At 35.4% G+C, this 115,099-nt stretch overlaps 1 protein-coding gene across 7 annotated transcripts; it reads right to left on the bottom strand.

The window, feature by feature from the left end:
* Positions 1-11,389: 11,389 nt before the first annotated feature.
* Positions 11,390-114,803, bottom strand: Usp15 (ubiquitin specific peptidase 15). Of its 7 annotated transcripts, none has more exons than XM_069987784.1 (22): positions 114,641-114,803; positions 93,125-93,252; positions 87,313-87,443; positions 83,339-83,465; positions 80,618-80,763; positions 75,095-75,156; positions 63,329-63,415; positions 56,177-56,321; positions 34,070-34,243; positions 30,581-30,739; positions 30,276-30,500; positions 26,429-26,512; positions 26,245-26,339; positions 25,975-26,166; positions 24,090-24,205; positions 23,702-23,974; positions 22,581-22,651; positions 22,101-22,216; positions 21,342-21,491; positions 18,548-18,651; positions 17,589-17,677; positions 11,390-13,362 (listed from the first exon to the last, which is right to left on the bottom strand). In XM_069987784.1, exons 1-22 carry the CDS (start codon positions 114,727-114,729, stop codon positions 13,180-13,182), a joined length of 2,946 nt encoding a protein of 981 aa, XP_069843885.1. In that variant the 5' UTR covers positions 114,730-114,803; the 3' UTR covers positions 11,390-13,179. The 7 variants fall into 7 exon arrangements, with proteins under 7 accessions (XP_069843885.1, XP_069843897.1, XP_069843886.1 ...); XM_069987796.1 differs by lacking the exon at positions 114,641-114,803 and adding an exon at positions 113,568-113,586; XM_069987785.1 differs by lacking the exon at positions 26,429-26,512.
* Between the last annotated feature and the right edge of the window lie 296 nt (positions 114,804-115,099).

Below are 115,099 nucleotides of genomic sequence, written 5' to 3'. Positions count from 1 at the left end.
CACATAAGCAAAATGAAAAAAGCCGGAAGTGGCGCAGTGGCTCAAGTGGGAGAGTGCTCGCCTTGAGCTGAAGAGCTGAGGGACAGCGCCCAGGCCCAGAGTTCAGGCCCCACGACTGGACCCCCCAAAAAAATTAAAATTAAAAAAAAAAAAAAGCCTCAGCCGGGCGCTGGTGGCTCACGCCTGTAATCCTAGCTACTCAGGAGGCTGAGATCTGAGGATCACGGTTCAAAGCCAGCCCGGGCAGGAAAGACTGTGAGACTCCTATCTCCGATAAACCACCAGAAAACCGGAAGTGGCGCTGTAGCTCAAGTGGTAGAGCGCTCGCCTTGAGCTGAAGAGCTGAGGGACAGCGCCCAGGCCCAGAGTTCAAGCCCCACGACCGACAAAAAAAAAAAAAAAAAAAAAAAAAAAGCCTCACTTGATTATATTCCCAAATTTAGTTCTATGGGAACAAACCAAAACAAACTTTACCTATCTGTTTCTAAAAGTCATCAATATGAAGCCCTAGACACAAACAGAACTCCCAAATGCTCATCTTAGATGTACACACGTCAAACTGCCTATGGACATCTTCACTTGAAAAATTTCACTAACATTTCATATTCCTTCTACAAAGGAATCAATCCTGTTTCTGCATTGCCTTTCTCAAAGAAATATATCACCATCCAGTTGCATAAATCAGGAAACTAATAAACTTGAGTCTCTCCATTCCTTTATCTTCTCCATCTGAGATGAATCAAGTCCTATTGTTTCACCATCTTTCATAATTTCTAGCTTATCCACTTTCCTTCATTCTCATCAGGATACTCACATCTGTTGCTCCTTCATGGCCTCTGCTGCTCTTTCTGTTTTCAGCTTCTGCCTCTACCCTACCAATGTGCTTTCTCTTTATGTATCACATTCAAATCTCTAAAAAGACTCACAGAAGTTCACAGTATCACATGGACTATTTCAATTTTGCTTTTTTTTTCATACCACTCCAAAAAGCACTAAAAGAATGCCAGTCATCTATGTCCTAGGACCAGAGCATATTTATGCTCAATCACCTTCCATCCAGGTACCGACTTTAATGTGGTCAAGTTGATACATTTTCATAGTGTAGAACATGGGCTCCTATGATGAAGAAAATGCTTTAGAGATGTTGTAAAAATTCATAAGAAATCTCACTTGAGAAATGTGAAAATTGTTTCTCACTTCATGGCAATAATCACATTTCAAGTATTATTCATAATTCAAGGTTTTGCTTGTGATTCAGATTGTTAAGCACATAATTGCTGTTATTCACTTACAGTATGTGGAGTTACATCTACTGTGTTTGCTTTTGTCATCATTAATTCCCCATTTCCTGGGTTACTCTTACTAAAATTAATTCATCCCTACAGTTCTTTTAGAGAACTTCACTTAGTCTAAGAATAGTCTTCAATTGAAGACTATCAGTTTATGCTTTCTATGTATTCTGTAAAGGCTTTACTGTTTCAGAATTTAATCTTGTTACTTGTAATTGGGCTAAATCACATGCTAATGTGAGAATGCAGATTTCTTTAGAGAATAAAGAAATGAATGCAAATGATACATTTTGAATAGAGGACATATAATTTATTCTTTGAAACACTACTTTCCTACATAGACTAATTTGCCTTTATGTTTCTTTCTTATGATTACTTGTCAAACACTTTCAAACATTTGTTTTTTTTATCATAACAACTTTAAAAACACAAAAAATAATTTGTCTATGTGGTACATCAAAGTTTGATCCTTGTGAAGAGGAATAGTATCACGGTGAAAAATGGAGGACTAGGTTTTTCACAGCCATCTTTAATACAAAATTTCTCACATCTGGTCCTTCCTGAAATCATGGTATTGCTCTGGAGTACATATGATGCATATATAGATCTATCATAGAAAATCAAGCCACAAATATTCCTGATACCTTTCACTCTAAGGTCTCAGAGTCAGTACATACATTTGCAAGGATCTTTTTTGTTATAGAAATCAAGCTGAAAATACAGTTCTCTGTAACATCTGCAGAGCCCAGAGGACTTTTGACTCCTGTAGTTGTGATGGCTTATGCAGTGATATTTGGTATTAACAAATTATATTTGTTCAATCAGTTCCTTTATTTTTATACCATCTAAAGACCTTGTATTTTATTTTCTTGGCTTGCTTTCAGCCTTGTTCCAGGGGTGGAAACCACACTTGTCTCAATATCCTCAGCTACTTTGAGCCTCTTTCATTGCAAGCTCTCATGGCAAAGACATTAATGGGATCTCAAGCCAGACTCAATTCATACTTAGCCTTCTGAACTGTTCTCTGAACTTACTTCTCACACTTGGACTTTGTCCTTCCTGCCTCAGTTAAGGGGATTCCTAGAAGCAAACATTATGGAAACATTGTGTCCATGTGATTTGGTAAGGATAAATTCTTGGAATACTCTAGTAAAAGAGTGAAGGAAGAGGAAGGAACCAGCCCAGCAAAGGAGCAGCAGGGGAAGTTTAAGGAACTCTCTAGGTAGTGTTATCTCATATAATCATGGGCTAATGGCTCTTCCAGGCATCCTGGTATTCTGGATACATGGGGCAAAGAAATTAGGAGAATCCTTAGGGAATATTGTTGTAGGAAAAGTACACACACACCCCCAAGAAGGCTAAAGTAGCATTCACAGAAATGACACAGGGAAAGGGATCTACAAAAAATGCTCACTACACTGGTCTTACTGGACCAAACTTCAGTCACTGATGATGTCGTCATTGGCCTCTTCTATACTAATTCATCACTGGGACTTGCTTACCCTGGTTTCAACCATTGGAGCAGTGATAAACACACTGAGGGTAGTCAACTGAGGGTAGTTTGTCCACTCCCCTGCATTAGGACATTTGACAATGTCTGGAGACACCTGTGATTGCCACAACTTGAAGAGTCCATATCAATGTATCTAGTGGATAGGGCCAAGGCTAAACATATTACAATGTACTGTACAGCCTTCCCTGCAAAGAATCATTCAATCCAAAGTATTAATTGTGCCAATATTGAGAAACCCTTTGCTCTGACTTGTTTTATGTTTGAAACTCTTGTTTGTCATCTGCCTGGCATTCTGATTCTCTGGGATAATAAATCCTCAGACCTTTCACCAACCTGAGAGCTACTGATCCTCAGCCCCATGCCATACCTGACTCAGAATATTGCCTGCATCTAGGTCCAATGCATCTAGCAACTTTGTCTGCCACATCGCTGAATAAGGAGCTCCCTGGCTAGAACTGTATGAAGTTCATTTATCTACTGTGAATTTGACACTTGTTGTTAATCTGTTCTTGGATATTGTCTCCTTCCTGTCTAGACTTCTAATGGCTTCACTTTACTCTGCATCCCTTTGTCCTTGTCTTCCCACTTCTCAGCCTACTATTCTTTCACCAAATGGCACACAGAATTTCATATTCCCTTCATTCCTAGTTAGAGCTGTCATGTTCAGTTGCTTGAGTAGACACATACGGTTTAGAATTATGACAGTTGCCACAGAACCAGTCCTTGAGATCAGAAATCACATTGGCTAAACTCAATATCTCCTCACTGGAAAACTAGGAGCGGGACAATACAAGCAAAGCAGCATTGAGACTAGAATTTGCCCCAAATCCCTTCTCTAAATTGAAGTGATAACAGTTTTGCTTTTAGACTAGGTCGCTCATTATCTTTTAATTTAGTCTTTACTAAAGCCCTATGATGAAGAACCCTGTGAAATTAATAATTAAGAGAATTAAAAGCTCTGTGAATTAAGAATATGTGAAAACTGGGGCTAAAAGAGATAATTCACTTGCTAAGTGCTAAGGATGCTCTAGCTAATAGCAAGAAAACTGGAGTTTGTGTGCATGTAGTGTGTTCATGTACATGTCCATGTAGTAAATATAGCATTGTGCCCATGATGCGCACGCATGCGTGAGTACACACACACAGTTTTTATAAACCTTATTCTTATAAACCTTATTGCCAAAGACTCAATCTTGTAATCTTGTAATGCTGGTGGGGACCTAGGCAAGAAGGAACCCTATTGCACTGTTGGTATAAATGTAAAGTAGTACAATCACTCTGGAGTAGTCTGGAGGCTTCTCAAAAAACTTAAACATAGATCTTCCCTATGATCCAGCCTATCACTCTTGGGCATACTACCACATATAGGGCAGGATACAGTAAAGACACACACACATCCATACTCATTGATGCAATGCTCATATAGCAAGTTATGGAAATAGACCAGATGTCCTACAACAGATAAATAGATGAACAAAATGTGGCACCTACACACAATGGAATCTTACCCATCCATTAAAAAGAATAAAATGATGTCATTTGCAAAGAAGTGGATTTAGAACAAATCATGCTAAGTGGGGTAAGCCAAGCTCAGAAAGGCAAACAGTGCATTTTTCTCTCATATGTGGAAATTAGATCTACAATAACCTATACAGGACTCTAGGCCTGCATACACAACTAGACTAAAGGAGGAGGGATTTAGGGAGGACCCCCAAAGGTGTAACTTCTCTGAACATTTAAAAAATTATCAAAACAATTTCCAGGAAATGTTAACATATTTGGCAGTGTTTGTTTTTGCTTTTCTTTTTTTTAGGGGAGCAAAGGTTGAGTGTAGAAAGGGAGGAAAGGTGAACAAATGCACTCATGCTATTCAGTACATATTATATGGAAAATGGCTTGTGAACAAGGCCAGGGGGGAGAAACTGGAGGAAAGAAAAGGGTGATATTGTAAAAAAAAATTGAATTGTACTCATAACCTGACTATGACATGTTCACCCCATTGTACAACACCTTCATTACAAAAAATAGCTTAACCGATAGAAAATCAAAAAAAAAAATTAAGCTAAACAGGCTGAAGGTGTGGCTCAAGCTATAGAGCCCTTGCCTAGCAAGCATGAGGCCTTGAGTTCAAACCTCAGTACTGCCAAAAACTTAAATAAGGAAGCAGACACAGGCGGGGCCACACGTTTGTGCTGACAGAAAGGCCAATCCAGAGACGGGACATAGGGAGCATTGTCAGAGGGAAAACTAGGTAAGAGGGATGTGGGAACTGGCAGTGGCTCCTTGTGGGTGCTGGATTTCTTTTGTGGGTAATGGAATTCACCGTGGAATCATAGCCTGATGAACTAAAAGCCCACTGAACTGTTTATGCCAGGAGAGTGAACTTTACAGGGTATGCATTTTATCTCAATAAAGATGTGAGAGAAAAAAAAAAACATCTTGTAACAGATATTCCTAAACAGCCAATGTGCTCCTGAACCCATACAAGTAAAAGTGAGATGTGTATGTATATGTGTACACACACACACACACACACACACACACACACACACACACACACACACACACACACACACACACACACACACACACACACCAGGCTTCAATACCATTTGTCCTTGATATGGATTCTTGTCCTCAGTCATAGAGGAATAATAATATTGAGAAAGTTCCAAGGTAAGAGTTTACTTATTTATTGCCAGTCCTGGGGCTTGAACTCAGGTCCTGGACCACTGCCCCTGAGTTTTTTCTCAAGGCTAGCACACTACCACTTGAACCACAGCGCCACTTATAGCTTTTTCTGTTGATGTAGTCCTGAGGAATCAAACTCAGGGCTTCATGCATGCTAGGCAAGAACTCTACCACTAAACCACATTGCCAGCTCAGCCACATTAAGAGTTTAAAGACTAAATATAAGATAAGGGACTGGGGTACACAGAAAACCCTTGCTATTCATTATTACATGGTTCCAAGAAGATTGCAAACAAGGAAAAACTGCAAATATTCAGGATACAGAATTTAAACATAACTGACCATAACAAGGGACTGACAAAGCTTCTCTCCATCAACTGAGCTGTGTATAGAGTACATGGGTGTTTTTTTGACTATACAGTAGCATATTCTCCCATCAAACACCCCCACAGATATTTACAAAATAGGCTCACTGTAATGTTGATATAGCATGATGGCACATTATTATACAGACAAGAGACAGAACATTTGATAAAACAGATGCAGATTTTACTCAGATTATTAGAACAAAGTCTGGCTATCAGTTAAAATCTGAACACAGTTTTCCCTTTCTTTTTCCTGCCCCATTAATATAAAAGTCCAACCTAGGACGGTCATTCTAGGGTAATTAAGGACACAAAGTCCTTCTGTGATACAGTTCCTCCTTGATACTGCTTTGTCATCACATTGCAACATAAGTGGAAAGGAGGGGGAGGAAGGGAAGGGAATGCCCCTGGTTAAGGAAAATAGCTAGATGCTGCACATTATTACACATGTACTTACACCTCATTGTCTAGAATTTAAGTCATGTGGCTACACCAGGCTACAACTTTAGATCATGTGCTGAACTAAAAATCTGTAATCGTATTACTTAGGAAGAAAACAACAAACACTGGAAGTGTTGTTCTCTCAGTCTCTGAAACAGCCTGTATGCTTCCATTAAAAAAAAAAAAAGTATTGCTGACTGGTAGACATTGGATAACCAGGTGAATTAAAAATGTTTAAAGTGTTTCAACATTAATGTTTAAATCTATAAACATTAAAATTAGGACTAAGGAGAAAAAAAAAGGAAATTGAAGATTATTCTTCTGTGTACCATGTCTAAGCTTAACACAGAAATGAAAACCATAGAGAGCACTGATAAGTACTAGGTAATAATTCATACATGTAGAAAAATCAATGCATCTCATATAAAAAAATACCAAATGAGAAAAGGTGAGTTATCTAGAAACATGGAAGACACATACTTTCTTACAAGTTTTTTTTTTGGGTCTGGTGCTGGGGCCTGAACTCTGGGCCTGGGTGCTGTCCCTCAGCTCTTCAGCTCAAGGATAGAGCTCTAACACTTGAGTCACAGCACCACTTTCGGCTTTTTTCTTTTTGCTTACATGATGCTGAGGAATCAAACCCAGGGCCTCATGCATGCAAGGCAAGCGCTCTACCACTGAGCCACCTTCCCAGCCCCACGAAAGTTTTAAGTTGGGTCTTAATTCTGGGAACTCATGACCTGTTTTAACAGTCTCATTGTCCCCCTGAACATATCCTTATAATGTCCACTCTCAAAAGGTGTGGCTCCCTGGGCAGTCCACACTGCCACTCCAGCCTGTTTTCATTTTTTTTCAAACTTCGTATGTAAAAACACAAGGTGGTTAATAACAGGTCAGAATTCCCTATCCTCAGTTGAGAATTTCTGCAGAACATAAAGGCAAACTTCCATTCACAATCAGTAGACTTATTCCATTTTATTTCAATAATCATTTTTTCTTATGTACCAACTGTACAATGAAGATTCTAGCCAGGTGCTTATGGCTCATGTCTTTGATCCTTGCTTTTTGAGAGTCTGAGATATGGAGGAGAATCACAGTTTGAGTCCAGCAGGGGCAGAAAAAGATTTGAAGACTTCTCAATCCATCCCTGAGGTTAGGTCAGTGCTCTGTGCCTGTCATTCTAACTACAATGGGAAGCATAAAATAGGCATATTTCAATCCAGGTACATAGCTGGCAAAAAGGAAGATTATCTCAGCACCAAAAGTAAAAAGGGGGGAGTGGGACAGAGGGGTCAAGACTGGAAGTTGTGGCTCAAGTTGAAAAGAACCTGTCTAGCAGGTGAGAGGCTGAGTTCAAAACTCCAATACTGCCAAAACAAAAATAGAAAACCAAGAATTTGAAACTCTTACATATCACTTTTTAGTCCTAGGTAGCACAAGGTAACCACAATGGTTTAAGCTAGACAGTCCTGACCCCTGCTGGCTGTAGTTAACCATAAACAGGCTGGTTCAAGTTAACCATAGTAACACAAAATCTGTCTTTTAATTTTTACTAATAAACAGCCAGTTCTTTTTCTGTGCTTAAAACTAGTAAAAAATTTCAGCTTTAGTTTATAGTATTCAAAATAAACTATGAAGAGACACATAGAGACAGAGAAATACCTCTCTTATTTTACAATAGATCACTCATATATTTGTTTTCTTATATGTCAAAACTCAGCATTTTCCTAGTTTATAACCATCAGCTAAAGATACTGAGTGGTACATAGATCTCTAGTAAATGTTTAGTAAGATGAAAACAAAGGGAAAGCAGAGTGTGTGTGTGTGTGTGTGTGTGTGTGTGTGTGTGTGTGTGTGTGTGTGTGTGTGTGTGTGTGTGTGTGTGTGTGTGTGTGTGTGCGCGACAGACAGAATGCAGATAAATGGTGATGATTATGGGCTACCTCTTCCTATATAGCTTATAAAAACTTGTAAAGTTTTACATGAAGATATTATCTACTTGTCGTTTTTCATTAATACAATTGATATGAATTAAACACGTAAAGTACATGTATATTGAATTTGGAATGTCTCCAAACTGGAATGCATACAAGAAAAATTATACAAATTTCTCAGTATCACCTACTGATGATACAATTACAGTATCCATCTTTAACTATAAGGTAATAAATACATAAATGCACTCACCTTTTCCTTTACTTTCTCTATTGTCTGGTCAAGTGGGACTTGAACTAAATTTAGCTTTTATTAGTATATCAAAAATTCAAGTTAAATCATTCAAAGACTAAAACAGCCACTGTAAATCAAAAAATATGAAGGAAGATTTCCACGTTATTTTTATTTTTTTATGCTGGAGCTTGAATTCAGAGCCTGAGCAATGACCCTTAGCTTTTTGCTCAAGGTTGTTATTCTACCACTTGAGCCACAGCTTCACTTCCAGCTTTTTGGTAGTTAATTAAAGATTTGCTTTGAACCATGATCCTCAGATCTCAGCCTTTTGAGTAGCTAGGATTATAGGCATGAGCTACCAGTGCCCAACTCAGATTTCTACTCTTATTCTTTCACTCCAGAAATGAGATTTATTTTCCTTTTCTTACAACTTCTCAGATTTTAGATGACTCCTGGTTCCTTTCCATGAGACATTGCAAAAGAGTGGTTGAGAATGTACCATTACACAGCATAGAGCAAAGATATGAAATAGTAACGGTTTCAGGTAGGCACCTGAAACACCCTGTAGATAATTTAAAAATAGAAACAATGACCAGTTTAATCTTCCCCTGTGTAGCAGTGTTCAACAATGTTGGTGATAGAATGTTCTTTCTCTCAGGAGACTTCCTCCTGTTCCTTTGTTAAGTTGGCATGTCACTGAAGAAGTCTTCCTCATTTTCTTATCATCTCCTGGCCTATTTCTTTAAAATATTTTCACTTACCAAAATTAGCCCCCCAAAAAGTTTTGCCCTTACACTATTTTAGTACTTGCTGTTTTTCTAATTGATATAAAGTCAACACTTTGTGTGGTTTATATCCAGTTGTTGGAAAGAAAAGATAAATACTATTTAATGAACACAAAAACAAAATAAAAGCAAGATTTTTTTTTTTTTTTTTGGTCAGTCATGGGGCTTGAACTCTGGGCCTGGGCTTTGGTCCCATGGGCCTTCCTACCTGGGCTGGCTTTGAACACTGATCTTCAGATATCAGCCTCCTGAATAGCTAGGATTACAGGCCTGTGCCACCACGCCCAGTCAAAAGCAAGATGTTTAAATAAAGTAACAGACTATGTGTATGGACATTAAAAATAAATAAAAAGACCTCACATTCAGGGTTGCATTTGGGGAGATAGAAAGGACATGTGCAGGTTGGATGAACAAGTTATTTAAGAAATACAAATAAGTTGATAAAGTCGTGTGTGTGTGAATGTGCACACACACTGGTCCTGTGGCTTGAATTCAGGGCCTGGGCACTGTGTATGAACATATTTGTTGCAGGCTGGTGCACTACCATTTGAGCCACAGCTTCATTTCTGACTTTTTGGTGTTTAATTGGGGAGGTAAGAATCTCATGGACTTTCCTGCCTGAATAGGCTTCGAACTATAATCCTCCTAAGTAGTTAGGATTATAGGCATGAACCACAGGTAACTGGCAATGCAGTTTTTTGTTTTAAAACAGGAAAGATCAATCAATTTTGCAGCTGGTATTATTCTTATTAAGTACTCAAAGATGGAGATGAAGACACCGCACAGGCCACAAATCTGATTCCCACAAAGGACATATTATGTGCTCTCGTAATCCTATGAGCAGACACTACTTAATATTGTAAGAGGGGGTATATACTGAGGATGGAATACTGGCTTCACCATATAGCAGTTGTATAAACTTAGGTATTATTTCAAATAAGTTGTAAAGAAAAATATAAAAAAAGAAATTGTGTCTTGATCTTTTATAAAAAGTGAATTTGATGACTATCCCTACCATAGTTGTGGGGTTAAATGAGATAATACATATAAACAATATAGTAAGTGTTCAATAAACATCAAGTACCATGTTGTTATAGGTGAAGAAACAGCTGGAAAGTTCAATGTCATATGATTACTAAGGGACAAATCTACAAGTTAAATTCTAGACATATTCCCATTAATCGGGTATTTACTGATAAATATCTGCTTTTACTTGAGTATGTATTATCCTTTTGAGCTATTAAGGTTTTTTTTTTTAGGTTGAAAATGACATTTCAGTTTGACAAATTCAGTGGCATTAACATAATTTCCTACTTTAGGCTCTTTTAGTGGGACTAGAAATGAATGTCAAGCATTGAAAAGAAAATAGAAAGTAATCAGGTGTAGTGGTACATGCCTGTAACTGAGAGGCTTGAGGCAGGTGAGCAGTGATGTCAAAGCTATCTCAAGTTACATAGTAAGAGTTCATCTCAAACAAAAAAAGAAGGGCTGGGAAGGTGGCTCAGTGATAGAGTGCTTACCTTGCATGCATGAGGCACTGGGTTTGATTCCTTAGCACCACATAAGGAGAAAAAGCCGGAAGTGGCACTGTGGCTCAAGTGGTAGAGTATTAGCCTTGAGCTGAAGAGCTGAGGGACAGCGCCCAGGCCCAACAATCAACAACAACAACAACAACAAAAAAAAAAAAAAAAAAAGAAAAAAGAAAAGAAAAGAAAGAAAGAAAGAAAGAAAGAAAGAAAGAAAGAAAGAAAGAAAGAAAGAAAGAAAGAAAGAAAGAAAGAACAGAAAGTGCTCTCCATGAAGAATTAGGATGCAGACTGAAATTTAGGGAAAATTAACTTGAACAGACATTAATCTGAATATAGCCTGTTAACTTGTTAAGGAGCAAAAGAATTTAAGTTCTGTAAGGGTAGAAATATTTGTTTCCTGCTATACTATCTCCAGAATATAAAACAGTGGCTGGTAGTCACACAAACATGTTTAATGTTTAAATTAAAATAATTAAAATTCCTAGTAGCATTTGCTTTCTTTTTCAGTACTAACTAAATTTAAACTGAAAATTCTAGTATATAGACATCTGTCCATAAAATAGAGAATTTTTATCAGCAGATTCAGAGTAAGAAATAAAAGACTAAATAAGGCCTTGAATAGCTTTATTGAAATCTGTATAAATAAACATGCACAATTCAAATGTAAACTCAAGTGAACCCAAGTGCAGACAAAATTTTAACCTCTGTCATGCAGGAGGTTAGTTTACATTAAAAAAAATGAAAAAAGAGAAAAAAAGAAAAAAGAAAACAAAAAAACAAAGCAGCTTTTAAAATACCAGGATGAAAAAAACCAGCTTTAATATCAAGGAATAAAGCATAGCCATGATCAAACATACCTCATTTATCCTGGTCAAATGCATTTTTTAAACTTTTAAATGCTAACATAAATAAATAATTTACCAAAATGTGCACTCACAGAGTGAACTTTTATTTACAATACACAATTTTATAATCTATTGTATTTGATTAGTTCAAGTGAAGAACATTATACTTTTTGCTTTAATAACAGTGGGACACAAAGCAATTTCTCAGGTAGTCGATATGTGAAATGTGCCCCAGCATTTAGTTTTCTATTAAAGGCAGTATTGTATGCCAATCAACAATACATTCTTTCAACTAGATCAAAGGGAAAGAAAGCAGCAAATAAAAATGTTTCAAATGTTCACACATATATTTGGCATCCTGGATCCTTGAATGTGGTGAATTAAAATCAAATTCAAGGTTTGTATGCTTTATATACTGTACAGGTTCTGATTCTGGAACATGCAAATGCCATTTCTCTTATAACAAGTTACCTTCTGAGAAAAGCTGTAAGGCTATGGTGAATTCCATCAGGAACATACAAAGAAAGTTAACAGACCTACCTTTATAGCCAATTGTTCATTAATGATTTAAAGCTAGTACATAAAAAAAAAACACAGCAAAAAAAAACAAAAAACAAAAAACTCTCACCTAAGCCTGATGCAATTATTACTATGGATACAGAATACTATTAAGTCTGTTCTTATATTACAATAATTAGGAGAGCTAAAAGTTGCCAAAAATAACAACAAAAAAATGGGGTAGAGAACAATAGACAGCAAGAAATTTAATTCTGGACACCAGATTAAAGATAGGCAGTTTAAAATAAAAAAAAAAATCCAAGGTCTAAAGAAGAGATCCTAACAGCACTAAAATATACTTACATGTAACTGAAAATTGAGTTTAGATGGGAGTGTTGAAATCTAGAACCTGTTTCCAAAGTGGCAGTATGATGAACATAATATTCTGGATTTTTAATGATACAACAAAAGAAGTTACTTTTTCAAGATTGATTCCCATGTTTGTTATTTTTCCAGTAGTCTTATGATTACCAGGGATACATTTGAAAATTTGGTTTTCTAAGGATATTACTGCAGTATTAATGCCATATTAATACTGCAGTTAAATATAATAGTATATACGGCAGCCTAATGCACATCAACTAGTTTACCCAAAAACTAAGTTCAGCCATAGTTATCTTGCAGTATTATTAGAGCAAAATAAATGACCAACATCCACAAATTTAACATCTGTCATCAATTAACTCACATCCAAAGAATTAAAGAAATCATAATTCATCAAAACAGCAGCAAACTTAAAAGGGATTTATTTGTGATTTCCTATATATATTTAGCTTGTAAATACAAGACTGTAAATGTATTAAGAGACAATTTCTGTTAAAGTTTTCATTGTGTTTCACTTCAAGTACTGCACAAGTTAAAATCTGATAAAGGATTTACATTCAGTTATCTGAAACTCCCCATCTCAGACTTTTGTTTTAATGTGGTGGGTAACTTGTTTTCCATAGACACCACCAGCAGGAAAGTCTCTCTTTTATGGCTTCTAGGGCTCTCATTAATTAGTGTGCATACAGTTTTCATTTTCTATATCATTGTCATTATCATTGCTATCTTCATCACTTTCTAAGGGGATGCCTGTGGCAGCTGAAGCACCTTTAGGTTCTCGGTCAAGAGGAAAAAAGCCAGTTCCACTGAAAGTGTCTTGTCTCTGGTAGAAGAGAACGTATGCTGCTTTGGACTGTCGAAACAAAGAAAGGAGGTTAATGATCATGCCTCTCAAAGGTCAAACTGAATACATAAATTCTGAGCTGGTGACCACTTTTGGTTACAAGGAAAAATTAGATAGAAAAATCACACTGAAATTGTCTAAATATAAGGTGATATCTATATGTAAGGGAAAAATGGTCTCTGATAACAAAAATTTTGGCTTTCTATATTATTTGGACTAAGAAATAAATACAAAATAAAACAAAGATTAACCTACTTATTTTGAAATAAAATTTGACATTTTTTTCCTTTTGATTCTCTAGAAAAGGTGAACTTCAATCCAGGTTTGTTTTAGGTCCAACTTTCTTATTGTAGTCAGAGTAATTTTCTGCTCACTCATGTGTATAATCTTAGATGATTGTTGCCCAAGGTCAGCCCAGACAGAAAAGTTCCTGAGACTCCATCCCCAAAATAACCAGCAAAAAGCTGGACTGGAGGCATAGCTCAAGTGGTACGGTGCCAGCTAAGCAAACAAGCCAAGCAAGCTTGAGACCTGGAGTCCAAAACTTGGTATTGAAAAAGAACAAAAGACAAAGAAAAACCAACACTATGCTCTGCCCTCAGTCCACTGATCTCTCAATTTATACCTCTCAGGTGACTTATTCAAACCTATGGCTTCATTTATTATCTAAAACTGACAACTCAAATTTATAGTCAGTTCTCACCTCTAAACTATAGTTTTATTAATGAAACAATGTAATCACACAGAAACCTTAAATTTCAACAGCAATTATTCCCAATCTTGATGAACAGTGAAGAGCCATCTTCAATTTCTCTCTCTGCATCTCTTTTTTTTTTTTTTTTTTTGGGTCCAGTCATGGGCCTGAACTCTGGGCCTGGGCGCTGTCCCTCAGCTCTTCAGTTCAAGGCTAGCGCTCTACCCCTTGAGCCACAGCGCCACTTCCGGCTTTTTTTTCTTTTTGCTTATGTGGTGCTGAGGAATCGAACCCAGGGCCTCATGCATGCAAGGCAAGCGCTCTACCACTGAGCCACCTTCCCAGACCTGCATCTCTATCTTTATATTTGTAACTTTAAGTTTTTACTAATTCTATCCACTAATTCTATCTATATATAATTCTATTCCATAAGTTCATTCTCCCTTGTTTCTACTATTACTAATTTAATTGCTTAAATTGCTTTGGCAGCTTCTGGAATTTCTTTCTGCTATTTTTACTCAGCTCTTTCAAATATATTTTCTTTACTCTCAGATGTTAAGAAACAATTTTAGAGTCATTTTACTATTTAACAATTATCAAATGACTTATCACAGTCTTTCAGAAAACATCTAGAAAACTAGGATTTCAGTTTTCTTGATCTGAGTACTAAATTTAGTTCTTGCCTAATTTCTTCCCTGTATGCCTACATAATCTTTTCTTTTTGCTATACAAAATTATTTTGTCCCCTTAAAATGTCCTCTACACTGTTATGCTTTTCTTCCTATTTAAAGTACTGTTCTCTTTGTGTAGCATTTTTTTAAATTTAATTTACTCTTATCAGTATTAACAGACTCAGGTCAAACAGCACCTTCAGACAAGGACTTCCTTTCACTGCTTGGTTCATCCAAGTAGAAATTTGAAGAAAGCAGTCTTCATTCTATGTAATCTTTCACAGTATTTTAATTTAATTGTTTTTTGCTAGTGCTACAGTTTGCTCTCAGGGCTTCAAACTTGCTATGTAGGTATTCTACAACTTGAGCCATTCCTCCAGTCCCTTTCTGCATTAGTTATTTTTGAGGTAGAGTCTTGCTTTATACCCTGACTTGCCTGGACTGTGATCTTCCTACTTGTCTTTCCCTCTATCACTAGGGATGACAGGCATGCATCACTATGTCTACCCACTGTGTATCTCCATACCCTGAATACCACTGGGTACTGGGCCACTGAACCCAGTCATTAGTTGATAAGAGAGTCATGAGAACATTATGCCTGGACTAGCCTGAACTGGAATCCCCCAGAAACCCCTGAACTCTATTTCTTAAGTGATTAGGATTACAGGTTTGAGCGATCATGCCTGGTTGGTTTTTAACATATTATAATTATTAATTTGTTGTCTTTAGATTGTAAGGCTCTTGAATCAAATATAAAAATTATTCTTTAGTCTTATTTAGACTACCTTTATATAAGTAGTCAACTACATTTGGCTAAATAAAAATTATTATTAAAACACATAGTAATACCAAATTCATGTTTATAAGACCAATTATTAGGACAGTGGGCAGTATTGTCAAAAAGACTTTCAAGGGGGGTAGGAGGGGGGGATGGGAAGGGATGGGAAGGGGAAACAAAGGAGGAGGCTTAGATGTTTGATAAGAAATGTACTCATTATCTTGCCCATGTAATTGTCACCGCTCTGTACAGTATTTTCACAATTTAAAAAAAAGGACTTTCAAAGAGGGAGAACAATTTTAGGATGTTTAAACAAAACAAACAGTGAGACACAAAAGAAAATGAGGAATTTAAAATACACTGGAAGCCGGGCGCTGGTGGCTCACGCCTGTAATCCTAGCTACTCAGGAGGCTGAGATCTGAGGATCGCGGCTCAAAGCCAGCCCGGGCAGGAGAGACCGTGAGACTCCTATCTCCAATAAACCACCAGAAAACCGGAAGTGGCGCTGTAGCTCAAGTGGTAGAGCGCTCGCTTTGAGCTGAAGAGCTGAGGGACAGCGCCCAGGCCCAGAGTTCAAGCCCCACGACCGACAAAAAAAAATAAAAATAAAAAAATAAATAAAATAAAATAAAATACACTGGAAATGTTAAGAGGCATAGAAAAAATACAGTATTCAAGTATTTGCTTATCTGGTTGTTTATATGGAGATAAGTAACAAAATGTGTGTATATATCCATAGATACACAGACATGCATATGTGCATATATATTCATGTTCCATATAATGGCTTTTTCATCAATGGTAAGTGGCATATGCAATAGTCGCACCAAAAGATTACAATATAAATGAGGTATGTAGTAGCTTTTATCATCTAGGTTTATACAAGTACATTTTATGATGTTTGCACAATGATCCAAATACTTAAAGCATTTTACAGAATGTATCCCTCTTGTTAAGGGATGGACACACACACACACACCTACCTCTTGGCAGAGGCAGAATAAAAAAAGGAGAAAGAGAAACTTATGGACTGGGAATGTGGCTTAGTGGTAGAGTGCCTGCCTAGTATGCAAGAAGTCCTGGGTTCAATTACTCAGTACCACATAAACAGAAAAAGCCAGTGACAGTGTAAAAGTGACACTGTGGTTCAAGTGGTAGAGTGCTAGCCTTGAGTAAAAAGAAGCTCAGGGACAGTGTCCAGGCCCTGAGTTCAAACCCCAGGATTAAAAAAAAAAAAAAAAATAGAGAGAGAGAAACACATTATTTCTTATCTATTCATGAAACAAGACTAAAGTGATGCCAATAACTGGGCTCAGAGTTTATTTGCTTTAATACGGTAGACTTTGAAATATTACAAACAATATATCTATATATCTACAGATATATTTATAGTCTGTGCCTTCAAGTAATATATAATTTAATTTGTGGAACAGAGCAAATAAGTTAGTATCTCTAGTATTTCTCACTTGTTCTACCATTCTAATAAAATTTATATTTGCAAAAAAATTTGTACTTGCAAAATTATGGAAAAATGAATCTTCAAGTAATTTTTGGCTTTCTTCTTAGGATATATTATATCGTCATCCTGTATCAGTCAATATCTGAAGTGATGCAAAATGTAACAAAATGTAACAAATGTATCAGTCAATATCTGAAGTGATGCAAAATGTAACAAAATGTAACAAATGTTGATTGTAAACTAGAACCAATGTGAATAGATGTAATTTCCTCATTTACTAATCAGAAAATACAAGGTTAGTTTTTTTTTAAAGATCTACACTTTAAAACTACTTCCTAGAGGAAAACTAATTTCATTATAAACTATATGAAAAACTGCTAGAAAAAATTACAAACTGTAAAAATTCTGAAAATAAATGCACACTAGAGAAAAATCTCTATTTCTTTAAAGCACATCAGTGTTTCCTAGCCATTAGAATTGTCAGAATGTGGACTACTGTATTCCAGAGGCACCACTTATTAAATTTTTTGGTGCTAGGGATTGAACTCATCGCTTCCCTTTTGCTATACTTATATTCATGCTTTAAAACAGTTCATCTCATGATTTTTCAAGAACTATTAAGACACACTTACCACAATTTGGTCTACAGATGCAGTGGAGACACTACTGTCATCAAAATAGTACCATTTTCCATCATCTTTATTTTTTGCAAAAGCAGTATCTAGGGAAAAATGACAATCACTCTGTCACTAAAACATCCACTGTTTTGGAGAGACTCCCCAAAACTACAATTATTTGGATAAGGAATATCTATTAAAATTACATGACAACAATTAATGAGGATTAATTATTTGCATGGGTACATAATAAGAAAAAGTCAAAATATACACAAAAGAAAAAAGAAAGCTCAGTAGACCAATAATCATGACATAAACATAAATAGAACAAATCCTAGGAATGAAAAATCTATCAAGTAGAGAGTTTAGACCATTAAATCAAGCTGGATAGTAATCTGACTATACTTAAATACTCGTATGAATCAAGACATCATACTTCTAGGTACAGAGCTCAAAATCTTACAATATAGATCACAAACAATCATATTTATCGGTCTTATGGTGATAGGACAAAAGCAATTTGGGTATCTTACTAGGTAAGTAGGGAGAAACAACACAGTATGTGTAAAACCATGAATGGTGAGAAGCAATGGACTCAGACAAATGAACCATGGACAAGTCTGAAGCATCAGGAGAAACCTATAGCATTAATGAAATCTATAGTACTGTTGGTTATGTATGTAAACAGATATATATGTTTAAATGAGCATATGTAAGAAACAGGAAGAATGAAGAGGTACCCCAACCAAACCAAAAATGCTTCTTCCTATTTCTTCAGCTAAGGGGTAGGACTAACTCCATCCTCTCTACATCTGATAAAATAAGGTTAAAAGCCAACTCATTCATTAATCAACACTGAACAACTATTATTTTAAACATACACCTAAAATGTTATCTTTAAGAAGCAGTAAATATCTTAATGAAAAAGTCAAAGGTTATTTAAACAGTATGATTTGAGTTAAATGCAAACTTACAATGTCCTCCTCCCATCCCTCCATAGTGGTTAGAAACAGCAATCAAATTATAGCGGCAGGGACCTGCATTTGGATTAATGAGGAATTCTGACATATCCAAATCACTGTTAGAAAGAGAAATCAAGTTACTTTTATGTTTCCCTAAATACAATAACTTCTTTTATAAAGTCTACTTCGTTCTGCCAGTTATTTTTTGACTCATACACACACACACACACACACACACACACACACACACACACACACACACATCTATATTATCTCTTGATAGTTACAAAGAAATTATCAAAGGCTTATAAAACAAATTATACAGGGCTATAAAGGTGTTTCAATGGTAGAGTGCTTGCTTTGCATGCATGAGGTGCTGGATTCAATTTCTCAGCACCACATATGCAGAAAAAGCCAGAAGTGGCGCTATGGCTCAAGTGGTAGAGTGCTAGCTTTTAGCTGAAGAGCTCAAGGACAGCACCGAGGCCCAGAGTTCAAGCCCCACAACCGACTAAACAAAACAAAACAACCCCCCCCCAAAAAAAACCCAAAAACAAATTATACATATCTTCAAGACATTAGAACATTTGGGGAAAAATTTTCTGAAGAGTTGAGAATTTAGCTGGGCACCAGTGGCTCACACCTGTAATCCTGAGATCTGAGGACTGCCATTCAAAGCCAGCCCTGGCAGGACTCTTATCTCTAAATTAACCACCAGAAAACTGGAAGTGGCGCTGTGGCTCAAGTGGTGCTGTGGCTCAAGTGGTAGAGGGCTAGCCTTGAGCTGAAGAGCTCAAGGACATTGCCCAGGTCAAGTTCAAGTCCCACCAAAAAAAAAAAAAAAAAGAAAAAGAAAAAGAAAAAAAAAGTTGAGAATTTAAAAATGTCCCATTGAATGCTATTCAGATTCATATTTTCATGAGGACATATTTCTCAGTGTACCAAGAAAAACTTATCAACCAGCTACAATGGCCATTTTTCATTTTCAAGTCATTTTTAGGAATGATTTATGCTAAGCAAACTAATAGTGAAAAATGACTTTCTTATTTTTATTTAATAGCCTTTTCTGCTTATGTGGCGCTGAGGAATCAAACCCAGGGCCTCATGCATGCAAGGCAAGCACTCTACCACTGAGCCACCTTCCCCAAAAATTATAAGACAACTTTTTAAAAATAAAAACATACTAATCCCTTTTTGTTCTACATTTTCATGATTTTGATGACCTACATACAGGAAATAGGCAGCATCCTTTGAACAGAACTATTTGTTTATAATATGTTGTGCATGAACCTGGAACATGACCATCTTGTAAAGTAGTTTATCATTTCTGATTACTGTTCTTATACTTGCATCACTGAAAAGCAACAATGATAATTTCAAGCATACATCTTATATAGTTTGCATGCAAACTACATATAATTTTGACATTGTCAAAATTCTGTATTTCAGAAAAATTTGGCTTATACTTCTGTTGAAGAGAAAATGACCTCCACAGTGTCCATCTCTGCCCCTTTAGCCCAATGTGGCTCCTACCCTGTGATTCTATTGTCTCATCTACCAAGTGTTGGGATTCTATGCATGTACTACCACACCTGGCTATGACCTTTTGTTTTCAGGTGAATAATGGCAAAATCTTTTCAATTTTACATTTATAAATTCCAACTCAAATGGGCAATCCAATGAATATTTTCAGCTTTACAAAATCTGTATTTTATATTTCACCATCTATATACTTTCATTTATCTGTAGCTCTTTAGACATACTTGCTTTAGTACTTTTCCCACTTATAGTTTCAAGTAAATACTGGATCATAGGTATTGAAATATGAGTCATATGTTCCCTTTTACAAAATGCAATATTAGGTTCTTTTTGTATGATACTACATATATTGTATGATATAGCAAATAGAGTTAACATTTAATATCATCCTTCCAAGCAATTTCACTATTCTTGCATATCATTTTAGTTTTTTGGAAAGGTATTTAGGAACAACTGATAAGTAATGATGAAATAACTCATAGAGGGCTGGGAAGGTGGCTCAGTGGTAGAGCGCTTGCCTTGCATGCATGAGGTCCTGGTTTCGATTCCCCAGCACCACATGAGCAAAAAGAAAGAAAGCCAGAAGTGGTGCTGTGGCTCAAGTGGTAGAGCGCTAGCCTTGAGCTGAAAAGCTGAGGGACAGCGCCCAGGCCCAGAGTTCAGGCCCCACAACTGGACCCCCCCCAAAAAAAAGTTCATAGAAAAAATAATCTCTAAGTCCAAATAGTATCTTATATCAATGAACCCATAAAGTAATACAACATAATGAGTTATATTTAACTTTTTTTTAAAGTATATTTTCTTTTTGGAAAACCTAAGAATAAAAATTACAAAATTCCAAACCTCAGAACTATAACTCCTCAAAAATAAAATCATCATCAGCCGGGCGCTGGTGGCTCACGCCTGTAATCCTAGCTACTCAGGAGGCTGAGATCTGAGGATCGCGGTTCAAAGCCAGCCCGGGCAGGAGAGACCATGAGACTCCTATCTCCAATAAACCACCAGAAAACCGGAAGTGGTGCTGTAGCTCAAGTGGTAGAGCGCTCGCCTTGAGCTGAAGAGCTGAGGGACAGCGCCCAGGCCCAGAGTTCAAGCCCCACGACCGACAAAAAAAATAATAAAATAAAATAAATAAATAAAATAAATAAAATAAAATCATCAACTGAAATTAGATCCAATAATACATACTATACTTATTTAGTAAATATAGTAATAGAAAGCATCAAACAGCTTTGAGAAAAGCTTATTCAGTATAATTTAAACTTACTTGACAGGAAAATCAACTAAAGTATCTAATTTGTCTCTCATGTATCGACTATAAGAAAATCGCTTGAGATGTACCACAAGTACTGGAGGCAGTGACCATAAATCCAATTTTTTTGTGGCTTGCTGATGTTCTTTACAATTTGGACAATACCTAAAGACAAGAATAAATAATGATTGATTGAGGTACAAACAAATAACAATTTCCGTTAGTGAAACAACAAATCAAAATATGTGTGAAAAGTTCTACAATTTTTTTCACTGAGTATTGTGTACCTAATATTATGCCAGCCAAAAAATTCCGATTAATTTTATCTTCAAAACTTTTCAAAGTAATTTTAACCATTATAATTTAACATATAAAAAAATCAAAGAAATGGAAAAAGATTAATGGTTTAGTACAATAAAAAAAGACATGGATATTTCAAATGTGTTGAGATAGAGGCATTAGAAAATCTCAAAACTTCTAGTTCTAATACAATTATACAACAAAATGCATTACTAATCTTCCTAAAAAATTTATCACAAAATAGTGTCATGGCTAAGAATTACTTGATAAAAGGAATTATTAATTATTGAGATGAAAGCTTAACACTGTAATAATACTTTTGCATATATTCCCATCCCTACTATAGACTTTATAACAAAAGGAAATGCTTATTACTTAAAATGCTTAAGAGAATTTAGTAGCCACATTTTCAACGTGATATAGCCCAGAATAAATGTTTTAAAAAAATGAGAAATATTTAACTTTGTCACTTACCAGGGATCTTCAGCACCTAGCTTTTCTTTTGTTGTAAAAAGCTCAATGCAATCTTTTAACTTCACAAAAGGTTTTTTAGGAGGTTTATATTCCACACTTTCATGTTTTTCAAAATCCTAAAGAGAAGTATTTCTTGAGTTAAGAGAACAAATGAAACAAATGCTTACTATGAATAATAATGAAAACTCCTAAATTTTTAAAAAAGAATCACAAAGTTTATTTCTGCTGAGCTTTATATCATACTTCTTAATATGTCCTGAATAAAACTACGTGACGATTAAAACAGGTAAGTAAGAAACCATGTTCAAACCTAACTCTCTACCTTAAAACCCAGAAAGATTCATGACTTACTTTTTTAAACTGGAAAAATAAATAAATTTGATGGAAACAAAGGAGTATGATAAAAGAGTATGATTAATTCTAATAATCAAAAGAAAGTAAATCAGGAGGAGGTAAAAAAAGTAGTGAATGATGACTTACCTCAGCGGCATTTTCATCAAAGTATCTTTTTTTCAAATCAGGATCCCAATCCAAGGCAAGAAAAGATCTTTCTAAGGTAGAAATGCATTTTTTCCTTTAAAATGTATACATTTTAGGGTATACATTTATTTACAATCAATATATTTATGTGTTAGCAAATATAGCAGTAAAAGTAGCTATATTTATTTGCACTAGGTGATTTGGGCCAATGAAATAATTAAAGAATTCACCACCACAACAAAAAGACACAAAGAATCTTAGAACAGGATGCTCAGCTCCACTGGTAGTATGCCAGCCAGAAGCGTAGAGCTAATGAGGCCTTTGCCAGCCAGGCCCTGTACTTGTGGAGAAGCTGGGGATCCCCACTGAGGTGAACCCCTTGGGGGCACTGTGGCCCTGGGCCACCCCCTGGGCTGCACCTGGGTACGCCAGATGGTCTCGCTGCTGAATGAGCTGCTGAATAAGCTGAAGTGCCGTGGAAACAGGGCCTACAGTGTGGTGTCCATGTGCATCGGGACCAGCATGGGTGACGCTGCTGTCTTCGAATACCCTGGAAACTGAGGCCCTGCTGGCATTCACGAACTCCCTGTCCACTGTGGACTACGGGACTGCAGACATGATCCAGGAGCCTGAGCCCTCCCTTGCCAGGTGGGGTGTGGGGGCATCTCAGCACATCTAATTCAGAAAATCTGAAGTCAGCTTGCATGGCCCTCAAGAGGTGAGCATGGGGTGGTCCTCACCAGACCCTCTCATAGGACACAAGTTGGTGTGAGCCTGTGCCTGGGCTGGCGTGTAATTGTGGGAACAGTGGGCTCTGGATGTGGGCTGCCCTGGGTGGAAAAAATGTGCTCCATCACTTTGAAAAAAAAAAAAAAAAAAAAAAAAAGCTAAGAGCTCAAGACCCTAAGTACAAGCTACAGGAATATGAAAGCTTAGTGATAAATTCAGCCTTACTTTATTAAACATTGACACTTAGGCATTAAGGCCTTTCATTTAAATTCTCAGATAAATAAATGGCATTTTTCACAATAGGGCTGAATTTCATTAATTTTACCCAATAAACAAGACAACACTTCACAGTGCTGTAATTAAATAGTAGACAATTTTTCACAAATACTTACCATCTAGCCTAAGCTGCCTATCATCAAATCTTATATGCCTGGTATCATCTTTGATGTAACTGATATCAGTATTGCCTAAGTTGTTGAACTGGAATGTAAACAATCGCTTTTTGTGTCCCGTGAATTGACCTTTGCAAGTATCTTCAGTACACAATCCATTTTCAGAATCATTATCTCCTCCTACTGAGTCTTCAGACTGACTGTTTTCATTCTCTGAGGGAAGTTCTTGATCTTGGCTGGATTCATCATCTGGTTCATCTGTTTCCATTTCACCTAATTTTAGATATTAGACATCTCTGAATAAACTCAGTGAGGTATATACATATAGTTTCTCAAGACCCAACATATTTTTAATAATTGAAGTGAGAAAATTTCAGGAAAATCTTACTTGGTGAGCCTTCTTCATGTATGCCATTTGGGCCATTTCCATTAATATTTTGGTCCTTACAGCAATGCAGGGATCCTTCAGTTTCTTCAGTTTCAGTAGATATTTTGACATACCGGCTTATATAAAAATAGAAAACAAGTTCAGTTATACAAGGCCTAAAATTAACACGTGTTCTTTAGTGGATTCAAAAGATCATAATTACATTTTACAAAAGATCATAATTATAATTTACTATTTATTTATTTATTTTTTGGTGGGTCATGGGGCCTGAACTCTGGGCCTGGGCGCTGTCCCTCAGCTCTTCAACTCAAGGCTAGTGCTCTACCTCTTGAGCTACAGAGCCACTTCTGGCTTTTTTTGCTTATGTGGTGCTGAGGAATTGAACCCAGGGCCTAATGCATGCAAAGTAAGCACTCTACCACTGAGCCACCTTCCCAGCCCCTTTGTTTTTGTCTTTTTTTCTTTTTTTTTTTTTGGGGGGGGGTGGGGGCTTGGGCGCTATCCCTGCGCTCTTTTGCTCAAGGCAAGCACTCTACCACTTGAGCCACAGTGCCACTTCCTGTATTTTGTCTTTTTAATCAGTTATTTCTTTTTGTTGTTGTTGGCCATGGGGCTTGAACTCAGGGCCTAGGCACTGTCCTGAGCTCTTTTGCTCAAAGCTAGTGCTTTACCAACTTGAACCAGAGCTCCACTTCCAATGTTTGAGCAGTTAACTGGGGCTAAGAGTCTCACGGGGACTTTGAATCTCAATCCTTAGATCTCAAAATCCTGGGGTGCCCAGCCAGAATTAGTTACTTCTAAGGTTTTATTCTTTTATAAGGTTAGAAATGTGTACCAAATAAGTTTCAACTTAAAAAGATCATCATTTAGATGATATTGTTAATAACACTGTTTACATAATGTGGTGTGTGTGTGTGTGTGTGTGTGTGTGTGTGTGTGTGTGTGTGTGTGTGTGTGTGTGTGTGTGTGTGTGTGTGTGTGTGTGTGTGTGTGTGTGTGTGTGTGTGTGTGTGTGTGTGTGTGTGTGTGTGTGTGTGTGTGTGTGTGTGTGTGTGTGTGTGTGTGTGTGTGTGTGTGTGTGTGTGTGTGTGTTTACTGGAGTTTGACCTCAGGGCCTCGAGTAATTAGGCAGGTGCTCTACTTACTTGCACCATAGCCCTTAATACTTTTTAGTTATTTTTAGGTAGGATCTCAAGTTCTTTTGGCTAGGCTAGATTGCCCTCCTACTTATATCTCCTCATAGTTGGATGATAGGTGCACATCACCATATTCAGCCTTTTTTTTTTTGAGATGGGATCTTGCTTTTTGTCTGGACTGATCTTGACAGTGTTCCTGAAGATCTCTGTTGGGTATTTTAGGTGTGAGTTACTATGCCTGGCCCAATAATGTGATCTTTATGCAGGGACCAGGAAACTATAATAGCTAAGTACAGGGAAAAAATACTAAATATGTCAAGTTCCAAGGATTAAAAAAAGAGTGACCAAAATGCATTTGCAATCACTTCATAATTAAAATCAAGGCTTTTAGGAAGGCCATAAAAAAAAAAATGGGCATCTTACTATCAAATTGTGTACGTTAAATAGGTAAATAAGACTATTAAAGATAAAATCTGACATCTTATGATTTCAGGATATATATTAGAGTTATAAATTCTTATTTCAAATATAAATTTTTGGTACTGGGTTAAGACTTTATGCTTCCTGGGTTTGAAGCTTTGTTTTATATCATCAAGAAAGTAAATGAGATATAATCTGATTTTTAACATTACCTCTCTAAACAAAGTAGAAATAATATAGACATCACATTTATCTATCTACTTTATATTTTATTCTTTTTAAACATTTTTTATTCTTTTTTTTTCTCTCTGGAATTGTCTAGCACTTACCACATTCTCAAAAGCAGGAGATTATAAAGTTTATCTTCAGTATTGTTTCGTGGTACAGCCATAAGAAAAGGTTGGCCAAAAAGTGAAGAACCAGTATGATGGGTATAACTTGAGTGTCTGAATTTTTCTCTTAGGCAGACAGGAATAACCACATGTTCAGTATCTTCTGTCCTATTGATGTTAATTTCAAAGCTAGAAAAACAATACTGGCCATTAATTCTTTTTTCTTTTCATTTTTAAGTATATTTTGCAAACCAATTTTATACTTACACATAAATATCATCCCGTTCCATGATACTACTAAGATTTTCATCCATTGCAAATATCCGGTGAAATCTATGATTGTATATATCAGTAACTATCATCTAAAAGGAAATAAATTTCTATTAAGTTGGTTTTACAAAACTGAAAAACAAAATATCAACTTACATAATTTAACCTTAAAACATCTTACCTTATCTGATGGTACTCCTGACAAAACAGATAATGCCGTACAAAGATCTAGTATATTTCCAATTTTAGGGACAACCACTTTGTACTAAAACAAAAACAAAAACAAAAACAAAAAACCAAACAAACCAACAAACAAAATATAATTAAGTTAGTACCTTGGAAAAAACAGATGAGACTACCTCATGGCAGCTTTATTTGGCATTTGGCTTAGTGTTTTTAACCCCATCTTGCCATCATCCTGGGTAAAAATGTTCATATGGATATGTCCTAGCCTATTGTTCCTTAGCTCTTCAAGTCAAACGCTTACACTTGGCATCCAAGTGTAATCAACTTCCTGGAGCTGTCATCACCAGAAACAGCTTCAGTTCTGATACCTTAATCTCTAACAGATTACAAAGTGACCTTTTTTTTTTTTTTTACTTTTTCTAGAGGCTTCTTCTTATCTGTTCTGAATTTGCATAAAGATGCCTAGTCCTAATGACTTTCCGTTTTCTCCCTTAGGGTCTCATTTCTTTCCCTTCAGACTGCATGTTCTTCATCACTTCAGCTATTCCACTGGAAAATCTTTATTCTCTGTTACTCTGTCCTACTGTTGCTGAGCTTCTTAGAGCTGTTCAGACGTACTGGAAAAAAATCTCTCATCATTAAAAGGCCAGTGTGCTATAAATCCATAACTCCCAATCTCAAGTGATTCTTTACCACTGCCCCCAAGTAATTCTGTTATCATTTATTTGCTTATTTTCTCAATAACTTAAAAAAAAATCTAACATTCATTAAGTTTCTTATGTCACCATTTCTTTCACTAACAGAGTACCTATTTTTTGCCAAGGAAAGAGAAGCTGCAAATTGGGGGGAGGGGGGGGAGAATCTCCTATTTTCTGTCCTCTTACAAACTTATTTGAATAAAAGTATACTTATATATAATATATAATACATTATATTATGTATATATAGGTTTCTCTCTTTTTGCCTTGTCTCTTGCAACACATAGAAAGACAGGTGTTTTATTCCCCTTTTAAGCTAACTCTGCATCTATTTCCTGAATCTTATCTAACTTTGCTTTTCTGAGACCTAAACCAGCCATCATCCCTTTTTTTTCTGTTCTGACTTTCCCCCTGTCTCTCTCTTTCCCTTTGTGGTTACCAGAGTTTGAACTCGGGTCTCTGCTTAGCTTTTTCACAGCTGATACTCTACCACTTGAGCTATGTCTCCAGCCCAGCTTCCAGTCTTGACTTTTCTTCCTAGCCTAGTCTCAGCCTCCCAAGTAGCTAGGATTATAGGTACCTGGCTATGTTGCTTCTATTGTGTAAACATTAGGATATATTTTTATCAAAAAGCAAATCTAAACTAGTACCTCACCGTTTTCCCTGTAATAATTTCCTCTTCAATCACTTTCCTATCTTCTCTGCTTTATAAATAACTTTGTCTACAATATTTAAACCAACTACCATAACTTTCTTACCTACCATTCCCTTCTCAGTCCACGTCTGGCTTTTTTCTTCACCTACCTTCTAGGTTTTCCAAAATATTATACTGTCCTTATTTTACCTATCTTTCTGTACCATGATTCTCTTAATTTTTTTTTTTATTTTTTTTTTGGGGTCTGGTCATGGGGCTTGAACTCTGGGCCGGGCGCTGTCCATCAGCTCTTCAGCTCAAGGCTAGCGCTCTACCACTTGAGCCACAGCGCCACTTCCGGCTTTTTTCTTTTTGCTTATGTGGTGCTGAGGAATCGAACCCAGGGCCTCATGCATGCAAGGCAAGCACTCTCCCACTGAGCCACCTTCCCGGCCCCCATGATTCTCATTATTCACTCCATCCTTTAAAACTTCCTAGAACACTACTACTTCTTTTTCTCCTGCTGTGACAATACTTTCTGCTTCAAGCTCTTCTCTAGTGTTTATTAATTCTACACCCACTTCTTATACTAGGTGATAGTGCAACTTGACTTGCTTTGGCCAGTCTTAGACTGATGCTCTAGGTAGAATTATTACTAATGGCCCCTTTTATTTTCAAGAGAGTTCTAGTTTAAATGCTAAATCTTTTTTTTTTGTTTTTTTGGTCAGTCATGGGGCTTGAACACTGGGCCTGGGCACTGTCCCTGAGCTCTTCAGCTCAAGGCTAGTGTTCTGTCACTTTAAGCCACAGCACTACTTCCAGTTTTCTGGTGTTTAATTGGTAGTAAGAATCTCACAGGGCTGGGAAGGTGGCTCAGTGGCAAAGCGCTTGTCTTGCATGCCTGAGGCCCTGGGTTCGATTCCTCAGCACCACATAAGCACAAAATGCCAGAAGTGGTGTTGTGCTCAAATGGTAGAGCGCTAGCCTTGAGCAAAAGCAGCTCAGGGACAGCGCTCAGGCCCTGAGTTCAAGCCCCACAACTGGCAAAAAAAAAAAAAAGAATCTCACAGACTTTCCTGCCTGGGTTGGCTTTGAACCGAGATCCTCAGATCTCAGCCTCCTGAGTAGCTAGGATCACAGGCATGAGCCACTGACACTTGGCTTAGATGCTAAATCTTAAGAGTCACCTCATATGATCTCATCTTTCTAAAGACCTATCATCTTCATAGAGCTCACTGCTCAATTTAAATCTCAAACACAATCTGCCCTTCAGTCTAAATATATAGACTCACTGAATATTGGATTATCTTCACCTAAATTCTGTATTTCTTCTGTATTTCAAAGTCAACATATATAATATTAAACACAAGACTAGATCATGCTAAGCTATCATTCTCAATACTGAAACACATTTCTTTTCACATCTGTTCTTAGTAAAAAACATTAAAAAAAACAGCATATTATCTCTTCAATTTTTCAGTCTAGTAAATTTGACATCATCTTTGAATATATTTCCACATTTTCAATGAGTTCTTCCATCAAACTGCCAACCTGACTCTAATCATTACCCCTCCCCTCCATGTTAGGTGGGGATTGGACCCAGGGCTTCATGCATACTAGGCTAAATGATCTACCACTAAAATACCTACTGCTCCTGAAAGTACTTCTGTGTACCTGCTCCTGCTGTTTGTCATCTTAACATTGCAAAAGTTTCTTAGATGGTCTAAATACTTTGGATTTAAACCATTTTTATTTGTGTTCTAGGCAGAATCTTCTTTTTCATATACAAATCTAGCTAAATAATCTCTATACTTTTAACAAGCTTTAGTGATTCTTCTAAACCTCAATGAAGTCTGAACTTCCTATCACTGTATCAAGGATCTATATGATTCTAGCTCTTGCTTACCCTATTAACAATTTGTAGATTTCAGAAGTAGGTCATGTCTGCCAGGTATTGGTAGCTCATGCTTAGCTATTCAGGAGGCTGAAACCTGGAGCACTGCAATTCAAAGCCAGTTTGGGCAGAAAAGGCCCCACTTCCAATTAACCAGCCTTAAAAGCTGGACTGGAGTAGAGCATCAGTCAAGAGCAAGCAAGCTACACAAGGCACTGAGCTCAAGACCTATTACCTGGAAGTGGGGGGGCAAGAGGGAATGAATTTTATAGATGGCATTTTCTTGGCTTATGATGCTTTCATTTCCAGCTTTCACCTGATTATAATCAGGAATCATAGCAGGCATTAATGCCAGTTTAGTAGATTACTCTGCCTGTGTATTGTAGTACCCTACCATGGTACTTTTATCACAACAACGAACTTCTTCAGAATAAGGAGTAGAAACACGTTCTTATTTTTGTGGTATTGAGGTGATTTCAGGGCCTAGAACTTGATAGATATGTTCTCTACCATGAGCCCTATCTCCAGCCCTTGACAACTAATCATTTATAACAAAGACAAATATTCATTTGTTTTAAATAAGAATAAAAAATGCAAAGAAAATAGTATTACTAACCTGCATAGGTTTAGTAAGGGGGTCCATTCTAACTAAATATACTTCCAAGGTCCGTTCTTTTTTCATAGGCAATGGAAGCGTCAAATAACAAAAAGGATCAAATGTTACTGATATCTTCGCACATTCCGGACAAACTAAAGTTGACTTAAAAAGGCCATGAAATATGTCCACAATGATAGAATCATTTCTTTTTAAATGGTTTTCCCAGGCTTCTTCAGCAACTACCTATAAGGAAAATAAGACAACAATTACAAAGAAGTATTAGAGAATTTTAACAATGGTAACAATAGTATCATGAAATATACCTTATCTGGCCTTCCATCAGCATCTTTTAACTGGATATATGGTTTTTTCCTAATTCTATTTAAATCTTCATGTAGTCCGTCCAATAGGAAAGCTAATAGTTCTTGACAGTCTTGCTGCTGATATCCAGAGAACTGAGGTGCAAAACGTCCTACTTGCGTCTGTAAGAAAAGCAAAACTATAAAATCAGAGACACGGTGTCTTAAGTAGTATTTACTTGATCCTTCATTGTCGTGGACTGTACATTTGAGAATTTGCCCCCTTACTAAGGTCTATTTGTAAGCTTCAAATGAAATTTTGATATTTTTACAGTCATTTGTAGATATTCTGAGTGGCAAAAAATTGAGTCATCTGATGTGCACATTCCCATCTGAGTAACAAGGTGACACTGCTGTAAAAACAAATGGCTTTTTTTTTTTTTTTGGTCGGTCTTGGGGGCTGAACTCGGCCTGGGCACTGTGCCTCAGCTCTTCAGCTCAAGGCTATAGTGCCATACCACTTGAGCCACGGTGCCACTTCTGGCTTCTTTCTGCTTATGCGGTGCTGAGGGATTGAACCCAGGGCCTCATGCACGTGAGGCAAGCATTCTACTACAGGCCAACTTCCCAGCTCAACAAGTGGCTTTTATGATTTATTTAGTACTATTCTTTTTTTTTTCCTCCACACATTTTTTTTTTTCTGTTTTAGGTTGATTATTTCAGTATTCAAAATGGCCCCCCACACATAGTGTTGAAGTGACTAGTTTAAATATACTTCACCTGGGAAAGTTAGATCAAGCACGAGTCACAATGCGGCTAGCTGTGAATTCAGTGTTAATGAATGTAAAATACATATGAAGTAAAGGATCTCTGAACAGAAAAACACATGAAGTTATACATTGACTGGATGATGAAAATGTGACCAAAGGCTTGGTGGGATCAAACCTTGTATTTTCCTTAGGTGCAACTGTTCAGTATTTTTAAATTTTTAAGGAATAAAACTATTGTGAACAATAAAAACTGACTATATAAGCCATGTACTGATGGCTCACACCTGTAACTCTAGCTATTCAGAAAGTTGAGATCTAAGGATCACCATTCAAAACCAGCAAGGACAGGAAAGTCCATGACACTCTTATTTCCAATTAACCACCAGAAAAAACTGAAGTAGTGCTGTGGTTCAAAGTGGTAGAGCACTAGCCTTTAGCAAAATATCCCAGGGACAGTGCCTAGGCCCTGAGTCCAAGCCCTATGACTGACAAAAATACTAACAAACCCCACAAAAGACACTAATTATATACAAAATATAAACATATGTTTTCTTTTGTTTTGTATGCCCAATAAGCATTCAGTGGATCATAACTGGGACAAAATAGATCAACACACAGAATTCTTAAACTACAGCTGGTGCAGTGGCACATGACTATAGTTCTAGCATTTGGGATGCTAGAAGGGCAGGAATTGCTTGAACCCAAGAATTGAGACCAGACTGTATAACAAAACAAGATCCCTCTCAAACACAACTACACTGATAGATATTTATTATCTATAAATAAAATGTGTTAATCACTACTTGGGTTTAGTATATTTCCTTCTCATTATTTGCTGTTTCCCTGTTTTTCAACTTTCTTTTTTTTTTTTTTTTGTATGTGATAATAGAGTTTGAACTCAGCTTTGTACTTACTAGGCAGGCACTCTACCAACTGAGCCACACACCCAACCCTTTTTGTTTTAGTTATTATTTTTTTTGTCAGTCGTGGGGCTTGAACTCTGGGCCTGGGCCCTGTCCCTGCACTCTTCAGCTCAAGGCAAGCGTTCTACCACTTGAGCCACAGTGCCACTCCAGTTTTCTGGTGGTTTATTGGAGATAAGAGTCCCATGGATGATCCTGGCTGGGCTGGCTTTGAAATGTGATCCTCAAATCTCAGCCTCATGAGTAGCTAGTATTACAGGTGTTTAGTAGGGTCTCATGTTTTTTGTTTTGTTTTTCTCCAGAGATTGACCTGGACCAATATCCTCCTATTTATAGCACATCACATAGCTGGGGTGACAGTTATGTGCAGTAGCTTAATGAGTGAGATGGGGACTTGCTTTTTGTCTAGGCTGGCCTATAACCATCTCTGCCTTCCAAGTAGCTGGGATTACATGTATGAACCACTGTAACTGGCCTCTGACCTTCTTTATTCTTAGCTCTATGTCTTCCTATTGTCTCCTCTTGAAAAAGTCCAGCAAGTAGAAAATAAAGACAGGTTCTCTTTTACTATATTACTATATATATTATATTATCACACATATATACATAATTACATATCTAAAAGCATTATGAAATAAGATGTAAAAATGTTGACTTGATAAATGAAGAGAATATTGTGAAAATATTGTACACTTGAGACTTAAAGTTCAGGTACACTTTGCTCTGGATCACTAGAAACAAATCACCAAACTCCCATTTAGTTGTGTGTATACAAACAGGATAAATCTCAGAGATAACATATTCATATATGTTTCCTCTAGTCATTGTCTCACCAAGTATTTTTTAAATAATATTGAAGTGGAATTATATAAATCACAGTGAAGTGCTGCATATTTATGCAAAATTTAAAGGGATAAAAATCTAGCAAAAATAATTGGGCTGAGGGATCAGGGTTGAGAGATGAGTAAGAATGAAAAAGAAAGCAAATGCAGAGGTACTTTGATTTATCGGTTGCTTTTTATTTTGTAAGAACTAGTATACTGATAACAAAATGTTGCATAGTAGATGGACTAAATGAAAGCCAATTCCTTATTTAAGTTTAAAATTTTCAAATTAGTCAATGATATCATAAGGAAAACCCTAACATTATAAAGCTACACTTCAGGTTAATTCTTAATTTGAATGATTAAATTATTTTGGGTTTTGTTCTATGAAGCAACTAATTCACAAATATGGATAAACTTACAAGCTTAAGAACTATATTGACAATACATTTAATTATTATTCAGTAGTTGTTTTGCAAACGCTTCATTTCAATAAATTTTAAAAGTTGCAAGGACTACCAAAATAAATTTTGTTCTTAGACTTCTATGATATGCCCAAGTTTAGATTTTTTACATTCATATAAAACATACAGGCAATGTGAAGGGTAAACAAAGGAGGAGGCTGCAATGCTTGGTAAGAAATGTACGCATTATCCTGCCCATGTAATTGTAACTCCTCTGTACAGTATGTTCACAAATAAAATTAAATTAAATTTAAAAAAAAAACATACAGGCAGAGATGAGGCAGTTTTGTCTTTTCCCATTTGCTTCCCTTTGCCCCATATCCTATTACAACATTTTTGTAAATTGATCACCTATGTTAATCCCCTGCCCTGAATTTTTAATACCACAGAATGTGCTATATTTTTATGTACTATATTCTTTTGGAGGACCACAAACCATATAAAACTAGCTTTCATCCCTTCTACCTAAGAATGAACTTTCATCCTTTGAGAATGATATCTCCCTCATTGAGAATTCATTAACCACACTAACCTTAAATGCTCTTGGAGTGACGTAGCTAAACTTTCCAGACCACATTTGCTTGATCAGTTCAGCATATGATTTAGCTATTTCACCTCTCATTCCTAAGGGATTGTCAAAATTCAGTTCTTCTTGATACTTATCATTGAGGAAATATTCAGTAAGTGGAGGTGTGTTGCTCAAACACTGCAAAAAATAAAATATATTCCTTAAAACATGTTATGATGAAAAAAACAAGTTGATCAGTCATAATATATAAAAATATATAAATGGACTATTATATTAAGTATGTAGTCAAACACTCAATTGATGCAATTAGCTAATCACTTCCTATATTTGCAATGTTACTTACAAGAAGTAAAAAGCTGCTATTTGTACTAAAAAATATGAATATGCATACAAACTGTTAACTGTGAGAGAAATTTATTTTCTCCTTTTAGCTGACTGCTAGAAATTATGGATTATCTGTATGCAGGCACCTGTAAATTAACCTGAGTAGGTAAAAACTGAAATACAGTGCAACAACTTAACTTGAAATAGATGCAATTAGCTTTTGCTATGCATGGACTCAACTGCAGATAGAAAAATATTTGGAAAAAAACTGTTGTCTGCATTGATATATATTCTTAAAGGTAAAAATTATTATTAAAATAATAACAAATGCTTTAGCTTTTTCTCTTCATGGAATGTTAAAATACATGGATACACAAAGATGACAGTATTACTGCTTCCAGTGTCAATTCCTTATGATAACCTTCCTTTTGGTAATCCAGCTTTAGCATGAGATAGTACAGACTAGCTGAGCCCGAGAAAACTTTAGTAACATGAACTGTGTTGTCTTTTTACTTTTTCCAGCTCTTAACTTATGGCAAAAATAAAAACAACGAATATATCAGTACTCCAAGAAAGATCTTTTCCATTCTGAATCAGTAATTTAATATTTAAAATAAAATACATGGTAGTATAGTGTATCCATAATATTTTATTTCAGGATGGAATAATTTTAAGTCAATGATACTATATAATTTTATTTTGATATGTACCAATACTATTTTATTAATAAAAAGCCTAGAATATATAATGTCTGACAAAAAGTCATATGGGTAACCACTCTTATTATGCAGAAGATACCTGCCTTGGAGTCAAGTGACAAAGTAATAGAATGAGAAGCAAGCTGCTTGCATTTAACATATTAAAAACCCACTCTTATGCGATCTTGGAAAGTAAAGCTATGTTGAAGCTTACTTTCCACTGCTTAAACAGATTTATAGTGATTAAAAAGTTCAGCCCTTAGTGACCAAAACAAAAACAAAAACATAAAACAAGTTCAGCTCTGCTGGTTTTATACAGGTTATCTTAGATATAAAATTTGTCTATAAGTCATGTCATTTAGATAAAATTCCAGAACAAGCATATTTCTTAATTTTTCAACTAAATTATGATGCTTTATTTTGTGGTTTCAATTACAAATCAACTTAGGTTTATTAATCAATTATAATATCTACTTAGCAGTTTTTCTATAATGCTTTCTAAACTGGTAGTCTGGCTGCTACTCTGAAGATGATACAGTGTTTTCCCTGTATCATGAAATTTGTTACTAAGCAATTCTTACAAAGTTTAAAATGTTTAGGGTTATCCATACAAGCCTTGAGTCTTTTAATATATGGTTCCCAATATAAAAACAATCTATGTGAAGCAAGAGAGGGGAAAGATTGTTCTTTACCTTTCTTTTTCATTTTATAATCTTACATTCATCTTATAATCTTACATTCCTTTTTGTTTTTAAATTTCTTTTTTTTTGTTGTTGTTGGTTGTAGGACTTGACTTCTGGGCTTGGGCGCTATCCCTTAGCTCTTCAGCTCAAGGCTAGTGCTCTACCATTTGAGCCATAGTGTCACTTCCAGTGTTTTCAGTGGTTTATTGGAGATAAAGAGTTTCATGGACATTCCTTCCTGGGCTGGCTTTGAACAGCAACCCTCAGATCTCAGCCTCTTGATTAGCTAGGATTATAGGCGTAAGCCACTGGCACCCAGCTTTACAGTCCTTTTGAATCTCATTTTTTCTTGCTTTTTAAAAAAAAATATATGTCATTTTAATTATAAACCCAGCACTTGAGGATAGGAAATGCAGTTAAAATATACGTTGGTTACACAGAGTAGAAACACCATCACCAGTGTCATCTGATTTAGCCTGAATAGTATTGATTAAGCAGAAAGTCAGGAAATAATTTCTATCCATTAGACCTCAAATCTTTTATGTCTAATCAGCTCAGAGTTCTAACTAAAAATATAACATTCTACTACAGTCTTTTAACATAGTTACATAAAGACTAATTTATAGCTCTACCAAAATATCTCAAAGAATCAAGCTGTGCAATTATGAATAAGTTTTGAGCTTCATTCACACTTACTTATTTTTTTTTTTTTTTTTTTTGGTCAGTTGTGGGGTTTGAACTCTGGGCCTGGGTGTTGACACTGACCTGGAGCTCTTTAGCTCAAGGTGAGTACTCTACCACTTGAGCAACAGTGCCAGTTCCGGTTCTCTGGTGGTTAATTGGAGATAAGAGTCTCACAAACTTTCCTGCCTGGGCTGGCTCTGAACCTCTGAACCGTGATCCTCAGATCTCAGCCTCCTGAATAGCTAGGATGACAGGTGTGAGCCACCAGTGCCCTGCCACACTTAAATATTCAAATACATCCTTATCTTGCAAAGTGCTTCCAAGTACAAATGGAAAAAAGGTTAGTTTTCCAACAGCAACCAGAGATCTTTCAATATGTATGTCTGATCATGTTACTTCCTTGTTGTACCAGGGGTGAGAACCTTTTACGGCAGGGGTATTTGGATATTTATAACATATTTATAGGCTATACCAAAACTAACAACACAGGCAGACAGCAGCATCCAGCTGACATGGGAAATGTTCCCCCATACTTGTCCACCCTTTAATATTTGCCTTGTTACCAGATTAGAATGCCAAATCCTTACATGGATCTGATTTTGTTTATATCTCATCCTTTGTCCTTTTTACTTTCCATGCATTCTCACATTCTATAAGTTGCAACTTTCTACTCAAAATTTATCTTGGGGGGGGGGGGGTTCCCAGTCATGGGGCCTGAATTCGGGGCCTGGGCGCTGTCCCTCAGCTCTTCAGCTCAAGGCTAGCGCTCTACCACTTGAGCCACAGCGCCACTTCCAGCTTTTTTCTTTTTACTTATGTGGTGCTGAGGAATCAAAACCAGGGCCTCATGCATGCAAGGCAAGCGCTCTACCACTGAGCCACCTTCCCAGCCCCTCAAAATTTATCTTTGTTACCTTACTTTTCCCTAGAATCTCTTAATGTTTCCAGTTCTATATTTCTACTATGCTTACTGTTCACTTTTATTACACCATCAATTTTATAACATACTGCAACATCTAGATAGTTTGTCTTGTGAAACAGACCTCAATGAGGTCTCATATCTTTTTATATTTCCATATCATATTTCTATATATTTCCATATCATTGGGCACTTAGTACATATACAATAAAAACTGCTTTTGCCTGTATTTATTAATGCATTTATTCTCCCAGTGTTTTATTCTTTTCCTTAAATGCTTAATAGAGTAATAACTTTTGTCAAATGAAGTATTACTAAATGAGGCAAAATACATTTGCTTGAAATGAATACTTTCAGAAGTATCTTCAAGTAGTGAAAATACAAAATCACAAGAAGGGCAGTATATGTTAGAAACTTTTCCATTTTCTTTCTTTGGTTTTCATTTATCTACTTATCTGGCTTTGTAGAGCCTCTGAGTTGATGTTTTAGACCAACTCTTTTTCTTTTTGGTTGGTTGTGGGGCTTGAACTCTGGGTCTGAGCACTGTCCCTGAGTTCTTCACCTCCAGTTGAGCCATTCTATCACTTGAGTCTCAGAGCCACTTCCGATTTTCTGGTGGTTTTATTGGAGGTAAGAGTCTCTTATCTCTAATTAGCCACCAGAAAACCGGAAGTGGCACTGTGGCTCAAGTGGTAGAGCAATACCCTTGAGCTTAAGAGCTGAGGGACAGTGCCCAGGCCCAGAGTTCAAGCCCCATGAACAACAAAAAAAAGAGTATCATGGACTTTCCTGCCCAGGCTGTCTTTGGATCTCGATCCTCATATCTTAGCCTCCTGAGTAACTAGGATTATAGTCATGAACCACCAGTGCCTAGCCTAGACTGCTCTTAGCATCCTTTTTTTCTCTTTTTTTCTTTTTTTAAAGGAATTGGCATTTGTACTCAGGGACTTGCACTCTACTGCACCAAACACACCATTACACCTGTTTATTTCAGACAGACACATGTTGTATTTGATCCATTTACCTCTGCCTCTGGCACAGCAGAGATGACAGGCATGTATTACGATACCTAGCTCTGTGTGTGTGTGTGTGTGTGTGTGTGTGTGTGTGCGTGCATGGGCATGTGTGTGTGCATGCATGTACTGGTAATGACAGAGACTTGAGCTCAGGGCCTTGTGCTCTTTCTTGGCTTTTTGTGCCCAAGGCTGGTACTTTACTACTTGAGCCACATTTCCACTTTCAGCTTTTTGTTGGTTAATTGGAGATAAGAGTCTCTCAGAATGGTCTACCTGGGCTGGCTTCAAACTTCAAACCTCAATTCTCAGATCTCAGTCTCCTGAGTAGTTAGGATTATTATCTCCATACCAGCTTTTTTGTATGTGTACTGGTCCTGGGCCTTGAACCCAGGTCCTGGATCCCTCAGCTTTTTAGCTCAAGGCTGGGGTTTTACCACTGAGTCACAGCTCCACTTCTGGCTTTCCTTTCTTGGTTGTTAATTGGAAATAAGAATCTCCCTATCTTTCCTGTCTGGTATGGCTTTGAACCTCTATCCTCAGATTTAAGAGTAGTTAGGATTACAGGCATGAGCCATCAGTAACCAGCAGGTGGCTTATTTTTTTTGTGACTGGGTTTTGCTGACTTTTCTTCAAACTTCTTTTCCTAGGCTGGCCTCCAACCATAATTCTGCCCTCTTTGCTTCTTGTCTACCTACGATTACAATAGTAATCGTGCTGGCTCCGAGCACTTATATCTATCCAGAGAAATGCTAATTTGAAACAGATTATAATTGAGTATCAACTAACTAATCAATAGTTTTGATATGACTATCATCTCTGAAGGTACTTAAGTGAAAGCTATCTGGTCCTAAGAAAGACAAAAGTCCTACTAAGTCCTATTAAGAAACAAACTCTCAAGCTACCTTTCTTTAAATAATCTGTACAGACACATATAAACACAAATTCAGTCCAGTATAATTGTTAATAGTTAAAAATGTATGCTACACTTTTCTTCCTAATCTTAAAAACAGGATAGGAGTCAGTGGCACTGTGGCTCAATTGGGAGAGTGCTAGCCTTGAGTTGAGCTGAAGAGCTCAGGGACAGTGCCCAGGCCCAGAGTTCAAGCCCCAAGACTGACAGAAAAAAAAAAAAAAAAAAGGATAGGAGTTAACTAGTTTTGAAACATTATATGGCGCCCGGCTTCCTTCAACCTTTTCATATGAAACTATCTTAGAGAAAGAGGTATCGTTGACACTTGTGAAGAAACTGGACACTTGTACTGGTTGCCATTAATGTTCATGTTTTAAAGACTTTCATTATTTGATCAGAGTTTTTAAGTATTTATGTTCAAGATTCTTCTGATATGAAAGTATCATTTTCCTACTGAACTATCCTAACTCAATTCCTTTTTTTTTTTTTTTCTGTCGGTCGTGGGGCTTGAACTCTGGGCCTGGGCGCTGTCCCTCAGCTTGTCAGCTCAAGGCAAGCGCTCTACCACTTGAATCACAGTGCCACTTCCAGTTTTCTAGTTGTTAATTGGAGGATGAGTCTCATGTACTTTCCTACCCTGGCTGGCTTTGAACCAACCCCAATCCTCAGATCTCAGCCTTCCCAGTAGCTAGGATTGCAAGTGTGAGCCACTGGCACCCGGCAAACAATTCCTTTTTTAAAGATATAATATTAAAAACATGAAATTCCCCTTTCAACCTGGAAGTCTGAATAATCTGCTCTGGACTAAGTCACACAACATGGATTGTACTTTTGTGCATACATACTTCTTACTTTCACTGGCTTCTGGGAATGTAAAATGGAACAAGACTCAATTTGGGGGGGGGTGGGGGGGAAGGGGTATTGGTCATGGGGCTTGAACTCTGGGCCTGGGCGCTGTTCCTCAGCATTTCAGTTCAAAGCAAGCACTCTGCCGCTTGAGCCACAGCACCACTTCCAGGTTTCTGGTTGTCTATTGGAGATAAGAGTCTCATGGATTTTCCCACCTGGGCTGGCTTGGAACCTCGACCCTCAGATCTCAGCCTCCTGAGTAGCTAGGATAACATGCGTGAGCCACCAGCGCCCAGCAAGACTCAATGGTTTATGATATTTCAGCAAAAAACTGAGACTAAGACACTGTTGTGTTTTGTGACATCTTGACTAGTCTCATGTTATATGGAGCTATTATGCACTTGCTAATTTATTGAAGTTCAACTACCTACCACTGACAAGTGTCAGGAGAATTAGATCTTACACTCATCTTCAGCACAAGGCCCAAATATGTAGCAATCAGAAAGTATTCATTTTTTTTTCCAGACAGCCTTTCACTCTGTAGTCTATGCTGGCCTAAAACACATGATCCTCCTGCCTCCACTTTCTGAATACTGAGAATAACACATATATATATCTTAGGCCACATTTTGTTTCTATCATAACTGTGCTTGAGAGTTGCTCCTAAAATTAAGTAAAATGTCTTCACTATTATGCTAAATAACCAGAAGAAAAAGATTCTGTACTTAACTCCCACTCAATACACAGAAAAACTAAGGAAACTTCTAATAAAGAGGTAATAAATGCACTTTTTAAATATTAAATGTTTATATTTAATTTTTTTTTTTTTGGTTTGGTCATGGGGCTTGAACTCTGGGCTTGGGCACTGTCCCTGTACTCTTCAGCTCAAGGTGAACGCTATACCGCTTGAGCCACAGTGCCACTTCCGGTTTTCTAGTGATTTATTGGAGGTAAGAGTCTCACCGCCTTTCCTGCCCGGGCTGGCTTTGAACCGCGATCCTCAGATCTCAGCCTCCTGAGAAGCTAGGATTACAGGCATGAACTACTGGCTCCCGCTTATATTTAATTTTTAAAAGATCTTTATTCAAGTTAATAGTGTATAAAATTGGCAACAACCTTGAAATTTAAGGATTTAAAATGAAATTTCAAGAAATAAACTACCATGAGAATGTGTTGATTCAGGTAGAATGGGAAGAGTGTTTGGTATATGAATAAGCCAATTATTTAATGAGATATGATTAATAAATATCTGTTCCTCAAAATACTTTTGTGGCACTTAGATGTTATAGCATATACATCTTTTATTGAAAACTGAAAAAAATAAGATTATTCTTAAATTTGAATTAGTATCCTGAAGATATCCTTAACTTAATATATTGAATTGAGCCTTTGACATATACTCTTCTCCTTAGAATCTTCTTCTCCTATAAGTAATCCCTATTTATTCTTTAACATTCTATATCATCTGCTTAATGTTATATCTTCTCCAGCACCTCAAGGAAAGACTTAAGTCTTCCTTCCTCTAGGCTATATACCTTTAACTAATTTATAGTACAGATAAATCTCTTATTCCTCTTTGTACCTTGGAGGATTTAAAGCAATGCCTACTACATAATTCAAAAATAAGCAAACAAAACTTGTATCATAAAAAAGACTGGAAGTCGTCCTTAAAGAGACTCACAACAATGGGAAAGTAAACTGAAAAGAATATCTAAACTACATTCTGTTATACTCTAACCTATCCAAAATAACATCAACAAATACATACTGCCTGAAGTAAGTTTTCTTAAGGAAATTACCTCAATAAGTATCAAGGTATATCTATAGAAGTCTAAGACATGTGAAGCAAATACATTTTTATGAATGTTTTCCCTGAAATCAGATACAAAACTTCTAAATAAAAACCTTCCAAATACACTTCTCATCCAAAGGATATTCTGCTACATGTTGAATATACACAGACCTTTATACACTGTCTATAAAGAACTGTATTAAATATCCAAATATTGAAAAAGTATTATCTATAAAAAACTTACTCATTATAAACTTCCTTCCTTTACCCAATATACTACAACTAGAGTAGTATATAAAATTTGGTTTTCTTTCATTATTTACTAGAAAGATGGAGTGTATATATAGATATATGCATAAAACCTATTGTTTATACATTATTTGTTTTTACATTATTATTTGAAAGTAAAAATATTTTGCTAATTATATTCTGATTAGTAACACTAAATTTTCTAGAATTTTCTGAAAAAAGTGACACATGTAGAAGTTTCAATTTGTATTTCACTATAAACTTCTACTATATAGAAATAGTCAAATAAAGTCCTACCATATAACCAAATCTCAAGTCTGTAATCAACATTTTAGGAAATAAATAGCCATCCCATAACTTGTAATAAAACTGGAATTTCCCCAGTACCTGGAAAATAGCCAAAGTAATCCCCTTCAAAAAGAGAAAGTTGTCTTTTGTAATGCTGAATATGAACCACTCCCTTTCTGTTCAGGTGCTCCAGAAGCCCAATTCTCAAGTGATCATGTATGCTCACTATTTTAGTAAACCGGTAACTAGAACAGGAAAGAAAACAAACTTAATTTTTGATTACCTAAAGCTTCTGAGTTGTGTAATTCATTTTATAACTGAGCAAAATGTAATGCCACTAGACACCCTTTTATAAAACAACTACACCTTCAAACTGATCAATACTAAAAATAAAAATAAAATCTAAACTAAGGGATTTGTTCTTATTTTCTTAATGATTAAAAAAAAATAAAATGAAGTAATCCATGTTAATCCATGTTTAAAGCACTTTTAGAATACCTTCCAATATTTTTTTCTGGATTTTAATGATAGATACAGAATTTTCAGATTTAAATGTCAATTGTTTTCCAAATTGTCATGACCACAGTATTATGAAAAGGTACTGTTTAATTCCAAAGCATTCTGTTAATTCTAGGATGTAGGCTCTAGTTCTGTAACGAAACAGGATGAAACTGGAAAGTATAATGTAAACTTTTACAATGCGGAGTCATAAGCAGAAGTCTTTTTGTCAACTAGATTAAAAAATGTTTTGCTTAAAATTAATTGATATTCTTATTTCTTTGTTAAATTTCTTCTAGGAATGTCAAATCTGATTAGATTTGAGAGATCAACTCCGAGGATCTCCCCATATTTTGTAAGAGTAAATACAAGTACTGGCCATTTAGTTTTACATTTTTCTTCAAGACTAAAAAAGTAAATTTAAAGATGTAAAATAGCTATTAATTTTCTTCCTATTTAAAAAATTTTAGTACTTCCCCCACCATATTAGTTAGCAGAGTATTTATTTAAAATACTGAAATTTTCATGATGTAAACATGTTCCTAAAGGCAAGACTGCTGAGTTGGGGAAGCATGATGTTCTGATACTTTATTATTATAACCTGTGGTTCCTAGTCTGATGACATGGACAAAATTAAATTTCACTGAAAAGTGGCACTGTTGTACCTTCCTTCAAATTTCATTGTGTTGCTTCTTTATACACTTACTTAACATCAATAAAATATTATTACTACAACTCTAGAAAGATTGGTCAACTAACTGGTGGCTCATACTTGTAATCCTAGCTACTCAGGAGGCTGAGATCTGAGGATCACCATTCAAAGCCAGCCTGGGCAGAAAGTCTGTGACATTCTTTATCTCCAATTAATCACCAGAAAATGGAAGTGGCACTACGGCAAGTGGTAGAGCATTTGATTGAGCCAAAGAGCTTAGGGATAGTGCACCAAGGCCCCAAATTCTAGCCCACAACCAACAAAAAGTAACAAAAACCAAAACACCAAAAAAACCTCTAGAAAGTCTGAGAACTGATAGGATATATAAATTGTTTGCTAACAAAGAAATGTCAACTTATTTTGTCTTTTGAAAGATAACTGCATGTCAAAAAATGAACGCTGTATTAATGTAAGACCAGATTTCACCATTTAGCAGTCATGATTATGTTGACCATTGATTTTCATATTGAAAGATTCCCTGTGTGATACAAATAATTTTGAAAGTCTCAGTGATAATAATGGTTATTATATTACCAAGGTTATAAAGTTCAGATGTGTAATTAAAGGAGGCTTAAAAACTACTGGACTATGACAGAAATGGTCTAATTTAATTTTTTTTTAACAAGAGAATATTTCTGAGTGATTTAAAAAACGTTTTGGTATTCACTCTATGGACAGAATGCTAAATGTTCTAAAAACACTAACAGTGTAAGATATAGATGTAGCTTATGAATAAAATTTTAATGTTAAATAACATCTAATCTATTAAAAATTCCAAACTGATTTACAAGGAAATGAATGTCAGTTTTAACTTTTGGCAAACAAGATAGTCAAAGAATTTAATTAAAATCTTTTTTTTTTTTTTGGGGGGGGTGTTGATCTTGGGGCTTGAACTCTGGGCATGGGTGCTATCCTTCAGCTCTTCAACTCAAAATGAGCACTCTACCACTTGAGCCACAGCTCCACTTTCCATTTTCTGAGTGGTTTATTGGAGATAAAAGTCTTGCAGACTTTCCTGCCCAGACTGGCTTTGAACCATGGTCTTCAGATCTCAGCCTCCTATGTAGCTAGGATTACAGGCGAGAGCCACCAACGCCCAGCAATTAATATTTTCTTTAAGAGAAACAAACAAGTCATATCCTTCTCTATATTACTTCATTATACCAGGCCCACAACTGACAAATATTTAAGCCAACTTGAAATAGAAATGTAAACATCATATAATAACATGAACTATGAAGGTTAACTATTTTCATAATTACAAAACATGTTTATCTAAATAATCACTTAACAAATATTATGGAAAGATCACTATTTCAAGAGTCCATAAAGTATACCAAATCACATCCCTCACTGTAAAAGCCTTTAAGGAACTATTTCAATTGTAGCGCAAGCATGATCTTCCAAGCTATAACTGACATGGCAGTACAATTCATAATTCATAATTTACTTTTTTTTATTGGGCAGTTGTAGGGTTTGAATTCAGGGCCTGGGCACTATTCCTGAGCCTCTTTGTGCTCAAGGCTAGTGTTACTTGAGCCATAGTGCCACTTCCAACAGTGCACTCCACATACTATCAGACTGGTTACATTTGTGGAGCATAAGCTAGATCATTTCTTGGATTTTATAAATGTTCATAGTTCTTCCATTTTTCAACTGCAAGAAGTAGATATTATGCGCTATAATTCTTTTAAAAGTTTTGTGTAGTTCAGACATCTTTAGAATTATTACTAGTACAGATCAAATTCTAAACTCTGGTGGGAAACTATATGTGTGACTTAGGGTGCAAACAAAATAGTGCTAGGGGTTGAAAGAGGGTCTTGTGCCACCACCCAAACCATAGTCCCAAGTTATTTTACTTTAGTTTTTTGTTTTTCAGATGGACTCTCTGAAACTCTTACTAGGACTGGCCTCAAACCATGATCCTCTAGAGTCTCCACCTACTACTATGCTTGGTTTTTGTGGTAAATGATTTTTCTAATACAGAGGTTCTCAAATCATCTGTATGAAACAAATCAGCTTGTTTAAAAAAAAAAAAACTAAGCCATTACAGACTGGCACTTTTGTAAGATATAAAAATAAATCACTACAGCTGAGCATTGACGGCTCATGCTTGTAATCCTAGCTACTCAGCAATAGAGTACTAGCCTTGACAAAAGAAAGCTCATGGGCAGTGCCTAGGCCCCAAGTTCAAGCCCCAGGACAGGCACTCTCTGAAAAAAAAAAAAAACAAAAAAAAACACTAAAGGTAAAATTTTAAAAAAATGCAAAAACCAAACCTTATTTTTAATTATTGGTGTTAAAAGACATACATATTCCCAATCAAATTGCTATGACTTCCAACTCCTCCTATTTCATTGTTGACCAACACAGAGACAGCCATGGACAAATTACAAAAAACATTATTCCAGAAGTACTTATTGTCATGCATTATACCAAATATTGATGCTACAAAAGAAAACCAGCCTCTATTTTTTTCATGATTCTTACTGTGTACAGAGAATCTTTCCAGATGAAAAATAAGAACAAGGAGGGTGAGTAGGCAGAATGAGAAAGGCAACCAGGAAAGAGGTAACAGTATACCCAGAAGTTAAATTTAAAGCATATATCATTATCATACAGAAGATTAAGTGCAGTAGGAGAAGATAAATGATATAATAAAGATGCTGAGTATTAAAATAATGTGCTGATGGAAATTGATAAATGATACATAAGAGTGACAGAAGGTGAGGGTCTCAGGTTTTTGACGTGTGTTATTCAGGTAGATGGTTGTATCCAAAAGGAAGTATAAGAAATAAAAAGGATCTTGGGGCTGGGAAGGTGGCTCAGTGGTAGAGCGCTTGCCTTGCATGCATGAGGCCATGAGGCCCTGGGTTCCATTCCTCAGCACCACATAAGCAAAAAAAAAAAAGCCAGAAGTGGTGCTGTGGCTCAAGTGGTAGAGTGCTAGCCTTGAGCTGAAGAGCTGAGGGACAGTGCCCAGGCCCAGAGTTCAGGCCCCATGACTGGACCTCCCCCCTCAAAAAAAGATCTTAGTAGACATGTTGAGTTTGAGGCTAAGAGTATCAAGATAGAAAAGCAAATTCTATGTAATCTGATTATCAATGATAATTATAACATCAGTTGATACTTATATACTGCCTACTATTTGCTAAGCACTACTTAAAAACTTTATCACCATTTCACTTCTTATTTAAGGTCACAGAGTTACTGGTTAAGGTCAGCAGAGTTACTGTTTGTAAAATCCATGCTTTTTAGCTATCATGCTACATTACATTACTGAAAGGATGTAGTGAGATTAGGACTACTGAAAAGAAGAAAGGAAAAAGTACAACTGTTCTTTTTTAAATCATTGGTCCCTCTCATCTGACTCTTCTATAAACTGTGTGTGTGTGCATGCACACACGTGTGTATAAATATATAATGAACAGTGAAGAAAGATGGAGTTAAGACACACAAAAACAGAGTAATTGTCAGAGAAAGTAATGGAGGTTCCAGAAAGGTGGTATAACAAAGACAAAGTATATATTCTGGGGATAGCATTCAATGACACAATGCAAGTGTAATCTGAAAGTGTTATTCATTTTACTATCATGGATTTCTTATAAACAACTAGTAATGTATTATAGTAAAAACACAGATGCCTACATAATACTTATAAAAGTCTTAGGAATTATTGTTAATGCTTCTATTACATATGAAACTGGCACATACCAAATCTGGTACATAACTGAAGCACCATAAATAATCACTGTAGACTGGTTAAGGTATTTTAGGCACTCCTCCTTTTAGAGCTTGCACACATGAGAAAAGACAGTAAACAGTGAAAATTCCAAAATTTATGTAATGAGTGTATGGATAGTGTTAGTTTTGCTCTAGTAAAATACATTTATGATAAGGACTTGTGTTGTAAAAAAATAATGTAGGAATTTACTTAAAATATAACGTTACAGTTTATTTCCGGTACTTGTCTGCTATTTTATAACCAGATGAACAAACTATAAATTGTAATGAACAGGAATATACTCTAGTAAGTGAACTGAAACCCTACTCAAATGTCATCTTCTTGATGCAGCTTCACTTACTTCCCAAATGGTTCTCTCATCCCTTTTTGTCCATGACATGCTGTTGATCATGTGACTATAATCATGTAACCAATATTAATGGGGAAAATCTCAAGTGAACCAATCTGTACCATGCTAAGATTAAGAGGGGTAAATACAAATGAGATCTCAGTACTTTTGTTCAGTCCTATACTCTTTTAGCTAGTGATAGGGCATTGTGTTTTGGAAATACTGGAAGTCATCATTTAAGCTGGTAATTATCTGCATCTATCTTATTCCAATAATAAATGTCTCTCCTACATATGTTTACTATAGAGTTTAGTTTTGGGACTTCATTTTTATAGATGCCTTCATTTAGATGCAATAATTCCCATGATTTTAAGTACCATCTTCCACACCTACATTTTGTTTTCTAGTGTAGGCCTCTGAACTACTTATATGGAGATTGAACAAGTATCATAAAACAAACATGATTAAAATTCATAACCTTCTCCCAAACTAAATTTTGTACCCCCTTACTGTGTCCCTTTTTCCCTCTGATCTCATTAGGTATATTAATCATTATGATACACAAAATAGAATCTATAGACACATGACTTCCTTCATATTCTATTAAATTAAGTGCCTTCTATATGCTAGATGCTATTCTAGGTAATGGCACTACAAAAGTTACTAAAAGTCCTGTACTCATGGATCTCTTATTTGTATGCTTTATATGCATAGGAGTGATATAGGTACATGGTTTTCATGTAAGGATAGGAGGTAACAAGTCAAATATAAATAGCACACCAGTTGGTCATGAGTGCTGAATGAAATATGGGGAGGGCAGCTGCTGTTTATAGAGGATAATTGGGGAAGGACCTGATTCCAACAAAGAGGCAAAGATGTAACATTTGGAGCAAGACAATCACAGGGGGAAAAAAGTCTAAGTTCAGAGACTTAGATGCAGAAATATTTTTGGCATGTGAATGGAACAAGGATGAAGTAAAGTTATCTTGATGGACATTAATAGGAAATAGGCTATCTAAGGCTAGATTATATAGGATCTTATGCTGTTTTAAGGTCTTTGATTTCTTTTGAGAGAAATAAAAGGCATTTAATGACAACAAAATCGCTAAGAAAGAAGTGCAAAAATTTAGGTGATATGTTGGCTTGAAGTTTTCAATATCTGTAACACAATAAAATGAACTCTTCTTGAATGATCTGGCTTTTGCTTACTTCTTCAAATTCATCTTGTCCTCCCACACTACTTCATTTATTATTCCTCAATTTACTCTTCTGGTTTCTCAAACTTGTGTGTTTTAGGAACTTTGTGCATGTCTTTGCTCTATTTAATGTCAACACATAGTGGCCTACCTATTCTTTGGTGTAAACTCCACAGACACAAAATTTGTGTTGTTTATATTAGTGCTTATCTGAATGAAAGACATTTAATAGGCTCTCAACAAATGTTTTATGAGTCACCACGTATTTGAATATCCATTTTGAAGATAATGCTCTGAATAACTTCTTGTTCTGAAAATTTATCATTAAAGGTGGAAAAACTTTAAGTGATATCAGAAGAATAAAGAAATTCCATGAAGAGTGCTTGACTTAATGTGAACACTTACTTCAAATGAGTAGCTATAACCTCTAGAAAAACTGCTCTGAATACTAAAACAACAATACGACCTTGTAGTAAATTTCATGAATTATATGGGGACTATTTATTTAAAAGTAATTTTTAGACCACTTAAAAAATAAATGACCATTAGTGACTTGCTTCTGAACATTATACTTTATGGTTAAATTATAAATTTTGTTAGGTATATTTTACTATAAAAACTACTTAAGTGGTTGATTAATATAATTAAAAAATTCATTATCAGAATATTTTCAATATAACGATTCAGCTAATTTACTTTTATTGCAGTAACTGGGAAGTGACTTAATACTTTCCTAGTCTTAGTCTTCTCATTAGTGAAATAGGCTATCTAGACCCTAATTCACTGTTCTCTGTAAAGAAGAAATGAGAAGGCAGAAAAACAACAAAAAATACAACCTGTACTATATATAGAGGACAGTGTTATTGGAGGCTGAAAGTTCACTATTGGGCTGTTAATGTTTTAATGTGGGGTTGAAGACTAGCAATTTATTTTGGATATATACTATTCACTGAACAATGTTTCAGCAACCAACACACTACTCTTCCTGCCACAAATGGTATAACTCAGTGTAGAGAAGTGATTGATAATGTTTTTGTAATTGGTTTCCATGTATACTATACTAAAAGAACACTGGACTACTGTCAAGTAATAACAGTTATATGTAAAAAGCAACACAAAACTATTTTTATTTTACCTAAAAAACAAATATGGTTTTGCAAGCAGATATATTAAAAGATAAAATCTAACAGGTAAGGATCTTTCAGTACACTAGTTTTAACTGATTGGAACTTAAATGTATATATTTAAAAGAAATAGCAGACATCAAATTAAAACCCTGAAATGGCTTTTATTCTTTAAAATATCTGTCAGTCCAATCTACTATATTTTTTATTGACTATGCTGGAAATCAGTGTCTCACATCTGTTATTCTAGCAACTGAGAGGGCTGAGATGGTGGTTCATAGCGAGCCTAGTGTCTCAGACTCTAGGAGAAGGTGGGCTGGAAGCATAGCTCAAATGTGTGCCAGCTGAACAAGAAAGCCTAGCAAGTAATGAGGCTCTGAGTTCAAAGCTTGGTAATGGCAAAAGAAAAGCATAGGAAAGAAACAAAAAGAAAAGGAAGTTATACAATTTCTGGGCATTTTTGCAGGAATATAATTTGTCCGTCCAGTTGTAAACACTAAATATTTACTTTACTTTTTCCTAAACCAGCTGAGAATAGGGGCTCTCATTCCTCAGTCCATGTCTTTCTAAAAGGGAGGAATATTTGCACCTCACCCTAGTCTAAGCAGAAGGAAATATAAAATAACAGTATCCAAGTTAAGAGGTAACATGGCTCTACTTCAAGTAAGGTTGTTTTCTTCTTTGGGGGACAGCAGTTATTGAAATGGAAAGAAGTTTAAATATATTTTTAGTGATAGTTTGCTATATAAATTTTGGTTCACAAGGTGTAAGGAACTCAAATAATTGAGATGAACATTCTGGGTTAAATACCTGCCCTAAAAAGTAGATTGAAATTTTAGCTATACTCTCAGTTTATCAGAACAAGCTTAGCTTGTATTATGTTTTAAGCTATCTTAACTATGTCTTATTCTTAGGGATGACTTTTTTTTTTAATGAAAACTGTATTTACTGAAATATGAGGCTGGAAATCTGAGTAAAATTCGAAAGCTTCATGTTAAAATGTGATTCTGAGAATTTGGATTTCAATATATACAAAAAGAAGGTACTAACTGGGTGCTGGTACACTAGCCTGTAATACTAGCTACTCGAGGCAAAAATCTGAGGTTCATGGTTCAGAACCAGCCATGGCATGAAAGTCTGTGAGACTCTTATCTCCAATTAGCCACAAGAAAACTGAAAGTGGAGCTATGGCTCAAAGTGGTTGAGCACTAGCCTTGGGCAAAAAGAGCTCAGGGACAGCACCCAGGCCTCAAGTTTAAGTCCCATGATCAGAAAAGGAAAAAAAAAAAAAAAAAAGGAAGGCATTATAGCATTGTTGTATTTAACTGTATTTAAAGCTATGAAGTAAATAACAGAACAGAAATAACTGCTTCCGTAATGACTTTTATGTTGCTTACAATATAATGAAGATCTAGTTTCTTGAAACAATGTCACTTCTGTGTAGTATACCTTATTCTCTTCAATTACATCTTTAAAAAAAATCTTTCAACTTTCTCCTTAACGTTCTTCTAAATTTAATAACTTTTTCCTAATTCAACAGATCATAGAAAAGAAGTTGAGGGGAAAAAATGCTTGGAATTTCAACCTGTTTTATATTCCATAAGACTATCAAGTAAGATTTGATTAGAAGTATTCATTTTCCAGTGATTTTCTAGACTCTAAGGAGCCCTGTAATAATCAAGTAAAGAGTTTGAAAACAACCATCTTACGCTGTGCTGCTTTCCAGTGGACAAGACCATATCACTCCCCTCCTTCAAATCCATCTGAAGAGTTGCTTCTTCCAGGAAGCCAATCATGAGCCTCCTAGGTAGGCCTTGACAATGAAAAAGACAAGGGTTGGAGTGCTCCTGAAACTACTGAACTAACCCTAATTACCTCCAATAACTTAATTTTAAAACTGGACGTTCTATAAATGGATTAATAGATTAGTGGTAGTAGGAAACTATTCTATCATACTATTTGTACTATCAGGACGTGGTAAGGTAAGCCTGTAATCTAACTACTCATGAGGTTGAGGCCTAGGATAACCAAAATACTTGTGTTTCAAAGTACTCTGCAAATTTAATATACATAAGCATTTATAATTTAGTATCTCTCTCATCCACAAGTTTACCTAGGAAAAACTACACCAGCACAGTTCAAGTTGGAGCAGATGATAAATACCATGGTTGCAATAATACTAAACGAAAAAGAAAGTATATTCAAATTCTCTTCACATACTAGGACCAGTGAAAGAAAAATAAAACTAGTAGGAAAGAAGAGGAAAGAGGAATGGAAGAGTAGTCTTTCCAGAGTCATTCTGTTTAATTTTTTGAGTAAGAAAAGACAAAATAACATCAACCTAACATATATGTAGTATTCATGAAATATTTGCTGGCCACTATCTCTTTTCTCAATAAATGAGAATTAGGCAAATAACTTTTCTGGGAAAAAAGTAGATAGGCAGGAGAGCTATGTCCCCAGTCCTGGTAATTTAACTCCATAGGTTATACTTTTAACCTATATATTAATTTTGGATTTATGTGGGTTTGTGTTTTTAAGCCATACTTTGGTATTCAAATTGTTCCTCCTGGGATTCCATAAGAAAAAATATTTCTGAGCCTGTAAGGATCTTAAAAGAGCAGGGCACTTTAATAACACTAAATTATAATAATTAAAGGTTTAAATATCTAGACCATAGTAGTCCTAAAGGTCAAAATAGAAATATCTTACAAATGTCTATCATTAAGTACATATTAACTTAAAAATGAAGATAATACTACCAGTAATAATAGTATTGACATTTAATGATTTAAATGAATGCTACTTAGTTTTTTATTTTTATTTTTTTTGCTTTTCACTGTTATTCCACATTTATGCCTGGACTGACTTGGACAACTATCTTCTTATTACACTTCCCAAGTAACTGGAGTGACAGTGCATGCCACCACAGTGAGCTTTATGTTTTGAGATGGGTTCTTGTAAACTTTTTTGTCTGGGCTGGCTTGAACACTGATCTTCCTAATATCTGCCTCCCAAGTAATTGGTATTACAGTCTGAGTCACTAAGCGTGACTGAGCCACTTAGTTCTCAATACTGCTTGATCAAAGATTTCACTATCTCAATGTTACACTAAACATAACCCATTCTCATGAAAAGCATTGGTATGCTTTTCACACGTATATTTTATGTAGATATTTCAATAATTATGTTAAACTAAGATGATCACACAGTTTTTAAGATCACTGAATTAAGTTACGTTAAACTAAGATGATCACACAGTTTTTAAGATCACTGAATTAAGAAGTTACATTAAAATTCATTATCTAAGTGTATTTTTGGAAGCTGATAAAATGCCTTTGATTTTAAAGAAGTTATAAGGAAGACTATGGACACAGTATCTGACAAAAATATTATATATTGATCTTTTCATCTGTGGATGAATAAATTTCATGAATATTCGTAAGAGGCTACTGTCAGTATTCTGAATTCCCATCTTGAGAAGTGACCTTTGAACCAACTAGAAATCACAAAAATTAAAAAAAAATGAAACTAAAGTCCTAGCTTTGTTATCTATGGACTTGGAACCTTCTGTCTTGTGTACACACACACACACACACACACACGCACGCACACACACACACACGCGCGCATACATACACACATATTTTAGGGTTATTATGGGGACTGAACTCAGGACCTCGTGCTCTCCCTGAGCTTTCTTGCTCATGGCTTATACTCTACCACTTGATCCATAATTCAAGTTCGGCCTTTTCTGGTTAAAGATAGGAATCTCTCAAACTTTTCTGCTCAGGTAGGCTTTGAACAGAGAGCCTCAGATCTTAGCCTCTTGAGTAGCTAAGATTATGGGTGTGAGCTACTGGCGCTGGGCTAAGACTTTTGTTTGGTTTAGATATGAAATAATATTCACTGCTTAAAAAATTCATTGATGAAAATTTTATTTAAAAAATTTAAAAGTCATTACTCCCATAAAATCACAAACGAATTACCCTCACAGATATGTCTCAATTCAATTGGAACAAAGAATAGGGTCAGTGACACCCAAAGTACTGTAATATAATGGCTTGGAATAGGAGTACAATCGAATGAAGTTGGTTTTTTTTTTTAACATGTTAAATGTCATATAAGAATGCTAAACAAATGCAAAGTCTAGCTCGGCCCAGCTAGTTCAAAGATTTAACTTTAATACCCATTTCTGAGAAATTATAGTCATTCATTCAGAGAAAATTTTTACACAGAATTATCAAATGTATAAGAAACCAGAATGTTGCATTACATTAGAAGAAATCTGGTCCAAATGCGGGCTAGACTTCCAATGAATAATTAAACACTAACTCTTGTCATCACCTGACAGATTTGTAATGCCTATCTTATTAAAATATTTCCTTCATCTTTATAAAAAAAGCACCAAGTCTGATTTTCTATTTTAGGATATTAAAATGAAGCAAAAAAATGGACTAATAACAAGCTCTGGAACCAAATAGCCTTGGCAGTACAAGTATAAAATGTTGCATAAAAATTATACAATATGTTGATTAGAGGCAGGGTTTTTGGTACTAGTAAACAACCATTTACTAGAGATCTTTTAGTGACCAAAAATGACAGTCCAATAGCCATCCATCATATTAAAACACAATTTCCTAGCTCATCTGTATCTCTAAAACCTCAGCACCCATTACTTTATCTGAAGAACTATCTAAATAATAATACATTTTAACTTGCTCTCAGATGATACTCTTTTCTCCTTTCAGAAAAACAAAGTATAAAGTTGCATTATCTTAATTCCAGAATCCTAGAAAAATAATTTTGAACATAGTAATAATTACAATGAACAAGTACTACTCACTAAAAGATTAATATGAATTTATTAAATTGATAGGCATCTATTTGAGCAGATAAGGCTATTTAGTGAAAGTTTTGATTTTAAACGAAGAAATCAGAAACTGACTATGTACCTGCTATCCAAGTTTCATAAGGGATGCCAACTCTTAACCTAGAAATTAGGATAAGTAAATTTTCTTTGGCCAAGAATGCTAGCAAAATAAGGATTAATCTAGGAGGTAGATGGATTAATGATAGTGTAGAAAACATCTACTTGGAACACTGAATGGTAAGAATCATTCTTTTCTCAGTTAAAAACATGTTCTCACCAATTCATAGTCTGCAATTAATCTATATATTTGGAGGTTGCCTTCTGTGAACAAGGGATTCAATATTAAAACTTGCTTAGAGAATAAAAAAGTAAGATTTTAAACAATTCAGAAATTCACAAAATACTTCCCAAAGGAGTCAAAGTTCAAATATCAAGAATAGTCTAACACTGAGGGTGAAGAGGAAGGAAAGCTAAGAAATAAATACAGATCAGGTGATTTTGACCAAAGTAGATTATATGCATACATGTATCAAAATGAAACCTTTTAGTACAATTAAATTAAACCAATAATATGATGTTTAAAAATGAATATTAGCAGTACGTGGGGTTCTTTTTAAACATAACATTTTATCTGTAAAAGGGAAACAAAATCCACAGGTCTAATTTTCCTATATAGTGACAGTGATACTAAAATACATATCTCTTTCATGACTCAGAATCAAAGACATAAATGTTTAATGTGGAAAGAGTTTATAAACCAAATCAGAAAGATAAGGAAAGCTTCATGAGAGAAACAAGAAGCAATGAGGTCTCACATTAAAAGATCTTGAAGGGAAAGTGATTAAAACATGAATTTTAAATCTTAATTTCTCATTACAGGAAAAGAACTAAAAAAGATTCTAACCAAGAAAAGAGATATATCATGATTTCCCCCCCTAGTTTAGCTAAGTTTCTTGCTTAGAATCAACAATTTTGAGTTAAATAGTAGTCTAGTCTATAGTAAGATAAATAATCATTTTATCTAATTGAGGAACATGAGAATATTCTTTATATTACTGATGTACTGGTATCAGGCCAAATGTGTATGATTAAATCAATCATAAAATATAACCTGTCAATGCAATACAATATTTGTGTAATGACATGAATAACCCAGCTTCAGTCTTCTTCCATTAAATGTCTTCCACAAAACAGGAATTTTACCTTATTTAGAAAGACCTACCTGAATAGCTGAATTCATGAAACATGTATTTCCCAAGTTACTTAGGCCACAAAGGCCTGGCTGTTCATTGTTTCTTCCAGGTTCTGAATAATCATAATTCTTATAAGCAGTATATGATGGGAGACAATAATTTGAGTTTTTCACACTGGAAGAGAAACGTGTTTATCAAAATGTGGCCAATTATACAATAACATTGTTACAAAGAACAGAGTACTGTAAGCTTAGTTATGACAGGGGGGTTATGAAGTTTTTTAATAAAACACTTAAGTTTTTTTAAAACATTATCCTTAAACAAAGTAACCCCTTTAATGAAGGTATTCTTTTACCACTCACAAAATTACTACCTCATACATCACACCAACCAGTACAAACATTATTATATCTTTCTACCCTTGAGTAACTGGAGCAGCATCACAACTTGCTGTTTTTTATTGTGGCATCAAACTTAAAAGCATTCAGATTTTAAACACCACCGGCAGCAATAAATCATCTCATTTATGTCCCTTTTGCATCCTGCTACCGTAGAAACAGACAGAGTTGGACTTGAGTTACAGGTGAGAGCAGAGAGCCACAAGGCCACTGTGACATCACTGGTCTAACGCACTGGAGATTCTATTTTTAGTTTCTAAGCTAGACCAGCAATATCTGGTATTCACATGCAGAAAAAAGCCTGCGGGATCCAAAAATACAAAAATGAGCTAAAATAAGTATATCTAGTACAACTTGCTTTTTGTTTCTTCTGGTTTATTAAAATGACATACTTATTTAGCTAGAAAACCTCAAGATAATTTTTACTGTCAGTGTAATGAATATTAACCTTAAAAAGCCATAATCTAAAATATAGAAAACTGGAATAACTTTAGAAGGAATTAAGAAATCAGTAAGTTATATGATCCTTTTTATATATAATAAAATAATTTTGGGGAAAAGGATAAGCTTTTCCTTAATTTTTAATAGCCTAACTTTTATAAAATACTCATGATAGATGCTTTGGATATAATTTAAAACAAAAACATGTTTTCATTCACTTAAAAGATTAGAAAAAACTTGAATGGAAATCAAAGGCATCTGATAAAAGCAAATGGTAAAACAAATAAAATACAATTTTACAAATATAAACATGAAAATCAGTAAATCCAATAATTTTAAGTGGCCATATTTTATTCCTAGAATTACTTAAAATACTTTTATTATAATTTCAAATACTTCATGCTATCATTATACATATTATACTCTTACTTCCGTATAACAGTTTAAATGAACTGTATTACTATACACACAACAAACTGCATAGGTAAAATCAAATCAACCCACAATTACATACAAAACTAGTCCTTTAACATTTTTTTAACTAAGGTATAAATATTTCCTTTTCCTTACAAAACAACCAAAAAGGGAAAACTCATTTCAAAAGACAAAACATGCGAGAGACTGATGGCTCAGGCCAGTAATCCTTGCTAGTCAAAAAGCTGAACTCTGAGGATTGCACTTCAAAGCAAGCTCAGGCAGTAAGGTCTGAGAGACTCCTGATCTCCAGTAAATCACAGAAAAAACTGGGTAGCTTAAGGGGTAGAGCGTTTGAACGAAAAGAGCTCAGGGACAGGACCCAGGCCCAGAGTTCAAGCCCCAGACCAACTCTCCTCCCCACAAAAAAAACAACAACAAAAATAAAAAATATCTGTATTGGGAAGCAAAAAAAGGCAGTCTTGATCAATTCAAATTCAAAGCTGCTAGACTTGTAGCTACTTGTTTTAAACTTAAAAGTTAAACGCAGGGCTGGGAAGTTGGCTCAGAGGTAGAGTGCTTGCCTCACATACATGAAGCCCTGGGTTTGATTCCTCAGCACCACATAAACAGAAAAAAGCCAGAAGTGATGGTGTGGCTGAGGGACAACGCCCAGCCCCAGTTCAGCCCCCACGACTGACAAAAAAAAAAAAAAAAAAAAAAAAAAGTTAAAAGCAGTAAAAACAGTACTAAAGGATTTTTTTTCTTTGCAGAATACTAATATTGCGCTTCATATCTCACTTTACATTTCCAGTAATGAATCAAGTAAAGCACTTAGTATGTTCATCTATGATTAGATTATGAAATCTAACTGAGTATATGAGAAAAAAGGCTAAAACATGAAAAAGGTGTTTTTTTTAAAAACTATTAGGTAGTGCTAAAAATGAGATCTAAACATTTTTTTAAATAAAGCTTGTGATACTTCACATCTTGGAGAAGAAAAAAAGTATATATTCTGGCTGTAAAATTAGAATAAAATTTAAGTAACCAGATATAAAGGATGCCCTATTACTTGCTGGTGCCTAGACACACACACACACACACACACACACACACACACACACACACACACACACACACACACACACACACACACACGCACGCACGCACACGCACACACAGGCATGCATGCATGCACGCACGCATGCACACAACACACACACAAAGACTAAAAGCACATTTACATGGTCATTCCAAACATAGAGATATTTACTTGTATGTCTTTGTTCACAGGTAACAATAGATGCTGGAAGCTTTGAGCCAGGCCACCTTGGATATTCAGTCCTCCTACCTTTGCCTCCCATGTAGTTGGATTATAGTTTTGAACCACCACACCTGGCTCCCAAATAGTAATAATAATAATAATAATAATAATAATAATAATAATAATAATAATAATTCTAGTGAGAAGTAATTTATAATCCAAATTATAAGCACTTCATACCATATGTTAAAATCATGGGAAATGCTAACAAAATACATGGAACTCAAAGCTCTAAACCAAAGTAAGCCTTAAAAAAAAAAAAAGAAAAGCTCTTACTATCTTTCATGACTGCTAAATTTTCCCTAAAGATCTTAAGCTATTTTTCAGCTTTTAAGATGCTTATGCCACTCTGTAAAGTGAATTACTAATAGTAATTTTAATACAACACTAGATCAATTCTGTATTAGAAATACCTTCTCTTGAAAATAGTTATATTAAAAAATGCAAGGTTATTTTAAAATAGCAAATTTTACCTGTTCACAAAAATCTCAAATATACTTTTCAGTATTGATATGTGGCATTAAAATATAATTTAATCATCATGGCTATCATCATGTTCATTTTGTAGTTAAATGTTTTCAGCTAAGTAACTTATCAAGAGCCAGATGGCTAGCTCTGGTAGTCGTAGAATCCACAGTTCCTGCTTAATTCCATAGTGAGAATCATTTCCATTTCAAGCAAAAGAGATTTAAATAAAATGTGCTCTGATGTGGACTGCCAAAGTCCAGGAAATAAGTACATTAAAAGTATTTTCTTTTTTTTAGTGGCAGTGTTCCTACTGTAGCTGGGCAGAAAATACTGTTAATAAAACTGACCCATACAATGAATTTTACAGATATTAAAAACACACATAAATAACTGAAATCACCAATTATTCTATAGACTACACAGGGAAACAAAACTATAGCAACAGATTGTTTACAAAACTAGTTTTTAGTAAAATCTTTATTAAACAAATGAAATAATTTTAAGTATGCTATGATACTTTAAAACAATACTGTTATTTCTGGAAAGAAAACTTTAAATCTTAGTAAATGGGTCACAGCAGAATGGTTCAAGCCTTGGATTTGTAAATATGTTTCATTTGAGCTTGTATTAAAACTATTGATTTTAATATACACTTATATTTGTAGAATATTTCCACATGCCTGAAGTTTCAAAAATACACTTAGTCTTAGGGCTGAGGAGTGGCTCTAGAAGTAGAATGCCTGCCGAGCAAACTTGAATGCGTGAGTCGAATCCCCAGTACCACAATTTTAAAGTACCTTTTAAATCATACTTACATATTTTAAATAAAGCTATGCTATTTCTACTTGAAGTCTTAAGCCATTACTTATTTCCAATAAGTACAATGAAAGGTCAAGAAACAAGTTTTATATAAAATACTTATTTAAACATATTCATACAAATTTTTAAGGTAAAATGGAAAAAATTACTTCCACTCTCTGAATAATGAAAGTCTGCTCTTACTAAGAAAAGTAATTCACACATAAAAAATTTAAGCTCCAAAAGATTATAGCATAGTAACCCAACAGTTTCCTATAAAAATTCCTTAATACAAAAGGATTTTCATATGTAAATTAGACAGATACATAATAAAGATATAGAAGTTGAATAATTAAAATCTGCTATAAAACATAGTAACAAAAAAACCCTGCAATTTCTTTCAGTAGTTTCTTTGGTAAGAAGTTTGGAGATTAGATTGCACTATCAAATTTTTTATTATGGGAAGAAAATAATAAGACAAAAAAAACACACCAGACCAATTATACTAATGTAGTGACTTGTCAAAGTACAGTCTATATTTAATATTGCTTATATACAATGCTTACAATCTCTCCAAAAAATGATTTATAAATACACATTACACCTATAAATTAAGTTAATGGTAAATGTGAGAGCCACCTGCAGTTGACAGGAACACAGTAATGTTTTGTAAACTACAAAAATTATTATTATTATTACTGTGTTGGTCCTGGGATTTGAATTTGGGTCTGAACGCTGTCCCTGAGCTGCTTTTGCTCGAGGCTAGCACTCTACCTTTTGATCTGTTGCTCCACTTCTGGCTTTTAAAAAAATAATAATTTATTGAAGATAAGAGCCTCACTAACTTTCCTGCCCTGGCTGGCTTCGAACCTTGATCTTCATATCTCAAATTCCTAAGTAGCTAGGGTTACAGGTGCAGGAAACCAGTGTCCCCACAAAAATTATTTCTGATGAATTTAAAAGATAACATACAAGATACAACCTGAGTTACAGGATGATGTGCCTTTTCTATCTTTTTGCTTCTGAATATAGCATTTTAAAATAGAAAAGTATTGTGTATTTTTCATGATGTCTTCAATACGTTACTATTACATGATAGCAATGTAATGGTAATGTTAATAGAGTACACATTCTTTATGAATTGCTGAAGTAGAGGAGTGAATGTTTTAAATCTACTTTAGTACTAGCAAACTTCTGAAATAGTTGTACTAATAAATTCTTGTAACAATGGAAAACGATGTTTAATTTTTTTCCCCAGTATGCTTGAGGTAGGGGAAAATGGGCAGTTTCTTATGGTTTTAATTTATAAAATTGTAATTAGTAGTGCATTTGAACACTTAAAATGTTAATCTTCATTAAAAAATTGTAGTTAAGTACTGTTTTTCATTTATTTGCTATATATATATGCACATATGTACATATATATATGTATATGCCCTGATAATTATCTTGAATTGAAAGTTATAAACTAGTCACAGCAACCCAAGTTTTTAAATGATATTTTCCAGATAATCTTATCATTCTTCATTAATATAGAATACTTTCTTATCACATTAAATTCTTTCTTTGGGAGAGGGGGGAAGCTGAGCACTTGTTCCTGAGCTTTTGTTCTCAAGCCTAGTTCTCTACCACTTGAGCCACAGCTTTTTGGCGTTTTTAACTGGAGGTAAGAGTCTCATGGACTTTCCTGCCCAGGTTAGCTTTAAACCATGATCCTCAAATCTCATACTCCTGAGTAGATCTCATACTCCTGAGTAGCTAAGATTAGGTGTGAGCCATGAATGCCTGGCCACACTGAATTATTAATTTTTTTTTTTGGCAGTAGAGGTCTTTTTTTTATTTTTTATTTTTTTTTATTTGTGAACATACTGTACAGAGGGGTTACAATTACATGGGCAGGTACACTGAATTATTTTATACACAAATATCTGCTTCAGAGTTTTCTGATTCTACTGACTTGAAAGTGTAGCTTTAGACAACATTATGCTGCTTAAATCTTTATATCTTTATACTATGTTGTATAAATTTATCAGAACTAGTCTTTTCTCATTTTTCTTCTAAAATTGTTCGCTATTGTTATTTGTAATTCAGATGCATGTTTTACCAAATATTTTGCCAAGTTTTAGGAAAATTAAAATTATAATTACCAGTATTATTTAAACAGATTTCACAAATAGTTTTTAGCTTTTTAAATTTACAAATTGGAATAATCAGATGCCATTTATGAACTGCAAAAAAAAATAGTACAAAGAGTTAGCTACCTAAATTGTTAATCTAATATATAACAATGTAAATACCCACGGGGAGGGTGGGGAAAAAAAAGGATGTTAATCATCTCTGAATCGAAGTTCTTCTCATAAGCTGGCTGGGTTCATTACATATAATAAGGCTTTGTATTTATCTTTTCTAGTAAAAGAAAAATCCAAAACGGGGAGGGTGGGGAAAAAAAAGGATGTTAATCATCTCTCAATCAAAGTTCTTCTCATAAGCTGGCTGGCTTCATTACACATAATAAGGCTTTGTATTTATCTTTTTGTTTGTTTGTTTTGGGGGGGTCTGGTCATGGGGCCTGAACTCTGGGCCTGGGTGCTGTCCCTCAGCTCTTCAGCTCAAGGCTAGCGCTGTACCACTTGAGCCACAGCGCCACTTGCGGCTTTTTTTTTCTTTTTGCTTATGTGGTGCTGAGTAATCGAACTCAGGGCCTCATACATGCAAGGCAAGCACTCTACCACTGAGCCACCTTCCCAGCCCTGTATTTATCTTTTCTAGTAAAAATAAAAATCCAAAATTTCAAGGTAATATACCCATAGAAGTTATAGTGAAGCCCAAGTTACCTCCAAACTTTTTTTTCTTACAATAACATACACATAATCCTAATGTTTAATTATTCTGGGGACAGGAAGTTTTTTTCCCAACCCTCAAAAAATTGTCTTTTTACAAACATAAAAATATGTATTGCTTTCAAGCTGAGAATCTCTAATACATGGGTAAACAACATACCTAGTTCCAAAATGACATCTGAGGTTTATATTTGTCCTACAAACTGGAATCCTAACAATTTCCTATATAGATATATTTCAATAGTGTTTAGAATAAAAATTCTGGAAGTATTTTATTTCCTCCAGAAACTTATTCATTTTATATTAAATCAAGAGGTGTTATGTAAATTGTGCCTTCTTTCTTATGAAGTTAACTCATGAAAAACTAACCAGTAATTTAAAAGAAAACCAATTTTAATGCATTATGATTATTAACCTAAATTTTAGATACAAGATTTTTTCTCTTGCACACATAATAGGGCGACCAATTAAACAAAGTTTTTAAGATTCAGTGCTTACTTTCTGTTGTTGATGTTGTTATAATTATTTGATAGAGATGAAGGAGAGATCTTTGGTAAAGTTGAAAAATTGGATGCACCTGGGGACCTTTAAAAATATGAAAATGTTAAATTAGATAAAAAATGAAGAATTTTGAATTATGAAATAAAGAAAAGAACAGATGACAATGTTGTAGTAAATGAATGCTGGAAAACAGATTCATGAGAAAAATCACTATCCTTTGGTTTTTAAATTTCCACTGTATTTTTTCCTTTTAAAACAGTACAAAGGGAAGTAGTTTCAAATAATATTTTTCTAATTAAATATACAAGTTAGTGAATTAAATATACATTAAATATACAAATCAGAGAAACGAAAAGATTCTTTCTCAGTAAGATACACTGCCACATTTTAATTATATATAATATCCACATACAATTCAGAGAAATTAAGTTAACAATTCATAAAAATGTAGGTAATGGGGACAGAAGAGCAAAATGATTTCTGAATATAATTTGAAGAAGTAATATTTGGTTGAAACTATCTCAAAAACTGACTATATAAATCTGTAAATATGACTATATAATATATGCCTCATTAATTCAGAATCTGTCTTTTAGAAAAAATCTCTACTACTGTTTTTTTTCTTTTCTTCTTTTCTGTTGTGGGGCTTGAACTCAGAGCCTGAGCAATGTCCTTGAGCCTCTTTGGGCTCAAGGCCAGCACTCTACCACTTAAGCCACAGCACTACTTCTGGTTTTGAGTGGTTAATTGGAGATAAGAGTCTCCACGAGGACTTTTCTGCCCAGGCTGGCTTCGAACCATGATCCTCAACTCAGCCTCTTGATTACCTAGGATAATAGCCACGAGCCACTGGCACCTGGCTACTATTGTTTTTTAAACAATCATTATACTTTAAAGGAAGGACTTATTTTTAGGTAACTTAGATTTAGCAATATATTATCAGCATTATATATATAACAGTACACAAAACAGAACAAGTAAAGGCTAAAAAATTGCATAAATAAGAAAAATTCAAAATTTTGAGGTTGTATATATTATAAAATATTGGTATTCTTTTTCCATTTTGAGCTGATAAAGGTACTTGGGTGAGACTTCTATTTAGGTGCCTTTCTGACTGAAATACTCTTAACAAGCTATTGATTTACTGTACTAAACTAAAATAGAAAACTATAATCATTCAAGGTTTAACAGAAAAGTATGTAGACTATTTTATGAATTGTTTTAATAATCTTAATATTTTTGGACAATGGTTTTCATATATGAGGAATATCATAGCATTTTGATTTGCACATTAATTTTTTTTTTCTTTTGGTGCTAGTACTGGGGCTTGAATTCAGAATCTGAGCACTGTCCTTTAGCTGTTTCACTCCAGGTTGGCCTCTAGCATTTGAGCCACAGATCCACTTCCAGATTTTTGGTGGTCAACTGGAGATAAGAGTTTCATGGACTTTTCTTGCCTGGGATGGCTTCAAACAGCAATCCTCGGATCTCAGCCTCCTGAGTAATTAGGATAATAGGCATAAGCCCCCAGCACCTTGCTATGAATTTATGAGTATTAAACTTTAAATGAATAGATATAATTATAACGAATTAAGGACTTTAACTTTCCAAATGTGATTGAATATTACTTCTCAGAACACATAAAGTAAAATTTCCACTCTATCTTATGTGTGTAATATAGTTATTTATTTATTCATTCTTTTTTCTGCCCAGCTGTGGGTTTTCAATAACAAATCTAACTAGGGACTGTATTAGAAAGGAAACACAATGATATATCAGTGAGTTAATTTGCATTTGATAATAATTACTATGAAATTCATTCGAACACTCAAATATTCATTAAATGATTACTATACTCTTTGCTCACATTTAAGTACTAGTAATAGAAAAATACACAGTTCCTGATTCAAGTAGCTCACAATATCAAAAAGAAAAATGACACATAAAACAATGTATTATAACAAATTGTAATATAAAAACTGGTAATAGTAATGGGGTTGATTTACAAATGATATATAGCTAGAGAAAACAGTGGGAACTGGGACAATTCTAAGTAAAAACAATAGCTCATGCAATTGTCTGGAACTGTAGAAAGTCTGATGTGTTTAAATGGGAACTACCAGGAAGCCCATTTTGACAAAACGGTATTAGTATAGTGGTAAGAACAGAAGTTAGTAAAGTAGGCATTGTAATAAAATGCCTTTATTTTTCCATGAAGGAATTCAGACTTTACACAAATGTGCTGGGACATTCTAAAAGACTTAACAGAATACCAACAAAACCAGACTTACATTCTGGTAGGTAACTTTCAAAGAGAAAAAGACAAGATCATGAGATCATTTAGGTGATTATAAAGATAAAATCAGTGAGACTAAAAGCTAACTTTTAAGGGAAATGGCAAAAGCAACCTCTGTTTGACAGGAAGCAGTTCTCAAAGTATAGATATGAATCCTGGGAGTCTCTGGAACTGTTTTATGGTGCCTGTGAGGTTAAAATTCCTTTATAGTAACAAGAACATGTCATTTAAGTGCTATCTGAAAGCTTCTCTTATGTGTACAGATAGTGGAAATGGAATGGTAGATAAGACTTCTGGCACACTAGCTTGAATCATCTGAGTGGCAGTGCCACTGCATTCTTTATCACTCCAAAGGAAAAAAAAAACATTTCACTTAAGAAGCTCATGTTGAAAATAAATATTATTTGTTTTTTGTATATTAAAATTTCACCCCTAATTACAATCATTTTAGTATATTGTCTGATAAATTGGGAAGTTTGCATAAAGCACATATGCTGCATACTGAAATAACATGGCATGAATTACCAGTGAAATTCATTCTTTTCACAGCCCTGCTTTTCACACTCTTCCATAAAACAACTTCTTGTTGTTATTGATTATAGGTACCTAGCAGGCATTTTCTCAAAGAATCAATTAAAGAAGCGTACCAAGTCAAAGAAAACAGAGTATATATTGCCAACGACAAAATGAGCTGTCAAACAGTACAACTTTGACTCTCCCACCACGAAGTTGATACATTTTCCAAAGATTTTACTCATAAAACTGTGATAAAAGATTACATAATAAAATACATCAAAATCTGAAAGGTCTGTATAGCTCACTGAATAGTTTTTAAATGACTGAAATGCATGGTTTCATGTGGAAGATTTTAATATAAAAATATAAACAGTTCACTGACATGGTTTCAGATGCCATAGTGCACTGAACCTTTAAACTTTAGACCACCTGTGCAGGCACTAGTGGCTCACACCTCTAATCTTCACTACTCAAGAAGCTGAGATCTAAGGAGCATGGTTCAAAGCCAGCTTGGCCATGGAAGTCAAGCTGTAGCTCAAGTGGTTGAGTACTGATCTTGAGCTCAGGACAGCATCCAGTGCCCCCGTACTGGGAGACGGACACACACACACAGATACACACACACACAAACATAAATTTATACCACTGTATGTCAAATTCTGATATAGTAGCTATTATCTGAAAATACTCATCCCTTTTGTCATTATATAAAGCTGAATTTCCTTCATGTAGTTCAAACAATTTATCACTGTAAGTCATAGGCAAAACTGTGAGAATTTGGCTGTCTTCTATTTAGCCAGTATAATTTGCAAAAATGTAAAATAATACTGTATAGTACAATTTTTTTAGTATTTTGCTCTTAGGAAAATTATATGCATGTAAAATTGATAGTTATTTAAAATATCTAACACAAATTTCCAACATTAGTTTAGAAGATTCCTCTGTGATTTTGACTAAAATGAGTCAGGGTAAAAAAGGAGGTATTATATTCCAAAGAAAGAAAGGAAACATCCGAAACCACACAAGTGCTAACAGGACATTAAAAAGCATGGAAAAATAGGAAGATATCACAGATAAAAGAAAGAAATAGTTCAGCCAAGATTCCCCATGAGGTGAAAAGAATCAAAAATCATAATTACTAGGTAAGTCAGACAAAACTGATGATAAAAGAATGGCTAATAAGTCCCTTTTTTCAATTTATAAGAGGACTCAGTGGCCAATCTGTCACATCAAGCTACAGGAGAGGCTGAGAAGGGGAGGACTGTAGTTCTAGGCCAGCCAAGGCAGAAATGCACATGAGATTCTATCACCATGAAGGAAAACTGAATGTGGTGGCATGTGTCTGCTTCCAGCAATGACAGGAAACAAAGTAGGTGGGCTACAGCTCAGGCAGGAAGTTATGTGAAAATAAAGACTCTATCCTAAAAATGACTAAGAAAAAACAAAGCTGGAGACATGGCTCAGGAGTACTTGGCCAGCCTAGCTAGTGTGAGCCCGGGTTCAAACCCCCCAGCACTGAAAGACAAAATAAAAAATAAAATAAAAATCTTAGAAAAATATCAAGCCCATTCTAAAATCAGTAAAACAAAATAAAGATCAGAGCTCAAATTAACAAAATAGAATGTAAAAGAAATTACAATGGATCAATGAAATAAAGAGGTTGTGCTGGGCACTGGTGGTTCACACCTGTAATCCCAGCTACTCAGGAAGCTGAGATCTGAGGATCAAGGTTCAAAGCCAGCCAGAGCAGGAAAGGCCATGAGACTCTTATCTCCGATAAACCACTAGAAAACTGGAAGTGGTGCTGTGGTTCATGCAGTAGAGCACTGACCTTGAGCTGAAGAGCTGAGGGACAGTGCCCAGGCCCAGTTCCAAGTCCCAGGACCAAAAAAAAAAAGAGGTTGCTTTGCTGGGTGTTGGTGGCTCACACCGTAATCCTAGTTACTCAGCTGAGGTATGAGGATCCCCGTTCAAAGCCATCCTGGGCAGGAAAGTCCATGAGACTCTTATCTCCAACAAACCACCAGAAAACCAGAAATGGTGCTGTGGCTCAAGTAGTAGAGCACTAGCCTTGGGCTGAAGATCTGAGGGACAGCGCCCAGGCCCAGAGTTCAAGCCCCACGACCAGGAAAAGAGAGAGAAAAGAGATAAGAGAGAGAGAGACAGAGATTGCCCTCTTTGAGAGAATACATAAACCCTTAACCAAACTGACCAAATTAGAGATTCAAATTACAGATTTTAAAAAGTGACATTATAATAGGTACCAATGAAATTCAGAGGTTCATTAGGTCATAATTTGAAAATGAATACCTGAGTTAATTTGGAAATCCCAAAGAATGAATAAGTTTTTAGACAAATCTAATAAACTGACCCAAGAAGATGATAAACAGATCAATAACAATCCTCCTAACAATGCAAAGCCAGGACCAGATGGATTCACTGCTGAATGCTACCTGACCTTTAAAGAACTACACCCATGTTTCTCAAACTATTCCACAAAATACAAGGGTAAGCAACATTTCCAAGTTCATTCTATAAAACTATGAGTGCAAATGAACTAAAAAGTACAAAATAATGAAGTATATAAATATTAATAATTATAATAGGTATATGATAAAATTTAGTATCTTAGATTTAAGAGAGGTACAAATCAAATTTACACTGAGATTCTACATAGTCCAAATGGCTATTTGGCTATTCACCCTTATGGTCTTCCCGTTTCTGCTATGTAAGTGCTGGGATTAAAGGCATGCATTGTAATGCTTGCTTTATATGTAAACTGCTTAACTTCATGTATTTATAACATAACGTATATAACATAACATCTCATATTGCACTCATTTTCTCAGTTATTATGAATCCAGCACCAAACTTTTAACCTCTTTTTTATTATAAAAAATCAGATATGCAAACTCTCACATATCATCAATATCTGAGCTTCACCAATCAATATTCTACCATTCATGCTTTATTTATAATCCCCTCAGTCTATTCCCTTACCTCCTCTAGTTTTCTGCTGAGTTAGTTTAAATAAGTTCCAAATATTCAAAATTTTACCTACAATGAATACAGCATGCATCTTCTAACAGGCAAGGGATCTTTTCTGTTTTAATCAGTTATGAAAATTGATCTAATATGTAATTTATGTTCAATTTTTCACTCAACTATCTCAAATGTAACTTTTATTGTCTAGTTGGTTAGTTTGGAACCAGATTCAAAACAAACTCATATATTTGCACATCAATTTTAATATCTGTACAAGTTTCCACCAGCTAGTCTCTATTCTTTACTTTCATCTTATACTGTGACTAAATCATTTTCTATTTGTCCTGATTCCTGATCTAATGACAGTTAATTCTAATATGTATGTGTTATTAAAACTTGCTCAATTCTTTTGAAGAACTAAGAGAAAACATCCAAGTTGAGCATTCTTAATTGAAAATTCAAAATCTGAAGTACTCTAAAAAACAAAGCATTTGAGTACTGATATAATATTTGAAAAGTTTTGAACTTCAGAGTTTTTCAGAATTCTGAACTAGTGATGCCCAATCTTCCAATATTTCACAATTTGAAATCCAAATGCCTTATTTCAAAGTGTGAACATGTGAAGTTTAGGACTTGGGGTCCCAAATATTTCAGATAAGGAATATTCAACTTGTAACTGTTTGTGGGTAATAAACATCAAGCATCTATATGAAAATTATATTTTAAAGCACATTCATCTGCATATGCAAATACTACAATTTCTAACTTTGTGACAATGTGGTTTGATAAAACTAGGAGAACTAGTACTACATTATACATTATCTTTATACAATAGAAAGTCAGTAGAATACAGAAAGAAAGACATTTTAGATATAGAAAACATCTGTTCAATCTATATACATATTAAGCATTCTAGATGAAAACTTAAGTACATATTTAAAATCCTAAAAAATATTAAATTAAGTAACTTCTAAGTAGTGTTTTTATACACCCCAAAGAATATCCACAAAGGATTTGAAGTAAAATGAAGTAACAAAAAAGTAAGTAAATGGTAAATAACCGTTCATTCTAATATGATGACACTTTTGTCATAATAATTTATGGCACTTTTGTCTTTAGGTGACAAAATACTAATCATGTCTTTCCAACCAAGTCCCACCTTAGGTTAGCTTTCATTTTCTGATGAGTCTTTATACAGCCTTTCCCTGTTTTCTATTTTCCATTCTCAATACGCTGTTGGAATAGTACATGGTAATTTAAACAAAGATCTCTTCTGGCAAGTATATCAATCCTCTCTGCTCTCTATCCCCTCATTTCTGTAACACGTAGCTTTAAGAAGTCCTTTTTCCTTGGCTTTTATCACAAAATACGATTCAAGTTTTCCAAAATCTCATCTTTCTTTCCTGCTCTCTTGTGAACTGATCATGAACTCAGGGCTTCATGCTACTGCTTAGCCCCTTTTTTTTTTGGGGGGGGGGGGAAAGAGTGAAAAGGAGGGGAGGATGAGGCCAAGGCTAGTGCTCTAATACTTGAGAGTCATGCCTTCAGTCCAGCATTTTGCTGGTTAATTATAGCTAGTCTAAGGAACTTTTTTTGCCAGGGATGGCTTAGAACCATGATCCCCCAGGTCTCAGTCTGCTGAGTATCTAGGGCACTAGTGCCCGACTTCTATTCTTTTGTTTATATTACTACTCAGGGATGCAGATGCTTTAAGGCTTAGCATATTGCTCTCTATAGTTTTAATTATTTGTCACTTCTGAAACCATGCCTGTAGTCCTCATTACTCTTCAAACCTGATTCTTTAATTGTATCCTAGGTACTTTTGTTTTTCTCACTATCTCATACTTTTAAATCTGAGAAAAAGCCATTTCATGTCTCTTTCCTAGACAACAAGAACAAGATTTTAAAGTGTGAGAGTCTCAGCAGATCAACTCTTTATGTGATGTTTCCTAATACTTTTTTTTAACCAAATAAGTTTACATACTATTTACAAATCCATTTAGCTTTACAGTTATATAGGTAACAAATTGTACAAGGTAATTATATATACAAGTTATGAGCTTACTCTCCAAAACACTGAAATATTGGATACAGATGGTATAGCAGTATGGAAATAGATTAAATTTATACTTAGAATTGCAGCCATCAATTTGATATTTTATTACCACAATGGCAGACAATGTATGGGTTTCATTTGATTTTATTTAGCCACTTCTGTCATATCTGGATGGTAAATCTCTCGACCTTTTCTTGTCCATGAAAATGGACTCTGCAGAATCTTCATTAACTAATTTGTTTTCCTATATACCTAATTTTATGTTTTTGTAATGTTTTTGAGAACTTAATGCAAATGAAGTAATGAAATTTAATGCTATCCTAAGAGAAAATTTTACTTAATTCAGAAAAATCAAAGTTTATAACTTTTTCTTTGTAGAATGTTAATTTCTTTATATAGTGTTCATTACTTCAGCATTTACTGATGTAATGATAACTACATGAAACAAAACAGTAAAAAAAGTTAATAGTACAATATTATCAAAAATCAGTGAATTTATACCTTAGAATTGGCAGCTAGGAAATAAGGTGTTAATCTTAAAAGTTTCTGGTAAAGTAACTTTACCTGATACAGGTTTCTCCTCTCTTCAGAAACCCCCAGACTTCTACAGTTACTCCACTTTATCTAGCTACACATCTACAGAAAAGACTACTCATCCAATGCTAATGCCCTTGGAAATGGTCAACTTTAACAGAATAAAAACAGTGGGAAAGCCTTTTATAAAATATCAGAAAAGACTATGTTTTAGAGTAGTAGCAATTCTTAAAAACTAGATTAGAAATGCAAGTTCTGAAGAAACAAATGAGCACTATTTTTAATACATATCATGTATTCATAGTTAGCAGAAAAAGCCAGGATGAAAGCTTCTCAGTGGTGCTCATATGGGTTCATAATATAAATTTTGTGTTGTTTCACATGACAATTAAAATACATATACATACACACACTATCTCAGCCTTTAAATACATCGTAACACAGACACAGCTTCACTTTTGAAGCAAATGGGCCTAACACAATTTTAGTGCCTTCAGTACTACTATTACTTCTGTTTACAATGGTATTAGAAGAGTCAGATACAAGTAAGATACTAACATGTTTTTCACATGTGTCTATAACAGGATTCTTACATTTCCTGTCATAAGAAGCCTCTAAAATTCAAATTCCTAGGCTCAACATAAAGATTCAGTATGTATCACAAGATATTACCTACACAACTTTTCATGTGTAGTTCTCACACCAATATAGCATTAGCAACACCTTGTTGGCTCACTAGAACACGAGCATACCCATATTCACTATCTCAGAAATTGGGGAGGGAGCCCAGGAAACTTTTTAACAAACTTGAAGGTAACTTTCCTTGATACTCTAGTAGGAATTGGACTTGAATTGTTCTTTACTAATTTGAAAAAAACTATTTTTCAAAAAGAATTAAAAATATAAAAGAGAATAGAATTCTGTATGAGAGAAAACAAGCAGTGTAATTTAAGCCACATGTTACATGATTCATGTCTTGCCTTTTAATACAGTTTACATTTTCCCCCATAAGATTTTGTGTATTCATAATTAAATTTTTTATACTATTTTCATGATTTACTACTAGTATACAGCTAGAATTAGAAATAGTTCACAAGCCAAATTCAAGCTTTTTGCCTGTTTATTAAAATCTTACATAATATCTGAGGCTGCTTTTATATTTATTTATTTTGTGCAAGGCCTGTGGCTTGAACTCAGAGCCTGAACACTGTCCTAAATTTTTTTTTGCTCAAGGCTTTACTTGAGACACAGTTCTACTCTGAGATTTTTGGTGATTACTTGGAGTGTCTCACAGACTACAATTGCCCAAGCTGGTTTCAAACCCAATCCTCAGATTTCAATCCCCTAGGATTAAAGGTGTGAGCCACTGGCACCTAGCTATTCTTTGTTTTCATTTTCAGTTTTTATGTCTTTTTCATCTACAAGTGCAAATAGTTAAATCATTTTTTGTAAACTGGTACACTAACATTTGGTAATATGAGTCACACTGTTGTATAGTATTTGTCACATTTTATACTGGAGAATTACCTTTTCATGCTTCAATATTTGGGATCCTTATTTATACTGGCAGACTCAGAGAAGACCTTTTTTGGGGGGGGAGGGAGGGATTGGTCATGGGGCTTGAACTCTGGGCCTAGGTGCTGTCCCTTAGCTCTTCAGTTCCAGGCTACTGCTCTACCATACTTGAGCCACAGTACCACTTCTGGTTTTCTGAGTGGTTTATTGGAGATAAGAGTCTCACTGAGGACTTTCCTGCCTGGGCTGGCTTTAAACTGTGATCCCCAGATCTCAGCCTTCTGACTAGCTAGGACTACAGGTGTGAGCCACCAGCGCCTATAATTATCTATAATTGCACACCAGCAATTATAGATAGAAAAGATTTCCAATCTTTAGAACGCATGGTAGTTTCATATTAATCCAATCAACTTTATAATTTCAAAAATTACTTAAAGACACAGGAAGTATACAGCAACCTAAACATATATAAGGTAAAAAATCCCAGTGTTTCTGGTGTAAAGATAAAAAGTGAGCATTCACAAAAAATCTATTTACAATTTCCAAATTTCCATGATTCAGCCCATATGCTTTTAGCAATACTCAGTTCTGCCTTCCTATCATGTCCAGCTAAGTAAGATAAAATAAAAAAATCACACTCATATAATTATCATATTGAGGTGTTTTCTAACAACAAATTAAAACTACCAAAAAAAGCTTTACATAAAATATAAAAGATAGTCACTTACTGAAGATACATTTCAGTTTTGAGGGAAATTAAGTAAAAAATTAAGTAAAAAAAATAAGGTTTTAATTTGCTGTTATCTACTAAATTATTTAATCAAAATTCATTATTTGAAGGATTTCATAGATTCATAATTCTTCATCACATAAATTCTAAAGCTCTGAAAATTTAAAGTTGTTTTCACAATTCATTTAGTTGCATCCTAGTCTTAACTGACATGAAGTTATTTGTCAATCTCACTTGTCATGAATATTTATTGAAGGAAAGTTAACATGCTTGACTCTAATATTGGTTTAAGGTTCCAAAGCAGATAGGTACATTTACCTTATTACTTCTCATGTTCCTGAAAAGTACAAATACTGATATACAACTGTTGGATTTGTTTTAGACAATGCAGTATGGATCTGGTAATTTAACAAAGAGATTTAATTTCTCTCACATTTATGAACAAAAGCAACTTGTAACATTCAGGACCCTAACTCCACTTGTGCTTTTATATTCTAAAACATTTATTCAAATAAGTAAAAACATTACCTTTATTTTCAGATTTCATTTTCACAAGCATTTTGTTAGGATACTTTTTTAAATGCCAGTAAAAGTAAATAAAGTGCTCAGTGATTTCATTGAATAGATTAATTCAACTTTCACATTTATAACATTTATACAGTTCTTAATACTAATAGATTTGAATAAAAAAATTTAAAAAAAAACCTGGATGGGTACTGGTGGTTTATATCTGTAACTCTAGCTACTCAGGAGGCTGAAATCTGAGGATCTTGTTTGAAGTCAGCCCAGACAAGAAAATCCAAGAGACTCATCTCCAACTAACCAGTACCAAGCAGAAAGTAGAGGTGTGGCTCAAGTGGAAGAGTGCTAGCCTTGAGCTAAAAAGTTTGGGGAGACAGTGCCCAGGCCCTTAATTCAAGCCCCAGGACCAGCACAAAACAAGTTTAAAAAACTGTAACATACTAATGTAAGTGATAACTTACATTGGATAACTTCTCCAAGAATAAACTGCACAATATCCAGAATGCATTGTTACCAACATGCACTAGGTTTTCTATCATTCTGAATTTCATTATCTGTAATTAAAGGCTTCAAAATCATGCATCAAGCCATAAGAAGCAGAGCACTTACTTAGGAGTAGAAGGACCCCTTGGCCACGTTCCATCTTCATTTTTTTGTTCTATCACTAACACCTGCAAATATGACACAATAAAGGGTGTTTTCCCTTAACTATGAAGTTGTAAAATAGCTTTAGAAGATAAGCTGAATACACTAATAAACAAAAAGATTACTTAAAGGATACAATAGACAAAATAAAGAAGTTTTTGTATTTTAGTTCCAAAGCTGTGTAAGGGAAACAAGAAGACTTCAAATAAGAGTTAGCAATAGTGAAAAGGAAAGAAGATAGGTATGTGGTGCATGTACCTATAATCCTATCAATCTGGAGACTGAGTAGGAGTATAAATTCAAGGCCAGCATGGGTCACCTTAGTAAGACCCCCATCTCAAAAACTGCATTTTAAAAGGAAAGAAGATAAAAATAATACATTCTGTAATTTAAAAAAGTTTAAACTAAGTAAACAGAATAAAAATTCCTAGAACTTAAAGAATACAGTTTCTACCAGGTGTCAGTGGCTCATGCCTGTAGTAAATACTAGTTACTCAGGAGGCTAAGATCTAAGGATCAGGGTTGGAGGCAAGTCTGGAAGCTGGAAGTGAAGTTGTGGCTTAAGTGGTAGAGCACTAGCCTTGAGAAAAAAGTTCAGAGACAGTGTCCAGACTCTGAGTTCAAGCCCTAGAACACACACACACACACACACACACACACACACACACACACACACACACACACACACACACACACACACACACACACACACACACACACACACACACACACACACACACACACACACACACAGCTTTACATGTGTACTGGCAGCTTAATGTCAAAGACTACAAATTAACAGATGCCCACCAGACATACATAGTTATCAGTTATCATTTTGCAAATGTAACTGAGTAACACTGGCACAGCTAATTCCACATTTAAAATTTACACAATGTAGGTGGGGCTTTGAAATTAGTACTCATTTACCTTGTCACCATGTAAACTATACAATCTTATATGTAATTGGTAAGAGTCACATTTATGAGAATTAGGCTGTTCTTTGGTACAACATATTTGAAGTAGACAAAAAAAAAAAACTGCCTCAAGGGACTGGAGGTATAGCTTAAATGGTACTGCTCCTGCCTAGCAAACAAGAGGCAATGCTACTGCTCCTGCCTAGCAAGCAAGTGGCAATAAGGCACTAGAGGAGAGGGAAGGGGAGAAGGAGAGGGAGAGGGAGAAGGTAGGGGTAGAGAAAAAGGGGGAAGGGAAGAGAGAGAGAGGGAATAGGGGGAGAGGGGGAAGGAGAGGGAGAGGAAGAGATTGCCTTTAGTAGAGAAGGTAAACAATCTAAGAACAGATTGTATTTGTGGATGAAAATAGCAAAATAAAACTCACTGGAAGCTGGTGAATAATAGGGTAGGATAGGGAAACAGAGTAAGCAAGGGGTCACTCTGATGAACAATTAATGCACTCTTTACAACAAGTGATAGACAGGAAGGTAAAACATATCCTGACTAGGGTGGGGATACTAGTGGGAGGCAGAGGGAGACTGGTAAAGGCAAAGGAGAGTGAATATGGCCAAAATGCTTCTGTACATATGTGAAAATGGAACACTGAAGACTGTTGAGATTGGCTTGGGAAGTAGGTAGAAGGGATAAGGGAGGTAGTAGGTAGAAGGGATGACAGAGGAAGTGAGGTCTAATCAAGGTACACTGTATGCATTGATGCTAATTAAAAATATGAAAAAGTTAGCCGGGCGCTGGTGGCTCACACCTGTAGTCCTAACTACTCAGTAGGCTGAGATCTGAGGATCACGGTTCAAAGCCAGCCCGGGCAGGAAAGTCCATGAGACTCTTATCTCCAATTAACCACTAGAAAATCGGAAGTGGCACTGTGGCTCAATGGTAGAGCACAAACCTTGAGCTGAACACCTGAGGGACAGCGCCCAGGTCCAGAGTTCAAGCCTCACAACCCCCCCCCCAAAAAAATGCTTATAGTAAGTGAAAAGTATAGACCAAAGCAAAGCCATCCTTAAAGCTTCCTTATATCTGTAGGTCTAAAAAAATTAAGTTAGTAAAGGAAATTAGTGATATCAATATCTAGTTTTCCATCAGAAAAATATCATATAAACAATGCAACCTGAAAAAACTACATTGCGATACAAATCCACATACATTCTATATGTTCAGTTTCATTAACTCTTTCTTTTACACTTGTAATTGTGTGTAATCTGTTCTACCTTTTCTAGGCACTAGGCTTTTGTAAACTGTGTATCCAGGCCATATATAATTGGTATTTCAATTCTAGCTACATAAAATGTGGGCTTGTTTCAGAATACATGAATGAATAATGAAGTATTGACCCAAAAAGTTCATGGAAGCTTGTTGAAAAATTGTGGAAATTAAAAAGCTAAAATCTGCTTTAAAAAAAAAACCAAAAATGTAGCATTTCATACAACAGAAAATTTATATGATGTGGTATCTTCTCATTTACCAGATACCCTCAATTTTTAGTTATCATTCCAAGGAATCTTTAAGATTAAAAAAATAGAATTTACTTAGTAACATAACTTCTGAAGGTTTTTTTTTCTGCAACATATAGGTACAGTGATATATAAATTTGCTACTGATACACATAACATGATGGTCATTTTAGGGCATTTTATCATCTGTAAGATAAGAGATTTTAGAAACAGAAAATTTCATTCAGTCATTTCATGTAGTTTGGCCATACCACCTTAATTTCTAATGGCATCTGTCCTTAAAATTCCTATTTTGTTTTTAAGTGTATTGTTTTTAACAAGAATGATAAAATTCACTCCTTTATTCAAACATTTCATTTTCTGAATAAAAATTTACATTTAAAACTTCAATTTAGGATTGATACTTTTTAGTAATTTATCATTACCTTACTTTCTAATGAAGATACCATTAATTTCATTATGAAAAAAAAAAGCTACAGTTATTTATTATAGTCAAAAAATAACTATTCTAGCCAGAAGCCTGTGTGTGTCTGTGTGTGTAATCTCAGCTACTCAGGAGTATGAATTCTGAGGATCATGGTTCAGAACCAGCATGGGGCAGAAACAGTCTGCAAGACTCTTATCTCCAATTAACCACCAGAATACCAGAAATAGAAAGGTGGCTAAAGAGGTAAAGCACTAGCCTTGAGCAGCAAAAAAGATAAAGGGAAGCACACAGTCCCTGTTCAAGCCCCAGTACTGACACCAAAAAATAATAAAATAAGAACTACTCTATAATCTGGAAATTTGAAAGCATATTCCTGGAAACATTCCTATTCTAAAAGATAAATGTCTTTTAGAATATTTCTAATATAAACAACAGATATTAAATTGTGAACCATTTCAGAGGAACACTCAAAACATTTAAAGAAATATCTAGATAATATTCTTTTTTCTTTTGGTGCCAGTCCAGTGCTTGTACACAGGGTCTTGAGCTGTCACTTGACTTTCTTGCTCACAGCTCGTGTTCCACCACTTCAGCATTTGCTGTTTACTTTTAGATGGAGTCTTGAAGACTTTTCTTCCTGGGCTGGAAACCTGATCCTCTAGATCTCAGCCTTCTGAATAGCTAGGATTACAGGGATAAACCATTGTGGCTAGAGTGTAACTTTCCTTTAAATTGTAATGTACAGTATATGGGACTTGGTAAGATTTCACCTAAGTATATAATAGTTAAAATAATGTTCAAAAATCAATGTTTTTTTGTTGTTTTTTTTTTTTTGTCGGTCGTGGGGCCTGAACTCTGGGCCTGGGCACTGTCCCTCAGCTCTTCAGCTAAAGGCTAGTGGTTCTACCACTTGCACCACAGCACCACTTCTGGCTTTTTCTGCTTATGTGATGCTGAGGAATAGAACCCAGGGCGTCATGCAAGCGAGGGCAAGCATTCTACCACTAAGCCAACTTGCCAGCCCCATCAGTATTTCTTAATAGCCTATTATATTATCCGACTTATAGTAGGCATTTACTATGAGTTTTTCGCAGTTTTTTTACATCTTAGTATTACATTATTAGCATTAAGAGCAAATTTTTAAAATAAACTAGACTAAAAAGCATCCACATACTGGGCTGGGAAGGTGGCTCAGTGGTAGAGCGCTTGCCTTGCATGCATGAGGCCCTGGGTTCGATTCCTCAGCACCACATGAGCAAAAAGAAAAAAGCCGGAAGTGGCGCTGTGGCTCTAGAGGTAGAGCGCTAGCCTTGAGCTGAAGAGCTGAGGGACAGCGCCCAGGCCCAGAGTTCAGGCCCCACGACTGGACCCAAAAAAAAAAAAAAAAAAAAAATCCACATACTGAATCATCAGTTGCTGTGCTAGGTACTAAAAATTAAAAAAATAAAATATAACAAACCCAAACTCTATCTAAATAAAGAAACTCATTATCTAAGTATAATATACAAAAGATAAATTCATAAATAATTATGAAAATTAAGGGAGAAATTATTCTCTTAAAAAAAATCAATGGATACTGAGAAATGTGAATGCTGAAAAGATGATGTGATATTTGGATTGGAATCTGAAGAATGATCAGATCTGTTATGCCTAATGATATGATAAGATGGGATGAACAGTTTGAATATCTGAGTGGTTAAAAGGAATTTTTTTGCTAGATGATTGCAGAGAAGGAAGGATATACCAGGCAGATAGATGAACAATGCGAAAGTATGGAATAGGCTGGTATTCAGAAAACTATATATTATTCAGTTTGGTAGTGCTAAAGAGTAAACTATAACACAAGGGTAATTTACAGATGCTGGCAGATAGAGGCTAAACATGACTTTCATTGGTTACTGAGGAGCTAGGAAAGGGTTATTATGAAAGGAGAATACTCAGGTTTTAATTTTAGAAGAAATATTATGGTACAAATAAGACTGAATAGGCATCTAATAAATTGGGAGGTAGCAGGATTTGTTAAGAGGATACAAAGACAAGGGCTGGGAACACAATAGATTACCTCATGGGACAACTAGAAGGCAGAATCAGTCTGTCATTGTAACTAAACAGCTCTTTCAGTATGTTGAAAAAAAAATTTTTTTGATTCTAACATAACGATTAAATTGTGGGCTAATACCTGCTAATAGGAGCTGGCAAACCATTGTCTACTTGTGGTGCTTCCCTGCTAAGAATGCTTTGATTATAACACAGTCATACCACTAATATGTATCTGCTCTATGGCTGCTTCCACACTACTACAAGTTATAGCTGCAAGAGTGACTTTATAGCTTCTAGACAAAAATTTTTTCTATTTGATCCTTCTTAGGAATTCTAGTAAGTTATCTTAAAAAATTATTATGTTTTCCTTAAACTAGTTTCTTCTTAATCTACTTAAGTAGATTATTACTAAGCTCAAGCACAGAATCAGAAGTTACAGTATTGACCAGCAGGGAAAAAGAAGAGATGAGTTAGAGAGAGGAAGCAATGACAACAGAACTTATTTTATATTGCAGAGAGCTCATTAAAGTTTGTGAATTCAACAAGCTTCAAGTACACTAGGCGAAAAATAAACATTATTGCTAAACAATACCTGTCCTTGGTATAGGCCAGCATCTTGAATGGTGCTGTCTGGTTTATTCAGTGGTTCAAATGTATTACTCATGTATTTGTTCCACAATCTAGTCTCCTTTTCATCTGGAATATTGAAGATTTTTCTTATTTCCTTTTCAATCGTATCTGAGATTGAAGGAGGAAAGATATGTAAATAAAAATTTAAAATATCACGAAGTATGTATTGAGTAAAAATCCTACATTTAATCTAGAAATACCAAGAATAGATTAAGAAATAACCTAAGACTCTGTATAAAACTCTGTATGAAAGTTTTAAGCCAGGTATGTTTTTAGACAGAATGACAACTTTGGAAGATGAAATAAGTAATTTAAGGAAATAAGACCTCAAAAGTTAAGTGTTTAATTACAACACTAATATTGGTTATACAGGATAGACTTTCACTTTTGACACGTAAGATAATATATTGAAGATATGTAGGATTTTGAAATAATATGAGAATATGGATAGAAAACTTTAAACATTACCAGTTTAAAAAATTTTATTGGACTATATATGTGTATATATATATAATTTACAGCATGAATAGTAAGTAAACTGCAAATAAAAGTTTAGTATGAATAGTTAAGTACACTGTATGAATATACAGTGAAAAGGAAAATGACTTATCTGATGGGATGTTTGTATAAAATTTATTACATTCAAAATACAGCTACATATTAATATAAGACTGTCTATATATTTGAGAATACAGATGTAATTGTTCAGTAGTTATTGCCAAATGAATATTAAGATGTATTAGATAATGCTGTAATATCTAATTCTGGTCAATAACTTTTCTAACAGATACAATTAAACTAATTAAATATTTTATGACAAGTGAAGAAATATAAAACACTTTAGCGTCGACTAATTGCAGAAAAATATTAATAAGATACTAAATAATATGTTCTCTGAAGTAATTTTAAAAGGTATACTCACTCTCTATGAATCTAGCCCAATGTTTATATTCTAATTAGCAGAAGTTCTATAAGTCTTGTAATCAATTAATTTTAAATTGGACATTAAATGAATATTAAATCTCAATGTATATCAAAACAAACTGAATTAACCAGAGTATGTAAATAATTACATAAAATAGCATTAGTTTCTATCTTGGCAAGGTTGTATTTTCTTATTTTATCAAAGCAAAAAAAAAAAAGATTATTAATCAGCAGTATACTGTGATGTTTCCAAAGTGGACATACTCACGTAAATAGCATTCATAGCAAGAAACAGATCTACCTTAACAAGAGGGCAGAGTGAAGTGGCGCTGTAGCTCAATTAGTAGAGGGCTCGCCCTTGAGCTGAAGAGCTGAGGGACAGCACTTCGGCCCAGAGTTCAAGCCCCACAACCAACAAAAAAAAAGAGAGGTCAGAGGAGGAAGCTAGGACTATCTGTAAAAGTGACTACAATTTTCCCAGCTGCAGAAATGTGTTTTGGTCAAGGCAGAGATACAGAAAAAATAGACAGTATAAACTATCTACCAAGAGATAATATGTTAACATTTTGATATTTCTTCTAGACATTTTTTCTATTAACAAAAAATAGTTATGTATACACTAAAAGCAAACATATATGGAAATATTCTCTTCATCATTTTCTGGGGGGTTGAGTAGTACTGCCACACTAGGTAAGCACTCTGCAGGTTGAGCTACATCTCCAGCCCATTTTGCTATGCGATTTATTTTATTGAGCTAGTGTCTTGGTTTTTGTACCACCTCTTTCACTGAGATGAAGTCTCAAGGGTATTTATAAATTAGAGAATTTCTTTTCCATGTTAAAATTCTACAGGTCATGTCTCATTTTTTTGGGGGGGGGAGGGTTAAGTCCCAGGGCTTGAACTCTGCGCCTCAGCTCTTCAGCTCAAGGCTAGTGCTCTACCACTTGAGCCACAGTGCCACTTCCAACCTTTTCTGTTTATGTGGTGCTAAGGAACTGAACCCAGGCCTCATGCATGGGAGGCAAGCACTCTACCACTGAGCCACCTTCCTAGCCCCATGTCTCATTTTCTACTGACCACTGGTATTCTCCAACAAGATCAATGTTATTATCATTATTCTTGTTTTATAAAAATCTCATTTGAAAATAGTACTTTTAGTTTCTTGAGCCATGTTTTATACAAATACTGTGATATTTATCCAAAATAATTTATTTTAAACAATATATTCTTTATTTTAAATTAAAATAGCTTTAATAAATATGTATTTAAAAAATAAGATCTGATACTTAAGACTATAAGAGTTTGATTTTTAGCAAACAATTTTGTAAGTTACTCATTAACAACAAAAAAACTAATATTGCAATCATAATGCTGTATCTAATGCCTTAGCTATTTTAATTTTATTTGACCCAAAAGGAAATAATCAGCTGGTATTTTCCACAATATCTGACTGTTTTATTTAAGCCAGTTTTTATTGCCAGTTTAATCTATGCTGTTAGTATACGACATACATTTTTCAAATGCTAAATTAAAACAGTATTTGCTTTCTAAAGTAAAATGGCACAAATGTTAAATTCATTTTACTAAATGCAAAAACAGTGATAAACAAGTAATTAACCTCTAAGCTAATACATGGCATCAAAGTTAAGAATCTGTACTGTTTATTAATAAACCTTTAGAATGGTTATCCTCCTAGCAGAGTAGTATTTATCAAGGTGAACTATAACTAAAATGGTTCAGAAACTGGATCTTGCATTACCTATGGTGTCAGCTTTGCTAAATCTTCGAGTTACAACATTGTTCATATTTCCATTTTCACACAGCTTCAATTCTGTGAGGTATACTTCTACTTTGCAATGTTTCACAAACATACCCTGTTCAACCACCTAAAAATGAAAGAAATCAGTGTCAGCTATAACAATATTTTTGATTCTTAGCATATTTCCCTAAAGAAGTTCTAGGGGAAAAAATCAGATTTAAAATATTAAATGTCAATCTGGAAAGGCATTCTATTGATCTATAAAGATACCGTGAAACAATACAAATAATAAATACATTTTATAACTATGAAGCTACTCAAATAGTTTTTTTCTGTATACAATACATAATTTCTAAGTATAATTAAAAATACATTCGTCCAATTCTTAGTTGTGATCCCAAATTAAAAAAAAAAAAACTTTTAAAAGTTTTATATAATTTTACAATAGTAAGATAACTTTGTGTTAAAAATATTTTACGACAACTTCAAATTACTGCTGCCAAAATATTTGCCTATGTCCCTGAAGCGAAGAGGTTAGTTTCATTTTAAATGACTTTGCTTGACCTTTAGAGGCATACTTGGCAATTCTATGTAACAAATGACAGAAAAAGCTGTTAAAACATGCAAGCAATAAAGTATAAAAAGAAAACACTTATATATTAGGGTCACCTTTTAAATGCATATATTTCCTTTTGATCTTCTAAAGGTTAACTGTAGGATTTCAGTCATGAATACTGTTTCTGAAAATAGCAACTGGTCTGATATATGATACCCCAGACAAATATGGTGAAAGGGAAGCTCCAGACAGCTCAGATGTACTCACAGGTTTACATCAATTTAATATGGCACTTATAAACTGGTCTTTCACTTGCAGGAAAAATTATTTCAGCATTTTAAAATACAGTTTATCTGATATCTACTGAATAAGCCAACATGAATTATTATACGTTGTCAATATATATTCTTAATTATGTTTTAGCAAGTTTCTAAAACAGGTAAGTCTGTATTCTCTCCTGTTTAATAAAATTAATTTACTTTGTAAGACTAATAAATAATGATTCCAACAAGATTGTTTTTAGATTCTTATGCTGAGTTTTGCTCAGGTTAAGAAAATTTAACAATATTTTATGTTTTATATAATTAAAAAAACTAGCGATCAAATATTCTTAAATAGAAATTTCAACTTTGGATTTCAATAATTAAGTAATATCCTAAAATAACATTACATTAAGGTACTGAGTAATTATTGGTAGGTTGCTAAAACTGAGATAGACTGCAGGTCTCATTTATATGGGGAAAAGGCAAATATAATGACCAAGAAAAGGAACAGAATAAAATAAGAAAACCTCTCACTATGATTTAGGAAGCTACATATTGTCTAAATAAGTAGTCTTTTAAAATGAAATTCAACTTTCCAAATATTAATATTTTTCTGGAAAAAACTGGAAATTGAAATCTCAAAATGCAGTATGGACTCTATACAAACAAGTTCACTTAAAAAATCCACATTAGGACTCAAAAAAAAATTCCTTCTCTCTTACCATATTTTATATTGTTGTTAAAAACCTCATCAACACTTAAAATACTATTACTATATCTTCCTACTTCCAAAAGCAACATATTAATAATTGTCCCTTTCTTTAAGATTATTCTCAAGCTATTTCTAGTTAAAAGATCTTACTAAATGTGGAAAACTAAAGTCATTGCAAAAAAAATGAATATATTCATGAATCTGTTGTGGTCATTTATACTTATTATTTGTTTACATACAGTTCATCTCCTTTAATAAAAAAATTTGCACTGAAAATAACCATTGGAGATGTTTTGAAGACTATGTAACAGAAAAAAAAAACATAAAAAATAAAGTACGAAGTTCTATGTGCCTAGCTGTTAAAATAATAAAAATGTACATTTCAGAAAATATTGGAAGCAAATACTCAAAAATGATATTTCAGAATTACAGGTAAAAATTATAATGTTATATAGCTATAAAAAGAAGAGAACATAAGATGAAATTTGCCTTCTTAAGTATAAGATCTATGGATATGTAAAAATACTTTAATTCAATCACAATGAAAGCAATGTCTACAACATATGTTTATGCACAATTTAAAAATATCTTTCTTTACTCTTTCTTGTGATTAGAAGAAATTTTGTACAAAGTCAATTACATATACATGATAAACCTAATTCAGTCTACTCTTTATATGTACATGTGTAAGCTTTATAGAAACTTTACTTCATTCCAAGTATTTCCCTACTCCAAAAATGGAGAGAAACAAATATAATTCCTAAAGAAACTTAATACTGCAAAAACATTTGATAACACTAGGCCTATGGGACATATACATTATTTTGAAGAAAGTAGCTATGTTCATTTCTTTAAACACTTTATAAGTGCAGATACGTTAGAGTTCCTGGAATTAGGGTAAATGCAAATAATGACAAAAACAAGCAAGGAGCTGGGCACTTGCTGGAGTGCTCAAGCTGGGCCTTCAATATTTTTGTTTTACTCATTTTTCAGGTATTTTGTAGCATTTTTTACCTGGGTTAACTATGGAATAGCATTTTTCACTTAGGCTAGCCTGTTATCAGCACCAATAAATAGTACAGATGTGTATGACTGCTGTTGGACTATTTGTTGATGAAGGTATCACTAACTCTTTGCTTTAGCTAGTCCTGAACCTTAATCTTCTTGGTTTATACCTCCAAAGCAGCTGAGATTATGGGTTTGAGCACCACACCCAGCCTTGAAGTGAATTTTACCTGCATGGGTCATGTGTTACCTAGTAAAAACACAAATTTAAAGAACTGCTCACTTAATCTATTTTTTTTTTTTTTTGGAGAAAGATAATAAGGATTCCAAGCAGCTTGATGCATATAAAGTTTGAAAACTATTTGATAAGTTAGGTAAATTCCATTTACGTGATTAGAAAAAACTGTACAGTCTCCTAAAAGACTTCTCATTTCCTTTCCCCATTAATTTGCTTACCAGACATAGGTTTCAAGAAATGTTAGTAAGATCTCTTGCATTGATATAGAACTAAATTATATTTGTATCAACTATTAACTATTTATGGTAAGCTGGCTGATTTACTTCAAAATTTGAGATTGCAAACATGGAAAATGAGCTACATCCTGACTTTCATAACTTATTCTTCAGTCACAACAATTAGGAAACAATCATTTTTAGTGTTTCTAGATTTTTTAAATTTTTTATTGTGAAAATACCATACAGAGGGGTTATAATTACATGGGCAAAGTAATGAGTACATTTCTTATCAAGCATTGTTGTCTCCTCCTTTGTTTCCCCTTCCCATCTTCTCCCACCCCCCACCTGTTTCTAGATTATATAAAACTTCATTTGTGGGTGTAAACTGGGATTTTTTAACTCAGAGATTTGCCCTTGCTAGACAGGTACTCTTAGCATTTGAGCATATCTCTACCCCTTAAAAACTTAAAAAAGAAATGAAAAGTCTTCATTCTTTTTCCAGTTAAAAAAAAATTGGTTGTGGACTGGGAAGGTGGCTCAGTGGTAGAGTACTTGCCTTGCATGCATGGGTTCGATTCCTCAGCACTACATAAGCAGAAAAATCCCAAAGTGGCGCTGTGGCTCAAAGGGTAGAGTGCTAACCTTGAGCTGAAGAGCTGAGGGATAGCATAGCGCACAGGCCCAAAGTTTAGCCCCCACAACCGACCAAAAAAAAAAAAAATTGATTGCAAAGAGTTTAATTTTTAGCTTGTTTTCTAATAATTTTAAATAAAAAGCAGTGCAGCATGGAAATAGCATAATGCCCTTCAGAAGTTGTATGGCAGACTGTAAACCCTCTATCTGTGCTATTATGATACAGTCTATAGCAGTATTTTGCTGGCCTTTCTTCCAAAATAAGTAGGCTTCATAATTCATTTAATTAACAATAGAATATGAACTACAAGAAAAATATATATTCATATTCAGTTATTCTCAGATATACCTTTCTTGCTATTGGCTCCTGACCTTCCATCAATGTATACCAGCTGACAAGTTTATTCCAGCCTTCGGTTGGCAATAGTATGTAATCCAATTCATCAATAAGATGCTCTTTAAGTGACTGGGCATCACCATCTGCAAGGAAAAAACAAACTGAATCCATAAAATGAAATAGTAGCATATTATCTCTAAATATGTTAGTTATAGAACACTATAAATTATTTAAGTTCATGAAGATAGTTCTAAGGAAAAAGCTCTAGCAAGAATCAAATCTAAATATTTCAAAACAAACTTGTTTGAAAGTATACAATTAGTCTTTTTTTAAAAAACTGTAACTTTTGGGGCTGGGAAGGTGGCTCAGTGGTAGAGTGCTTGCCTTACATGCATGAGGCCCTGGGTTCAATTCTTCAACACCACATAAGCAAAAAGAAAAAAGCCAGAAGTGGCGCTGTGGCTCAGGTGGTAGAGTGCTAGCCTTGAGCTGAAGAGCTGAGGGACAGTGCTCAGGCCCAGAGTTCAGGCCCCACGACCGGACCCCCCCCCCCAAAAAAAATACTAATATGTAAATGTTAGCCAGATACCTAACAGGAGAGTTTTTCCCAAATATTTTAATATTAAAGTTCTCTCTTCCCACATATTAGTGCTTATTACACCATAAGTGAAGGATATCAACTAACTTTAACAGTAATTCCAAGATGTACACAGGCTGGAAACCATGGCAAAATCACAAAAAGGTATCTGATAAACCGTATCATTATTTGAAAAGGCACATGATCTGGATCCCTCTGAGATATGATTTTAATTCTATAATCTCTTTCAAATTTTTAGTTAAAAAGTTTAGTACAGGACATATCAGAGATCTAGAAGAAATTTCCTGAGTAGAAGTAATTTCCTGATGTGAGTAATAGCTACATCACAGTCTTAATCTGAACTCACTTGTTAATTAATCATTTGAATTTCTAAAGTATGGAAACAAATAGCTCATTAAGTTATGTGTAACCTAAAGAGTATCTTTTTGTTCTAAGTTTGTTGTTGGTTTGAGTCTAGGCTTTGTTTTTTGAAAGATAGGATATCACAATGTGGACTAGGCTGTCTTTGAACTTGAAATCCTCTAGCTTCAACCTTCTGAGTATTGGGATTATAGAGGTACACCACCAAGATGAGCCCTTCTAAGTCTTACAGTTTGAGCTTAGAACTTTTTACACCTTGCTAAATAGGTGCCCTTAAGCCAAAGCCTCCTTTTGAGATAGGGTCTTACTGTTGACCCTGATGCTGGCCTCAGATTTTGATCCTCCTATTTATAGTCTCCTGTCAGACACATGCCATCATGTCTGGCTTGTTTTGTTAGGATGGGGTCTTACTAACTTTTTGATGAGGGCCTCAAACCTTGATCTTCCCGATCTCCACTTCTCGAGCAGGTGGGGTAACAGGCCCGAGTTAACCTAATTAATAGACACAGGAAGCAAAACTGTTCTTTGCAGCATTTCAATAGTTTTAATGTACTATTTCTAATAAGATATAACTATAATCAAAGAGAAAAAAAGCTGAAGAGATTAACAGAAGAGATTAACTGATATGCATTCTAGAATCAGTACGTGGTCACAAGGTTTCTAAACTCTGAGGAAGCTATTTTTATATAGAAGGAAATGGGAAAAGTCTGAATTCATTACTAATTTCAATAGCAGTATAAACTAATAACTTTTAAGTGCAATCTTGTGTGTGTGTGTGTGTGTGTGTGTGTGTGTGTTAGAGAGAGAGAGAGAGAGAGAGAGAGAGAGAGAGAGAGAGAGAGAGAGAAAGAGAGAGAGAGAGATGGTCCTGGAGCTCTAACTTAGGGCCTGGGCACTGTTTCTGAGCTTTTGTGCTCAAAGCTAGCACTTCACCATATGAACTACAGGCTCCACTTCTGACTTTCTGATCATTCACTGGTGATAAGAGTCTTATGGACTTTCCTGTGCTGGCTGGCTCTGAACTGCAATCCTCAGAGTAGATAGGATTACAGGTAAGAACTACCAGCACCTAGCTAAGCTCAATCTTTTAAATATTAGTTTTAACTTTTAAATTGTTGATACAATTTGAAATAATTTTCAGAAATCATGAAGATAAAAGAAAATTACATATTGTAATTCTTCACTAAGTAGCCCATACTATGAGAGATATCCTATAGCAGTTAACTATTTTCAAAAGAATTCTAATCAAGTGGTATTATATGCCTGTAATTCTAGCTACTCATGAGGCTGAGACCTGAGGATGGTGGTTCAAAGCTAGCCCAGGCAGAAAAGTCCCTGAGACTCTTATCCCCAATTAATCACAAAATGCTGAACTAGAGGTATAGCTCAAGTGGTAGAGCAGTAGCTATGAGGAAAAGTTGACTGAAAGCACAAGGTCTTAACTTCAAGCCCTGATACTAGCATAAATACACACACACACACATACATACACACACACATACACACTCTCTCTCTCTCTCTCTCTCTCTCTCTCTCTCTCTCTCTCTCCCCTAAACTATAATTTCCATTGTAGATTAGAATGTATTGGGGTAGTGAATAATTTGTCCAAGGTGGTAATAGAAAATTATTGGAACTATGAAATGCTTTATTTTAGAAAACCATGTTAGCTCAGTTAATTTTCCAAGTGACACTATGAAATAGGTCTCTTCAGTCACTCCATTTAAACTACAAAGAAAATAGATATGTTGAAACCTGCCCAAGATCACATGTACAGAGACTTGCAGAGTTTGAATTCCACATGACTTTTTTTAAAACTCATTTGCTCTGTAACACAGTATTAAAAAAAAAACAAAAACAAAAACAACCCTTAGAAAGTTTAAAAATCAAGGCTTACACGCTAATTTCTGTTTTAGTTGAGTTTAGATGGTATAAGATGATCAATTCATTTTTTAGAACACACTCAAACAAAGAATTGGCATTATTTCTGTATATATTGTATATAATCAATTGTACATATTTAAGTTATACAACTTGATTAAGTTTTGACATACCAAGTATAAACATTAACAAAATGAGGATATCCACCACGCCCAGAAGTAAAACCAACAGTCAGTGTTTGCAGCTCTAGGATAATTTGTGCTTTTTAGAATTTGATATGAAAATAGTACTTGTACCATAGTATTATAGACAAATTTCATTTTCTAGAATTACCTATCTTTAGATGATGAACTGGCTTTTATTTATATAAATATATTAGCATATATTTATTCATTCAGGTGTTGATGGGCATTTGGGATGCTAATAATTTTTCTAACATTAAAAAAAACCTGTATAAGTCATGTACAACTTTTCATATGGATAAATGCTTTAATTTCTTTTGAGTATCTACATATAGAACGATTGGGTACCATGATGTTTCTTGAATTCCACTTCTTCAGCATCTTTGACAACATATGGTAGGCATGTCTTTTAAGTCTTAATCATTTCAATAACAATGGTTTGCAAACATACTGTGATTTTGTTCATTTGCTCTGTGGGGTAGGGGTTAAACCCAGAGCCTAATCTGTGCTAAGCAGGAACTCTACTGCTGAGCTCTTCCTCAGTATCTCTCATTATATAGTTCTGAGCTTTAGTACTTGTGAGACTGTCTTTACATGTGCTTTTTTTTTGTCATGGGGCTTGAACTCTGGCCCTGGGCACCATTCCTCAGCTCTTCAGCTCAAGGTTAGCACTCTACCACCTGAGCCACAGCACCACTTCCAGCTTTTTCTGTTTATGTGGTACTGAGGAATCAAACCCAGTGCTTTATGCATGCAAAGCAAGCGCTCTACCACTAAACCACCTTCCTAGCCCCTATATGCTTTTAAATAAGTATTCTCTTTTCTGATAGTGTTTGATCAAACTTTTGCCTGCTTTTTTCACTAGACTTTTTTTTCTTCAAAGTAGGTTTTATTGTAGTATAGTAACAACATACTTTATATAATTTGAAATCTTTTAACTTAATTAAGTTTTCCAATCTGGCTACTGGGAATATTAATTATTGCCATTCTTACGTGAATCTCACAAAAACTATATCCAGGGCCTTGCATATACTAGGCAAGCATTCTGTCATTTGAGCGTCTATCCATCAAGATTTTGTAGGCAGTTCTTTCCCAGCTCTTAGGCAGCATCCTCACATGTATTTGCTGATCACTTAAAGACTTAAGAGAAACTGGGTCAAGCTACTTCAAAGGTACCAACTGGAGGATCGCAGCTCAAAGCCAGTCACAGCATAAAAGTTCATGAGGTTGCATCTCAAGCAATGGCTGGGTATGATGGAGCTCTTCTGTTACTCCAGCTATAAGGAAGCACAGTGGCTGGGTATAGTGGCACATGTTTGTCACTGCCAGTGAAAAAGGGTAGCACAAGAAGGAAGACCACAGCTCAGGCTGGGCTTAGGAATAAAGTAAAGCTTTCTATCACAAATATCCAATACAAGGAGATACTGAATGTATATATAGCTCAAGCAGTAGAGCACTTGCCTAGAGAATACAAGGCTTGAGTTAAATCTCCAGTGTGTACACACACACACACACACACACACACACACACACACACACACACACACACACACACACACACACACACACACACACACACACACACACACACACACACACAGAGAAAGAAAGAAAGAAAGAAAGAAAGAAAGAAAAAAAGAAAGAACAGACTTAAAGACTTGAGAGAAACTCTTCTTTGCAGAGCTCAAAGTCTCTTTTTTAGCTATTCACTGATACCTGGTCTTCCTGGACTTCAAAGTTTGTTTCCTCAACCCTGCCAGAGTCTACAGGGACGTCTCCTTCCTGTGTTGTATATGGGAAATTCTATTACAGTAAGCTGAAAACAATTAGAACTCGCTTCATTTTTCCTCATCTCTCAGGGACTACTGCTTTATGCTGCTTGATATCCAGTGCTCTTGATAACCATTATTTCATCTATTTTGTTAGAATTCAAGCTATTTCGGGTACAAGGGTAAACGTGATCCTTCTTATTCCATCTTGGCCAGAAATTGAGAACAAAGTATTTACATTTTATTCTCTTTGGATATAATCAGAGGTAAAGTGAAGTTGGCAAGCACTGAGAGTTTTGTAAGAATAATGCAAAAATAGAAAACTACAAGCATATGTTGGTATTCCACAACTTTTAACCATACCATATGTCTATTAAGGGAAAAAAAACAGGTAACACAGCATTTTTTCCAAACATTAATACAGTGCTTTGTAACTTACATTCTTTACCTCCAGATTTAAATAATCCATTACACCATAAATAAAAAGAAAATTCGTCATAATATATAACAGTATATAATCAGAATGGAATAACCTGGATTAATCAGGTCAAATCTATTATGTAAATGTTTTTGGTTTGCTTTGCTGCTATTGGGTTTGAACTCAGGGCCTCACATTTGCTAGGCCTACTTGACTGGTTGTGTTCTGCCACTGGAGCCATGGCTCTGGCTTAATATTTTGTTGATTATTTTAGAGATAAGAGTTTTGTGACCTCTCTGCCTAGGATTGGGTTCAAATGAAGATCCTCTAGTTTTAAGCCTTCTAAATAGGTAGGATTACAGGTAAAAGCCACTGGCACTTAGCTTTTTCTTTCCCATTCCTCTTCCCTTTCCCTCTTCTCTTCTTTCCTCTCTCTCTCAATTCTCCTGTCTCAGCCTCCCATAGGCTGAGATTGTTGTTGTTTCACCATACCAGGCACCTAAAGAAATTTCTGATTTATATATTTATTCACATTAACCTTTTCCATAGTACATTCACTGATATTTACACACTGAAATTTAATATATTTACAATGTTAGTAAAGTAAGAAAATAATGACCTTTGAGAAGTCCAGAGTTATCAATGGGTCCAGGATATACATTTTGCTCTCCCATCTGGTATTTGTCCCAACTGTCAAAGCCAACATATTTTTTCCACTGTTTAAACCAACGACTATCTACCAGATACCTAAAAAAGAAAAGAAATTGATTAAGAAAATTAGCAGGAAATACAAAAAAAGTAATTTTTGATATTTTGATATTTCATTTTGTCTAAGGATCATGTCTAACTAAAAAGGTTACTGAGAATAAGTAAGAGTATAAATAATATAAAGCATTATTTTTATTGTTCCATAGTGTCTACTACTTGAGCACAAGCATTGATATAAGTGTTTTAAAAAAAACCATAATACCTTGTAGCGCTTTACTAAGCATAGTAATATGTCAATAGAACAAAAATTCAAATAATTACAAGAATCAACCAAAACGTTTTAAGTTTTGCAACATGGTAAAATACAATATAAAAAGTATCTTTACTAAAAAGTTACATTGTATGTTTTTTATTTCATGTTTTAGTGCAATTTGGTTTTGAATTAAAAAGGTTGTTATTAAAGATTTGCAACAGTTATTCAATTATAATTGACTTAAAAATTCTTAATTATTGTTCCTATATCACCAAAAGTTTTTAACAATAATTTTGTCACTGATCGTTCCTCATCTGGTGGTAAAATGGACTGGGACATATTTAAACAAAGTTGAATTGTAAGTAAAATCCAAAGTAAAGGTTAATGATATGTATGTATAATATAGATTTCTCAGGAGACCACCAGTCTAATGTTTTCAGGGCTTACCACATATAGGACTGGGAAATAAAAATCCACAGTTGTGTCTGAAAATACATCAAAGGCACTCACGTAACCTCACAATTCTTCAAGAATATTCATGTGCGATTTAATTCCCTAAAAGTAGGTATTTAGAATTATCATGTAGCAGTATTTTAAACCCACTGTTTGAGTTATATAACTAAAAGCCTTCACATTGTGGAATTGAAGATGGGAGAAATCTAGAACTGAGGCAGTACATTTAAAGAAACTCATTTGCTAAAATTATACTTGGTTGAAAAAAAATCACTAAGAAATTTAGACTCCTTCCTCCTAATTTAAGTAAGAACATAGACATTTGATTTGCTTTCTTTGCAAACAGATGTCAAACAGGTATTTCCCCTATTTCATTCACCAGGTAGCTATCATTGTGCTCATAGCGATACCATTGTACAAATTACTTTTATCTTGTTATTGTTGAGGGCAAGTTCCTCAGCTTGTTCTTACTAGTTGACTTAGTATTTATTTTACTATTTATTGCCATTTGCTTTTTCATATAAATTTTAGAATAAGTATACTGTGTTCCACAAAATGATCTAAAGGTTTTAGATTACATTAAACTTATAGGTAAGTTTGGGGGAACTGCCACCTTTATAAAACTGAGTTTACTGGTCCACAGTAAAAGCATATTTCTCTATTATTCAGGTACTACTAATGTCTTTCAATAGATATAATATTTTCCCATAATGATCTAACTTAATTTGTTGGTTTTAGTCTTAGAAATCTCAGTTTTTCTATGTGAGTTTTACTTTTCCAGTCAGCTACATTTTATAAATGCATATAACTGATACATATAAAATTTTAATTTCTTTTGTGTTGGTCTTGAGGCTTGAACTCAGGGACTGGGCACTGTTCCTGAGCTTTTTTTGCTCACAACTAGCACTGTACTACCATAGCTCCACCCTTGGTTTTTTGGTGGTTAATTGGATTCAGTGAGTCTCACAGATTTTTCTGCCCAAGCTGGGTTTTGAACTACAATCTTTGGCTCTCAGAATCTTGAGTAAATAGGATTAGTTACTCAGTGTTACAGTGTGAGCCACTGGTACCTGGCTTTAAATTTATTTTTCAACTGATACATAAACACACACATTTTGGACACAAATCACAATTGTAAAATGTTTAAGGCAAGGCAAATTTACTTCCTCAAGCATCATTTCATTACAATAGAAATATTCAAAACCCTTTCTAGTTTTTGGAAATCATCAATGAGCTCATGTTCTATTTGTCTTTATGTATCTGGCTTATTTCACTTAATGACCTCTGGTTCCATCCATGTTGTCATAAAGAACAGTACTTTGTCACTTTTTGATGGATAAGAGTATTTCATCATGTTATGTCCATGTTTTCTTTTTTTTTGGGGGGGGGGGGTCCGGTCGTGGGGCCTGAACTCTGGGTCTGGGCGCTGTCCCTCAGCTCTTCAGCTCAGGGCTAGCGCTCTACAACTTGAGCCACAGCACCACTTGCGGCTTTTTTCTTTTTGCTTATGTGCTGCTGAGGAATCGAACCCAGGGCCTCAGGCATGCAAGGCAAGCGCTCTACCAGCGCTCTACCTTCCCAGCCCCCATATTTTCTTTAATTCATTCATCAGTTGATGAATACTGAGGTTATTTCTAGGAAAGAGTTACCTTTTTGGGGGGGAGGGTGCTGAACTCAGGGCCTGGACTCTATCCAGAGCTTTTGAGCCTTTTGAGCTCGAGGCTAGAGCACTACCACTTTGAGCTACAGCGCCACTCCAGTTTTCTGGGGGTTAACTAGAGATAAAGACTCTTGGGCTTTCCTGCCCCAGATGCTCTTCAACTGTAATCCTCAGATCTCAGCCTCCTCAGTAGTGATGATTACAGGTGTGAGCCCCTGGTGCCCAGCTGAAATAGTTACTTATTAAGTGAATAATCTCATATCCATCAACTTCTTAAACTCTTAACATTTCTCTTTTGTTGGAGATTCTCTTAAGTTTTTTACATAAAAAGTTCATATTACTGTTGAAAATAACATGTTTTACCTCTTTTTAAATTCCATTCTTACTTTTCTTACCTAATCATTAAGACTACAGAAGAGACAGGTATCTTTGTCTTTACTTTAACAGGAGTATCTAAAGTTTTACCACTAAGTAAGACAATCTGTTACAGGTTTGTGATAAACATTATTTGTTCTCTCTAACACATTTAGTTTATTACATTTAAGTGCTGATTGTATGAAAATTTCTGCTCTTAATAAAGATTTTTTCCTTAACTTTTCCAAATTAAATTAAGACAACTTTCCCTTTTAAATAAATATCTAAAATTTAGTTTTACAGGCAAGAATTATCTGTTCCTTAATGATTTGATAGTACTTATATATGTTGATCTCTGATATTGTACAGGAGGGTGCATTTTTTGGTTTCCAATTTATTTTCTCAAATAGTTACTAGCATTTATCCTTAAAATGGAAACATATTTTCCAATTAGTTTTCTTAAATAGCTAATGTTGTATCCATTAAAATAAAATACAAATGAGATAACACTAAAATGAGCATTTATAAATTATCATTTATAAAAATATAAAACTATTTGTAGAAAAATATCAAAATTCAATTTTTATTTACCTAGGAGATAGTTAAAAATGAGCTTTTACCACTATAACATTTCTAGATCAACATCCTATAGTTTTATAGATAGGAGCCTTTCCTATTTGAAAATATTTCACATTTCTGTTACAGGCACATATGTCTTAGACATAGGACTTTGTAGCAATGAAACCTCAGGGAAACAGACATAATATATGCATCTATTCTAGGAATAATGTAGAATTAATAGGAATAGGAATGCATTTACACAGATTTTATTTCAAAATCTTTACCTAACCTCATTATACAATAAACTCTATTCCTAAATCTATGAAATCTGCCACAATCCCAATATTCCCCAATATACACTGATAAAAACCTAGAACTGAATCAATAAACAAATTATAAGTAAGCAAATTACAATAAGTAAACAAAACCTTTAATACTTAATATACTACTTGGGTATAGATGAGTCCAACTTAGCTTTTGAATTTCTTTTTTGAATAATTATGACTTTAGGATCAAACAAAAATTCTTAATATTGCCTCAAAAATCAAAGTTGCAAGTCAAAAATCTAGAAGTCAAAATCCTAACCCTCAAGCTCATGGCATCAGGAAAGTGATTAGATAATGAAGCTGTGACTCTTGCCTTTATAAAAGAGGTCCCAAAGAGATCCTTTATCCTTTCTGTCCAGGAAGAACATAGTAGAAGATGCCATCTTTGAATCAGCAAGTGAGCCCTTACCATATCCCAAATCTGTCAGATTCTTGCCAGCTTAGATTTCCCAGCCACCAGAACTGTGAGAAGTAACTGTTGTTTTTGAAGCCACCTATTAGTTTAGTTCTTTGTAATAGCTGAACAGACTAAAGCATCTAATTAATTTCTATAAATTTTCATTTATCAACCTACTTTCTAAATTCTTCCCACAGGCAAACTTCATCTTTCAGGATAAAAGGTAATATTTGCTGTGGTATTTATGTATTTCTCAATCATTTAACATTAATGTAACAGCATACTACCAAGCCAGGAACTAATGACTCATGTCTGTAATCCTACCTACTCAAGAGGCTAAGATGCAAAGATCTTGGCTCAAATTCAGCCCGGGAAGACAAATCCAAGAGACTTTTCTCTCAAATTAACCAGCAAAAGGTCAGAAGTAGAGGTATGGCAAAAGTGGTAGAGTGCGTCTTGAGAGAAAAAGCCAAGTAAGAGCAAGAGGCTGAGTTTAAGCATCAATAGCAGCACGATACACAAAAACTATGCTACCATTTTTATTAGTTTATGTTTTTGTTGTTCTTGTTATTGCTTTGTGATAAACAAAGGATTCACTAACTAATTGCATAAACCTTTCTTTGTCAAACATGAGATTAAAATGGAAGGAATACTACCAAACATTCTATGAAGCCAGTATTTCACTCAACCTAAAACTGGACAGGCTGGGAAGGTGGCTCAGTGGTAGAGTGCTTGCCTTGCATGCCTGAGGCCCTGGGTTCGATTCCTCAGTACCACATAAGCAAAAAAGAAAAAAAAGCCAGAAGTGGCGCTGTGGCTCAAGTGGTAGAGTGCTATCCTTGAGCTGAAGAGCTGAGGGACAGCGCCCAGGCCCAGAGTTCAGGCCCCATGACCGGGCCAGAAAAAAGGGCTGAGAAGATGGCTCAGTGGTAGAGCGCTTGCCTTGCATGCCTGAGGCCCTGGGTTCGATTCCTCAGCACCACATAAGCAAAAAGAAAAAAGCCGGAAGTGGCGTTGTGGCTCAAGTGGTAAAAGCGCTAGCCCTGAGCTGAAGAGCTGAGGGACAGCGCCCAGGCCCAGAGTTCAGGCCCCATGACCCGACCCAAAAAATAAATAAATAAAACTGGACAAAGACAGAACAACTACAAAACCATAATTTCTTTTATAAACACAGATGCACACATTCTCAGTAAAACTTTGTAAACTATAAAAGACTAACGTAAATATATATAGCACACATGTATACATGTAGATATACATACATCTTCATATTTACACATATAAAATAAACTACAGTTAAACGTATAGAATGAATATTTTGAAACCAGGAAAACTGACAAGTTCAGTTAAATGAAATTAAAGCAGAAAAATATGAAAAACCATAAATATAATTTAGTTCTTTTTAGTTAAGATAAAAATATAGCAAAATTCATAAGTGGGTATCATCTTAGCCTAACTAAGAATTTTATATTAGATCTTATATTTTTAATTTTTTTTCCAAATAGTTCAAATTACATTAGCCTACCACAAAAAAGTCAAAATAAACCTTGAGGATCTTTTTTGATAATCATAACTCACTAGAATTATTTGTAAATTACATTTCTAAATGTGACTGATGTACAATAATTAGTTTCATAAAATGTATCTCTCTTTGGTAACTGGATTAGCCAATAAATCAGACAGAAAATTTTTTTAAATGATGTAATAACATCTCATAAGAAAAAACACAGATTACTACCCTAGATATCTTATTATAGAAACAAAATAATTTAAAAAATCATAGTTGACATATTTGTTAATGGCTTTAAGGTGATCAAAACCTAGGTGCCAAATATTATATTACAATATACTCCTTACAAGTATCTAAAATAAATCCAAATATTAAGAATCAAACATCTAGAATAGGCCAAACTATAGAGTAACAGACTAATTTAGATTTCTTACACAGGAGTTTATAATTCATAGATAATTTGGAAAAAAAAATTTGTTTATCATAGCCAGGCACTGTGCTTCATGCCTGGAATTCCATCTATGCAGAAGGAGGAGACCAGAAGCATCTCCACCAAGCTAAGAAAGATTCCAATCTCAACCTTAAAATGCTGGATATAATGCACCTGTCATCTCAGCTATGTCAGAGGCTGCACATAGGTAGAAGGATCATAGTCCAGTCTGGCCTAGGCAAAAATTTGAGACCTTATCTCAAAAACAGAAAAGCAAAAGGAGCGGGGGGGGGGGGGGGGGGGGGGAGGGGGGGGGTGAGGAGGCTCTAGTGGTAAAGAGTATAGAGCATCTGTAGAGCAAGTCCTTGAGTTCAATTTTACTACCAACAATAATAAGAAATTTGTTTAACAGTATGAAACAAAATTACTAAAGAAAATCTCATGGATATTAAAGAAGGTTTTCAAACTCTCAAGTAAAATCCTTCTGCTGTGCTTAGCATGACTTTCTGTATTTCCAGTAATTAATTCTGCTCTTTGTCAGTTTCTAAGTCATTAGGTTGAATAGACAACTTTGGTACTTTAGTACCTTCTGGATGAGGAAGTTAGAAGCCTTGATGGTCCAATTTCACTGAATTACAACTTTATCTTCCCTGCTATCATGATCTGCCAGTAGACCAACTCTTCTTAAATACTAGGCCAGTTGTTCTTGCTCCTGTGCTCTGCATGCAATTTCCTTCTGCCTCCTTGAAGACTTTCACACATAGTTCCTACTCTTTCTCTTCTGGCCTTTGCCAATTAGCATATATAAAATCTCCACCTCTTTTTTTTTCCCCCTTCCTCCTACTCCACTTCTCAGTTCTTGGTTTTCAATCTTTTCTTTGATCTCTGCTTCGCCCAAAGTCATTTATTTTCCAACTGAGTACTACCTGGCCTTTATCTCACTGACCCTGTTATAATCATCAAGAATCACCTTTAAGGAAATTCAATGGACTCATAATTGCATGTAACTGTCAATGCTGTTTGTTTTTTTTTTTAAACAACTCTGTCGTTCTACTTATTTTGTGGGAAAATGAAAATACTTTTTTTTTTCCAAAAGCCTCTTCTTGGCTTATATAGTAGTATTATAAAGAACTGCTTGCAGATTTCTTCTCTCACTGTTCATACTTATCTATAATATAATTCATACACATGATTCCAAAATAGATCACAGGACTAGCTATCCAGTTCTTGAGTTACATTTCCAATTCTCTGTCTGTGTCAATTAGGTTTTCCACAGATAATTGAACCTCTGGTCTCCAAATACTTTACCTCTATTTTTACTCATTTTCTAACATTGCTTTTTTTTCTTTTTTGTTCTGGTACTTGGGCTTGAACTTAGGACCTTGAACTCTCACTTGGCTTTTTTGCTTAAGAGGGGTACATTACCACTTGAAACACACCTACACTTCTGACTTTTTACTGTTTAATTGGAGACAACAATCACACAGACTTCTCTTGCTGGGCTGGCAAACTGTGATGCTCAGATCTTTGTAAGTAAATAGAATTACAGGCACAAGCCATCAGTACCCAACTATATAGTACTCTTTTAATAAACCTTTTCATCAGTAACTTAATTTTCTAAGCCAGAAAACTACAACTCCGTATCATCCAAGAACCAAGTACTGTCAACACATTTCTGAGTCTGTCTTCTTTATTCTCAGAAAAGTATCTTAGTGTGTACTTCCAGCCACATCATTTTTGATGGCATAGATTACTGAAATAGCTGCTCAACTTTTCAATTTGCTTCAAGTTTTACTAACTTCCAATACATTCTCTATTCTGCTGGCTATAAAGATTTAAAAGCATAAATAGGATCTTATCACTCATTTTAAAGTCTTTTAAAGTCATTTAAAATGCTTTATTTGTTAAATAAGGTTTGGCTATTGTTTCAATTTAATTGTTAGAGTAATCACTTTTCCTCTTGCTTTTTATAATCTAATTGAGGAGAAAATTATTATAGAAAAGTTATGTAACTTGCTGGCAGCTCACATCTGTAATCCTAGCTACTCAGGAGGCTGAGATCTGAGGATCACGGTTCAAAGCCAGCTCGGGCAGGAAAGTCTGTGAAACTATTATCTCCAATAAACCACCAGAAAACCGGAAGTGGTGCTGTAGCTCAAGTGGTAGAGCACTAGCCTTGAGCTGAAGAGCTGAGGGACAGCACTCAGGCCCAGAGTTCAAGCCCAATGACTGACAAAAAAAAATAAAAAAAGAAAAGAAAATCATACACCACCACTAAGTATATAAGGAACGCCTAGCAATCTAGTTTTCAGACTTTACAGTTCAATTTTTTTTTCCTACTACACTGAGCTCTATTTTAAATCTCAGTAATTTAATAAAGACCTAAACATATAATAAATACTGGATAAGATCACATATCATTTTCCCTCCTTATGAAACAATTCAGGTTCTTTTTTAAAAGGTACTAGAAGAAATGAAACTGCTGCCAAGCTATAAATTAAAAAACAAACACTTAAAAGATAAATTCTATCCAAAAGGAAGTACTGTATTGTCAAAGTAGGGCAACTTTTTTAGGGCAAAATATTGTATCTTTATCTATTAGGAACTTAGAAAAAACCTCAGTGCAATTCTGTCCCTATGTAGGAGTCAAGCTTTCACATCAAGTAAGTTCACATACATAAAAGCACTATCTTCCTTTCAAAGGGTTTTTCAGAATGTGATAAACATTAAATTGTGAATAAACTTTTCAAACTATTTCCATTTCAATGGTTTTTGTTTACATTTTTATCTCTCAAAAAAAGGACTTAAATAGATCTTGACATTAATTACTATGAAGTTGTAGAAGAGTTACTTAGCAGGGCTGCGAATATGGCTTAGTAGTAGAGTGCTTGCCTAGCATAGATGAAGCCCTGGGTTTGATTCCTCAGTACTACATAAACAGAAAAAGCCGGAAGTGGTTCTGTAGCTTAAGTGGCAGAGTGCTAGCCTTAAGGAAAGGAAGCTCAGACATATCAAACCACATAACTACAGAGAATAACATATAGTCCCCTTACAAATCCCTTTTGGGCCAGGCACTGGTGGCTCACGCCTGTAATCCTAGCTACTCAGGAGGCTGAGATATGAGGATCGCGGTTCAAAGCCAGCCCGGGCAGAAAGACCGTGAGACTCCTATCTCCAATAAACCACCAGAAAACCGGAAGTGGCACTGTAGCTCAAGTGGTAGAGCGCTCGCCTTGAGCTGAAGAGCTGAGGGACAGCGCCCAGGCCCAGAGTTCAAGCCCCACGACCGACAAAAAAAAAAAAAAAAAAAAATCCCTTTTTGTGCACTGTATCATTCAGTATTTTGTGAATTTTATCTATTTCTTACTAACTGTATTTCCAATTGCAGTAAATATTGTTTTGCATGCTTAAAAAATGAAATGGTATGTCTTCTTTTTCATTAAAGAGTTAAGGTGGGTTTAGTACCCTTATAAAGAGGTTAATCTATTTTCCAGCTTCTGGTTGCTGTCCAACCTCCTTCCATAGAAATACTGTTAATGTCTTTTTGCTAATCAATGCTTTTAGCACACATAACTATTTGGAGTACTTTGGAGGAAAGAGGTCTCTTAGTCAAATGTGACACAACATTCACTATGTGAATACTACTGTAGCAAGTACCTTTAAATAGGAAAGTGGGAAGTGATTTAAACGAATCTACTAGAGAGAAGAGTGTATCATAAACAGGACTAATATAATAAGAACTGAAGAATACACAAAATAACATTTCAATGTTAACATAAATTAATAAAAAGGAAGCGAAAGCAAACAAGAAGACATTGGAAGAATTCTAATCAGATTTCAAAATTTACTATACAACTTCAGTAATTAAGACTGCAGGGCTTAATTAAGCACTTATAAGGATAGACATATATATTAATGAAACTTGAAAGTCTAGAAATAAACTTTTGCTTTACAGACAATTGGTTCTAAAACATGGTGCCAGGACAATGCTGAATGAAAGAATAGTTTTTGATAACTAAAGCTGGGACAAATGGATATCCATATGCAAAAGAATGAAGCAGGACTGCTTCCTTATACCATACCCCCAAAAAAGTTACATCAGTTGATCACAGGCCTAAATATGAGTTACAGTTATAACACTTATAAGGAATATACAGGAGTAAATTTTCATGACCTTGAGTTAAGCAAAGCTTTCTTATTTATAATAAACAGAGCAAAAGTGACAAAAGAAAAAACAGATTGAAACTTGGTTTCTATTAAAATAAAAACTTGTATACTTCAGTACTTGCAAGAAAGTGAAAAGAAGCAATTTTACAAATCACCTATTTGATAAATGACTTGTATTTCATAATATACAAACAATTCTTATAGTTCAATAATGAAAAAAATAAATAACCAAATTTGAAAAACAGGCAAAGGATCTGGTCAGATACACAAAGATATACAAATGGCCAATAGGTGGTGAAAACACTTATCAACTGGAATAAAAATTAGACAAATGTAAATCAAACTATCGTGAGATACTACTTTTTTTTTTTTTGTCGGCCATGGGGCTTGAACTCTGGGCCTGGGCGCTGTCCCTCAGCTCTTCAGCTCAAAGCGAGCGCTCTACCACTTGAGCTACAGCGCCACTTCCGGTTTTCTGGTGGTTTATTAGAGGTAGGAGTCTCACAGTCTCTCCTGCCAGGGCTGGCTTTGAACCGCGATCCTCATATCTCAGCCTCCTGAGTAGCTAGGATTACAGGCGTGAGCCACCAGCGCCCGGCCGTGAGATACTACTTGATATCCACTAGGACCATACAAGGGATAGACAGTAACAAGTGCTAACAAGGATGTGGAAAAAGTGGAGCCTTCATGCATTACCAATGGCAATGTAGAACAGTACAACAGTCTGGAGAACAGTTTAGTAGTTCTTCCAAAAGGTAAGACATCTAGAAATTCCATTTCAATATAGACCCAGGGAAATGAAAACTTACATATGAACATTTATAGCTATTCATAATAGCGAAATTTGGGAACCAAAATGTCCACTGACTGATTATTAGATAGTGTTATAGCTTTATAATTAGTGATCAGCAATACAAAGAAATGAAGTATATACACACATCACAAGGGGATGAACCTAGAAAACATTATGCTAAGTGAAAGAATCTAGACATCACATATATGATTTCATTTATACAAAATACCTAGGGCTGGAAAGTTGGCTCAGTGGTAGAGTGCTTGCCTCACGTGCATGAGGCCCTGGGTTCGATTACTCAGCACCACATAAGCAGAAAAAGCTGGAAGTGGCACTGTGGCCCAAGTGGTAGAGCTCTAGTCTTGAGCTGAAGAGCTGAGGGACAGCGCCCAGGCCCAGAGTTCAGGCGCTACAACTGACCCCCCCCCCCAAAAAAAATCTACAACAGGGTATCAAGAGCAGGGGAGTTTGGGCAGAAATGGGAGGTCACTGCTAATGAACATGTGATTTCTTTTTTTTTTTTTTTTGGTTCATGTGGTGCTGAGGAATCAAACCCAAGGTCTCAGGCATACGAGGCAAGCACTCTACCACTGAGCCACCTTCCCAGACCATGGTTTCTTTTTTTGAAAACATACTAAAACTGATGGTTACATGAGAATCCCACCAATATGAAGATAGAGATACAGGGGTCAAAAGACTGCTAAGACTGGAGCCAAAAGATTCTATAGCATTTTCATATGGATAATTGATTAAAACAATGATTAAGTGGTATGACATGGCTACTGTTTCATGATTTTAATACTTTTAAGTATTGATCTCTCAGAACTGCCTCCGTAATCTGCATATGGCTCTATCACCACAGACAGAGAATAGAATTAGAATTTACTATAAAATGCAGACTTTAAGGGGTTAGAATGTCTGTGATGGAATCTTTGCATTCCTACCATCTACCTTTAGCTCTGTAACCTGTTTCTGTATCTGTAAACTAAGAGTTTGTGAACTTTAAGTATAGTTGTATGATATATATGATATATAATATATAATGTGTAATATATGCTTATCTATACCTCCTCAGAATAAAAAAGTACTCTGGCATGAAACACATTCAAATCTATAAATATAAATCTTTCCATTTTATCAAAGATAAATCTCTTAACTAAGCTGTTACTTTATTAAGCTGTAAAAACACAGTTAAATAATAGAAAACAAAATTATCAAACTATCTTTGACCATAATGAACTTGATGCTCGTTCCATGCAAATAAGTTTGTCTGTACTGCTCTCAGGTTTTAACTGGCTCCATAGAACTGAGAATGGCAAGGCTTCAGAACACTCATTTTTGTAAGCTCCTTTGACTTCTTTCACATCGGGTCCATTCTGGGCTACTTCTGGGAAAGAAATTTCTCTAACAGTAAAGAATTTTTACACTAGGGCTGGAAGGTGGCTCAGTGGTAGAGTGCTTGCCTTGCATGCATGAGGCCCTGGGTTCGATTCCTCAGCACCATATAAGCAGAAAAAGCTGGAAATGGTGCTATGCCTCAAGTGGTAGAGCTCTAGCCTTGAGCCGAACAGCTGAGGGACAGAGCCTAGGCCCAGAGTTCAGGCCCACAACCGACAAAAAAAAAAAAAAGGTTTTCACACTACTATCTGGGTCTTCTCAGAACTAAATAGAACAGCATTTTTTAACTCTTCTAGAGAAAAAAAAAAGTAGGCAGTACTTTCCTTTCTTTTAAGTAAAAACAGTCTCCACAAAACCAAATACAGGTTAAACCCTAGGGGGATTTTCCACCTTATATCACAACCTGATTTTTTTCCTCCTTTTTTAAAGCATTCATCTTTTTTTGAACATGTAATTTTAATCTGTAGTCAAAATTGAGGCCACCTACTGTCAGTATTATTCTAGATTTCTCTAACAGTAACTTGTTTAAACCGGATGAAAAATATTTAAAAAGTACATGGGAAAGATTGGGAGGAATGACTTTGGGGGAACAAACAAGATAAAGAATGCTACATTTTTGTTTTCTTTTCTTTTTGCCTTGTTGTTCCTTTATCTGTCTTTGGGAGGGTAGGGCAGCCACAGAAACAGAGGAACAAAAGGTGAACAAATGCAGCAGTGGTTCTCATTAGATACTGTTGAAAATGAACTTGTATGTAGGGCGGGAGGAAAACCTGGGAGGGAGGGAAGAAATGACATTGTCCAAAAAGAAATGTACTATCATTACCTGACTTATGTAACCTCTCTGTATACCACCTTTATAACAACAATAAAGGGGGGGGGGAGAATGTCATAATGGTAACTAAGGACATGAAAATAAAGGGCACAAACTCAAATGACATTACTCAAGGAAGAATAAACTACTAACTATAAAAGTACTGGAGACTAGGAAGCAAAGGCAGCTCCAGGTTTTAATGAAATGTATTGAATTGCATTTGAGCATAAAATTGTTTTAATATCAAGGAGATATATTGTCTATTATATGAAAATTAATAGCCAGGCATTTAAGCCAGCTCTGAAATGATCAAGTACAAAATGAAATATACTTTAAAGAATACATAAGTATAAACCAGCACCAGTAGTTCACATCTGTAATCCTGGCTACTCAGGAGAATCAGATAGGAGAACTAAGGTTTGAAACCAGCCTGGGCAATAAAGTCCATGAGATTGTTATCCTCAATTAATCATCAAAAAGCCAGAAGTGGAGCTGAAGTGGTAGAGGGCTAACTTTGAGCAAAAAAAGCAAAGAGACAGTAATCAAACTCTTAGTTCAAGCCCCAATACAGCATAAAACAAACAAAATCAGTTCAAACCCCAGTACAGCACACACACACAAAAACAACCCCCAAACAACAGAAATAAGGATAAAGCATTTAGCATTGTGACTAATACAGTAAATGTTCACTGGTAGTGATACAAACACATGTGCATCACAGTTAAGCCTACTGATTTCTCTTAGACTCCTCATCTACAAGAAATAAATATAAGTAATATATTTTGATCTTTAGGATCAAATCAGAAGTGTCTAATGAACCTTTTTCAGTTGTTGACAACCTTCTTCTCATTTCTTTGCCAAAACACCCAGGCTTTAAAATTCAAAATCAATAATTATGATGTTTAATAAAATTATCTCAAGGTGAAGATGTTTAATAAAACATTATCTGATGGTAAAGATAAGAAGAATCACTTTTAACTGGCACAATTAAATGGCAGATACAATAATTAAGACAGTAAAACTGTGTTATCAAAGTGATGTTATAAGGAATGTCAGGTTTCTAGGCGGGCGGTAGATACATCAATGATTATACCTGTGCCTTCCACTGTTTTCTCGTCTTTTTTTTTTTTTAAATAAGGTCTCACTATTTAGTCCAAACTCACCTTGAACTCACAAACCTGCTCCAGTTTCCAGAGTGCTAGAATTTTAGGTATGATGCACTACGCTACCTGGCTGACCTTCCTGTCTTTGACCTTAAAAAATATCATTAAAGGTATTACTTCTGAAAAAAAAAACATGGAAATGTAATATTCACTCTTTTAATCATATATGTAGCTAAATGAACTACATTTAAACATAGTAACAGGTGTTGGGGGGGGAGGGTCAGTCGTAGGGCTCGAACCTTAGGCTTGGGCACTGTCTCTGCGCTCTTCAGCTCAAAGTGAGTCCTCTACCACTTGAGCCACACCACCACTTCCAGTTTTCTAGTGGTTTACTGGAGGTAAGAGTCTCACGGACTTTTCTGCCCGCTTGGCTTTCAACTGCGATCCTCAGATCTCAGCCTCCTGAGTAGCTAGGATTACAGGCATGAGCCTGTGTGTGTTTTAAGCTGGCCTTTTCCTATGGCTTCATAATCCAAAAAGAGCTTTATGTAACTGTGGCATACAATAAACCAAATACTTTATACCTTACAAGATCTTACTACCTTTAACATAATATGAGGATAGGCAATATTGTCTTTAATAAAAGTTTACAGGGGCTGGGAAGGTGGCTCAGTGGTAGAGTGCTTGCCTTGTATGCATGAGGCCCTAGGTTCGATTCCTCAGCAGCACATAAGCAGAAAAAGCTGGAAGTGGGGCTGTGGCTCAAGTGGTAGAGCGCTAGCTTTGAGCTGAAGAGTGTAGGGACAGTGCCCAGGCCAAGTTCAGGTCCCACAACCAAAAAAACTTCTTTACAATTACTATACCCAATTAAAACTCAAAAGCTCACAAGAAAGAGATCCCACATATGGAATGCAATTTTGGATCAAAATGACATTTATTCTATATATTCAGTTACTCATCTACCCATCTTTAACCATGGTTTATTTTCCAGAGGTTTTAATAAGATTTTTCATATTCCATCATATCTAAATTGAACAGTCACAAGAGACAAGTGTGGGATAAAATGGTAGAATCTGCAGCTAAATATAAAATAGACTCCATTTAAAGAGGAAAAGAAGTCCTTTCCTTTTTCAAGTGGAACCATTTTAAATGAATCTTTAAAATAAGAGGTCTTTTAGTAAAATCAATTAAAGGCATAAACTACAGAACCAGATAGCTTAATGGTCAAATTCTAGCTCTACCACTGTGTGAATACCTCTTTGAGACTAGAATTCCTACTCTGTCAGATATGAATTCTACCAGTCCCTGAAATAAGTTAATATGTACTTACAACAATATCTGACACATTTAAAAAAATGTAATGCTATAGGCAATGGTCTGAAACACTGAAACACTAATTTTTAAAGTATACTTATATGCAAGCAAGAATTAAGAATTGCCACAATGGGATGGGAAAGTGGCTCAGTGGTAGAATGCTTACCTCACATGCATGAAGCCCTGGGTTCAATTCCTCAGTGCCACATAAAGAGAAAAAGCTGGAAGTGGCGCTGTGGCTCAAGTGGTAGAGCGCTAGCCTTGAGCTGAAGAGCTGGGGTACAGCGCCCAGGCCCAGAGTTCAAGCCCCACGATCGACAAAAAAAAAAAAAAGAAGCCACAAAGCCATTTTGTAAAAACCAAAAACAAAAAAAAAAAAAATCACTTAAAATCTCATGTATACTACAAAAATGGTGTAATTTGGAAAAACTAAAGCCTTAATGTTATGAAATAGATAGATAAATGACACTGAGTAGGTCTGGATTTTCTTGGCCAATTAGGGTACATTAATCCTAGAATCACTAACACATTTACAAAAAGGCTTAAAATAAGAAAAGTTGCTTTTGTAGACTTTTAAGCAACTAACAAGTGACAAATAAGTGGTTCTCTCCCATTGATACTGAAATCTACGGCCTACTAGGTAGGCACTCTATCACTCAACTACATGTCCCACCCTCATCCCTACTTCCACCCAAAAACATACACTTTAATGTTATTATTTCTAGTCTTAAGAGTTTACTTTTGGTTTCATTTCCTGTAAATGATACAATACACACCTTATTTGGTAATCACTACCCTGGCACAACTAAAATTCTCAGTAATTTTTTTCCAGAAAATGTATACTAAATGACTTGAAAATGATGTGAATAGTCACTTCACATTATTAACTATTTGTGATTATGTTTGTTAGTGTTACTCAAAGTTGCACAAATGTAAGGGATCAAAAAAAGCCTCAAAGATTTCTAAATCAAATGGTAGTACTGAAGGGCAAGATCTAAAACCTGAAATCAATCCTGATCATTTGTAAACTTACTGAAATGAAGATATTGACATTTTAAACATCTCTAAACATAAATTAAGGTTGCACTTCCAAGTTACCATCAGCCTACTAGAGTTATTAAGGTTGTTGACATTCAATATTCAGCTATTCTGTAAAGGTAGCTCACATCACTTACCACGACACAGAAAAATTAGGAAAATGATTGGGAGTGGAATAATAAGGAAGTTGGCTCAGTGGTAGAGTGCTTGCCTTGCATGCCTGAGGCCCTGGGTTCAATTCCTCAGCACCATATAAGAAAAAAGCCGGAAGTGGCGCTGTGGCTCAAGTGGTAGAACGCTAGCCTTGAGCTGAAGAGCTGAGGGACAGCACCCAGGCCCAGAGTTCAGGCCCCACGACCGGACCCAAAAAAAAAAAAAAAAAAAAAAAAAGGAGAAAATAGTTAATTTGATGGTTTATAGTCACGTATTTATTCACAATAGCCAGAAATGGAGCTGTGACTTAAAGTGGTAGGGCAGTAGACTTGAGCACAAAAGCTCAGGGACAGTTCAGGGACAGCACCCATGCCCTGAATTCAAGCCCCAGGATGGGTACCCCCAAAAAAAGTTTCCAAAGGGAGGATGGGAAGGGGAAACAAAGGAGGCTACATTGCTTGATAAGAAATGTACTCATTATCTTGCCCATGTACTTGTAACCCCTCTGTACAGTATTTTCACAATAAAAAAAATTTTCCAAAGTAAACAGTCTACAACCCATACAACTTTCTTTTCATTCATTTAACTATCATTCATTAAAGTCCTAAAATACATGCAATAAAGCATGAAAATCAAGCAAATTTTATTTTTGTCTCATCAGGAGAAACAATCATGTGTCAAAAGGTGTCTTTAAATTGTAAATATCTTCAGTCTCTTAATTCTTTTTCTATACTTCCTTAATGCTAACTTACAGTTCTGAGTCTTTAGTCAGAATGGAAACACAGATCAACAAGTGCTATTCTTTATTCCTAATGCAGATTAGTGTTACTTTCCTATCTCATCTTTTTAAGAAGTATAACTGTTGAATTAACTTTGATTTACTTCTCACTATAAAATCTAGTACAAATACAAAGTATGTTCTGTTCCTTCTAAGACTTTGTAACTTATCTTCATCTCTAGGAAATCACCTTGTAGATAAAAATCAATCATTGCTTACAAATAGTATGTTAGTATTCAGGTTATTCTATGAATCTAGGTACAGACAGTAATTGCAGTATTCACCTAGAAACAAGTAAAATTTATACTTGCCTAGGTATGAGTCATTTACCGGCATATTATGAGAAAATCCTTGTCTACAAAGTACTCTTATGCATTTTATATAAATTCAAAGACTTAGGCTTTCAAGAATGAACTTAAGACTCCTTTAACAAATATTAGGTGATCTGTGGGTTCATTTCTGGGTCTCCTATTTTGTTCCATTGGTCCTCAGGCCTATACTTCTGCCAGTACCAAGCTGTTTTGATTATTATGGCTTTGTAATAGAGTTTGAAGTTTGATATTGATATTTCTCCAACACTGTTCTTCCTGCTAAGGATTGTTCCTGCTATTCAGGGTCTTTGGTTTTTCCATACGAATTCTGAGGTTGCTTTCTCTACTTCACTGAATAAGTTGCATGGTTCCCCTCATTTGTGGTAGCTAGAATGTGCCTCTATAATCTACAAGTAAACACACTAAATGGTTAAAAAAAAATAAACACTGCGACATGATAAATTATACAACTCTCTAGGTATGCACACACAGTGAAACCAAAGGAGAATATTCTTAGGAGAGGAATACAAAGATGTATTACCTATATGCATCTGATCATATAAAATAATATTTATCAAAATTAACTCCAGGAAGTGGAAACGAGTTTTTTCTTTGCTGCTGTTTTTTTTTTAAATATGTGTTTGAGAGGGTAAGCAAGGGCATAGAAAGGGTGGGACAAAGAGTGAATAAATGCAGAAGTGATACTAGATACTAGGTTAAAAATGAACCATACAACTTTTGGTTGAGATGGGAGGGAAAAACTAGAAGACACTGAGGGAAAGGGTGACATTGTTCAAAAAGAAATGTACTCTTTATCTAACTTAAATAATTGTAACCTCTCTGCACATCACCTTTACAATAACATAAAAATATAAAATAAAATAAATTAAAAATAATGAACTTAAGGAAAATCTACCATCTTTTTCTCAGTAGCTCAACTTGTCTTTCTGAAATGATAATAATGAATATGCAAGACACTTTTTCATTTGGGTATGACCAATTTTAGCTACAAAATACCAGTATTTTCCCAAGTACCCACAAAAGGCTAAATCATATATTTGAAATACTAAAAACTTTTAACTGAGTCTCAAAAAGGAGTTTGACAACTGAATTATCATCATCAATATATCGACCAGATCTGAACTCATAAATTCTTTATTACATCTATACTTACTAATTTATTCTCCTTAAAACTCTGAATCAAAGCCTTGTTCTTCAACATTTCTTTTTTTTTTTTTTTTTGGGGGGGGAGGAAAGGTTAGACCTGCCAGTTTGCACATCTGAAGTATTTTTATGCAACTGCTCAGTACTATTTTGTGTCTTAAAGTTTTTTTGTGTCTTAAGTTTTTTACTTTAAGAAAATATTAGTGCAAAGAAACATGTCATTCCCCGCTGTTGCCTAAATATCTGATATTGAGTTTCCTTTTCTTAGAAATAAAAGCACTGAAGTAATGCACATTCACTTCCTATTTATTTTTCATTAGTACACATTAGTTACACAGGGGGAATTTCAACATGTTTTCACACATGTACACAACACATTCCAATCAATTCTCCCATCATGTTTTCCCCTTTCCAAAACCCTTCCTGGTACAATTTCTAGAGGATTTATTGTTCTATTTTATACTACTCTTTAGCACGATTTACAGTAACCTTGCTAAGAAGCAAAAATATAATCATCTGTAAAATACCAAAATTTAAAATGTTTAATATGCACATATTTCTATCATACTGCAGGGTCTATACCAAGTATTGTTCAATATACCAAAACATGACAACACTAAAAAGAAACAATATTCGTACTGAAATTCAGAGTTCTACTTCATGGACATCCACATTAATATTTCCATGTGGTAGTACTAGGCTGAGTAAATTTTTAAAAATCATATAAAGATTAGGTATATATAAATAGTTAAATATAAAGAGCAAATCTTGATACTAAATTTGACATTAAATCATATTAAAAGTTTTACAAGCCATGATAAACACAGGTGTCCTAAGAAATGCTCAAATTTCTCCTCAGTAATGAACAGCTGAGGGGAAATGAGAATATTTAGTCAGTTTCCAACGTCTTATTGCTTGCTATGATGCAATAAAGTACGTATTTACGGACTTACAGAAACAACTAATGAAATAGGGAACAAAGTACCAAAGCTTAGACCAAAGTACTTAATTCGAGTCCAAGTCTGCCACCTACCAGCTTACTTAAAAATCATTCCAACATGTTACACACCACTGTATCTGGCAGAAAGTAAAAACAAAAAATAAATAAAAAATCTAGTGTAAGTATCAAACACATTAGAATTAGCTAATTGAATCAAGGTGAAACCTCTAAAAGAAGACAGCTGACCGTTTTACGAAGACACTGGGGTGCAGTATTTAAATGGACTTGCCACCTTGCGAGTGGAAGTGATCAACCCGTGTGGTTAACTCAGTGGTTAACTCTTACCCTCCCTTCCCCGAGCCCTACTGGAGGAACGACACGGTGAGGATGACGGTGGTGGGTGAGACACCACGTTGTATTCCAACTCAAGACTCATCAACCTTATCCTCCGACAAGTGCTTCCTCCGGACGTCGTAGATTCGCCGGTTTTCAGTTACTCTCGGAGAGCGCTTGCCGACGAATTCACACCTCCATCTACTACTTCCTTTAAGATTCTGAGCGCGTCGTCCGCCCTTGGGGTCGCGCACAAGTTTGCTCCCAGCACTCGCAGGGCCTCCGGTGGACTTATCTACTTTTTGCAGGCCTTCGTGCCCTCCCACCAGCGGGCGGGCAGGGCGGCCACTTCGGAGCCGCGGCGCAGCCCGGCTGGCCTCCAGCCTCCCCTTAAACAGCACGGGACCACGTGGTACCTCTCAGCAGCCCAAGATTCTCCACTACTTCTCCCCCTTCCTTCCGACAAGGAACCGGAGAACGTGGTGGGGTTCTCTGCCCTTCCGTGGAGCCCTGACACGGGCCCCCCCCTCTGCCCCGCGTTCGAACCGCATCGCCCAAGCCCCCCACCACCACGGGTCCACACACACACAATAAATCCGACAGCCCAGGATGGGTGACACCAAGGCGGTAGGAAGCAGGCAACTTGGGAGGTTCGACCATGCCCGAGGGGAATCCGGCGATGATGGGGAGGAGGCAAGCGAATGGAGACCCAGGGTGGGAAAAATCAAAATAATGTCCAAACAAAGCGAAGCGGCCGGTGGGGCGGAGGGAGGGGGGGGGACGGGCAGGACGCGTCCGCACCAAGTGTCAAGCGCTCCCGCGCGGGTGCGGGTAACCCAGATCCTCCGGCGGGGAGAAAAGGCCTCGGAGGTGGGAGCGGCTCTCCGGGCGGGGAGGAGGACCGCGGGAAGCCGGGAAGCCGGCCCGCCGCCGCCCGCGCCCCCGCCGCGCCGCGCACGCCCCCAGCCCGCCCCGGCGCCCCGGCCCCTCGTCCTCTCCCGGCCCAACCTTGGCCCTCAGAGCCCCGCCGAGCGGCCGCCGCAGCCGGACCTGCCCGCACCTGTCACCAGCCCGAGACACCCACCCCGCAGTTCCCGCCCCGGCCTCCACACCCGTCTCGGGTCACCGCTCTCCCTCCCCCCCACACACACACCCCTCGCCACGACCCTCATCTCCCTACCAAGTGTCCCCTTTCCGCAGCGAGGTCTTGAGCAGCGCCGCGATGTCAGAACGCTGAGTGTCCAGATCCGCCGCTCCGCCTTCCGCCATCTTCTTCCACTAGCCGTAGCGGAGGCGGCGGCGACGGCGGCGGCACGCCCCAGAGCATTGTGGGAAATGGCGTCCTCCTCTCCACCCCCCGCCCCGCTTCCTCCTCCTCGGCCCCGCCCAATCGGCTGGTCGAAACCAAAACAGTCATGAGGGCGGGGGGTGTGGGGGGTGGTTAGGAGGAAATGCTTGGGACCACAACAGGGCCTCCCGGGCGGACCAGGTGCTCGGGCTGCGGACTTCCCCCCTCCCCGCCCCCCGCATCGGCCTGCGCCCGTCCCAGCATCTCAGTTTGACCTCCTCGCCCCCTCCCCCTGCCTCTCCCCGGACCTCCAGGTTTTAACTCTCCTTGCTCTCTGGCTTGAGCCAAGCC

Source organism: Dipodomys merriami, unplaced genomic scaffold (assembly GCF_024711535.1).
Source record: "Dipodomys merriami isolate MVZ:Mamm:240054 unplaced genomic scaffold, mDipMer1.0.p SCAF_10, whole genome shotgun sequence".
In the NCBI taxonomy this organism is placed as follows: domain Eukaryota; kingdom Metazoa; phylum Chordata; class Mammalia; order Rodentia; family Heteromyidae; genus Dipodomys; species Dipodomys merriami.
Note: the sequence above shows the minus strand (reverse complement) of the source record. Positions and strands in the feature narration are given on the sequence as shown.

Coding starts and splice junctions, on each gene's coding strand:
- Usp15 (XM_069987784.1), bottom strand. CDS start 114,729: ATGGCGGAAGGCGGAGCGGCGGATCTGGACACTCAGCGTTCTGACATC. Junction 83,466..87,312: donor AGGAGCCAATAGCAAGAAAG/GTATATCTGAGA, acceptor TTTCATTTTTAG/GTGGTTGAACAGGGTATGTT. Junction 22,652..23,701: donor TAGGCAGCTTAGGCTAGATG/GTAAGTATTTGT, acceptor TTTCTACCTTAG/AAAGATCTTTTCTTGCCTTG.